The following is a 138,900-nucleotide window of genomic DNA, read 5'->3' as shown; positions in this document are numbered from 1 at the left end:
CCGCGCCTCTCCCCCCACCTGCCGCCCCTTCACCCTCACCCAGCGCCGCACCTCCTTCTCTCCAACTCCGATGCCTTCTTCCCAATCTTCTTTTGCTTTACTTGTTCATTACCATTTTTGCATAACGCCAAAATTGCACTTGTACTATATATATCAGGACGGCCAGTTTTTACTTCTTTCTCAAACTAGTGATGCTCATGCACATGTTGTTATCAATTGCATTTAATTGTAACTGCATTTTGTGGTTCATTATTAGAGTTTGCTTTGGAAATTATATATACAACATGTTAGATAACAAAATGGCAAAACACGTTATACTAATAGTACATTTTATTTCATTATGTCCTCATACAATTTTTTGGTCTCGCTAGATACTTAATTATACTTAGGGGTGGGGAATTATACCGGAATACCGTACCGAAAATACCAATTTTTCGGTATACCGTAGTTTTCGGTACGATAACGGTATTAGATTTCCTATACCGTGGTATACTGGTATACCGGTGATTATTAAATATATAAATATATATATAATATTTATGTTATATTTATAGGATTATTATTGTATATATATAACCCTTATATCTATAGTAGGTTGGATCCTCCATTTTCAGTCTCATCTACAAGTATTGTCTTTTGTCAAATTCACCAACAAAGTTCCAAGAAATGAAGATAGTGTTGCTAATGATTTTATAATTTATTTTTGATTTGGTTGTCGAAGTTTTATAAATTTGAATATTAGATTGACTTTATGAAGTTTAATTGTTTTGTACATTTTGAAGTAGTTGAACAATATAATTATTTTTTTTATATTTTGGGCATAGTATTATTTTTCCGCTATAACAGGTATAACGGTATGCCGTACCGAAATTAGGTATACCGTAATGCGGTACGGTATACCGAAAACATGGTATGGTAACAGTATCAAAAACTACCATACTGAATTCCCGGTATACCGAAAAATTTGGTACGGTATCAGTATGGTGTTTTGTCATACCGTAACTTTCAGTACGGTATGGCACTCAAAGTACGGTATACCATACCGAACCATCCCTAATTATACTAATGCATTTTGTTTCATTAGGTCTTTATAACAAAACAAAACAAAATATATTAATACAAGGGCCTATAGATGTGTTTTGCCTAAATAATACAGTAAAGTATTATTCCATAATATCGATTGGAAAATGTTCGATATATAATCTTAATCCGTCAAATAGTATTAAATCATGCTTTCATCCAATCATTCCCTTTCCAGTAAAATTAACTAAAAATAAAGAATCTAGAATTGAAGAATAGAACCCTAATTAGGTCAACTCAGCCCCCTTTCCATCATCCCTTGGCATAAACCTCTTCCACACCGGATGCACCTTCCACACCCTCTCCTCCATCTCATCGATGGCCACGCCCTTCGTCTCCGGTATCAGAAACCACACAAACACCCCCATCACCACCACCCAGCCCGCGAAGAAGAAGAAGATCCCCGCCCTCATATGGCACATCATCGACAAGAACGCCTGCGCGATCAAAAACGTCAACAGCATATTCGTGCTGACCGCAAAGGCAAACCCGGCCGTCCTCGTCTCCATGGGGAACACCTCGCTCGGGATCAGCCACCCCATCGGCCCCCACGACCACGCAAACGACATCACAAACAAACACACCAGCACCACCACGATCGTAGCCAGCTTGTTGTCAAGCGTCCCCACGCTCTTGAGGTGGAGCTCAAGGATAACCCCGGACCCCACCAAGCAGACGAGCATCTGCATGCAGGCCTGGAGGAGGAGCTTCCTCCTCCCTAGCCTGTCCACGGCCACGATGGAGACGAAGGTGCTGACCACGTTGACCACGCCGGTTATCACGGCGGAGAGGAGCGCGCCGTCGTTCTTGAACCCCATGGTTTGGAAGAGGAGGGGGGCGTAGAACATGATGGCGTTGATGCCGGTGAATTGCTGGAAGATCTGGACGCAGATGGAGATGGTGAGGGGAGGGATGCTCTGCCGGTTCATCAGCTTCTTGAATGGCTGTTTCACCTTCTTCGCTTGCTCGGAGGCGTGCTTGATCTGCTCGAGCTCGTGCTCCACGTCGTCCACGCCGCGGACCTTCTGGAGGGACTGCTTGCCTTCGGCTTCATAGCCGCGCTCGATCAGGCTCGAGGGGGTCTCCATGATCACGAACGAGCCGATGAAGAGGGCGATCCCTGGGACTGCGGCAAGTCCCAGAGCGATCCTCCATCAGTAGGGGTGGATGTTGGCCACCACGAAGTTGACTAGGTTCGCGATGAGGATCCCGATGGTCACGAACAGCTGGAACATGATGTTCACAGCTCCCCTGCGGTGCGGCGGCGCCACCTCGGATAAGAAGAGGGGGACAGACTGCCGATGCAATAAATAATTTATTAGTTATATATGGAATAATAAATAGCGAAAAAATCATGAAGTTTGATCGAATTTTAAAAATCAGTTACTATAATACAACACAATTTTTAAATTGACAAAAAAACTTGCACTGTATTTTAAAAATCAGTGAAGAAAGTCTGAATAAAGTTTGGTTAGGCATCATAAAATTTGGATTTGTGTATGATGTTTGGTCAAATAAAATGGACTTATTAGCAATTAGGAAAAAAATCATAAATTAATGACAAAATCATAAAGTTTGGTCGACTTTTAAAAATAAGTCATAAATAGTAAATTGCCAATGCAATTACTTTACTAATTAAGTAAATCATAAATTAACATTAAGTATATTCAAATTTAAAAAATCAGCCAAAAAGGTCAAACTGTCTATAACGTAGTATGAGGTTTGAATTTGAATTTGAATTTGTTCTTAAGTTATACCACGATAAAAGATTACCTGACAGAAAAAAAAAAGTACTACGAAGTTTAGTAAAAGAAACATGAAGTTCGAAAACTTTGGTCATACTCATAAATAAACGGAAAAATCACGAAATTTGTTCAAAATATATTTCAGTCATAGTAATAAAAAGGGCTAATTGCTTATAAAATTAGAAAATTCGGTCAAATTTTGACTAATAAATCATAAAGTTAAAAAAATTTCTTAATTGTCCATTATAGTAACTTTTATTATGAATGCAAATTGGATACTAAATTGTTAAATAACCCTAATAAAAATTGGGTGTAACTCTAACCTCATTGCCGAATCCGACGCCAACTCCGAAGAGGATTCTGCCGACGATGAGGACGGCCTTGTTGGGGGCCAATCCACTGAGAAGAGCGGCGACAACGAAGAAGACCGAGGCGAGCCTGATAGTAGGCCTCCGGCCGAGAACGGAGCAGGCCTTGGAGGCCCCGAAGCTGGAGACGAGAGCGGCGAGATACAAAGAAGATGTGAAGAGCTGAAGCATCTGATCGTCGTATTTGCAGTAGTTATCTTCGTGAGCGATCAATTTTCTAGCGTACACGTTGGGGAAGAACTTGAGGAGGAAATCGTCCATGGCCGAAACTCCGCCGGAGATGCCGATGTCGTAGCCGAACATGAGGCCGCCCATGGCCGCGAAGATCCAGCAGATCACCACATACGGAGTTGTTTTCGATTTGATTTTGATTGAGGAAGATGAATGATGTGATATTTTAGAGTTCTTAATCAAAGCATAAAGATTATCAAGTTTAATTATTTTAACTCTAATAATACTACACTACTGCAAGAATACAGTATCGTAGTAGTATTTCAAGTGTCGATCCACAGGGAGGCGAGATTGCTTACGCTTAATAAGACTACACAAAGCATAAAAATATTTTATTTTGATTTTGAGATGGTTAACTAACTTAAACTACTGAAACGAGATTTTTAATACGAGAAAGACAAGTCACTCCAAGTTGCTCACTAAGCTTGCGTTGTTTTACACCATTTACAACGAAACATACGACGGGATTATAATTATCAACCTAATCGCGTGCACTGAACATGTCTACGACGTATAGTTCACAGTCAGCTGAACACTTATTCCATGAACCAACTTTCAACGACATTTAATTCCTGCGGATGCACGGGAATAAATGTCGTCTACTATAATCACTTACCTAATCCACTATCAATTTATCCCCTGAACAGTTCTAAATCGAAAGCATACCAACAAACGATCAATCCTAAGCTATGTTAAAGAGACAATAGTTAAGATTTAACAACACTACATCATTAGCCAAAAACGTAGCATTTTAATTATCAAACACAATGTTGGTATCAAACATACGATTCAAGGTGTTAAAACAAATACACAAGCCTAGATTACAACTGGGAGCAACAAAGAGAGCCTAGCCTATACACATGGTAGAATGTAGAAATAAAACCATAGGTGTGATGCTCTCGTCGAGTGGAGTCGGGATTCGGGAATGGATGGTCGGAATAATGGCCGGAATGCCTTCCTTCTCTTCTTCCTCTCCTCCTTTCTCTCTATTTTTCTCTCTATCTGTCGTTCTCCTTCTCATTTTCTTTTCTTCTTTTTATCCTAAACTGCCGAGCAACTGCCTGGAGTTGTTCGAGACTCCGAACGCCCGACCGGGCGAAATTAGAAGGACCAATCGCCCGACCGGGCGATATGCTTCTGCATGGCTTCGCGGGAGACGCCCGACCGGGCGTTTAGTTGAAATCAGAACGCCCGACCGGGCGAACTTTCTGGACTCCGCATGCACAAAATGGAAACGCCCGATCGGGCGTTTAGCAACATCAAAACGCCCGACCGGGCGAACTCTCTGGAATCTCAGCTATGCATTTCCGACGAACTTCCAGCTTCTAACACCCGAAACTACACTCAAAGCACGACTTGGTGAGTTATAATTAACATGAAATCCGGGGTAAAGAATAGGAAATAAGCTTCGCATCAAATACCCCCAAACTTAAGCTCTTGCTCGCCCCGAGCAAGGTACATTTTTAGCACAAAAACTCAACGCAAGTCTACCCCGCAGAGAAATTTTCATCACAAAGAATCATGTAGGGACGTGAGTGACAAAATCTAAACCCCCAACATTTCCAATCGAGATTTCCCACTCTCAAGAACAATCACTCATCCCCCTAGATTTTCAAGTCAAGATGCACTTCAAAGTAAGTCCGAGCATACGATCAAACAACTCAAACCGTCATCATCGACTCATCAAGCACTACTAATCTCATAGACTCGCAGGTTTCAAACCGAACTTCTTTAACTCTACCAAGCTATTTACACACATCCACAAGCATCAACGATTAGGTCCAAGGTCTTATTTCAAGGTTGTAATGTGGCTAGGGACGAGGTAGGATAAGTATGGGTAGTGAGCTCAAAGGCTACACATTTGAGTGCCAAAATCTTCCCTCCTACAACATCCTTCCAAAGATCGAACAACCAAAATTTTACAACCCAACTCAAACTCCCCCAAACTTGAGATCTATTCTAGACAAGATTACATCGCACAATTATAGAAGCTCTATCTTTATTTCATCAAACTTATTTTTTTCTTTCTTTTTTTTTTTCTTTTTTTTTTTGTAAAGACCTCGACTTTTGCGAATTTTGAGGTCGTCTTTTTCTTTTCTTTTTTTTTTTTTTTCTAAGAACTTCATTCTTTTCACATTATATCAAGTCTAGAAAAGTCTACTCTTTACAGTTCACCACCCCCACACTCACAACTCAAAACACCAAGCTCAACTTGTATTTAGCACTCAAATAGTAGCAAGGTCAATTGATGAGGCTAAAATTAGGCTTATTTAAGTAGCTAAGTGTTTGGCTAAGTGTTTACACAAAGAAAAGAGAATTAAGCTCAAGGTGGCTTCTATGGGATCATGTGATGGACTAGGCATGTGATCATTTGGCCATAGAGTTCATCCTAGTGCCTTATCCTCCCAAATCGTTAACACAAACGAACGCAAGCACTTCACTCGATAAAGCAAATCAATCCAACATAATTTCCACAAGTCATGCGATTTTCATACTCTCCTCAACTCAAGAAATCGGATGTTATCACGACATGCTTTTTCACAAAGATCCATGCACCCATTCTATTCATCCTAGGCTTCAAAGTTCAAGTAAAATTAAGCAAGATTTCCCAACCAGAAAGCCGAAGATAAAGCATGCACCCGTCAACTACATAGATTCAAAACATCTTTATCACGCAAAACACCCAAAAAACATACATCACAAATCATTCATAACCCCCCAAACTTGAATGCATCATTGTCCTCAATGCATGCAAAGAAGACAAATAAAGTAAAGGGAAAGGAAACTCCCCCAAACTTGGCATGACGTCCATAGTGCATTCGGGTGGGAGGGTGGGTGTAAAAATCCTTTGCAGGTGTGCTTCCTCCTAAGCTCCAATCCTAACTCCCAGTTGCTCCTACAAAAAAAACAAAAACTACAAAAAGAACACTCAATTCAAAATAAATGTTGGAGGAAAGAATTGAGCAAACAAAACCTCCAACATATGAAACCAAAAGATAAAAGAAAAAATAAAAACTTGGGTTGCCTCCCAATCAGCGCCTTTGTTTATAGTCGTTGGCTCGACCTCCTTCATCCTTTTCCCTTCTATCCAGGCTCCAATAGGCGCTTCCCCGCCTTCTCTTGCTTGATCACCACATTTTCTCCATCTACTCGAAACATGACCGTATTTGTCTTGGTCTCTATCACAACATCACCGGTTGCTAAAAATGGCCTACCAAAGAGGATAGGCATATCCTTGTCCTCTTCCATCTCTAGGACAATGAAGTCAACCGGGAGTACAAATCTCTCAACCTTCACCAAGACATCCTCGATGATCCCTTTTGGTTTCACAATTGAATGATCCGCCAATTGTAGGTCAATGTCGATTGGTTCAATCCTCGCTTCTAGACCGATTGACCGTGCGGTTTTCAGAGCCATCAATGATATTCCCGAGCCTTGATCAAGTAGGCACTTTGGGAACTTCTTATCTCCCATCTCACATGGGATCACACAGCTTCCAGGGTCTCTTCTCTTTGCCGGCATCTTTCCCTTCACAAATTGTGAGCAAAATGCGCTCAATATCACCACACCATCGTCTTGTATCTTCTCCTTTTTCGCGATAAGATCCTTAAAAAACTTGGAGAATTTAGGAAAGTGTAGGAACAAATCCACCAGGGACACATCTACATTAACTTTCCTGATAATGTTCATCATCCAATCGAGTCCTTTCTCTTGAATTATTTTTCTACCCTTCTTCTTATTCTCGACTGGGAAAGGTGGGGGCGGGATAAAATCTGGAAAATTAAATGGACACTGCGGGTCCATTGCCGGACTTAGCGCGGATATCCTTCTCTACTCGAATTTTTCCACTCGAATCGGATTCTTCACCATACTTCTTGCTGCCAAATGCAGCTTGTTCTTGACCATGTTGGGCACCCTGCACCAACGCGGGACTTCCCTTACATGCCCCGTCCGCCCCTGCGTGCGAGGAATGCAAGCCTAACATCTCATCCGCCCCTGCGTGTGAGATGCCGGAAGTACCTTGGCCGTCAATTACTGGTGTCGAACCTAACTTGCGGCCACTTCTTAGCTTAACCGCCTTGCACTGCTCATAGCCCTTAGGATTGGGCACCGTATCACTCGGGATGGCGTTAGGAATTCTCGTATGGGATGCTGTAGCTATCTGTCCAATTTGAGTCTCGAGATTCCTCATTGAAGCTTCGAGCTGACCAAATCTTTCCACCGTCTTCTCCTTGAAATTCTCATTCTCTTTTTGACTTTTAGTCATGAACGAGAGAATCTGCCCCAACTGATCCTCGACGGTTGTCTTCTTCTCATAACCCGGCGGTTGAGTGTTGTTCCTCCATTGATTGCCCGAGTTGTTGCTAGGACCAACCTGATTCCATCCCGTTTGTTGAGGCCTCCAATTTTGCTGATTGTTGTATTGGTTGCCTTGATTGAACCCTTGGCGATTGTTGCCAATATAGTTCACATCCTCCACGGGTGGTCCTTGAAGACTAGGGCACTGATCAGTATGGTGCCCACCTTGGCACAACCCACATCTCATCACCGTCACAGCTTGGGGTTGAGGAGTCAGTTGAAGGGATTTAACTGCCTTCGTCATCGACAACATCTGGGTGCTAATGTCCGCCAGTTGAGCCTCAATTGCAGTCACTCTTTCCGCATCCTTTGTAGCACCAAATGTATCTCCCATCTTATCGGCCGCTCTTCTCGGATTATGCCAATTCCTTTGGTTGTTCGCCAACCTTTGGAACAGGGCTCTCACTTCCTCGTGAGTTAAGTCGTCCAAGTTCCCATTAGAGCCTGCAGTCACCAAGCCCGTGCCTTCATTATTGAGTCCCTTGTAGAACTTGAGTAGCTCATGCCCTGGAGCAAGACCATGGCTCGGGCATTTCCTAAGCAATTCAGTGAACCTCTTCCACGCTTCCGCAAAAGACTCATCATATTTCTGTCGGAAGGTAGTGATCTCCTCTCTCAACTTCTCAATCTTCATCGGAGAGTTATATTCCAGGAGGAACAACATCTTCAACTCTTGGAATGTGGCTATGTTGTATCCCGGAATAGAATCATACCATGCCCGTGCTTTATCCCTCAGTGAGAAAGGGAATAAGGCCCTCTTAATCTGATGATGGTCCACATTCGGGGGTCGATGAGAGTTCGTCAATTCGTAGAACGCGTTGAGGTGGCTCATTGGATCCTCATCGTCTCGCCCATGGAAGAGATTTCCCCCGTTCACCAAGCTAATGTAATGAGGAGGAATGTTCACGTTGTCATTCGCGTAGGCGAATTCTCCTAGAAAGTCGACTCCCGACCTGAGAGTGTCACCAAACCTCACCGCGGGTGGTGGAATCTCATTGTTCTCAGCCATTGATTCAGCTTCTAGATCACTGTCACTACTCTCAAATAATGGGTTATCTCTGATTGGACTCGGCGAATCCTGTTGAACTTCAAACCCGGTTGAACTTCCTGACCCTTTCCTTCTTTGATAACAGAGTAATCCGAAAGGCGGTGTACCCTGAGATCTCGTGTGCATTCACGACTTTCTCTCTTTTTTTTTTGTTTGTATTTTACCTACACAACAGAAAATACACCAAGCACAAGCACAATATATTTCCTAATTACCGAAAGCGAGACCTCTCGACAACTTCGGGGTAAGTCCTATAAAACGTGTGTGCTAGTGTGCAAACAAAACTACCTAAAACTAAACTAAGAGTTAGCTAAAAATTACCTAAAATAATACACTCCTTCGTCTTCAAGTCCGGACGTGGTAGATGGCTATCACACCGTAGAACACGAACAATGTACCTAAAAAACTCAAAAAGAAAAATCAAACAAAACGAAATAAAAACTAAAACACTTAAGCATAAACAAGCTATTGCCTCCCCGGCAACGGCGCCAAAACTTGATGTGATATTTTAGAGTTCTTAATCAAAGCATAAAGATTATCAAGTTTAATTATTTTAACTCTAATAATACTACACTACTGCAAGAATACAGTATCGTAGTAGTATTTCAAGTGTCGATCCACAGGGAGGCGAGATTGCTTACGCTTAATAAGACTACACAAAGCATAAAAATATTTTATTTTGATTTTGAGATGGTTAACTAACTTAAACTACTGAAACGAGATTTTTAATACGAGAAAGACAAGTCACTCCAAGTTGCTCACTAAGCTTGCGTTGTTTTACACCATTTACAACGAAACATACGACGGGATTATAATTATCAACCTAATCGCGTGCACTGAACATGTCTACGACGTATAGTTCACAGTCAGCTGAACACTTATTCCATGAACCAACTTTCAACGACATTTAATTCCTGCGGATGCACGGGAATAAATGTCGTCTACTATAATCACTTACCTAATCCACTATCAATTTATCCCCTGAACAGTTCTAAATCGAAAGCATACCAACAAACGATCAATCCTAAGCTATGTTAAAGAGACAATAGTTAAGATTTAACAACACTACATCATTAGCCAAAAACGTAGCATTTTAATTATCAAACACAATGTTGGTATCAAACATACGATTCAAGGTGTTAAAACAAATACACAAGCCTAGATTACAACTGGGAGCAACAAAGAGAGCCTAGCCTATACACATGGTAGAATGTAGAAATAAAACCATAGGTGTGATGCTCTCGTCGAGTGGAGTCGGGATTCGGGAATGGATGGTCGGAATAATGGCCGGAATGCCTTCCTTCTCTTCTTCCTCTCCTCCTTTCTCTCTATTTTTCTCTCTATCTGTCGTTCTCCTTCTCATTTTCTTTTCTTCTTTTTATCCTAAACTGCCGAGCAACTGCCTGGAGTTGTTCGAGACTCCGAACGCCCGACCGGGCGAAATTAGAAGGACCAATCGCCCGACCGGGCGATATGCTTCTGCATGGCTTCGCGGGAGACGCCCGACCGGGCGTTTAGTTGAAATCAGAACGCCCGACCGGGCGAACTTTCTGGACTCCGCATGCACAAAATGGAAACGCCCGATCGGGCGTTTAGCAACATCAAAACGCCCGACCGGGCGAACTCTCTGGAATCTCAGCTATGCATTTCCGACGAACTTCCAGCTTCTAACACCCGAAACTACACTCAAAGCACGACTTGGTGAGTTATAATTAACATGAAATCCGGGGTAAAGAATAGGAAATAAGCTTCGCATCAATGAAGAAGCCTCTGCCATCTTTGATTTTGTTGGATTGGATTGGATTGGATTATTCTTACCATTGATGGTGGAATGGGGGTTTTATACTAATTGGAAAACCCTAGAAAACACAGAATCTATGGAGATATGGATGATGAGCTTAGCATATATCCTTAATTATAAATTTGGATAAGGTAAATGGGGAAAGATATACGGCAAGTTTTAACTAATTAAAGGGATTGAGGATAATGTGAATTTTTATAGGATTTCTTACCAATTATTAACAAATTAAGAATAACGGGATTAATTTATAACTCAAATCAAATAAATCACAAAAATTTATTCGGTAAATTATCAACGTTTAATAAAATGTAAAATCTAATACATAAGTCATACCCTAACTTTTGTAATTCCAATTGTATTAACAATATATTCTAATATACTGAAAAATCTTATCTTCCAATAAAAATTCGAAACATTATATATTGATGGTTTTATTGCTCGGACATTGGTACTTGATGGAGTACGGACTAAACAAGCCCAATAGCAGTGACGGCCCATCAGTACGGACTAAACAAGCCCAATAGCAGTGACGGCCCATCAGCCCAAAGCCCAAGGAAGAGTATCAGTTCGGCATTACCAAAGAGTTCGGCCCCAGCCTACAGCTCGGTAAAAGCCGACCAATCAGTTCTACTCTCAGATCGGCAAAAGCTGCTCGGCAATAGTTCAGCAGTTCGGTCTCAGTATTCGACCGAACTGGGAGATAGTGGACCCATGCAGGATCTCATGACCACTACACGATCTATTTAGTGGTGTCAAATCATGCAGGATCTCATGCGGGATAAGCGGACCAAACAAAGAGGTAGTGGACCCATGCAGGATCTCCATGACCTCCACGACATCCACAACCATCATTAGTGGTGATGCAAGCCACGATCTTAGTTCAATGTATAAATAGAACTTAGATCAGATAGAAAAGGGTTAAGTTCTCTAGAGATCAAATGTCAAATAGCAAGTCTGTATTGTAAGCTGTAGAAAACAGATCAAGCAATACAACTCTGCCCTCTTTTCTTCCCGTGGACGTAGATTTACCTCAGTAAATCGAACCACGTAAATCTCTGTGTCGTGATCTGCATTTTCCTGCATTCATCACCATCAAAAATTCGCCAAACCATCAGTACTCAACCCAATCCCATTTTTATTTTTTTAAAATCTAATAAATAGAAATTTTGAGGATTATGCTATGATAATACGGAGACCTTATACCTAATAAGTCGCGCTATGATATTCATTAATTTTCATAAAATTTCAAATGTTTGATTTTGAGGGGAGAAATAATCGGAGTCACACTCTCACTTGTTTCTTCTCATCCATCAATTTCCCCTACTTTTGTCCGACTTCAAAGTGCCTAAGATTAGTTTCGAGTTAGACTATAAAACCAAAAATAAGATCAAAAAAATTGAGCATTTAACCTTTCACATCATCATCAACAGCAACTGAAATCTGAGAGCAATGGAAAAAGATTCTGATAAATATGATTTAGGCATCTCTACTATCATGAACTAGACAACACTACACATCTTGTTAGTAGGAATAATTTTATATTTTGAAAAAAAAACATCATTGTGGCATACATAAATCAAGAAAATGGCCAGCCGCGAGCCTCATTACAAGTCTAAGATCACACCCTATGTGTTCGCATGCTGGATTCTGGCTGCCTTCGGCGGCCTCATGTTCGGCTATGACATTGGAATTTCGGGTACGAAATTCTTAAGTTTTATAAAAATTGTTTACATGTTGATGAAATTTTTGAATAAGTACATGTATCTTATTTGGTGTGGATTAGGTGGAGTGACGGCCATGGATGATTTCTTGGTGAAGTTTTTCCCTCATGTTCACGAGAGAAAGCTACACGCGCAAGAGGATAATTACTGTCGATACGACGATGAGTTGCTCCAGCTTTTCACCTCTTCTTTGTACTTGGCAGCCCTCATTGCGAGTTTCTTCGCCTCCAAGGCTTGCACCAAGTTGGGGCGCAAGCCCACCATCACCATGGCTTCCACCTTCTTCATCGCGGGCGCCTTCATCTGCGCAGCCGCGGAGAAGAAGTGGATGATCATCGTGGGGAGGATCCTTTTTGGGGTTGGCGTCGGGTTCGCAAATGAAGTAGGTAACAATGAGTAACTATGCTAATTTTAGGTCATGTTCGAATTTCCCTCCGTTCCATGAAACACTATTTTGAAACTGGCATCTAGGTCATAGTTTTAGACCGTCTGTTTCAAAATAGTGTTTCATATGGAAGCACTATTTTGGAAAGGGATGATTTTGTCTGCACTCAGTAGTTAAGACTGATGGTTGCAAAACTACTGAATGCAGGCCGTTCCTCTGTTTCTAACAGAGATCGCCCCCCAACAACATAGGGGGGCGGTAAACATCCTGTTTCAACTATTTGTGACAATAGGGATCTTCATCGCCAACCTGGTTAACTACGCCACGGTGATGATCCACCCGAGCGGGTGGCGTGTGTCGCTAGGCCTAGCAGCAGTGCCAGCCCTAGTCCTTTTCGGCGGTTCCCTATTCATAACAGAGACTCCGCCAAGTCTTGTGGAGATGGGGAGGAAGGAAGAAGGGAGGGAAGCCCTGCGGATAATCCGCGGGGTTGACGACGTGGACGCGGAGTTTGACCAGATATTGGCGGCGGCAGAGCAGGCGAAGCAGGGGAAGCACCACTTCAGGAGATTGTTCAAGCGTTCGAGCTTCCCACCATTGTTCGTGGGCACCATAATACAAGTGTTCCAGCAGTTCACCGGTATCAACGCTATCATGTTGTACGCCCCTGTTCTCTTCCGCACGCTCGGCTTTAACTCCAACGCCTCCTTGCTTTCCTCCGTCATCACCGGCCTTGTAAACGTAGGAGCCACGTTCGTCTCCATCTACGCCGTGGACAAGATTGGCAGGCGGAAGCTGCTTTTGCAAGCGTCGTGCCAGATGTTCGTGTCCCAGATGGCGATCGGGGTGATTTTGTCGACACACCTCCAGGTAGGTATTACTAAGATGCATAACATTTACACCATAAGGAACAGTTTAGTAGGTAAGATGTGCTAACTTCATAGTAACTCATCTATGTTTGGAATTCTATGACCAGAAATGTTTGGTCATAGAATTCCAAACATAGATGAGTTATCTAACCTGCCAAACCTGCTCTGTGTATAATAAATGGTTGTTAGTCATTATGCTAACTTAACTGTACTACCAAATGACTGCCTAAGAATTGCAGGCGACGGGGACGATGAGCAAAGGGATGGCGGCGGTGGTGGTGATACTGGTGTGCATGTTTGTGATGTCGTTCGCGTGGTCGTGGGGGCCGATGGGGTGGCTGATCCCGAGTGAGATATTCCCGATAGAGACGAGGGCGGCGGGGTTTGCCTTTGCGGTGAGCACGAACATGACATTCACGTTCGTGATCGCCCAGGCATTCCTATCGATGTTGTGCCACATGAGGGCTCACATATTCTTCTTCTTCTCGGCATGGATTATGGCGATGGGGCTGTTCGTGCTCTACCTGTTGCCGGAGACGAAAGGGATTCCGATCGATCAGGTGGAGGAGAGGCTATGGAAGAAGCATCCTGTGTGGAGCAGCTTCTACAAAGAGGAAGGGAGTGAATATGGGATGGCTTGAATCCTCTCTCTTTATTAGCAGTGCTTTGGCACATGCTGTTTCTTCATTTTCATTTCTCTTTTCTATTTTCTTTTGAATCTTTGTATGTGCCATACAAGTAACCTTGTTTCTTCCATTGTTTCACTTTTCAATTGGGATTTCATCAAAAGGAAAAATATTCGATCTCTCAATTTCGCCATTTGAATTAGGTCTCATCATTAGCCTGTTACTACATTTTATATACCAACCTCAACTAATAACTTCAATCAAACTAATAGGAGTAGTAAAAATTGACGAAAGAATGTAAAAATAACAATGTTGAACACAATTTGTAAGTTTTTTTAGTATATTAATTATTTAATTGAACTTGTTTGTTAAGGAAAATTAATGGATTTTAGTAGATAGTATATTTGAATTCATTTGCAATATCGTAATGACCTCCGTAGATAGTAATGCACGAGTTCAATCTCAAATTCTCTCCAAAAAAAGACTATACATTTAGATTTTACTGTATTTCTTTATATTCAATAAAATGTTATCCTATTAACTTAACCCATTCATATTTTTGGGGGGCAAACAAAATAAACTAAAAAATAGTAAAAAAAACATAGCAATACATAAAGCCAAGCAACCTAAAGCCGACTAAAATATAAATATACATTGGGTGATACGTATACACATAAGAATACACTCCAACAAGTTACATTATCTTTAATGCAGAAAAACTTAACATAAAGTGATTTAGATTCAATCTTTGGCGCATACAATGATACAAGGGGAGTTGCGCAGAATATATAACTACTCTTAATGTGGCATAGGGAAGCATTCTGTTGACGCTAACAAATGCTTACTTCTATAAAATCGCGATGAACTTGAGTAGTGTGGGAGTGTATGGTAATGTAAGCTGGGATCTTATGCAGTTCATCTTGGATCTTCTACAATAGTTCCAACAGCTGATGGGCAACATCTGCATCGTAGAGTTGCAAGCAGGTTATAACGATAGACGAGCTAAGATATCTGAATGTATAAAAGTTGACAAGTATGCAATAACTCTCTAATCACCATCCCAAACATCCATTCTGAATTTCTGGTAATTTATAGTAAAACTTAATCTTCCACATGGAACTTTTTAATAAATTTTCATAATCAGATACTATAATTCTCAACAAGGATATGCTTTTTCCGCAGCAATATACTGAATAAACTTTGAATAGTCATTAGGTCTGACTCGCTGCGAAACAACGCCATTCAACACCTATGCTGTAACTCCCTGATTAAACTCCCAACAAGAACAATTTTAGGCATTCCAGTTAGTTTAATACCGTTGGGGTCTGTTTTTTTTATTTTATTCAAGTTAAAATCTGACAAAAATATCAAGAAACAGAGTATTGTGATTTGTGACTGTGATACCTTTGAGTACAGATGGTGGTGTGTGGAACTCATTCCAGATGCTATCACATGAAGTAAGATTCATGTTTAGGAATTTGGCAGCAAGGTAGGCAGCACCAGCAGCTATCTGGTGAGGTTTAAACTGAAGCCATAGCGAACTTCTGAGTCTGCAAAAAAAAAGAAACTTCATTTCAAAATACGTGCGTGATCAAAATATGATGATAGACTAACAGATATGAAACAGATTATAAAACCAAACCATTTGAAGCAGAAGCAACACCAACAATTCAACTTGCATGATCTTATTCTCATTGATGTATTCGCCACAATTAAAAAATCTTATGTTCGGAGAGCAGTTGCCATGGCCAGAAACAGTTAATAAATAATCAAATTGACACTTCAAAAAACAAAAAACCAATAATTGAATCCCTTACCAACTAATAAGGCAGCATCCAAGTCGGATATACCCAGATTCTTCTGGGAAATGCTGATTGCTATCCCAGTATAAAACATGTCAAACAATCTATAGAACAATTAACTCCAACTCCAGTATCTGCAGCCAGTCTACCAACAAGAATGCTGATGTGGATGCACATAAAAGAGAAGAACAAGCTCGGGTCACCTTGTAAGGCATAAGGCTAGCAGCATGAAGCTACGATGTTCGTAAACTCACTGTGACTTCATAAATTAGTTTTAGCAGATTATCACTCCACGACCAATTAGAGTATACTTTGCTCTTGTCGAGTCCTCAGAAAATTTAGACTATCTTCTAGCATTAAGGGTGCTGGATCAGACATTATATTCTTGGCTAAGTTACAAATTCAGACATAATATCCACATAACTTAATTAATTACACTCTTTACAAAGTTTAAAAGAAAAGTATCACTAGAGCTACAGTGGTATATGTAAATATGGTCTGATAATTCCCTATGGAGAAGTAAATGAAACAACAACTAGTAGTAAATAAACATATAAGTATGGATAGAGTATGTAAACCTATGATAAGTAAACATCAAAGTGATGTTCCCTCCATGGATGTTAAGAAAAGACAGTCTTCCTAATATTTTTTTATTACCAAGTGCAAAAGACTATATAACTACTTTTTTCTGCGACAACACTTAGCCAACACTTAGCATGCACCATGTATGGTGTATGGTGACATGACGCCCACTAGATGAAGCCCCAATACAGTAAGGAAAGAAAAGGGAAAAAAAACAGAATCACCTAGGCAAACCCTTTTTCGAACTCTTCAGAACACATGACAACTGTTGCACCCCACCAACATCCCAACCCAAATTGAGCAGAAAATATAGAAGTTGAACAATGATGATTATTGTGAATGGATACTCGAACAGGTCAATAATACTTAAAATTAAAGTAGGGACTTCTCATCTCTCCTGGACATGCTTCCACTACTGTGGTAACTGGCAAGTATTCCTACCTTTTCTGTTCTTATTTGGCTGGACAAAGGACTGAGGTTTGAGCCCTTGAATAGAAGTTTCTCTGAACATGACATACAAAACTCTTACCCATCAAAGCTCAGTAGTATATGAAGACCTTCAAAATTTATTGAAGCTGGAAGATGTGCTCATCAAAGAATAGAAGAAAAAGGAAATGGGAAGCAAAAGAAAACAGATGAGAGGTCAAAAAGAACACGGAGTATTTTGGTGGGTAATATATGGATGGGTGAAATCTGAAATGTAAAGGATTCAGTCACCTGATCGCAAATGGTTTCGGGAATCAAAGTGTTTAAAAGGAATTGGTCACCACATATGGCAGATGAGCCCCTAGTTCCATCATGCCCAAACAAATATCTGAGGTATTCTTCAGATTTATTATAAGCAACCTATGTTGAAACTGAGTAAGACATAGTAATGTCTAAATGGAGAATAAAATAATTAATCCACGAACTATCTTCTACAGCAAATGCCCATGCTAATAAGATGTTGGAATTGGAAAGGAATCCACAAGATATAGCAAGTTCAACTTCAGATGAAAAACACATTCGATGATCAGCAGATCAACCTCCGGCTATTAATATCATAATGGGTGCATGCTAATCTTCTATAAACCCTGCAATTATATGGCATTCCAGAAATATCAATATCGAATTCTAGACTGAATCAAAGTAAATATAGAGATGACTGTCACTCACAAAAGAAGATTCAATCTGAGGACCAAAAGGTAAATAAATTGTGTATATCCTCCTCCCGAATGATAACATTGGCCCATTGGTTATCCAAATAATAGAGAAGCCACCAATGAGAGTGTCAATTACAGTTCAGGTACTGGTACTTTTTCACTCCATTTATATTCAGTCTCGATATCAGAAGGGTCTACTTACATGTACAGGATGTATAGCAGGTATCATTTCAAATTAACAACTGAGAATAGCAATACTTGAAATAATATAACTTACCCTTCTCTGACAAAGTCCAGCGCCATATTCACCAAGACAGACTGTGCAAAGCCTAGTTTTTGAAGCGTAGAAGTCAGAGATTCAAATGGATGCTGCACATTAAGCTCGAAATTTAAAGTTGTTAAGACCAATTGCTCAGCATCAGTCATCCGCTCACGATATTTTTCAAACCAATCCTGTTCAAGGAAATTAGTCACAGAGAAAAGCAGCTAAATTAGTATACGTCTTACTTAACAGAAACAACAGACTAAATACAAATAACAGTTCACTAGGTTAAATCAGAAAAGGGAACTTTCCTTGATCACAATTTAATAGCCCAAACCATAACAAAGAATTCCTAGTATATCTTGCATTCTTCAAGAAGGAATAAGCTGATTATATCTTCAAGAATCAATTAGAGAACCGTACACATGAAATCAAATTTGAGAATTGAATCTTTTTACAGTTTGAATCAATCAATTTACACCATCTCATAAAAGGAAGTAAGCCAAGGTCAGACTATAAAGAGCGAGAAGAGTAAAGAGGATACTAACAATGGGTAACATATATGAAAGAAGTGAGAAATCCTGTTTGTGGAGAACTTCGCACGAAGCTTTTAGGACATCATTCAGAGCACATGGTGTCTCCTCAGACTTGGAAGCCAGGAAAAGAACTGCAGTAGCTATCAGCTGCAAGCCAATGATAAAAGTACCACTTAATTACCTCCAAAGGCCAATTTCGGCAAACCAGAAGATAATCTAGAGAGTATTAACTAAATTACAAAAGACAAAGTACCACATTCATGAAAGGAAACTCACAAATCTGTCGTGAGAGGCATGAGATCGACGTACAAAGAAACGATGGCAGAGCACCATGGCAGTCCCAATGGTTGTTTGAGGTCTGAAACAGTATTGCATCTGAATCTTTGGATAATTAACATAAAACATAGCAAAACAAAAGAATAGTCGAACCAACATAGTTATAGAAGCATGATGGACTTTTAAATTATGTCTCCTTTAGCATGTGGAATGTATTTTTCAAGGTGAGATACTTACAAATGAAGCCTAGCCCCAACATTTTGAAGGAAGGAACAATAGGAGTATCGCAGATATGTTTCATGCAGCTGATCAATGCCATCTTTTCTGGAAGGAGAGGATTTCTCTATATCATCCCTAGACATGAAAACCACTTCCTCATCCTCAAACTTTAACCGGTCACACTTTGATGCAGAAGAAGCATTCAGATTGGCATCACCAGACCTGGTTTCAGCAACAGCAGCAGAACTTTTGCAGACTAATTGGGCATCGGCACAAGCATTATAGTATCTGGAAGGTTTGAATGAGTCAGCACGATTTGCAAGATCATATTGGTATGTCTGTTGCTGCTGATAAATGGACCCAGTGCTTTCAGCAGAGAAAGTTGAAGTCTTTCTCCTTTTGGGAGATGGTCCAAAATCAGGTCCACGACGGTCGTACATGAGTCCATCCAACCTATACGTTTGAGTAAAGTCATGGTAGTTGTTGTAGTCATGTGTGCCAAAGTTCCCGTAGTAATTAGGAGCTGCACCAGTGGCCCTCACAGCCATATTGCTATTTCTAGCACAAGACGATCTATTATCTCTGTGAAATTTGCCACCTCGTGGCTGCTGAGGCCGCACAAAAGACATAATTCCTGCTCGTTTAATCAAAGTCAGAGAACATACAAAATGCAACAACCCAGAAAAAGACACTCTTAATGATATCTGTTATGCCCTTAGGAAGACCAACAACCAATTCAGTCACTCATGACATGATAATGGAAATAACATCTTAACAACAAAAGTTATTTCGAGACTGCTCAAATTAATATGCCTGTCTCTCATAATAGATCACCATCAACCCATCAATTCTAAACCTACTGAAACAACATTACACACCGTTGTTTATGAACTTATAACAATCAAATGTATAATCATTTCAGCACTGAAAAATCTAGGAAGGACAAAATCGTTCACAATTCAGTTAGCTATATTTGTCTAAAAGAAACACAGATTTTGAAAATGTATCAAACCTAGTATTTGAGAGTTCAATTTCCAAAACCCTATCAACTTTTAACATAAACAAAAGCAAGATAAAGCACAGAATCGACATCCAACGCAATAAGATCCAATATTCTGCAGAACGATTTAAAAATTAACTCTTCCAACCCGTCAAAAATAATTCAAAAGGTAATTAACGTATAGTAATAATACCTGATAGGCAACACGGGATGTAAGGATCTGGAAAGACTGATCGCTAATTTCAAGCTGGAAATACGCAATTCCCTATTGAGATTAGGGTTTGCGTCTTTGAGAATTGTAGGGAGAGAGAGAGAATAAGATTTGAAAGAATTCACCTACAAAAAGAAGATTTGAAAATAATTCAGCTACAAATCGAGGCGTGGTCGGGTCAGATTTGAACATGTAAATTGATTAACCTTTATTGTTGTGAATCAAAAATCAACGATTCAATTGTGAGCTTGATGATGGTTAAATAAAAAATTTTGAGTATAAAACGTGCAAACCTTATTTTCCAGGGACTAATTTTAAAGTTCACTCTAATATTTAAGACTTACTAGTATGTTTTGCTACAATATTTTTTTGTTTATCATTTGCTAAATGCCTAAATTACAGTAATATTTTTTTAATAAAATATAATTAATTAGATATAGGTATCTAACCCTATCTAAACTGCTATCTAAATTATTGCATCTTTCATCATAAATACTTGCATTATACATTCTGACTTGTATGAATAAAAGTGCAGTTTAAATCAAATTGCAGCTTCCTAACCTTTAAAATTGAATGATACAATTTTCCAGCATGCTATATTTTATGCTTTCTGAATTGTATGAGTAGAACATCATTATATAGCCTTACTGTATTGCATGCATTATATATTATGTTCAATTGCAATTCAATGCCATAGTCATGCAACAAGTATGATTGCATCATAAATATATTACTCCAATTCCGATACAATACATTGCATTACTACCCAAACTTGTACTAGAAAAAAAATCAAATTTACATAATGACAATTTAGGTTGTGGACTCGACTATCGCTCTCCGACAACGGATGCTTGGTGGCAATTCATCTTTTCCCTATGATACAAAACTTTCGAATAAAAAAAATTCAGTTACAAAAGCATAGACGACAAATTAAGCAAACATTTGAACCTTTCATGCAAAATTTCAAACAAATTAAACAAAAGGATAACACGACAAATGAAGCAAAATGGTAGTACATACTTTCAGGTACAGAGGACACGAAGCAAACTGTCATACAAAATAAGCAAATCCTCAAACAAATGAAGCAAAGTTTAGCACAAAATAATCTTTCAAACAAAACAAGCAAACTATTAATGCAAAATTTTAAACAAGTTAAGCAGATTCTCGCCCACGTTAAGCAATATTTCCAACAACTTAAGCAAATTCTCGCCAAAATAAGCAATCTTTCCAACAACTTAAGCATATTCTCGCCAAAAATAAGCAATCTTTCCAACAACTTAAGCATATTCTCACCCCAATTAATTTCCTTAAAAGTTCGGGCCCCTTTCACTAGATTGGCAAAAGAGAAGCCCATGGTTTGAGCCTTCGAGGTAATGAGGCAGACATGGTAAGATCCGACCCGTAGGTGGACGACCCGGATAACGTTCAATTTGTATAATTTGAACACATTACACTGCATTCTAAATAGGAATAGTGCTTTCATTTTTTATTTTACCATAATTTGAGTTTTTTCTTTAATTTAATCATATTTAAAACATAATATTGAGAGAAACATGGGCCATTAATTCGGAGGCTACGATGATTACATCATGTTTATTCACATAAAATAACGCACTTATATAGTATTTTTTTAGCAATATGATGTAACGCTTGTCAACTTCAACTGTTTGAAATTTTTTATTCCAACTGGAGTATTAAAAAAACAATAAAGATAATCATAAATTAAAAGTCTAAAATTTATAAATTCCGACAAAAAGTCGTCGTAAGACCAAAATTTGGTTTATAATTTGAAATTTGGAGACCATTGTATCTGACTACCATTTTTTCTTATTAAGGTCAAATGTAATTAATAAAACGAGTGTTGAAAATAATTCTATATTATATCATTAATAAGGATTAGAAAATACTAAATTAAATTCCAGTCAAATATGATATCAATATGTTAATTCCATTTTTAAGCGACATTGTTACGTTACGGTGACTGTGAGTGCGTTAACTCAAGATGATTTCACATTTTATTAGTAATAAGTAAATTAACATTGAAAGATGGCATGTATATTTGGCCCACCCCAACTCAATACTGGCCTATCTAAATTAATTTACATTAATTTTAGTTGAGTCTAGAATCTCTGTTACATTAATTGAGCTTCAAATTGATTTTCAGAAGCTTGTATCATTTCTATCATATTTTTGTATACTCATCTTTCCGGTTTAAGTCAATTTTATGAATTTCATTTTATATAATTATTTCCAAAAGATAAAATGAAATATCATTTATCCGCATATTCAATTTTCTCGAAGAAAAATAATAGGTGGTCGTCGGACATATTCTATCATGATTCAAGCATTGGACCAAAATTCAGATAGTAAAAATTGATAAACATTGATATATATTTGATAAATGAAAGTTATTGATATAGAATTGGTAGTACAATATTACTCCCATATCAACTAGATTTAGGGTTATGGTTTAAAATTTCAAAACCAAACATCCAGTCTGACTAGCTAGATTTAGGATTATGGTTTAAAATTTCAAAACCAAACATCCAGTTTGACTAGCTCACATCCGATTAAACCACAATTCGAATATGATTGGCCAAAAACTCATTGATCTGATTGACATCTCTACTTTTTAGCATTAATATTGTATTTTAGACTATGAAGGATAATTTTGCCAATAAATATGCTGGTTGATTTAGTTGGGAAATACACTATTCACATGGCATTCCACTAACCATGTGATCACATGCCTCAAGGATCAAGTTCTCTCTCTCTTTAATCCATGACAAGTCATACACACCTGCAGGTTAAGAAAGATACTAGTTACCCATAAATGAAGTGTTTTTTTATCATTATATATATGTATGCTTATTCCAGCAATGGTTTTTATGGTTGTTATGTCATTGGTGGATGTTTCTTTAAAGAAGGTAATTACACCTGTCAAGTAATGCAAGTAGTATTTTTTGTAAGAATTGTTCGATAGAGAGATATTTGACAGAGAGATTTAGTTGTTTCACATAGATGATATAAACAGGTGCTAGATCTTTTTTTTATGGATCACATTTTGTTTTTTTATTCACTAAATGTCAACGTAGTGACCCTTAATTCTACACCATGCATGTTCGTTGCCAATTTGCCATGTTCAAGCTAGCTAGCTAGCATAAATAAATATAGTAAAAATAAATGTTTAAAATTATATATCTCTGATTATGAAATAACCAACCCTGGTAGGCTAGTGATTTGTTAACTTTGAAATCAAGATTAAATGATAAAACTTAGATTAGAATAAATCCAAATTATTAATCTAAATAAAAACACAAAAATAAAAATAAAATATTAAAATTGAAACACGGCAAAGCACTACAAAATATACTACAGTAGGATTATAGGAAGCAAGAAGCTAGCTAAATAACATCTATAGATAAAAAATAAAAAATAAAATATAAAATAAAAAAGCATTAAATATTGCAATAGAGAAGATCAAAGATACATGCATAGAGACAGCATATGCATATGCTTTCAAAATTTATTATATATAGGCTATAGCTAGGTCATAAACGAATTCAATATTCGATTCCAATTTTGGTGTTTTGACTATTAACTTTTCAATAGGGTAGATTTTTGTTCCAATATTTTCGAATTTGTGTTATACGCACAAAAAAACAAATTTAGATAACTTGATAAAAGGTTAATTCAACAATTTATGTCCCAATATATATATATATATATATATATAAACTCAAGCACAACCATTTTTTCTACTACATGACTCACAAACTATCACAATCTCCACTATTCTTACATCCTCCAATTTTTCAGATGCTCTCCGAAGAGCATCTCCGCTCCATTTCCCTCTCCGACTCCGATGAGACGGGATCCAGCTCTCGGATATCCTTCTCATCGGAGTTTCTCGATGAGAGCAACTTCATCACCATATGCCCCAGCCCTCGGGCGGAGAGGGAGGAGCGGTGGCCCGGGGTTGACTTCGAGTTCCTCTCCGGAAACCTAACCGGCATGATCGCCGCCGACGAGCTCTTCAGCGAAGGAAAGCTGCTCCCCTTTCGCCCAATCCACCACGCCGGCAACGGGATCCTCCTGAAACCCGACTGCTTAGACGAGGCGCTGGTGAGAGTCGAACACGGTGAAAAGGATCGGGAGGCCAGGATGGCGTGGTTCCTCGACGAGGATCCGTCTCCTCGGCCTCCCAAGTGTACTGTTTTGTGGAAGGAGTTGCTCAGGCTGAAGAAGCAACGCCCTTCCACGCTTTCTTCGTCAAATTCTTCTTCTTCCTCCTCTTCCTCCTCCTCTTCCCGAACTTCAGTGGCTAAAGTTCGGGGAGAGGCAGTGGGGAATAGTGAGAAAAGTAGCAATAAATTAAAGAAAGGATCGTTTAGTATAAGAATTAAGCCGGCTTTGAATGTGCCTATCTGCATTCAGGCGAAGAACGCCGCGCTGCCGCCATTGTTTTCCTCCAGAAAAGGTAGATCATAGACGAGAGAGAGAGAGGGAGTTTGGTTTAATGGTTTTGGTTGCATTGATTTCATGTTATTTTGTTAGGGTTTGTTATAACTGAATTGAATTTACAACTCAATCTGGTTGTATAATTTGGTTGATGTGTAACTGTTTCAATCTCTAATTAAATCTTGATCTTCTTAAGTTTGAATGTGGAGAAACATGATCCAGATAACCTGGAAACCCTTTAGTTTTATGGGGCCAAATATTGCAATTATTGCATAAAGAGTGATGAAGCATATCATTATTTCCAGGTTTGATTGTTGTATTTTTTAATTGTTCACTATTGTAATTTTTTGGTGTAATAATTAATTAAGTACTAGTTACCCCTTGACTGCTTTTGATATAATCTATAATAACTCCAAAGCTGTACTTTATTCGAATTACTTCTCCTATTTGTGTAATTTCTTTCTTTATTTTTAAATCTAAGAATAACTTAAATGCATATTCTATATTATATTAGTACAGTTTCTTTATTTCATCGTTTTTTTAGACCGACCAAAAATTGATTTTTTTTAATGTCTAATGTATCGACGGGCGTCTAGCATGCATGCATCAAGTAAATGTCATTTATTATATTGGAGCTTGTAATGAATTTTCCCATCAACTACTCCCCAACTATATATATTTGTTTGCATTTTCCGTTACTATATATGGAAATTCCAGCTAACATCCATCATTATTAAACAAAAGTAACAATGAAAATACTATAGTAAAATAGTGATGCTCTTATATAGGGAGTAACTTTTCTTTTGAAACAAATCTGATCAAATAGGGTTAAAGACCATATCAATTAAAGATATACTCCATATAGGAGTAATTGAATAAATATCGAGATTCATACGCTTACATGCATGCTAGCAACATTTTTTTTTCTTTCTACTATTTTATAGACGTACGTTTGAATCTACTCAACCAAAAATTGTTATAAAATATTAAATTATCAATAACCAACATGAAAAAAAAATCTTATAGTCCATGTTAAACATTTTATTCTTCTATTTTCTAGTAGAAAATACTACATTACTGGAAAAAGAGAGGAAATAAATTCTATACTACTAGTTCGTTTGATTCTAAACTTCATTAGAAATAAAAATATTACTTAGGACTGGGAGTATAAACTTGGTTAACAGCCACACGCTCTAACCAACTGAGCTATTCCTGCAGTCTAAAAGCATTTCAGACTTATGTTTAATAATATATCGGTATCTTCTTAATTTTAAAAGGAAAATGATTAACCTGACTAGTTAAATAGTAGTAATTGATGTAGATCTAAGTCGGTATTAAATGTTTTATAACTCTACAAATATTTCTAAGTAGTAGTACGATATTTTCCATCAATGGTGTAATTATATGCCTAAAACGAAAAATAAGTTCATATGAAAATATTTAACAAAAGAAAAATTACTACTACTATGATACGAGTGTGTTAGACCAATGCTAGATTGTTAATCTTAGCTTAAAAATACAAATGTAATGTTCTTCTCTTAGAACAAGGGCAGTCGCGTGTTTAATTAGCATGTATTACTAGTTTTGTAATAAAATGTAAGTGTAAAGATTTAGTTTGTGTGAGATCTAGTTAACAAAATTTAAATAAACATAAAAAATGGGTCTTGAAATCGTGGATGTCGTCCTAATAATCTCAAAATAAAATAATTTTTTATTGGACTGATGATATATATATTCCGTGTAAGTAAGTTGGTAGTATAAAATATATGATGGTAACATAAAATGATATATCTCTCAGCAGCGTCAAGAATTATAATTTTTGTTAAAAAGCAATAATAATTTTACAGAAGCTAAATTTGACGTGACCGAGAATTGAACTTTGGGGCATTTTTTTCCACATTGAGACAATTACGCTGTTGTGGTTTCTGCATCTGCAGGCTTGCTAAGAGCATCTCCAATGGTGGACGTCCGGTCGGACGTCCGCGACGGGCGACCGGGACGTCCGCCATTGTGGCGTCGAAGGTCGGATACGGACGTCCCGTGAGGACGTCGGGTGTCCTCGGATGTGCGGGCGACGGGCGGGCGGACGTCCGCCATTGTGGAGTGGGTCGGACGTCCGGTAATTAATTTTTTTTAAACTCTATATATACGGCTCGTTGAACTTCATTTCATTCGCACGGGCGACGAGGACAGCGCGGAGTGAGCCGGGGATATTGGACTATGTATTTTTCTTTTTTTGAATGACTATATATTTTGTTTTTTTTCTAACTATGTTTTTTTTATGTTTTATGACTATGTATTTTTGCCCGTATTTTGCTTTCCCGTATTCCGTGTCAAAATTATAATTCCGTTTTTACGTAATTACATTATTGTGATTTTTTTTATTGCGGGAAGTCCTAGTGGGAAGGGCGGATTGTGCAGGAGATGTCCTAGTGACGTGGCAGGAGGTGTTTTTGGGATGTCCTAGTGGATGTCCGAGTGGGACATCCGTCCACTAGAGATGCTCTAATGAAGAAGAAAAAAAAGAGGCGATGATAAATGCTCAGATGATAGGCATCAAACTGTGATGGTGCACTTGAAGAAAATGACCAGAAATTATATAGAATCTTGAAAGAAACCTTTTTGAAGCAAAGCAAATTCTACAATCAACATGTTGGTTGGCTTCATATTGATTGTCTACGTTGTGTTGCCAATAGCCAAGTTGATCAACGCCTTGTGCAGTGACAAGGCTCACTTTGCAATTTGTGTTAGACAGAGAAGATTCATTTATTTTAATTTCCCACAAAACACACAAATTGTTATTTTTATAGTAAATGAGAAGAACTCAAGGGCACCCGCAACGCGTCCCGCCAAGACGAGACGGCAGCGAGACGCGTTGCAGCGCCCCATCTCGTCCCGGTCTTGCCGAGACGCCCGTCCACCGAGACGTCTCGCGGGCTGGCTCGCCATGCGCCTGCGCCACGTGGCGCGAGCTGGCGCCACGTGTGACGCCCACTCACCGGCCCACGAGTGGGCTTCGTCACGCTGACGCAATAAATTATTTTAAAAAAATGAATTTAATAATAACAAAAATTAAAAAAACGAAAACGGTAATATTACCGTTTTTTTCGACCGTTTTTTATTTTTTATTTTTATTTTTTTACTCTATAAATACACATATTTCATCCTCATTACACACACAAACACACATCTATTCTTCCCAAATCATCTCTATTTCCTCTCCAATTTTCATCTAACCTCTCTAATTTTCATCACAAAATGTCCGGGGACGAAAACGAGGGCGGCTCCGACGGGTTTGACATCAACGCGTTTGGCGACTGGGGGCATGTACAATGTCTTGGGTGGTTCAGGTTTCGGTTCGTCGACGCCGGCGGGGTACCAACCACCTCATTTTGATGTTGATGCATACGCTCGTCCCTCCGCCCCGAGGTATTCATAGGGATTATCCCAAATTCGGGATGATTATCCGGATGAACCCACTCCGGAAGGAGGACGAGGCGGTGGAAGCTCCAGGGCATTCGACGCCGTGGAGGAAGAGGCGGAGGCAGCCGACGAGGAGGGGGATGTAGGCCGGCATCCGTACAGCCGCAAGGACACGATGACTGCGTACAACGTCTGGATCAGCGTCTCGTACGATCCCATCGTCGGGAATCAACAAATCCGGAAGTGCTTTTGGGAAAAGGTCACCGAGGCCTACAACGAGATTAAGCCGAAGGAGTCCCGCCGCCGCACATTGAAGATGCTCCGCGCTCACTTTGACCGAGTCGACAAAGAGGTCGAAAAATTATGCGGCATCTACAAGACCGAAGCGGCTCATTACCAAAGCGGAGCCACGGGAGCCGACATTCTGAGATCGGCTTTGCGAGTCTATTTCGACGACACCGGCAAAGAATTCAGACATGTCTATGTTTGGGAGGTCGTCAAAGACGAGGCAAGGTGGGCCGACGGTGTCTAGTCCAGCACGGGCTCGACCTCGAAGCGCACGAAGCACACAGCGGGTGGCCAATACTCGTATAGTGGTGGCGGTTCAGGCAGCGCCACACAAGAGGTTGCCTCGCAGGAGGTTGAGGGCACGACTGACGATGCAGGGGGTCCTCCCGTGGGCGCAGTCGGCCGCAAGGGACCAAGGCGGCAAAGACGGCTAGAGGGATGAGGGGTCGAGGCGAATCAAGCCAGGCGGGCTCCCAAGGGCCGCCCTCCTCCTTAATGTCTATGTACTTTACTGCCACGATGGCGGATACTTCCCGTATGACGCCTGCCCAATTTCAAGCCCATCATGTCGACATTGTGTATCTGGCGGGACAACTTGGTATTCCACCTCCACCGCCTCCGTCGGGAAATGATTCGTCGGCGGAGTAGTTTTTATAATTTCTATAAAATTGTATTTTAAATTATGTCTTTTTATTTATTTTGCTACGAATTTAATTATGTATTTTTTTAAGGATTTTAAGTTGTAATTTTATTTTATTTAATGAAGTGTGTTTTTATTAATTGAATTTGTTGAAAATAAAATAAAAAATGAAATTGAATGAATAGTTAAGGGATGAGATGGTTAAGAGATGGAGGGTTGCAGGTTTTGTCTCTTAGTTAAGAGATGGAGTGAAAAGTACAGTGGGGCCCATGAATAGTTAAGAGATGAGACGGATAAGAGACAACGTTGTGGATGGCCTAACAACAATAGTTGACATGCTTAGGAAGTGTTCAGCTTCTCCTAAATGGTAATGCCAAAAAATAATTGTGTTTCAGAAGTAGGTAACACAGTCGGTTCTATGCAATAATTTGCAAAAGAAAAAGAAGAATTTCACAACCCATATAAGCTTAGACTACCTATCGTGAAAGGTTGCAATGTCAATCCGATTATTTCTAAGCCTTTCTGAAATAAGATGACGTTGGTGTGGTATAACATTGAATGGATCTAACAGCAAGACGTGTCTTTATGCTATCTACTGAAAGACTAGGTCTTGATAAAATATTATTTCTTAATCTACATACGTTAGCATTGAGCATACAGTATTGATTATGCACTACTTTGACTTATCAAATGGTGCAGGTTTTTCGCAACCCAATAATCCTGATATATTGGGTAGTGGTGATTAATATCTAGCGGTGCTAGGATTGTTATTATGTTGAATCGCGCGCAAGGTGAGTCTCGTTTGATAATGTCCTCAAGAGGAGCTTGAACAAGGTTTTTATTATTCGGAAACTGGCCAGTTGGAATTTAATTATTCCATGAATAATAAATAAATATTTCTTGCTAAGTTCACTCTTGGAATAAATAAGATGTTGATTAATTAATGGACATATATATCTTAAGCGCGAGAAATAAACAATAAACATAACAGAAACCCGGATTACTTGTAATTTCTGATTTGGATGGGCAGTGCAATATTACTTTTGTAGTGGCTGCTCGTAATATTCCAATATAAGCTTATATTAAATTGTGAGTCAATTTAATTAGTAAAAAGCTAATTGAGTGAGGCCATATCTAAAACCTTCCATAGATCTCTGACTGGGCCCAATAAGAACTTAATATAAATAGGAGAATAAATGAGACAGAAAATACAATTATTATTCTATGAAATTTTCATCCCCCTCTCTAATTAGTAGATGAGCGCGAAAAATTTTCAACTCTCCTCCGTGAGGAATTTCTGTCTTCTTTATTCTAGTCCTAGTATTTTGATAAGATCAGCCAACCCTGATATCGAGATACAGTTCAGGAACCAGTAAGAAGATCTATGGTCTAGTATTGAAGACCATCACGTGGAGAAGGCGCGAGCAATAGACGATTCTTTGGAGAATCAAATCGGTAACCCTAAACCGTAGAAATCATGTTTTATGATTTATATTCTTTAAGCATGAATTATTTGCATTATAGCATGCAGTTATCTGTTTAACATGTGAATTGATTAATCGCATAATCAGTCAAATAGATCCTTATCTGATTTATTTATTTCGTACAAGTGTTCCGCTGTGCAAGGGGCACCAAATCCCAGCAGTAATGGCGTCCATATATAGAGGTCGATGCAACATAGTTGCGTGAGAGAGAGAGAGTAAGGGTTGAATTGTTTTTTTGACGAGAAAATTTGAGGGAATCAAATTTGGTGGGGGCAAAGCAGTCAATTCACAAGCTATTCTGGGTTAAACTCGATGCCTCAATATATTTTTTAAATTATAAAGTATAAATAATATTCTAAAAACTTAAATTTTCTATTTTAATTGACGTTGAAAGTCAGGTATACCGCAAAAGTTTACGTATACCGAACTTCGATACAGTATCAGTATGGAAATTCGCTATATCGAAAATAAGATATACCGAAAACTTTGGTAAGGTAAAAGTATGGCTTTTTCGCATAACGTATTTACGGTAAGGTATACGATATGGTGATTTCAGTAAAATATACCGTACCTACCCCCCTAATTGGAATACGTAAAAAAACAAAAATAAAAAAGAGGAAGACGAAGCAAAATTCAAAACTCAAAAATTCCCAAATTGAAAAACCCTCATTCGCGAATCGCGCCACCGTCGCTGTTCTTAACAAAACATTCATTTCACGTCGCTTTTTCTGACTTCCCCCTTATATCTGTGCTATAGCTACACAATTCACAGGCGCAACTCCAGAAACCGCGACAACGAGGTAATTGCACTCCACATTCTATCCGTATTTCTGTTTTGCTTCTTCCTACGCACAATATTTCATGCCCTATTTCGTTTTAGGGTTTTAGGGTTTCTGTTTCATGCTCTACTTTCTGACAGTAAAACCCACATATGCATACATATTCTAACGGATGTATACGTGGCTTTTCTTTTGTGGAGCAGTTGACATTTTATTTCTTTATATTTTGTGGAATTTGATGCTTGGAACTTCCTTTTAGAGGTTTGATTTTTATCGTGGATCTGTTATGTCACGACGCTAACGTTTCTGCTGGATCTAGGAATGATAATGAAATTTGAAAAATTATTTTCGGATTTTGTTCTCATTGGATCAGAAACGAACGTCTATGGAATAAGAGTTTTGGAATGTTGTTGCGTAAAGTTTGCTGATAATTAAGTGCAAGTCATGTTCTTCTTTCTACAAGCATTTGCTTTTTCTTACTTTCTAAGAAGCTAATGAAAATTTAGTTGTTGGAATATCGTGGAAAGCTTTGGCCTTTTCTAGCATTTCTTATGCTATCTTAGTTTTGCGTGGTTATATGTTGTCTGCTGAAGATTTTAGCTTCACATGCTCCCTTGCGGCCTTGCCTAGTGTATTTAAGTTACGTGTGGGCATGTTTTTGGACAATCTTACGATATACTGTGTTCATAAAAACCGCAGAACTGTACCTACTCTATTGAGGGAAGGCAGAGGGGTTGGTCGTTGTGGAGTTTTCTGATTTCGTGGGTAAGATGATGTCTTAATAATAAGTCAACTCATGATCTAGGTTATTGATATCTGCAGGAAAATATAAAAACTATGCTAAAACCCAAAGATAATACCCACCAAATTAAGTAATTACCTGCAGAAGAAAATACTTCAAATGATATAACACTACTGTAGGATGTTCCTAACCATGGCTAACAATATGATTAATCTTTGCTGTTTAATCTATTTATATATGGTTAGATGTCCCTAACCAGGACTAACAACTTGTACAAAAACTTCAAATGATACCGAACATACATGGGACTATGGGAGTATTTTGCACGGTATCTTACTCACCTATGTAGGTCTATCAACCCAACAAACCATTTGACTGTGTTTGGATAGATGAACTTGTTCCCTTACTGACTCCTTTATCTATATCTCTAATTGTTTCGGTACTTCATCTCCGAGGACTTATCGCACACTACATATTCAAATTTTGCTCAGAAATAGCATTAGCTTTCCATCTCATGAGAGGCATAAGTTGCTACTTGATCTATTTATGATGTTTTGGACAATGCATCTCAAAACCGCTTTTGATATTTGTGGCCTACTACTTCCAAAATGACCTTGTTATCTTATGTACAAATATCTTAGTGTTCATATTGTTGGATTTAGCTCGAGTTCTAAACCAATTTTTCCTAGAAGATTCACTACAAGCAGTCAATTGTCGATATATATGTTAAATTTTACCCTGATCCTGCTTGGTTCTGATTATGATAATATCTCATGATTTCGACTTGTAACTGACATGCTACTACTGGTTCTGGATATTTTGTTTTTAGTTGAGATGGAGAACACCGCCAAACTACCAAATGGAGAACGCCGCCAAATCACCATCAAGCTCTGGCCCCCTAGCGAAAACACTCGGGTGATGCTAGTTGAGCGGATGACGAATAATCTCTCCACACCAACAATTTTCACCAGGAAGTACGGCAGTCTTGGTCAACCGGAGGCTGCAAAATATGCTAAACAAATCGAGGAATCAGCATTTTCTTCTGCAAATCAGCACTATGAACAAGAGCCTGCTGGCGATGGAAGTGCTGCTGTGCAGTTGTATGCCAAAGAATGCAGTAAGCTGATACTGGAAGTTCTTAAGGGGGGTGCCAAACCAGAGGAAAAAGAAGCATTAAACTCCGAGGTTGAATCTGCTCCTCGTGAGACCTTTTTCGATATTTCCAAAGGCCAACGAGCATTTATTGAAGCAGATGAGGCCCAAGTACTGTTGAATCCCTTAAAAGAGCCTGGAAATCATTACACTAAAATATGCTTTAGCAATCGAAGCTTTGGTCTAGGCGCAGCTAATGTTGCCGGACCAATCCTGGCTTCCATTAAGAACCAACTCAAGGAAGTAGATCTATCAGATTTTGTTGCTGGAAGACCAGAGGCTGAAGCTCTTGATGTTATGAATATCTTCTCTGAAGCTCTGGAGGGTTCCCTTTTAAAATATCTGAATATCTCTGACAATGCCTTGGGTGAGAAGGGAGTAAGGGCATTTGGAAAGTTATTACGATCTCAAACTAGCTTGGAAGAACTTTACCTGATGAATGATGGAATTTCAAAGGAAGCTGCACAAGCTGTTTGTGAGTTGGTACCTTCGACAGATGTGCTTAAAGTACTTCATTTTCATAATAACATGACAGGAGATGAGGGGGCTATTTCTATTTCCGAAATTCTAAAGCGTTGCCCTTTATTGGAGGATTTTCGGTGCTCATCCACCCGAGTTGGTTCCGAGGGGGGGATTGCCTTGACTGAAGCACTTGCACAATGTAGGAATCTGAAGAAACTGGATCTTCGGGACAACATGTTTAGTGTAGAGGCTGGTGTCAAGCTGAGTGAGGCTCTCAAGAAACATGAGAATCTCACCGAGATTTACTTGAGCTACTTGAATCTGGAAGATGACGGAGCAGTAGCAATAGCCAATACTCTCAAGGAGTCAGCACCTTCACTTGCGGTGTTGGAGATGGCTGGAAATGATATAACTGCTGAAGCTGCTCCCAGCTTAGCTGCTTGCATCGCTAGTAAGAAGTCTCTGGTGAAGTTGAACCTGTCAGAGAATGATCTTAAGGACGACGGTGCAATTCAGATAAGCAAAGCATTCGGAGAAGGCCATGTTCAGCTCAAGGAAGTTGATATGAGCCAGAATTCTTTAACAACCACAGCAAGGAAGTTGGCTCAGGTGTTGGTGCATTTGCCTGAATTTAAGCTCCTAAATGTAAATGGGAACTTCATTTCTGAGGAAGATATTAATGAGTTGAGGAGTATCTTTAAAGAATGCCAGGAAAAACTTGGACCCTTGGACGAGAACGACCCTGAGGGTAATGATTATGATGATAAGGAGGGTGATGATGAAGATGAAGGCAGCCAGGATGAATTGGAAGAGAAACTCACAAGGCTTGATGTCAATCAAGAAAACTAGAAGAAGGTAGTCTTGCAGTCCTCATGCAGAGAGTGCCAATCATTAGTTGTAGTTTATTATCTTTTGCGGGCGTGCTTGATTTGAACAGGAGATGGGGCTGATTCTTGATGAAGCCATGCCATGCCTGCTCACCATTATGAGTTTGTGTTTAGTGGGACCTTTTTTCCCCTTAATCTGCTTTAGATTATTTAGCATTATGTATCAGCTGAAGCTACTTTCGGTAATCTTATTTTCGACTTGGCCTGTAGACTTGTAACTTTTGGTACCCCATGCTAGGATCATTTTCTGCTTTTTCAATCATATTTACTTTCTTTGAACCTTTTGCTTTCGCTTGTGTTTTATTTTTGAATTCAAATCAGCATGAAAATGTTGTTATGTTCTTATTATGTTCTTTGCCGCACACCTGCTTGATTTTCCCCTTCAATTTTGCAGTTGAACCTGCCAAGTTCTAATTGAGAATGATTGTTGACTTGTGGCCATAATTTAGACTTTAAGAAGTACTAGTATTTGATTTTAGATATTTCGAATCTTGATTAAGCCAATTTTGAAAACAATTTCTTTTCTTAGGGTCCAGAAAAGTTAATTTAAGAAAGGATTGAGATTGACACACCAACTAGAAATTTGTAATGAAAAACTATATCGATGTTCATCTGTTATTGCTTTGAAACACTGAATAAATTAAGGACAGCTAATAGTACTCGGTTTAATTTGCAGAGCTGCTGAAGAAAGAGTAGATTTACAGCTTCAAACATTTAACAAATCTGCAAGAAAATATAATATCAATGATAACGATTACAATTTTATCAAAGTAACTTATCTAATCCCTTAAGATTCTAATGCTTCAAAGAAACAGTTCTACCCATAGTCTACACCAAGCTCGACCTCTTCCTTTTATGTGCCTTCCATGTCAAACCATTCAACCCAGTTTCCGAAGCTTCCAACCCACTTCTAGAACTTTCGGCTTCGAATTTGGACCTCTGCGAGGTCCAGCCAGAGGTTTCTTCACTCTTGGCCTCACTTGCCATGGATGCCGTCGTCTCACTCTTGAGCTCCACCACCTTCTTCTCCACAGCAACATTATTTATGGGTAGTTCAATTGGAGGATTCTCTCTTCTCCTTTTAGCAGCATGTTTAGACCCATCATTTCCGTTCTCCACAGCCTTCATCCACTGTGAATCGCTTATGGCATCCTCACGAATCACCTCCTTCCTGTGCCTCTTCCCAGTAACAGGCAAATCTTGGACTATAGATCCTTTACCCTTGCCGTTTATCTCTGGCTCTGCAAAGACCCAATCTGGTACCTCATGTTCTTCAATGAGACGGGACCTGTAGTTCTCTCGCCGCCTTCTCTCCTCATCCATCTTTTCAAATAACCAAAACTCCTCTTCTGTCCGGGCTGCCAGGCGATTGATCTCTCTTTCACTTGGCACATCTGCTCCAAGCGCACTTGTGCCTTTACGCATGATTTCCTCCAACATCTCCCTCCTGTCTTGAGCTGTAAATCAAAATGAAAAATAACATCAATATTGTCTTACGTTCAAGCGGTTAAGTTTAAAAAACCAATAAATTTATGGTCTGTAGATCGTACTCTAATAGACAAGAAAGGGTGGAGGTAATCAATTCTATTGCAATTGGCAAACCTGTGGAAGTTGTATTAAACAGTCCTGCTTGGATGACCTTGGCATCGATACCCATCTTCTGCTTAGCTCTTTCCAAGATAACTTCTTCGACAGATCCAACACTGACGAGCACAAAAACTCTGACCTCCTTCTTCTGGCCAATACGATGGGCACGATCTTCCGCCTGCTGGTCCATCTGAGGGTTCCAGTCACTGTCAAAAATGATGACCGTGTCTGCGGTTTGTAAATTGAGACCAAGTCCTCCAGCACGAGTGCTTAGGAGAAATATGAAGTACGGTGAGTCAGGTGCGTTGAACTTTTTCAGTAGTTCGCCCCTGTCACCAGTGTTGGTAGTGCCATCAAGTCTAAGGAACTGATAGCCTTTCAGCATCAGATAATCTCCGAGTATGCTCATGAGCTTAGTCATTTGGGAGAAAAGGAGGACTCTATGCCCGGCTCTGTGAAGTTTGGGGAGTAGGCGATCAAGAAGCTCGAATTTTCCTGATGACCTAACAATGTTCTCACTCTGCTGCATATAGTAATCCGTAACAAACAGGTATGGATGGTTACAACATTTCCGGAGCTGCATTGTCAGATTCTGAAGGCTTTTGGAGCGACCACTACCTGTGTTTTCATATTATAAGAAACATTTGTCGTCAGTGATGTTTATTATGCTGGGAAAGAAAAGAAAGCAAGAACCAAGAGAAAACCAATAAGAACATGGCATAAGTTGGGGGTGGCAGGAGTTATACGTGGCTCCGCCCCAGAACAAGAGCAGCCACATCTTTTAGGTAAGAGACCCTTACCATGAGAAAGACCAACCCTTCCCTGTTCGGTCACTTGCTTGTAATAGGCCTTCTGCCATGCGGACAAGTCACACTTAAGTATGACCTGAGTTTTACTAGGTAAGTACTTTTCGACCTCATCCTTCCTCCTCCTCAAAATGAATGGCCTAATGACCTGCAGAAATGCAAGAGGAATATAAGAACTAATTAAAGAAGGTGAGTCACGAGTATATAAGGAGAGGCACATACATGGTGCAAACGTCGGATGACTAGCAGCTGTTCTTCATCTGTCAAGCTGACATCACATTTGTCGGCGAAGGGAGCATTAAACCACTCCTCGAAGTTATCGACTGAATTGAAGATATTAGGAAGGAGAAAGTTAAGTAGGGACCACAGTTCCTGCAAACTATTCTGGATAGGAGTTCCAGTCAAAAGAAGTCTCCGTCGAATTCGGTATCTGCCAATTCAATTACCCAGTACAGAATCATTAAAGGTTGAGTAATCTAAAAGCACTATTGACAAACCCTGCTATACAATCAAATGAGGATTATCTGATACTCATATAAGATAGAACTTCATTGCATAATAATTTGCAACAATATATGCGCACAACTACCCAGCAGAAACGGGAGATGAAAAAGTGATTCCAAGACAACATGAGGTATATAAATAAGAAAGCAGCATGGACATTTATGGAAGTTACTACACACATAGCTATAAGTTGTTAGAGACCATACCCTGAAACCAGAGTCCGTGCAAGAACACAATCATAATTTTTAAGTCGATGTCCTTCATCAACAACCAAGTAGTGCCAGTGAATTTTCCTCAAAAATGCTTTATCTCTAATGATGAGATCATAATGGGTGATCAAAACATTGAACTTCCCCTCTCCTGAATACTCTTCTCTCAAGGCCTTTCTTTCATCTAAACGTCCATCATAAAGAACTGCAGAAATGCTGATACACAGAGGATGTCCATCAGAACGAAAGCATCCCGTTAACAAACTACTTGTTAAATAGGAAATTCAATCCGTACCTAGGAGCCCAAGTAGTGAATTCATTAACCCAATTTGGCAGAACGGCTTTTGGGGCAACAATCAAGTGTGGCCCATTCACACCTTTGTTTTCCAAGAGATAAGCAATCAGGGAGATAGTCTGAATTGTTTTTCCCAAGCCCATTTCATCAGCTAAAATTCCATTTAGATTGTTATTGAATAGAGACAACATCCACTGAAGCCCCTCAATTTGGTATGTTCTTAACTCTCCACCTTGAAGCATGGAAGGTTGCTCCATCACCTAAAAGAATTCTTGTCTGGTTAGATCAACATATAAAAATATCGAGGGGGCACAAACTGCAAAATTTAACATCAAAGAGTGTGTTGGCATAAGGTGTGTTGGCATAGAGAAGGAGTAGCACCACAATACAACTTAAATATCCTATACATAAGGTGTGTTGGCACAGAAAAGGAGTAGAGGGAAGGTGAATAATATCATCAGTAACCTAATGCATGTGATACTCATTTAAACTAAAAACATGATTAAAGAGAACTTGCAAAAAACCCACTTCCTTACCATACCCCTTTTACAAAACAACTTGCATAATAGGCACAGAGTCAGACTAATATCGTTGCAAAGTTTCCTACACAAGTACAGGATATATGGAGAGCAATCGCGAAAAAGGGCAAGATACTTGCTTTCTTGCCTTTCCTTTCCTGTTTAAGTCTAATGACATTCTTTTTCCTTACATCCTTATTATCCCAAATATTAAGCATATAGACCTCATTTGTCGACAAGACATATGAGATGCCTATGAGTGTAAGAGAACTTTAATATTAGGTTTCAGCTGCTGAATCCCAGTGAAACTCTGACAATCACACATGCCCAGGAGGAAACACACGAACGACCTTACAGATGGACTTGATGCTTAAATAATAAGTCTCCAATCTAAAATATTATTGGGAAATAAAGATTACCTTTTCCTGGATAGAGTGTACAGCAGAATTATACTTCCGCTGCCCTTCTAATAAATCACCAGTCTTTGCTTTATCATCAGACTCGTCATCAATCTCTTCATCTTCCTCAGGAATTGATTGTGCTGGTGTATCAGTCCTTGAAGCAGATAACTCAGGCAAATCAGCATCTGAACCTTCCAGGGGTTCGATGCTATCATAGGTAGCATTTTTTTCACGTTGAACAGCAGCACCCAAACGAACTAAAAGATCATTAGTTTTTCCAAGGAGCATCGTCAATCTCTCATTCTTGCTCTCCTCAACCATTTTCATATAAGCTTCTTGATCATCAGCTTTCAAAGCTTGGAACCTTAACTTTTCAGCTCGTGTAGCTCGTTGCCTCAGCCTTCCATGCCAAGCCTGAGAGTTGTAGAGAACTTCCATTGTCAATTAGGCATCAAAATGAAAATGTAAACAAAGATTAAATTCTTAACAACATATAGCATGGCATAATTAAAATGCAGCCTTTCTTATCTAAGTGTTACATTGCAGTTTCCTGACACAAAATAATAAGAATGAGGCGGATTTGAAGTCTAATATTGTTCCCAAAAGTTCAAACCGTATAACTTAGCCTTTCTGTTCAAAACTAAAAAGGAATATATAGTCATCAAAACAGGGAAGATAACCAAATAAAGTATGACATTAGCGTATTAGCTACAAATGTTATCAGTCATTTCGAGATATGAGCACCCATATACATAGTTACATACTTAATTGCTCCATGCCATACTGCTGCTTTAGAAAAGGCATATATAACAAATTTGTACCTGAACACCGTCGTTTCTCTGTTTTCGCCGTTTCTGGGCAGCCTGTACTTGCAATTGCAATTCACGTGCAGCATTAAGTAAATCAGCAAAGAATTTTCTTTTCCTAGTCTCTATCCGATTCTTCTCTTCCTCCTCAAATCTTGAATACCTCTGCAGCAGGACAACCAATAAAATAGCATAATCCAGCAGAAATAATTTTCTATATTCAATGTATATGAGCTTTAAAGGCATGGACCATATTTAGAACCCAAAAACTGTGGAAAATCAAAAGGGACAACCCTCACCTCAGCCTCTCGTTTCTTCTTCAATGGGTCATCTGTTTCCAAAGAAAAAGCATCCCCGATGCCAAATAAAGGTCGGCGCAATCTCATCATTCCCCAATCGAAAAGCTGCTTGTCAGGATTTGCACAATACAGTCGAAGCCAATATTCAGAACTCACTTCAGAACGGACTTTGCTCTGGAGCTCAGCTAACTGATGGCAGTAAGAAATTTATCACCATGCAATTATTAGACCATAATATTCTGACATTAGGCACAGAGAAACAAAATAGTGCTACAAATGTGGAAGGGGTATTTTGATATACTTGGGTATGAAAGTAAAGTTTGATAAATCTAATCCCATACCCTCCTTTTAGTTGCATCCGTAAAGGAAATTCAACAGGAATACATCGAGTTTATAGTTACTTTTAAGAACTAAACACAGTCAATAGGAAGAGTTTATTGCTAGCACCAGAAGATACTTTCGCAGAGAAAAATGAACTTTACTTTGGTCCATATACGCGAGGACAATTATTAATCCTCCCGTCACACTTGTCAAAACATCAAATCTTTTCTTAACCAGATTCACAAAATACCTCTGTCGTCAAATAAGTGAATTGTACCTTAAGCCCATAGAGTTCAAGCAAGCATCTGGACTGCAGGTCCTCACCCCTACTTGTAGGTAATTCTGTTTTTTATAGAAGGAGAAATAAGCATATTGCATGACATTTGCAAGAAAGTAAAACAAGATGAATAAAGAATAAGCAGCCTTTGAGCACTGTGCATATGTATGTGAACCAGCCATATTAAATAAGAGATGTGCAGAAAGCCAGAGAGAAAAAGAAACAAAGAAGCAGCTAAAGATAGCCAAACTAAGATTCACCATGGCATGGTGTTTTTACCAGGTAAGCATCCAGGAATCATCTACAACTCCCGTGGCAATAGGATGACAGAAGATGAATGCAAGCAATCACATGGCTAAAAACAATTCGGAAAAGCAAGTGACATGCCAATGGAATATATTTTTTCTTGAAGTTAGTTACCTTCAAGTTCGGCTAACCGATGCTTTACTTGGCTCTGAAACCTGCTCTCCTTTAAGTCTGACAATTTGGAACTAGGCAAACAAGCTGATCTCTGGTTCGACACCGCATCCTCAAAATCCAACATTAACTCATTGTAATTTGAATGGCCCAATTTTTCCTGTAACATTATAACAAGATTGACCACATAACTAATCAGATAAATAAATAAGCTAAAAGTTTAAAAAGTAAGTTTGTAAGAAGGATATCCCAGGAAGGTATAGCCAGCTTAACAAAACTACAAAAGTATAAACTAATCACAACAAAGTTATACCCCATTGGTATAGAATCCCATCAACGGACAATAGTTTACCCAGAGAAGAGGTTGATGTAAAAATAATTTTGGCTTATAGCCTTATGCCAAACTTTGTGGGTCTAATTTCACTTGTCATAGAGCTTTTCTTGAGTTAAGTGTGGCCTTATACTTAAAAGTAGGTATTCGACATTGTGCATGTGTGTGTGTAAACGTGCAATACCCAGAAAGAAATAAAACAGTTAATTCTGAGCCAGAGAAAAAGGAGGAATGTTTTGCTGCATCAGCTTGATATAGGAGTCAAGAGTGAGTACATGGAGGTCAAAACATGACTAACAAAGCTAAAGGAACAAACTTTTACCAATAAATGCAGGCTGTTAAGGAAAAGAGGCAAGGCTAACTAAAATACAATACTATCTTAGAAGATTCCAGAAAGTAAATATAATTATCACAGTAATGACAGATAATATATAATGAAAAGATCCTTACTTAGAAAAGATGTTAAGAACACTGTTCTCTAATGAACAAACTAAGAACAAGTCCGAAACAAATGCGTACAACTTCAAACTACACATGCATTTGTAGAAAGGGTGAACTAAGATAGATAAGTAATGATACCAAGTTCAACAAAAGATCAGTTTACAGGAAAATGGCCGCAGATAAAGTAAATCAATTTCGACGCAAATATGCTTAATTATCAAGGAAGTCCTCGCAACAGTAGCCCAGGCCCAGGTGTCATCAAATTCTTCAAAGTTTACTTTGGGAGGGGAAAGGAGGGACTCAATAACCTAAAACCTATATAATCTTGTTAAGTTGTATCTAAAACTTTTTCCTAAGACACTAAGTTCCAAATTCTTGAACAATACAATGCCATAATCACTGAAGTTCCAAATTCTTAAGTGTATAGCCCAATTACGCCTCATCAATAAATCACAAGATACCAAATTTCGGAAAAATCAAAAAAGACAAAACACAAGAAGAGCCGATATCATATCAAACTAAAACATCGAATTGTCTGTTAAAAGCAAAACCAACATTTCAGTAAAATTCAACAAGAAATACAATACCCAACAGCTCAATTATCACCGACAACACCAAAATTAACCCAATTCCGGCACCAGAAACTAACCTTTGGCAGCGGCGAAGTCGACCCGTTGCTGGCATCAGGGCCGACGTCACGATCAGCTCCATCAGCAGGCGATTGAGGAGCAGCTTCGGCTTCGCAGATGGAGGAAACGGCGTCGTATACGTGCTGCGGCAGGGGCAGATTGCGCGAGATGAAATTGAGGGCGCATATTAGCGTCTTGGCGCTGGCAAGCGGCGGGTCGGCGTCGGCCTGAAATTGCTGGGGCGCAGATGGCTGGGGCTCCGCCACCTGTGCGACCATGGCGGGAAGGGAGAAGGGGGAAGCAGTATACGGCGTCGTTTCAAAATTTGGACTGAGAGCTGTGATTTCTAACGGGTTGTTTTGGCGGATCTAGAATCCGAAATCGATCGATTCGGATATCAATTCATTTAATTCTTTTTTGGTTTTATTTTTAGGATTTGCAATTCTAAGGTTGCAGACAGTTCGAATGCGCCAATGGAAATGAGATTTATTATTTTGACGAATGTTTGGACGAAAATGCCCTCCGGCGTCTATTTTAGAAATATATGCGTTGTGGGCTCAAGCCCAAATTTCCAGGCCCATTTACACGGTATAAGCCATACCTAGTTATGGTTAATTGGGCTTCTTTCACGCACCGAAATGGGCTAAATTCTGATATAATTTAGTTTTAGTAGATGGAAATAGATGTTGATATATATGAACACATAGAAAAAGGATTATGTCTTGAAACTTTTTTATTTTTATTTCGGGTGTTCAGTTCGATAGATAAAATAGGGGTTTCGTCGAACAAGTGTCGCTTGCTTGACTGGATTCAGTCCGCTATTTAATTTTGGGACAATGTCACGTAGAAATAGTCTTAGTTTATGAGTCTTGGCTTTCTTCTCATCACAATGTCAATATCAAATCATCTTAAATCAATTTTATTTTAACTTAATTTAAAGTAGCTGAACGTGATAAGCCTTATCCTGTCTACATAGGATGAAAATTTGAATACGCTGAAAAAAGTAGAATAATGGTTTGTGCGTATCAACTTACTATTATTAAACTATGGGTTATGATGAAAAGTAATGAGAAAATAAAATTTGTTTGGATTTGTGATTGCACCCCATTTTTCGTAATTGTGGATCGGCCACGTACTTCAAAAGAAAGCCCATTAATCATCATTTTGTAGACCTAACGTAGTTTCATTTTTTTATCCTTTATATTCTAATTAAAAGAAGTTTCTGAATTTTTGTGTACATTTTTTAAAATTCAAGTAGGGAACTTGTTAGTAGTTATGTAAGTAATTAAAAATTCGATATTTTGATGTTCATTCAATATTGTATGTCAATACTATTTTTAAAATCTAAAATTTAAAAATATTAGATTTTACTTCAAATATAAAAATGATCGACTTTTGTAGTAGTCTCGGTTTAAAAATAAAATTGGCCATAAGAACCTATCAAATCCTTGTAAAAACAAAAGTTAAATAGCACGTGTTACAAGAATATTAGTATATTTAAGACTTTAACTCATTAAGTATAACAATTTAGTACACCAAAATTGATGAGAAATGAAAAGAATAAAAAAATGAAAAGAATATCATAAGGCAAAATATTCCCTTTTTAAGGATAATTATTGTCCGAATCTATACTAGTCAGGTCAAAGGTGTTGGCATAATTATCGCCAACATACGTATTAAATAATTTATATTTAGAGGCACATTCCCATTTTAAAAAAAGTCTAATATTTTATATTTAGGTTAATGAAGATGTTCTCTTATAAGCTATATCCAATGGTCAATGTTTAAAAACGTGGGAATCAGTGGAATGGTTTGTTTCAATTCTTCTGCGTAAACTGTTTAAACAATAAAAATACCATCCACATTATCTTGGCGTGGAGAGATTAATCACAATTAAAATTTCTATTTAATCAGCAATTAAAAGTTAAAAATCCTATTCACATTGTTTTAGTGTGCAGGAAATTTTTTAGTTAAATAGCTTGAAGTTGGTTCTCAAACTTTCCTTTTTTCACGATGGATAGAGGTGCATCCATAAATTTAGGATTGTGGCGTGATAAATATTGAATAATTAATTTTTTTTCTATTTTCTCAATTATTTTTTTAAATTTTCATTAAAAACGTCATTGTATAGAAAAAAATGAATTACGCACTAATGTTATTGGATAGCTTCCACTATTTGAAATGCAGTTATTTGATTTATATAAAATGGAGAATTTACTAGCTTTTGCAATGTATACTATTTTTATCAAAAAAAATAATCTTTTAGCTTATTAAGCAATATTTTAATTATTTCAAAAAAGCAGAAAAAATGCATCATATTTTCATTATAATCATAATCTTGGCTTGACCACTGCCAATACATGTTCCTATTGTTTTCTGTTTTGGTTGCTTCGACGTTTTGGTATCGTGCTTGTTTGTGGCTTCGTTGTTGTTGTTGTTTTTCTGTTTTTAAAATTGATAAGATGCTCTGATTTGTTTTTATTTTGTTTGATTTGTCTTGATTAAACTGTTGCTTGACAATTATGGGCTCAAGCATTTGTTTTTATAAATACAACCACGCTTTTATTCTAAATGCATATCGCACAATTCGACCACAAAATGTGGCATTTATCCAGTTTTCTGCAATAAAAAGAGAAAAATGTAAAAACAAACATATAAAAATGAATATCGCGCAATCAAGGTTATCGGAATTTGCAATCTGCAAACAGAATTTCCAAATTAAATAACTATAGTATATGGATATGTATATACATTCTTTATCTATTTTTCAGTATATAGTTTTTTCCCTATAGTAAAGTTGAAATCACCAATCAATAAGATGATGTAAGGAGACGATCAAGTTGGTCTATCCCATAAATCTTCGGTAGATGTCAGTGTTGAATGTGGTTTATGGTAAATATATATTTAATTTTTTACTATTTTGGTTACTACGTTTAAAATTAAATAAAGATCTTGATTAGTGATAACATTGCATGCACCTTGCCCGTTAATTTACATCTGATGTATTAATAATATGGGTATGTATTGATTAAATAAATTACAAAAAATAATCAAAGGAATTAATTAAATGTTAGTAGAATGATTGAATAGCATAATCGGAAATTATATTATACGATGTAATTAGATAATTTATCACAAGTTTGTGAATGCCTTTAGTAAAAAAATCATTCACACGTCCAATTAATAAATTTATAATTAATCATTCATTTTGCTAAACCAATTTAATCTATTTCTTTATGCTTCGTATCTCGAGATTCTGTTTGTCTGATCGCTTTACGGTAAGTTTCATAAATATATACTTAACTAAGGATCAAAAACTAATTATATTATTATATCTTGGTGAGGCCAACATTAAACTGCGAAAATTTATTTAAGTGGAATGAAAATGACAGAGTTAATTAGTCATATGATAATGACGAAGATTAATTAATATTCCTTGTTTAGAGATGCGATTCAAAGTAGGTCTAGATGAACTGTCTTTGGAAAAGCCACAACCTAGTACCTCAATCGCAACTTATATTAGTATAGTATTATTCATTAATAGATAATTAATTGTTAATTTTCCTGGGCTCGAGAATTAGTACCCCTAAACTTTCCATTAACAGTCACAAATAGTCGGTTCTTCAATCTCGACACTTTCCCTTTCCAACAAAAGTCATTCTCATATGCAATATTAGAGGTTTATGCATTACATTAGCTAGTAATTCACTAGTCTTAGACACTATAAATATGAAATCAAAGTAAAATGTTATTATTTTTTAAAACTTCTCTTCACTTCAATAGACTTGTGTATATGTGAATTACTTAAAAATCATATGGTTATTCAAAATATAGATAACAATTATATATATCAAGATTCAAGTCATATAATCTTAATAACAAGAAACACTATAAAATCCTTTGTCTAATAACAAAAAAAAAAATTATTTTTGGCAGGACATTATTACTGCCCTATCTAAAGAGGTAAAGATACACAGATTTTTCATTATTGGTATATGCTGCTGGAGCATTTAAACTGAATAATTAATATCGAATAATGTTTTGCACTATGTAGAGTTTTGTGATCTCAAAATATATATAATGTGAAAATAGGTTACCAATAATAGAAAGAGAAAAACGGCTGTAACATGGTAGTCAACATATGAACTGGATTCTGTTGTTTCTGCACTACAAATTAATCCAACATAAAAAATATCTCAATTTGCCAACTTTCTAAGCCCAATCACGTTACATCTCCAGATGACGTATTCTTATTTAAATATTCCTCCATGTGATATAGTAGTACCTTCAGTGCTAAACTAATTAAAATTGTACAATACAATAAAATATTCCATACATATGACCTAACGTAACATGTCCACGCCCATCCATATCCATATTGAGTTTGTTCCATGTCATCAAACTATAAGATTTAGTAGTACTATAATTTTTACTTCTTGATGGAAATTTGAGAAATCGCTAAATGAGTAGTCTCACTTTTAATCGTCATAAAGTATTTGAAATTATGATTTTCCGCCAAAAAATGATGTTTTGTTTGGATTTTCTTGAGTTTTTTTTGGAGGGGTTGCAATCATGTCCGACATGAAGGCGAAGCTTGGACAACCGAGAGAGACGAGCGAACCCGTGTATTTGGATATTATTCTAATTTCATAACTCAAAACAATATTGTTATTGTAAACAAAGAAAAATCATGTTCATATTTTATAGAACTTGAAATTGAGACCGCGGCTTGTTTTAAGGATTTTTCTATAGCGTAAAACGATCTCAGACAAGACTCTAATTAAATATTTGACTTGTAAGCAAAAACTTATCTTAGGGGAGGAGGCTTCCCTCTTGATTGCTCGGGCTAAATTCGAATGTGATGTAATCACAATTTATGTAATTATATATAAAAGAAGATGCATAAAAACATGACGCAAACTCCTTTAACCGTTTTTTAGTATTAAAATTATGATAATTAATCAAAGACAGATGGTATTTGATGCTAACTAAATTGTCCTTTAGCTCTAATTAAGTGGGGTGACCTAAATTATGCTTAAGCTTGCTAATGAAGAAGCTTTTGTATTTGGACTTTGCTTAATTAATTAAGGAACTAAAAAAGCATGCTCGTTTAGAGTCGCCAAGGGTTAAATCAGGTTTAATTAAATTGTTTTATTTCATATGTTAATGGAATGTGGATAGGACCACATTTCTATTATTATAGCTTTTGTAATAAAAAATTTCAGTGATGTTCCTTCTCATCAATATATACTTTTTCACATGCTTTTATGACCAACCACCACTGCACAAAATTTAATATTTAGTTTATGTTGTATGGTCTTGTTTTAATTATTTATTATTTTGAATTTTGTTTGAACCTCAAAAGTTATAGTTGAACTTATTTGATTATCCACTGATTTTAGTAATGTATGAAGTTTTATGACATATTCTGTGTTTTTTTTATTTATGTTTAATATATGCGAATTCCACATTGAGTTTTAGCCATTTAGATAACAATTATAGAATGTGTTTAATCCATTAAGCTTGTTTTTGCGATTTTCATTATAGTTGAATCTGATGAGTTAATAGATACATCTTGATAGCTATTGGGTAATTTAATGTAATTTAAAAAATAAATTTATAAATTAAATCTTGTAGAACAATCAATTTTCATAAATTCTAATATAACGTCATGACTTACATGTATTTTTATAAGATAAAAATGCACCTAATCGCAAGAAATGGTGGTCTGAGGATCACTTAGAGCAAAAATTAAATCACTCAAATAACATACATACAAAATACAAGAACAATTTACACACAAACAAGAGCAAACCAAGCAACAACAACAAATGATACTCTATCAGTTAATTTGCCCTACTCATTGTACCCTTGAGTCCGACCACTCTATAACATCGTTCAAGTTTTTCAATAATTTGTCCTAGTAGAAAAAGGAAACACTAGCAACCAACAATGCACCTAGGTTTGACACCTTGAATCGTCACTATATTTCGTATATCTCAAATTGACCACAAGATAACATAGAATAAAAATAACCAAATTTTCATATCAGACCTTCCGAAAGGAGCTCCAAACCAAGAAATAAGACATTATATTTTGTTTTAACATAAGAATATAATCCATCGAATACAACAATAGTACTAAGGACTTGATGAGATCTCACATCTGAAGAAAGGTGGTTTATGGGGTCTGATTCCTTTCTACGAAAAAGTACACCGCTCACATTGAATATCACTAACTCCTACTCTAAAGAATCTCGTTTCAATATTGGGTCACTCATTCATGAAGAACAAATTATAAATTCAAACAGACCAGATTTCTATCTCTTTAGTTCACCCTTTTTGTTATTAAGATGTATAGTAACATCAAATTTATGCTTTTAGCAAAACACTTACGTGATATGTCACAAAGTGCAATGGATAATTATAGATGATGATGTCGATATATAATGTGTGTGTGTGTTTGATATTGACTAAAACTATAGAGAAAATGGTAGTAATTTACTTGGTGTCCGCATACGTATATCTCGTTGCCCACTTTAAATTTCGTTTTCTTGACTAAAGAAACATTGACATTTATGGCAACTATTTTCATTCACTAATCTCAATGTCTATTTTTTATTTATATGAATAATATCAAATAGTATATGCTAATTTTATATTTTCTTTAAATTTATGGAAATCCGAAGCTGCCTATATCCAAATATATAAACATACTTATGGTATTTGGATCGATAATATCAATTCGATACATGCACAGATATAATAATCTATTTTTATAATTTACAACAAAATATCCCCTATATATAGAGGGTAATTTTTTTTTCACTTTCCATCCATCATCTTTCAATTACCTTCAATTAACCAAAATTTTCCCAATCGGTGTCACAAAAAAAAAGTGATTGCAATACATAAAAGTCACTATCTCAAAGTGAATTGGTGTCCCAAAAGAATAAAATGACGCTAATCACTATTAAAAGTACTTAATAGTAATTGTTTTTAATAAAAGTACTTGCATTAAATTAAGTTTTTGTTTTTTTTTAATTTCTTGATTTTTTTAGTTAATTAGTTTCAATTATCTAAGTGAGACCATACTAAAAAAAATGACGCTAATTGTTATTAAAAATTGATAATTGCAAATACGATATGATTTTTATTTTTAATAAAAATAAATGCGTTTTTTATATTCTTTTTTTTTTTTTTAAAAATTAACCAATTGTTAGTGTCAAACCCGATTGGTTTATTGATACGGGATTAGATTCGTGCTCATTTTTTTTGTCGCCGTCATGCTTAAATCTTATCAAGATATAAAATCGGGTGATCGTAATCTTAGTACAACAATGTTTGATGTAATCTACGAATATCTTAGTGTATTAATTCCATTTTCTCTCCAATAATTGGTGAAACTAATACGATGTCTAAGTAGGTTCCAATTCATGAAGAGACAGTGTTTGATGTAAACATAGAATTAAATGGACTACACATTAAATCATAGCGTCTCAGATTATCCAACCTAATTATCCATTAGACAACGACATTAACCGTCACACGTCATAAAAAACCCCAATTTCAAGAATCAAGTTAGGAAATTTAGATGAAAAAGACATTGGATATTTCCAACTCATGCTCATGTCTTAATTAAAAAAAATCTAAAATTATTAAATATTCTTGGCATTAACAAGAATGTGATCTAGATTCAGATATTGTAATTTGAACATGTAATCACACACCAGAAGAAATATTTGCTTGTCGTGAAATTCGCTTCATCAATTTGATTGAATTTTGCAAGTGGATCCACTACTTTTGATGTTTAGTATATGTCTATGTTAATCTGATACATAAACAATTTTTGCTACAACCCTTCCATATAGAAATCTAAGAAATTCATATTGAGCCTACAGGGACGTAGCGCAGTTGGCAATGGAGGGGCAGATCTTGCTGCAATGAGTCTGGGTTCAAATCCTACTGCTGTCGTGTAGTTGCTTCCGTCTCTCAGACACAAGTGTAAAGCCTTGGGAGATGGGCTTCTGGCAGTCAATGGGTTAAGGCCTCCCCCTAATATGCTACTGCCTACCCAGATATTAATTGCTCCATAAATTTTGGATCCATGAACTTGTATTCTCTTAATTATGTGCCCTAAGTTAATTATGATCCAATTTTAATTCATTAGTCGAGTATCACAATCTATATATCTTTGGGCACAAAGGAATGAACTAGAAATTACAAATGGAAAGTAATTAATTAAATCATCGATATAATATAGTATCTATGACAAGTCATGCCAGCCACAGGCACACTCTATAGGACTTAAATCGCACAAAAGAAATACTAGAAAATTGAACAAGTTGTGAACTTAGAACATAAAATCAAGAAAAGTGTATTTTGATGAATATATTTTTATGTTACCAGGACAATATATAGTACTAGAAGAACAAATATATTATGCTGGTCTCATATATGCTGTTTTTAGCTTTTGCTAATTTGTACATCACCAAGGTGTGTAGACACTCAGCGTTACTATACATGGAATTAAATTGAGTACAAATTCATGAAGATGTAGTAGACATAGGGTAGGTCACAGTCATATTTTGATGTCTACTCACATGGATTCTAAAATTAATGGAAAGTGAGAGCATCACACATAAAAAAAGTTTCTTTTGTGAAATTTCTAATTCAATAGTAAAAATAATAATTAAAAAGATGAAAAAGGCAATTAGCTAGCATAGTACTATTGTAAATTATAATATAGGTATATACAGAGAGTTGGGGGGTTAATTTTTCATAGGCTACATATAGCCGACAAACCAAAAAGGGAGTTTGGTTAGTGGGGGATGATTTCATCAATCGGGGGAAAGCTTTTTGTGATGCAATTGGATTTTCAAATCTTATATTAGTGTGTCTAGTATTCTCTATCTCATTTTTCATATGCCCATTTAGTCTCATAACAATATGAGCATTTGAAATATCACATAAATTAATACACCATTGAGAAAAATAAGAGAAAGGAAGATAAGAATAGTTAAAATAATGTCAATATATAGTGAAATATATATTAGTGTTTTGTGAGTTGTAATGGTGTGCTACATTGATATACCTTATAAATAAATTGATATATATGAATAATGAGTTGGGGACAACTTTCCATAAATGGAAATACTCATATATTTATGAAAATAACCGAAAATAGAAAGTGTACATATTTTTATTGAACGAAGGGAATATATTAAATCTGTCTATAATCAATAATTTGAATTTTCAGTTTTAGATCATCAACAAAAATTAGTTATTTTATATTTGTAGGAAATTTATCTTTATAGTGAGACAATAATTAGGGTTGTGATCAATTGAGATTTTTTAGCCTAATTAAGAATTGAGATGCATTATCAGTCACTCATTTTTATTAAATGAGTGGTCCAAAATTTGCCACATGAAAAATATTTTTAGATTAATTAATTATGAAAGGGCGAAATGGTAATTTCATGGTACATTTTATTCAATAAATATTTTTTTTAAATTTTTTTAATTTTTTTAATTTTTTTCAACTACATATACAATTCATGTCAACTACACACATATAATGTCAACTATGTGTACAATCCATGTCAACTACATATACAATTCATGTCAACTACACACATATAATGTCAACTATGGGCATGTTCGGTTTGCAAGATTGTATCCGAGATTAAATTTGTAGTGTGTCTGGTTCATGAGATTCAACTCCTCAACTCAATCCTAGATGGATAGTCATGGGATAATTAGTCATAGCTAACCCCCTATGGCTAAAATAATATCACAACTCAATCCTAGATTGTATCTTGATATTATTTTATCTTAGAAACCGAACACCACCTATGTGTACAATCCATGTCAACTACATATACAATTTATGTCAACTACACACATATAATGTCAACTACATATACAATTCATGTCAACAATACACATATAATGTCAACTATAAGTTGTTGACATTTGATGTGCAGGCTATTGACGATAATACCACCGAGTTGACATAATCTACTTGCAGTTGACATTTCGAAAATGTTGTGGATGAATGACTGAAAATGAATCTCAATTCTCAATTAAGCTAAAAAATTTCAACCTAACAGGACCCATAATTTAATCATTTTTTATAAATTTGTATCTCTTTTATTTTATTGATTTTACGTTGAAACTCTTGTAGTCCACGATTCTGAATATTGACAGCGGGCAAATTTAGTATTTTCATTTTAGATATTTATATTTTTACATAACTTTAAAAAATAAATATTTTTACACTACTTTATCATTTTTTTATGATCCTAATTTCCACACCGGTAATTACTAATACTAAACTTACTATAATGGTTAAACTTATGCATTTATTGATAATTTCATGGTTTCTGTGCAAAATCAAAATACAATATAAATTCATATATTTATGCGCCAATCTTCAAACCCAAATCCAAACATCACAACATAACACATAGTTATATGTATAATGCATATTTGAGTTACTATATACCCCAATTATCAATTTGTCATCTCATTTTATATTCGAAGTTAATACGATGAAATTCTTAAGTAGTGTAGACTCCACGACTCCATTTTAACCTCAACACGCTTCTGTGAAGTGACATAATCGCCCTCGCATTTATTAATTTAAATATACTGAAATCAAATCAACCGTGTACATAAAATTTATCAGACAAGCATCTTACAATTTCTATTTCGACACAAATTAAATGTGGATTTTGATTCTACCTAAATGTCCATTTCCGTAATTTCATGACCTTTCAAAGCGTGTGGGCTGTGTGATGTATACTCTTTATAATCGTCATCCAAAATGGATTTTGACTACCATTAATTGATGGTTTCTATTAAATTAAAAAATACTATAGAGTGGGGAAAAGTTCAATAATTATTGTATTGCTGATAAATTTTTTCTTGTTGCGACCAATTACTATAATCAAATTTATAAAATACATAAAAGTCGGAGACTATTTAATTCATTCATTTCCGCCCTTAACTCTTTAAAGATATTTATAAAACAATAAATCTTGCCTTTGATTATTACTCCATGTATTTGAAATTAGATTAATCATGGAGAACTCTATTGTAAGATTATTAGTTAAATAATTTAAGCGATTTCTTGGCTTTATACTTTATAGTACGCGCAATAATATATACTCATATTGACTATATTATCTATCCATATTGATAATTGAATTAAAGTGAACATGCTCTGCTCTTCCATTATAGTACCTTCTAAGCCTAGAAAAGTATCAACCGTACGTTACTGGGGAATATTGAAATATCCTTTACATATTTATTGTATTTGTCAATATACCATGTGAATAATAATGAACTTATATATAGGTTTTTCCCCCTTCGATTTTGACTCGATAATTCCTCTATATCACGTATACATATTAATTTGTAATCAACACAAACTTTGAGAAGTAGAAAAACCATCGCCACACTATCACTTTTAATAAAATTATACTGAAATATTTATATCCATTTTTATTCCGTTCAAACATACTACTAATAACGTTTAAATTTCCCAAACCAAGGCAAAACCAAACTCACTTTTAAATAAATTAACTTCCCACATGAATTTCGTCATTAATTCAGTATGAATACTTATTTTTAGATGTCCTAGATAGGGCAAGTCAAAACACAAAAAATGCGTAATGTGAGTATAGTACTAATAAAGACAAACTCATGTCACACAAAATATAATTATATACTACTCCCTCCGTCACACTTTAGGAATCCCGGTTTACCATTTTCGGGTGTCCCACTTTAGGAGTCTCGGTTAGAATATTTCATAAAATGTTAATAGGCTCCACATTCCACTAATTTTTTTCCACTTACATTTTATTATAAAACTAGTACGTAGTATATAAAAGTAGGACTCACATTCCACTATTTTTTTTCACCAACTTTTATTTACAATTCTTAAAACTCGTGCCAAACTCAAATGAGACTCCTAAAGTGGGACGGGGGGAGTACTCCCTCCCTCCGCGAATAGGAGTCTCGGTTCACTTTTACCATAAATGGTAATAGGGTCACATTCCACTAACTCATTCTACTCACATTTCATTTAAAACTAAATTTTTTCCACTCACTTTTCTTACTATTTCTTAAGATCTGTGCCGCCATGAAATAGGACTCCTAATGGAAGACGAAAGGAGTATAAAGCATCTATGTATGGATTTAGATGGGGTTGTGCGAGGTCGACCTCAGTTCTGCCTCCTCCGCAATCTCTCCTTTTGTTGTGCAATTTTCGTGTTCATGAAACAACAATTACAAAAAGAAAAAAAAAAACCTTCCACAAGTCTTAACAACGATAGATGACGCTCGCGAGTCGGTAACGTTTTCCGACCCACGAATTTCGTTTTCTGAATAGAGAGAAGGAATATTATTCCCCTCATAGTCCTAAATTCCAAACTAGTGACTTCCCCTCACTCCCTTTTCCCTCTCAAAATGTTTGTTCGTGGCATTTTAATAGTTTTAATCCAAGTGGTGTAAAAAAGCACCCCCTCCACCCCACCCACCCTACCTCACACACACACACACAAGATCTCCACAGCACTTTTCCTTCCACACTACAAATTGCCCCCCATCCCCTCACTTATCCCTCGTCCAATCCTCTCTTCTCTCATCTCTCTCAAAACTCAAACTTCACCATAAAATTTCAAGAAACTCATCACCATCAAAGCTCAACTCTTTTCTCAAGTCAATCAACACCATGTCCACTATAGTGTATCAGCAGAATCAGGCCTCCATCTACGAGCCTCACCTCGCCGATACCACCCTAAAGCTGAGAGTCGCGGCGGCGCCGCCCCCAACAAACGCCGACCTCGGAGGCTGGGGATTCCTCCAAAACAACTCTCAAGAATCATCAACCATGATCAACAAAGACTTCCCCTACACACACCCTTTATCCAAGAATTCCAAATTGAGCCCTAAATCCCTCCAATTATGCACCGAGAATTTGGGGAGCGAATCCGGCTCCGACACCTTCTCCGACTGCAGCAGCATTTTCTCTGCCTCCCCGCCGCTCAGCCCCACCTCCGCCAGAATCCCGCCGCCGACGGATAAATACTGCCGGAAAATCAATAACTTCCCGCCGCCGCTCACCACAATGAGCGGCGCGAGCTCGCTGCAGGTCCGCCGCCGCAGCGAAGGCGGCCGCCTGATCATAGACGCGGTGGAGGGCCCCTTCAGGAACTCCTACCTCCACGCCGAGAGGAGCGACGGCCGCCTCAAGCTCTCCTTCGTCGCCGCCGCCTGCAGCGGCGGCGACGAGGAAGAATGCGGCGCGGCGGAGGCGGAGGAGGGGGAAATTGAGGAGAAGGGGAATGGATTTGAATCGGAATTGGATGTGGAAATGAATGTGTTGGAGCAAATTCAGAGAGTTAGAAGGTGCAACAGCCATGGAAGCAACGGATTGTGCAGTAACTGGAAACCTTCAACGCTTTGGGTGGCAACTTCTTAATTAAATACTAATTTTTTTTACTAAGATTTTTTTGGATCTAACAGATTTTAATTTTGTTAGATCTTTCTCTTGGGGGTGCTTTGAGTTTTTTGTTTTAATTAATTATTTTCTTGATTTTGGGTGGATTGGAATTTTGGGGTGTGGTTTGGCAATCATATGTTATGATTGGACGTTGGAGTTTGAACATGATCTTGCATGTTTTTACCACCCTATCTACCTAAAATCCCTCGACAATTAATGTGATATTATTTACATTTTTCATTTAAACGGATTACATTCACAAGAAATTGACTCAATTGAAAAAGATGTCATTAAAATCGATATGGAATTATAGGAGATGTCACTTTCATGACTACTACAAAAAAGAGGTTGACCTCATTACTTATATGCGTTATATTCGAATAATTAAATGTGTGAACATTGTTTAATTTATTGCAATGAGTTCCAAAAGCATTTCCATATATATATAATGTGTGTGTGGTTCTCCACCAACATAAACTCAACGACACACAAATACATACCTTAATAAAGGTGTGTACATTAAATACCTAATATTTAACCTTAGCTCAATAGTGTAAATTTATTGTTTGTTAGTCAAAATAAACCAAAAGTTCATCCCGTGACAAAAATTTGGCTCATGTTAACTTCAGTCCGCTACTACAATGTCAAATTTTCATATCTACTATATATGCTTCTTATAACTTAACAAAATTAATTCTACCTTCCTAAACAAATACTAGACAAAGAAATGAGTTTTAATGCAAAATTAATAAAATAAGAAATAGATAAAAAGAAAAAAAAATGAATAAAGTATTGTTAATGAAAAATGTGACTCTATCTCATTAGATAGTACTCTCTCAGTCCACCAAATGTTATCCACATTTATTATTTCAATCCATCCACAAAGACTGTTCACTTTGCTTTTTTCTAGTTTTGGTAAGTGGACCTCTTTTTCTACTAACTCATTATATTTTTCTACTAACCTTGCACCGAATTAAAATGTGGATAACATTTGAGTGAATAAAACTTACCATAAATAAATAAAGATACTTAGTTTGATGGCAGAAAATAAAATAAAAGAATAATCTACATCAGTAACAATGTAACATAAAAAAATATGCACTAAAGAAAAAAGGAAAGATAAAAAAAACTAACAACAAAAGAATTGAAAAAGTGCAATTATATCAGTATAGATTGGAAGAATTAAAGGTGACGCAAAAAAAAAGGGATCTTGATTAATATAGTAGGGTCAGGGAATATTCGGTTGCTGGTGTCGTCACGCCTTAGAAAAGTCAAAATTGGTATGTTTGTGTGGCTTCAAAATACAATGAAAGTCCATCACACCAAAATTTCCAATTCCTAAAAAGAAAATTCACATTATCAGTATTTTATAGCCATTGCAAATATATTTAATGCTTGAAATTAAAAATCTCGGATTCAAGTCTATCATCATTCATCAAGTATATAATCTTTAAAAAATTTTCATTTATCAATAAAACATATATTCACTTCTCAAAAGAACAACTAAAATCTATATCTATATTATTAAAGAGGAAGTTTTATATTTGCAGTGGAATAATAATTGCTGAATGGTAATATTGTGATAAAATTCAAATAGTTTATTAAATAACATCATACATGAACACAATAAATGCAATTTCAAATTGAAATTTCTTTAATTTATTCTTTTTTATCAACTAATAATTATTTATAAAATTCCCGGTAAAATCTAGTTTGTGCTAGACGATTTATTTGAAATTTCGTTTTCCTTTTTTTGTTACTACTCTAATTATAGTAGTTATACTGGAATTTTTTCCAGCTAAAACATGGAGTATCAAAGTAATATATGATCATCCTAGCAATTTGACAAAATTATTTTTTTATTCGATGATTGAAATTATTTTAACACCTTATCAATAAATGCACATCGTGTGGGTTAGATAAAAACAACGGTTGTGAAATTTACTAAAAACTAGTAGTAAAATTTAAATAGTTATGATTTTAACTAACAATTAATAATTAAAAAAATAGCTACAAAAACTAAAAACTAAAATAAGTTACATTTTATAAGAAAATAACCAATATTTTTGTGATATATTAAAAAAATGTCAAAATAAAAAAAGGCGAGCAAGCATGTCTGTACAAAGCTCACAAACAAAGAAAAACCAAACAACAATAAAACGGCTCAAGAACTCATAATAAAACACGTCAACAACAACAAAAAAACCAACACACTCATCAATAACCAATGTCAAAATTGCAAAAATAAACCAGACTCTACGACGCCCCAAAAACAAAGGCATAGGGGAAAAAGCAAAGAGAGAATTAGGGAACATACAACGAAAACACGAACTAGATTAGTATTTATCAAGTTCACACTCTCACCCTTATATCTACCAATGAAAAGCTAAAAGGTGGAAATACATATATTTTCCATAAATTGACTATTGTTCTTCAGTTCGATTTGTTCCACAAATTTTAATGATGCACTAATAAATAGAAAAAATTAAATAAAATTGCCAGCTATTTATGAAATCGACTATATATTTCAGACTGTAGTATATATATGCGTTGTTTTTTCTAGAAAGAAAAGAGTGGCATTATATGAATAAATTGGGTTAAAACCAATCGTTGTTTACTGATAACGGATTGCAATATGAATTAAGCAAATATGGTAAAAGTAGTTGACTCCCTTAATGCTGATTTTTATTTTATTTGAAATGATTGAAAATTCTTGTAAAATAATCGAAAAATGTGTATACTTTGTGTTTAACCTTGAAATTGGTCGACAAATCAAATATTTAAGTCTCAAACCATAAATATAACGTAACTTTGTAACTATTACGAATCAAGCCATTAAATTTTTTATAAAATCATAATAGTGGAGTATGTAGGTAGATACTATTCAAATGAGACCATCGATTGATAACACTCGTTTAACGTGAATGAAATTTGAGTGTGACAACAACTTTATCACAAATACACTTAATCAAGCCAAATAGTGAAACATCCCTCAATCTGATCCTTAACATTTGGAACTTTATTTATTTTATTTTTTGTCGGGAAATTAGTCAATTTATTGAATCATACTCGATCGTAGCAAAATGTGCTGAAATAGTCACCCTTTTCTAGACATTTTGTCCTTAATTTAGCTAATTAAGTCTGCATCACAACTTTTTTGTCTTTACTTAATATATTCTATATTGGCGGGGGCACTATTTCATGCCCGACTCAATTAAAATCCACCATTTATCTCATTTTCAATTTAAAATCAACTATTTATATCATTTTCAATTAGAACAAGTGATATGCTACACACCATTTTCATATACAGATATCTCATAAGTTATTGTCAAATATAAAAATTATTAAATTAAACAGAAATTCTCGATAAATAATTAAATTGGTTTGACTAATTAATGAAAGTGGCAATTATTAATTCCGGAACTGGGGAGTTTAATTACCCTAGTTAAGAAGTTTGGTGAAACATAAGTAATGATGCATGAAACATGGAAATGGATGATATTTCATGCGTTGTAGGCCCATTTTAGAGTGAAAGACATGAAATTTGTCAAATTGTCTAAAATGTTTATTGGAGACAAAATAATCTTCCAAGATTCTTGCTATGTCCTAAAAATGGGTGGAAGCCGCCCACCTCACTTAGATAGGAATCCACATAATTGTAGGAATATTAGAATTATAGTAGACTTTAAGCATAAGTCACAATCATGCTTATCGTTAAAATATGAAATTGTTAACTACTACTAGTATAGTTAACCGACAAGTGATGTCACTAAGCCAATATAGTTAATTATTTTGTTGCTAGTTTTTACTTCGTTTTTTACTTGGCTTCCCCATTGATGTCATATTGTGTAGCTTTTGGTGACTATTTTGATGTCGTTTCATTGCTATAACTATTATAGTTGCATGTTGTTATAGAGTGTTTTACTATTGTCTAGTTATTTGCTACCTAAGTTATCTCTCTTCATCACCACTTTTTTATCGACCAAGTAACTTATGCTTATCGAAAAACGAATTTTATATTAAACTAAACTATTTCACACACATTAAACTAAATCACTTCACTCACATTAATTTTTTATTTAATTTATTTATCGTCAATGTTTACTTTGTAATGTTCATGCAAAAAAGGATTTTTTTGTAATTTGTAATAATATATCTATAAATTAAAATAGTTGAGTAATTAGTGATATTATTAGGTCGAGACGAGAATAAGTATTAAAACCCAATGATTCCCTAGCCAAATATATAATTTTTACTATTTTAAATTCCGGTCCTCTATATAAATTACGATGTAACTGAACGAAACATAATTTTTACCTATCTTGATATAAAGATAGTTCACATCTAAGAATAGTTTAATGGGCTAACAATGAGTATAAATTTTGGTATGTGTTAGTATAAGTTATAACATCAAATGATCACGTTGAATTTCAGTGTGTTAGATGCTAGTATATATATCAATTAAATACACTAATCTAATTACTTCAAATTTAATAAGTTGAATAAGATTAATTTTCTCCGAATTAGTATATCGAATTCGTCCTTTTCTACACCAAGAAACAATTTGATTCCCGCGACAACGAAAACTTGCAAGTTGGTGTACGGCTTCTACATTTGATAGTGAAAATTAAGAATTTGAGACTATATATATAGATGTATTTTACGAATTCAAATTCTCAAAAATTATCGATGTTGTATTTTAAATCTTTATATGATTTAGTATTTGTTTATCTTTCTGAGTTTTCTTTCATAGCTTTGCGCTTGGTTTAGTATTTTTTTTGCTTTCGGTTTAATTGCTTTTAGTAGTTTGAAATTTTATGGCTAATTAAAAAAAATCTTTTTGAGTTTCCTGTTGTTTGCTATTTTGGATTAACAAATAATCTTTACTGATTCTTTCTTATGTGAGTATTAAATTTTTATGAAAAAAATTTGTATAACATGTTTAAGTTTTACTATAATAAACTTCTTGTGTCTACCCAAATTTTGGCTATGATCATTATGTACAAGAAAAGATAAATACGCATGTTAAAGTCTTTATCAGTCAATTGAAATTTGTATAGATTCGTTACCCATACCTAGCTAGATATGCAAATAATTTGGAATTTAACCATATTTATGTATAAGTCATTGTCACATATACATTATAAGAGGAAGGCAGATGATGATCGTGGACTTAGATCATCCATTCACTCCAATGCCCATCCCATCTAGTATTTCTTTATTTTTTTTTTCTAATTATATTACCTTAGATATTTCTCTCCCAATACATTTTTGTTCACCGTTTCCAACTATATTAATGAAATAAATTGAAAATTATTAATTAAATTAACTCACACGCATAATGTAAAATTATAATTTTGATGAATTTTAACGGAAATACAATTAGGACAAAAGAATAAATTCAGTGTCGAACATTTTTCTATTATAAAAAATCCACCAAATAATTATGAATTATCCAAATTTTAGTTGGATGGTGGAGCATATGTAACCATTATCATAGTTGTAGTTCCTGTCAAGCCCACTCTATGATCTGTAACACTTGTATTTCCAAAGTCGTTATTAATTTATAGTATGAAAATAGATAAATCCAGCAAATTCGAAGTTATTTCCTCCAACTTTGGATCTGATGATATATAGTCAGAATATGTGCTACTTGACGCTTAAAAAATAGATTAAAAATATAATGCGGTAATTTTTTTCATCTAGTTTTAATTAGAAAAATGAATTCAAGCAGTCGTTTATTTTAGAAATAGTTGTTCTCCACAAAAATAAATGATATCATAAAATGCTTAAACCAATTAAATATTCATCAGTGGAACATCTAGCGAATGATATATTTTTTTTATCATAAATAAATATATTTAAACACTCATGTTTTATGAACATCTAGTGAACGCTAACAAGGAAATAAGTTACTCAAAAAAATCAAATTCGACGCGATTTTATTTCGAAAATATAAAATTTATATCAGTAGCTTTTGTGTGAACATCTTTAAACTTTATGTTTAATTATCCACAAGCATTTGCGCACGTGGAAATCATGTGAAATAGATACATCATGGTTTGGTCGGATAGGGATACATAATTAATTAATTAACATGCAAGTAATAAATTGAATATAGTAGAAAGTTACTTTTCAAGCATTCTTCTCGAAATAGCTCAACGAAATTTCGCAAATATTTTCAATCAACACACTTTAAAAGAAAGTTAAAAAGGGGGATAAGGCAAATATTTGCATTTACTTGTATAGTTGTAAATTATTGTACTGTTATTCTATTAGTACTGCCTAATTTTTTTACTGTGGATATTCCTTTTGTATGAAAAGGAAAACTGTCAGCAATTAAAATTTATAAAATTTGCTTAAATTTTGTTGCGTCCCATAATTTTAAGAACCAGCAATCGAAAAAATCATGAAAAATCTGGATTTGTTCGCAATTAATTATCCACAGTTGAAAACTTAATATTTTGTTGATATTGTTTAACCAAACTACATCATATACGGTATTAATAGACAACATTATTTAACTCACCAACAATGATGTTCACTTAAGGTTTCTCGATGTTATATCACATCAACATAAAAACTTTTTCGTTGGATAATTGTGAACAAATTTAAGCCTGATGAATTTTCCGGCTGATTTATAAAAATAATGATTTGAAACTTTATGTATACAAACAAAAGCTTATGCATTTGACAAAATAAGGCAATTGCTGACTAATTCAACTAATCCACAGAAATTGGGCTCATTGATTGGAAATTAGTGTGTATATATACTTACTAACTAAGCAAGGAAAAGAAAAAAAAAAGTAGCAATAAAAAGTTGAGCAAACAAATGTTGAAACCACTCACTAGAAAGCACTAGTTTGATAGGCATTTTTCTCCATTTGAATCACTCTTTTTTTTTCATTTTTACCAAAAAATATAAAAAAGATTATATTAATTCTTTCTAGATAAAAGGAACATCACTAGCTAGTGCCCATCCTGCAATACAAATTGTCTTTATCCACAGCTCTTCTTCAGCATTAAGGCTTTGATTATTCAGCGTTAAGTCGATCGATTATAGAACATAATTTAATCAATGCAATATTTTTTATTATATAAATAATTTATACTCCTTTCTTATATATTTCATTATATTACCATATGGAATATAGTAGTAGTGTAAAATAAAATTACACGACATATAAATACAAAATACAAAATTAAGAATCTGAAATGGCAGTTAGCAGCTTTGGTGTCATTTAGGTAAGCAACATCAATTTGAGTTATTTTTTGGATATGGTCCAACAAAGAAATATGGCTTAGATAAGACCAGTAGGTACTAGTTGATATATTTCATTAATTTATTTAAGCAATATGTCGATATTTTTCGTTCGTTTTAAGCACAAAGTTAGTGTTTTCGCATAGACACGTCATTAGAGACAATGTGATTAATTAAACAAGTAAAAAATGTGACTTTTTAAAAGAAAAATATAATATGTGGTTTGAAGTTTATTTCTCTTATGAAAAATAATCAAAGTGAAAAACTGACGAGCAATGACAGAACCAATGATGAAAAAATATCGACAATTTATAGATAGAAATAAATAATTTATTCAAAAGAAAAGCAACATACATGGATAAGTTGGAGTATTTTTTAATATACAAATAAAAGCTCAAGCTCAAATAAGACGAGAGTCCCTCATCGTAACGAACAAGAGAATAACCCAAACCAAGCATAAGCAATGATTTAACGGGCAAAAGAAAGGCAACACAAAAATCTTATTTCTAAAGGGCAATCAAACAATAGAGATGAGAAGATAAAATTTAAAAAAAAATAACAGAAAACAGTAAAGAACTTATTCTTAATCCGCAGTTCAGTCTGATCTGATATCACTCAAATCTTATGTCGGTGAGATAATTGGGAGTGGAAATCTGGAGCACCGGCTTCTAATCCACGAGAGAAGATTAATAATTAATCATTTCTTTTTCGAGTCACAATTTGGTTCGAATCCCTGAAATATTTCAAATCGACCATAAAATATCATAAAATTGAGACATTCAAAACTTCCTGTCAAACTTGGGAAAAAGAGTGCCCAACCAAAATGGGAAACACGCACAAAATTTATATGAGTCATTAAGTCAAAATTAACATAAATATGGATCTAAATATTTAAAATTAGGTAAACAACTTTCATTTTGTTTTTCGAATTGCCGAACATTTGCCTTATATGACAATTGACACTTAAAAAAGGTGTTTGCAATTTGTCTATACAAAATTATCAATTTCCTTGGACCCCACTAAAAGGCACAAATAGATGAGCTTTGAAAACAACATTGAAAATGCACACACCCATATATTTTTATTATATAAGTATATAATATGCGTGTGTGTATTAAAATTATAGACAAGTGTTTTCGAATTTATTGGAGTAGAATGGCCCCCCTTTCTAGTCTTTGTTGTACGGTTGAACACGTGTAAAATAAGCTTTGGAAATATTAGGTGGATAATGCAAAACATTACTACTACAATAATATGGCCTCCTTCATCTACATCTAAATATATGGAGGCATTGTAATATTGTGATGTGACTAAAAAAATTTAAGGAATAAATTTTTTTTTTGAGATAATTATCTTGAGGGTGATATGAGAAGTTATAATTATGGAGTATGAGCTTTGTAGATAGTACTTCCATGGAAATTAGAAAACCCAATTTGTATTCAGAAACAAGTTAGCTTTACTTCTCAAATTAAAAATTTTAAAAATTGGACTTGGAGCATTTAATTTTATTGCTCACTTATATCTAAAGTAACATATATCTAACCATACCTAAAAACACAAATACTATAAGTCTATAAGGTAATAAATTGCAAGTTGAGCATACAAAACAAAGCAAAGTGGTTACAGCTTGCTGTATTAATTCAAATAAAAGAGGCACAGGCAAGAAGACATACATTTCCTTCTAGTGTGGTGTGTGTATGTATGTATAGGGCTGGCAATTTTTGACACGACACGATAACACGACACGAACCGGCACGAAAATAATGGGTTTGGGTCAGAGCTTATTGGGTTCGTGTCCTTATCGGGTCGACCCGTTAAGGACACGAAAATTTCGTGTCGTGTTCGTGTCGTGTTCGTGTCGGGTTCGTGTTATCCGTTAACAATACGTGTTCGTGTCGTGTTCGTGTCGTGTTCGTGTTATCCGTTAACAAATAATATTTTAATATTATTAATTCTTATTATTTTCATTTTTAATAGGTTTAACCGTTATCAGGTCGTGTTGTTATCGAGTCGTTATCGTGTCATCTCGTGTACGTGTTGTTATCGTGTCGTGTTGACCCGAATTGGTTCGTGTCGTTAATGAGTTCGTGTCGTGTTCGTGTCGTGTTCGTGTCTGAGGGTTTCGTGTCGTGTTCGTGTTTGAGGTTTTCTTAACGGGTTGTGTTCGTGTTTGTTGTTATCGTGTTCGTGTCGTTATCGTGTCGACACGATAACGACCCGACACGCACGATTTGCCACCCCTATGTATGTATGAGCATCATCTGCAAATATTTTTCTCATTATTATTAATTTAATTTTTTCTGTTATTCAAATAAATGATTAACATAATATATCCAATTTTATTTTTCAATTTATAAAAATTAAATGACATCAATAATGATTTTGAAGGTATTAGAATCATAGTAATTGGATAAAATAAAATAAAACTAATAAATAGATGTTCCAATAATATAAGATAATTTGGTGCGCGTGCAAAGTATTGGTTAAATTCCAATTCGGAATCAGTGACCTAAATATTCATATCAACTCTAGAGTATCCCAAGGGACAGAAATTGTATTGTTGATTTCAATTTTGACTTCCAAGAAAAAATAATTTCTTGTGAAATTGCAGGATATTATGAATTGACATAGGCAATGCCATAATTGGCAGACAAAACAAGAAAAATTATTTATGCTTTTTTTGTGAACAATCCTTGCAGAAAATTCTGTGTCTCAACAAAATCTCTATTGCCGGTAGAAGAAAATGAGTGGTCTCCCAATTTTCTCGAATTCTTACATCTCTCAAAACCTCATCTTTTCTGGTCAAATTAGTGAACCTTGTTTCACATCTCCATTTTTAGGAAGTTGCATTATTACATACATCTACCGTAGTAAGTTTTAACTTGTCTTTGTTTATTCATTGAAGATGTACAAAAGGTTTTCCATTTCTTTATAGGACTATATATTTATATAGTTTCTACTTCTCTCTCTGTTGATATTTATGCAATTGAGGAATTAGTTGATGTATATGCATGTGGGTTGTTTTTATGCATTAGGTGGTTTTCACTTATGTCCACTAGAAATGTTAATGCTTATCCATTTGGGTCTATAATGTAGATGGGGCAAAGGCTCATTCACTTGTTCTCTAAGGAATAAACCTTTTTTTTGTGAAGAATGACCAAAGGAAAGGGATTGCTCACTATATGTTGGATTTTTAGAGATTTTCTTTTATGAGAGGAATTTAGTAGTACTACTATTCAAGATGACAGAGTGGAAATTGTTTTTAAAGGTAAAATGTAATAATCAAATAGGCCCCTAGAATCACATTCATGGCTCGGGTAAAAACAATATCAAGATCCATGTGTTGGGAACACGATCTTTCTTGAAATCAATAAATCTTTTTATACGTCAATGCATGTATGATACATGCACAAAGTTGTGTAACAATAGATTTATTTTTTATCCCTTTTTAACTTTTTTTGGATAGGCAAATGAATATAAATTTAAAAGTCACTCCCCCAGATCTTTTTACCCTTTTCTATTCTAACCAATAGTTGTCATTGCATACATACAATTAAAGATTAAATTGTAAATAGTACTTTGTTGGCTAATAATTATTTTGGTCTTAAAATTCATCATGTCATTCCACATCAAGAAAAGGGTTGAAAAGGAAGTAAAAGAATTGCACTTTATTGAACATCCATGAAGAAAACCTAAACCACCATTACCAATCCACATCCAAATTGTGTAGCACACTATTAAAGAAAACTTTTTTCCTTAATGACCTCTCTATCCCACCACATTCAAAGGATCAATCAATTTCCTAACAAGCACATACATTGACTTTACAGCAACCAACTAACCACAAATCTCAAAGAATCTTAGCCATCATTCCTGTCTAAATATATGGTTTTATCATGTACATTTGCTGGAAACATGAGAGAGAGAGGGGGGGGGGGGGGGGGGGAGGCATTCTCACTCACAAACCAGTAGCAGCAGCCATGTTCCCCTCTGCCAACATGATGAGTTTCTTTGAATTCAAACCACGAATATTTTGGCATCGAAGGCAATCCCAAGTGGAATATATCTCATCATTTTCTCCTTGTTTGTTTGTTTTGTGTTTTCCCCCTCAATAGTCTATGAAGAAGTAATATCTTGAATGATACTACAATTTTGGTTTCACAATAATCTATCAAAGGTAAAATGGACGAGTGAAACAGATATGAAAACAAAATTCTAAGAAATAATATAGGGCTTTTGTTTTAGCTTCAATTTTCCAAGTTGGTGCAATTAAGGGTGGAATTATATCAAGAAATCCACGAGCTCTTTATAACAGTGGCCAGAAAAGAAAAGAAGAAAATAAATGAAGACTGTGTTTCCATTCTTTCAATCCCTTGCTCGTGAAATATCATTTGGGCTAAGGTGGGTATTTTGAAATAATAACTGGGCAGATTGCAAGAATATTAGGTCCAAATGGGTGAAGAAAAAAGGACCATTGCAAATTTACAATTACAGCCCATTTGACACTGATTTCCTAATTTTATAACATCAATAAAACCCAATAAATCAAAAATCAGTGGAAAAAAAAATGAAGGCATTTTCCAAAGCACAAACATGATCTTGAAAGCTCAAAACTTGAAGATATTTTTAATAAAACTGGCTAAAGGAAAATAGCTAGAAACTCAATCCATAAAGTTGTTTGATTTGGTAATAACATCGCAACTTTATCTATAAAGAGCAAACTCACACCTGCATCGTTCAATTCTTTCCTCTGTAATTCTTGTTGCAGGTCTGCAACAGGATAAAGAAAACAGCCTCAACCTTCTAAGAGAAAGAGAGAGAGAGAATCATATATGACATGTTATTTCATATTATATGTTAAGACAGATGAACTACAAGTGGTCGATCTGGTTCGTACATGATAGTAGTATGATGTAGTGTAAAATTTTTCCAAAGATGCCAACTCTCTATGCACAAATATGGCAATAAAACAAGGAGATGATATAGAGTTTACACACCATAGAGTAGTGTGCCTAAACTTTTGATTTCTTTTTTTACTCAGAGGCTTTAGTTATCTCTTTTGGACATTTTCAAACGCATGCCAAAAGAAATCTATTCATCATCAGGATCACAAGCCATTTTTCTCAACATCTCACCAACGGCATACATTGCTTGAGAGGAGAGATGGTAGCAACTCAAACATGCTCTCTTGAGAGGAGAGATGGTAGCAACTCAAACATGCTCTCTTGAGAGGAGAGATGGTAGCAACTGCATACATTTATTTTCCAGGAGATGCATACTTTAACCGATCTTTTTGTCGGTTCATAATTCGATCCTTGGGCGATGATGTCTTGGACGTGCCTGCTTGGCGCATGAGTTCTGGGAAAATGTGATAGGACCCGGGTCAGTGACATAATATCAAGGAACTAGAAATGTAGAATACAAGCAATGGCATATAAAACACCAACAAAATGCTTAGCACTGGTTGTTGTTTTGTACAGTATCAAGCTAGAAGAGAAATTTCTGTACTAAAGTTTTTCTATGCGTGCGTTTATAAGAGTAGCATATATGACTGCCAAACATATTTCCTGCATCAATAAAGCCTTAGGCAACTTGTTTTGTCCGAGTTACTCCATTATACAGATTTCCATAGAAAATAAACAGTTCATTGACACCAACTATACAGATTACAAAGAGAGGTTGGGACGTGAGCTACTTAATAATAGAGTGACTGGTAATCTAGATTCACAGTTGAGTTCTACGTCCTAAAGGTTATATATATATAAACACACTAGGCACAGAATGAAGTGACATCAGCCACTATCAGCTGTAAACAATATATTTAGACACTGAGAACAAGCTTTTCTCATTTGACTTCAGTTGCCATCTGGCAGCACCAATTCTTTAGGTTGCTTCCCAACGCAACTAAAAGATATTGACTAACACATTAAAAGAGGTGTACTTGCAGTTCTAATACACACAGGAAACGAAATGCAACTTGCCTCTGGTTCTTTCAAGCTCTTCAACAAGTTCTTCTTTCCATTTCCTTTGTATATCACCGAACCTAGAGCTACACAGACATTGTTTCTTAGTATCACAATTGTTAAAGGAGAAAGATTGTTGCAAATAATATGCTAAAGAATATAACATACTTTGGAGTAAGTGGCTCCGGTTGATAATCGTAGGGAAGCTCTTTGGCGCCCTGAGAAGTTCGAAAGTTTTCACCACCGATATTCGATGCACGTCTGGAGAAACTCCGTGGACTCAAGCAGTAATCAGCATCAAGGGCAGTAGAAAATCTCCTGCTAGCCATTTTGTTAGGCGACCTACTTTTAGGAGGTAGATTGCAGATACTTGAAACATTTTCCTTGTTGCCTATACCACCAACAGGACTTGGAGGTCCAGCAACATTCAAGGAATTGTAGAATGCAAAAAGAGGTGTTTTCAGCTTATTTAGTTCCACAGCCTACAGATACAGTAGAAATTCAAATAAGAATCTGCTCTGTTCCGATAAAATAAGAGGGTGTGGGGGGAGAGGGATAAAAATGAAGAGATCGAATTTTGGTATACAGGAATTATACAGGAAGATGCCAAATTCAAACTAGGCAAATTGGACAATATGTGAAACTCAGATTCATATTTCCATAGACGGGCTGGGATGTAATAGTATAGTTTCATCAGTAAATACCTTTTCATCCAGGAAAGCTTTGATCTTTGCTTCAGTTAAAATGTTGTCATCTTCAGACTCAGACTGCCTCGGAAATGTAAAGCCACAGTCCACCTCAACAGAACCTAAAGACCTGTTTCCAGACTCAATTTGACTAGGAAGAATCTCCATTCCACTTTTGGTCAAATCAGGGTTTTCATCAAACTTGCAGCCCCAATCATCATTGGGTTCACACATTGGATTAAAACTCTGTATGAAGAAGACCCGGCACAATGTCAATTGTGCATCGTTCATGGACAAAAATATCAACTAACATATTTAGGAGTATATATTGAATTCAAGATGATCATAAAGATTACTTCCTAACCTGATTACAATCACTAGGAAGTAGACTATGTCTGAATTTCGTGGATGTGCCGAATACAAGATCATCATTGTCATCAATTCGACACATATCATCATCGTCAAAATTGACAGGTTGCCTCAATGATCCTTCTGAGTACTGCTTAAAGTTTACTGTTGAGCAAGAGGCACCACCTAAATCACCAATGTCCTTCAGACCATTGCATGACCTCCTTGCCTCTAGGTTCATTCTGCAGCATGAATACAGCCTCAAGTTTTATAATTAAGTAATTTAACGAGATACATCAGGAATTCTCCCAAAAGGATACTTACGATTTCTTAATTTCAGCCCCATATGCTGCCGTCCGTTTTCCAGTTCTTTCCTGTTGATCCAGATACCTAGCTTATTATATCAACCAAAACAGTGGAGAACATATATAGCGAGAGACAAGCACATTTTCTAACCAGATGTGAAGAGCGAAGAGCAACATAGGAGTCCTGACCTTCTCCGGTTACGAATGGATGCTGAACATTACAAGCAAAGGACAGTGTCGTATTAACAATCATGAGATCTCAATGCAACTATGGAATGGAATATGGAGTTTCACTAAAGCATGAAAAATTGTCGTGTATTTTCCAGGCGCTGACTCTTGTGGAAAGGCATCGATGAATACGTCATGATTCAAAAATTTTATCCTACCTTTAACAACTCTGATGCAGTTGCCCTCAGCTCTGGCTCCCTACAATTAGTTATGAAACCAAATATGAATAGTCAAGTAAAGGAAAACGAAAGAGAATAAAATAACTTCACAATAATTTTGATTTTTCTTCGATGCCCGGTTAACTACTACCAGGAAATGAAATAGGCAATAGTAAACTAATATGCACCAGACATACTTTTGTAAACATTTTAACAAGAAATCATTTGCCTCGGGAGAAAGATGATCTGGTATTGGTGGATGAGATTTAGTAGTCCCTACATGAAAGAGAGCAGCAACCTAAAATGATCGCAACATTAGCACCCTTAACAAGCAAATTAGTTGAGCTTTAATTTAATAGCTTCATGTTCTATAGTATTAAACAAAAAACACCTCCTGATACTGCTGGCTCCAAGGAGCCTTTCCTGTGGCCATTTCAATAACTGTGCATCCAACACTCCATATATCAGCCGAGCTGCAATGTTTTACCCAGAGAGAAGAGCTTAGCTTGACTTCAAGTGGTAAAAATACAAAATCTACATGGTCAAAGAAGAGAAAAATCATGTTTTTTGGGTAGAGAAGGTTCTCTAAGAACAAGCAACACACGTTGTACAAGAGGCGCTTTTGACACAATATCAGCTAAGAATAAATAGGAATTGAAACAATGTTTCACCCACTGATAACTTCACTCCAGTGTTCAATTCAAATTATAGTTCAATAATGGATAAAATTTACATGCTAATTAAGAGCAACAGTATATTTTCTACTTACTAGCTGTGACCACTTTGAACAATAACTTCAGGAGCCATCCAATATGGAGTACCCTTCATAGATTTGGCACCAGTGATTGTGGCCTGCAGTCATAATAGTAGACATTAGTAGTTCAGATACAGCTTCCAGAGACATGAAATATAAGAGATTCTTTTTTTTGTAAAGATAGAAATCATACTAATGCTTCAACTTTCTTGGATGCTCCAAAATCGGCCAGTTTAATGCATCCCTTGTTGTCAACAAGAATATTTGCTCCCTAATGCGTGTAGAATTGCTAGAATTAGGATTCTATGACTTTCAGATTGACCAGCTCACATTGCAAGGGGAAAAATTACCTTGATATCCCTGTGCATAATCTTATTGTTGTGCAGGTACTCTAGTCCTAACAACAATTGTTTTGTGTACATTCTTATAACCTGAATGCAAAATAAAAGTAAAGATTAGAATACTGAGGACATAAATAAGAGACTCCACAACTGCATTAAGTTCCTAGATAGTTATCATCATTAGCTAGCAACAAAGAGGATAATAGGAGTTTAACATATTATAGCTTTGATGAATTAAATTCAAGAAGTTGACAGCCTAAAGCTAGACAAAAACCAATATGACTAATACAAGAACTCTGATGCAGGTAATCCTGAAAGCAAATCAACTACAATCTCAGTCATTTCAAAATGTGATACACAGAGATATATAATCACTTACGGATTCTGGGAAAGACCCAAATTTTCCCAAGAGAGATGAAATGGATCCACCAGGCACAAATTCCAGTAATATGTTAAGTGAACCATCCTCTCTAGCAGTTCCCAAATATCTCTGACCAACAAAACAAAATGCAGTAAAATCAAAGGTTAAGCAGTCCAGTGATCAATCAAAATGCAGAAGATGTGTCGCCTCACCACAATGTTCGGATGTGAAAGATTTTTCAATAGATTGACTTCTTTCTCAAGTTCCCCTATGTATTCCTGAAAATAACAGTAGGCAGTGATCAATCAAATTTAATCTTCCAATCGAGTTAGATCAATTGAAATACTACAAAAAAGAGTGGAATCGTCAAGACTAAAGTCAGATCATAACAGATGCATACTTGCGTTTTTTTTGAAGCACTATTTGCCGCAATTGAAACCTGCACTCGTGAAGTTACAACAACCACGAGAAACACCAATCAACAGATTAAATCTCATCAATAAACAAACAATCACGAAAATGTAAAGGAGTCGAAGGAATCAACCTCTTTCACAGCGAGCAGCTCCCCGGAATCGAGGTTCATTCCCATGTGAACTCTCCCAAACGCACCGCAGCCAATCAACTCCCCCTTCCTCCACCGGATCAGTGGGGGCACACCGACCTCTTTCCTCTTCTTCGATTCTTCCTCTTTCTTAGATTTTGGCGTCAGCATTCTGTTGTCTCTTCCCCGAGTTACCGGCGGCTCATCCTCCGTCGATCCTTCCATCGGCGGCAATTGCTCCTCCTCCACCGACGGCTCTGCTCTGGCGTTTCTCCGCGCAATTGACGGCAGCGCGGGAACCGGAGGCTTAGCGAAAATACCTATTCCAGATTTCCGGATGCTTGACCCTAATTTCTCGACAATTCCCCCAAACCCAGCCGATTCTTCGCCGGAAGGTTTGAAAACCAGAGATCGGCGAACAGAGCCGATGAAGTCCTGCATCGCCGGAGTATACGGATTATAGAGAGGGAGAAACCAAGGATAGTAGTGTAGTGAGAGGAGAAAAATTAGGGTTTATTTATGACTTCCAATTCATTTCAGTGAAGATAGTGAAGACAGAGAGGGAAAAGAAGGTTTGAAAACTAGAATAATGGAAGAACAGAGTGTGCTAAATACGAGTTTGACCCCGATGATTTTAGCTATTTTCGTTTTGACCCGTGTACTTTTGAAAATATTTGACGATGGAGCCGTTGTGATTTTCATCAGCAATTCGTCAACGTAATTTTAGTAAACTATGATTAGATTTGGGCTTTTAGGCCCAACCCAAGGCCACGTATTTTAAGATTTTTCTACTCTATTTTTTTAAAAATAGTAACTATTTTCATTTTGGACAGTTCATTAAAAATATAAACTTTAGAATCTTTCTATTAAAAATATAAACTTTAGAATCTTTCTATTTTAAGACATGTACCCCACAATCTACTAACTCTACTTTCACTACTTTTTCTCTTCATCTCTCTTGCTTTACTCATTTTTTTCTTTTCCTCTCTTACTTTACCAATTTTTCTCACTTACTTTACCAATTGTGCATTAAAACTTGTGCCGTTTCAAATGTTTCTATTTTTTAAATACGGAGGGAGTACTATGTTTAGTGTGTGTAGTGCATGAATTGTGTGAGTGTGTGAAATGTGTGAAGGGTGTGAAATATGTGAAATGTGTGTAGTGTGTGAAAATTTGTAGTGTGTGTAGTGTGTGAAGTGTGTGTAGTATATGAAATGTGGGTAGTGTGTGTGCACTGTGTGTATATTTACCAAACATGTCAATTTAATTTCATACCAATTCTTCATTTTACCAAACATAGTATCCTAAACCATATAATTCAATTCCTTCCAATTCAATTCCATGGAATTCCAATTCCAATTCTAATTCAATTCCAATTCTAATTCCATGTATCAAACGGAGCCAAGAATATTTATTTGTTAGGATTTTGATGTTAGAAAGTAATCTGATTCCATTTTTAAAATTTATATGTTTATTTGACTTAACAAAAACGGATAAAAACTCTGAAATAAGGAAAACAGTGTCATTTTATCGATAAGGCCTTGTTAATTTGTATGGAAACATAAGATACTAGAGTTTTTATGAAATTATTTTGTTTTGTTCTATATGGAATAATATAATCTTTGTTTATCTTTTCACACATGGTAATAGAGTATTTAAAATAATTGCTAAAAAGTACATAAAATAAAGAAAAAAATAACTGGATACGTTAATTTTAATGTTATAGGATTCGTAATTTTTAATTATAATCTGAATTTTTTTAATAAAATAATGTACTAGTTATTTATAGTGCAAAGGTTTTTATAATGACATCATAGTGTTTTGTCAACAAATTAAATACGAAACACGTTCCGAATCCCAAAAAGATTAACAGACAGCTCATCAGCTCTGACCGCGATCACAATACGAACTCATCCATCTCCGCCCACCGCTGGCGAATTTTTCCTACGCCGCTCTTCACAACTCTGCAGGTTTGTTTTTCACCTCAATATTCGGCTGCTGATTTTGTTCGGTAGGCGGAACAACTGATCTGAATTTCCCCAACTCTTAATTTCTAGTCACTTAATTCCTTCAATTGTTTCCTCTGTTGGTTGTTGTGGCTGGAAAACTCAAAAGGTTTGGGATTAATCGATGGCTCTTGACATGGAGTCGTTAGTGGAGGCGACGTCGGGTGCGGTAGGTGCACTGGTCAGCACCACCGTCTTGTATCCTCTCGACACCTGTAAAACTAGGTATCAAGCTGAGAATCGAGCTCATCATCACCAAAGATATAGGTAGGTATTTTGTTTTCATTTTGAACTTGTTTCGGATCTTGCTCTCCATCTTTGATACCAGTCTAGCAGTATTGGATTCGTTTATATCCTGTATGGTCTATCGTAATAACAATGATGTATCCTGAGATTTGGATGATTGAAAGGAAAATAGATACAAGATTTATTGGTATAGTATTGAAATCTCAGAAATAAAAATTGATTCTTGTTGTCTCCGCCAGGGTCGTTAGCTCGATAAAGAAAATGGTGTGTGCATATTGACTTCATTTATTCTCAATGTAGTGTTTTGAGGAATAAATAGATACAAAAACTATGTTACAAAATTGACGATAAAATATGAACTTTAGTTGTTTCACAAATAGTTTGTGAATTTGGTAGTATATGATTAGACTACTAAGTTACATAACGTGCTTTCGGTGGATGAAGATTGTGTCCCATCTTTAAAATCTTGTTATCTTTGTCTTGTCCAATGTATGGCTGATCAGCATGGTGTAGTAACTAATTACATGATGCATATAATGTCAGTTCTTAAAAGGCAAACATGAATCGTTTTTCATGCGATAACAGGAATATTTCAGATGTTCTGTTGGAAGCAATATCCAAAGGTCAAGTCCTGTCGTTGTATCAGGGCCTGGGCACGAAGAATCTGCAGTCCTTCATTTCACAGTTTATCTACTTCTATGGGTATAGCTTTTTCAAGAGGCTGTACTTAAGAGAAAGCAAATCTAAATCCATAGGAACTGCTGCTAACTTATTAATTGCTGCTGCTGCTGGTGCATGCACAGCCATAGCAACCCAGGCAAGTCACCACTTCATCGATGCTCAGATTTTGTATTGAATGTTGGAGCTAACTGTGTTTTATAAAAATATTTCTGTGATGTTAACAATTGGTATAGATTATAAATGTAACTGCGAATTGCTGGTTTATTAAGTTTACACTGAAGTGTAATAGCAATGCAAGGCGTAGAAGCTTGTTTCGATGGGTGTGGATCAATATGTTCTTATGGTCACAGCACCTGCCTGAATCATGCATTCTATCCCAACAACCTAATTTTATTTTTACAGCCTCTTGATACAGCATCTTCAAGAATGCAAACAAGTGATTTTGGAAAATCAAAAGGCTTGTGGCAATCTCTCTCAGAAGGCTCTTTCAGTGATGCATTTGATGGTCTAGGAATTTCCCTTCTACTTACTGCAAATCCATCTATACAGGTATATCTACTTTCTCTTTGAATTGTACTTTGTAAATATTTGTTAGACAGGTCCAACAGATTCTTATGCTAATTGCAATACCATGCAGTATACAGTATTTGATCAGTTAAAAAATAGGCTTCTAAAGAGTAATATGAAGAAACAAACTGATGAGGTGTCATCTCCAGAAGCTATCTCTGCCTTTTCTGCTTTTGTTTATGGTGCAGTCTCGAAGTGTATTGCTACCTGTTTAACTTATCCAGCTATAAGGTAAATGTCTGTCTTTGTCCCTTCTCATCAGAAAATACTTTTCAGCCTCCTACTTGAGGCTTTCCATCATCAGCGTTAATGCAAGGACTTCCTATTGCATAGATTATTATCCGTTTTAGTTTGTGATGCTACTGCTTCTGTACAGACATAGATCTCATCTGAATAATGCACAGGTGTAAAGTGGTGATTCAGTCGGCAAAATCAGATGAGAGTGAAGATGGTAAGCCCCAAGCACGACCCCGTAAATCCATATCTGGAACACTCTGTTCTATCTGGGAAAGAGAAGGGATACTTGGCTTCTTCAAAGGGCTGCAGGCACAAATGCTGAAAACAGTCCTGACCTCAGCACTGCTTTTGATGATAAAGGAGAAAGTTACGAAGACCACATGGGTCCTAATGATTGCACTAAGGAGGTTTATGTTGACGAGACCCAACTTAAAGAGTTCTTGAAGAAATCTCGTTGAATCAGTGAGATGTTCATCTCGGTAAGTACAATAAATATGAAGCAAATCAGACTTTTTGGGTCTATAATATAGCAAACTATTGTGTGAGTGTAATAGATTGAAACGTCCAAATTCTCAACTTTGACCTCTAAGCTGATCCTAGTTGATTGTATCTGTATTAACATGACAGAATCCTATTTGAATAAGATTGATGGAAATTTTATCTGATGGTTTGGACATGAGATTTGTGAGAATATCCTTCACCCTTAATCTAATCACCTTAGAGCAAGATTGCCTTGCCTTGCTTTACTGGTACTAAGATGATTAATGGACTGCACATACGACTTTAAAAATAATACTCTTAAAAATAACACTGCTTAATATATATCACAGGCTCTACCAGTCTTCTGGGCTATAGACCACTTGAATGTCATATTTGGCAGTTGGCACAAATCATATTGTATACTCATGATATCTCAATTTCAACATATCGAAATGTTTTCCAACAGTATTATCCTTATGCAGCACAAAAAGTTTAGTGCTTGGAGTTACTGCTCTTCATATGAAGGATAGGGTCTCTATTGTCCTAGTCGAGTAAGCGGCTCCGACCAATGCAAGCCCCCACCTGATGTTTGTTGTCACTATGCTTGGTTTTATCTTCGTGTTCAGTCACGGGAGATTGTGTTCCGGATCTGTTGTTTGTTGTTTGAAAGCGTATAAATGTAATAACCGCCCCTTTTATTAACCTTTTTATGATGACGTACTAAGATTTGCATCGCTCTTTTGTTCCGTTGTTTTAAATGGGACTCGTTACCACTTTGATTGGTACTTAATATTGTTGGTTCGCAAAATAAAAATTTAAGTAATAATCGAACGAACAAAAACCATCTAATGGATGTTACGAAATCAAATGAAGTTGTACAAAGATACGAAGTGGTTCTCCCCGAACGAAAGCGTTCGCATACCTCGGGAATAACACTTTAATTTACATAAATGAAAGAGAAGGAAAATGTGGAGCACTATTCTATTACAAAATGTCGCCAATGGGCCAAAGAGAAACTCAAGAAGCAAAATCTTATTTTGCTTGCACCTTGGGCCTTCTTTTTCCAAGCCCAAGTCTTGGCCATCCACCCGGCCCGTCAGGCCCAGGCCCTCTCGAACAGCAACAGGGCAGCAACTTTGCAGCCAAGCTTTTTCCCCACCTACAAGAAGAGACAAGCTTTTAATTACTAAGGGCATCCGCAGTGGTGCTGATGTAACGACGGAATACCCCGCGGACTTCCCAAAAACACCTCCTGTCACGTCATAAGGACTTCCCACTGCTCTGCCACGTCATACGGAATTCCCATTGCACAGTGGCGGACTTCCCCTGCGGAATTCCCGACGGAATTCCCATATTAAAAAAATCACAAATTCACAAATTAAACGATTTCCGAAAGTAAATAATTTACGTAATTAAAATTTCGACGAAAATAAGGAAAAAATTCCATTAAAATAAAAAAAGTACATTTCACCAAATAAAAAAATACATTTCAATAATTAAAAACTACATCAATGACGACCCCTACGCTGCCACACTTCTTCAATAATATCGTTCTGGAGTCGAACATGGGCTTGTTTTTGGCGCATGTAGGCAAATGCACAGACTCGATCGACGTCGTCAAGGGGAATCCCCATGCCTACATTGCTAGTGGCCACGCCGTGGCTTGGACCCTCAGCATCAGCATCATCATTAGCCCAATCGGTCAGTGCAGGACCTTCATCTTCAACGATCATGTTGTGCATGATAATACATGCGTACATGACGCCGGCGATGCTATCAACGTACCACAGCCGTGATGGACCCTTCACTGCCGCCCATCGAGCCTGGAGCACACCAAATGCCCGCTCCACATCCTTGCGCGCTGCCTCCTGACGTTGCGCAAAGTATACCTTCTTCGCATCCGTTGGGCATCTGATTGTCTTCACAAAGACGGGCCACATCGGGTATATCCCATCCGCCAAATAATAGCCCATGTTGTGCTGGTTGCCGTTGGCGATGAAGTTGACAGCCGGACCAACGCCCATGCACTGGTCGTTGAAAAGGGGCGCCGACTGGAGGACGTTGATGTCGTTGTTCGACCCGGCTACTCCAAAATAGGCATGCCATATCCACAGCCGGTAGTCAGCTACCACTTCAAGGATCATCGTGGGATTCTTGTCCTTGAAACCGGTAGTGTACATCCATTTCCATGCAGCGGGACAGTTCTTCCATTCCCAGTGCATACAATCTATGCTGCCCAGCATCCCCGGGAAGCCGTGCTGAGCCCCGTGCATATCCAGCAGAGCCTGACAATCTTCGGGGGTAGGCTTCCGAAGATACCTATCCCCGAATATCTCCCTAACGCCCTGACAAAAATACTTCAGGCAGTCGCGGGCTGTCGACTCGCCGATGTGGAGGTACTCATCGAACATGTCCGCCGCACCTCCGTACGCCAACTGCCTGAGTGCGGCAGTGCACTTCTGAATCGGTGTGTGGCCAGGTTTACCCGCTGCATCCCGTATCGACGCTCCAAAGCGCCAAGGATAGGCATAAACAGCGGCCGCTGCATCCTAAACCGTCGCCGGAATAGGGTCTCCACAAACCGTGGCTCCGGCGCAAAGTAGTCCTCGTACAACCGACGGTGGGCAGCGAGGTGGTCGCAGGGGTACTATAGTGCGACGGTGGATGGGTCGAGGCACCGCCGGCGCCGAGGCCTCTTGTTCCTCCCTCGCCGCGGCCTCCCGCACACGTGCCCAAATCGTAGCCATTACGTCTTCATGATGGCCACTACCACTACCAGCCATTACTATTATATAAAAGAAATTTAGAGAGAGAGAGAAACTTGTTAAAACAAGTGGTGCGAAATGAAACGAAGTTCAACGAGCTGTATATATAGACATTACAAAAAAACGAAATAAAGCGGAATTCCGCGGGAGTCGACGCAATGGCGGACGTCCCCGCGGAATTCCGCTTAACGCCGCGGACCTGCGACGTCCTCAGCCCAATTTCATATCCGTGGCGGGCACGCCTAATGGCGGACGTCCGTGGGAATTCCGCGCGGAAGTCCGCGACGCCATGGGCGGCCTTAAGAAGATTCAAAGAAAATATTTAAAAAGGGATTTTCCAAGAATCCATATTTTATTTAATAAGTGCTCAAGTGATTGTTTGTTTGAGATAATAGAATTTTTGTGGATTTAGTTGAAGTGAATAAATAAATCCTACCACTTAGTGAAGCCCGAGAGAGGACTAGAGATCCTCTGAGACAAGAATAAAGATATATGCGCTATGTCATAGGGTGCATGCATTCCTTTCTAAGGAGAAATAGTTCAAGTACTAATTAGCGTGCTACGCTATTTTATTTTCAGAGGGAATTTTGCCCGAGGGCAGAGCGAGGCCAACACGAGTAATTAAATTGAGGAATAAGCATATCAGGTGGACATTCTTTTCAAAACGTGATTTTAATATGAACATGTGAATCTTTTCTAAATATGTTTGTCATGCCATGTTTTGGCTTTACGATTACCTATCTGCTTGGCTATGCCACTCATGTTAAATCGAATTCGGGTCCCAATAGGGCCGCAAATCCTACTCGGACTAGTGTACACATATGGGGACCGCGTGCTAGCTTTCGAGTTAGCCGGTCCAGTAACCGTCGTGGAATGTGGTCACCTTCCCGGTTCACATACGTTCAGATATGGTATCTATGTTTATGTGATTGCGCAATCAATTTTATGAAATGAAAGGAATTTAGTGACCCGGGCCTTTTAAAAAAAACCCGTGTGTACTCAACTGTGACTGACAAATTAAATGGAACTTATTTTTGGCACTATGCTCACTGAGTATATCAAATACTCAGCACTGCATGTTTCTTTTCTAACGTGCAGGTTGAACGTGATTGAGGCGACGAAGGTGTTGGGAAGTGAACGTTAATAAGTAGTTAGGTAGCCCAAAGTAGTGTGTTTTCATACATACTATTTTGTCTTGGACTCTTCCGCTGCAGTAGAATTTTGTTTTAGGAATTTATGACTCTGGTCTCGTTACTTTGATTTCATTTTGACTATGTACGCATTCGCCTTCGAAAACTGTTATGTCGAGTTGATTATTTCCCTTATGTTAAATTCATGATTGATGAGATTATTTTAGTCACGAAATAGCTACGCTCACTGGTATTAGGGAGTTGTGGCCGTGACAATAAAGTATTGATGCATATTGTTGGGAAAATAAAGCAATGTATTATTAGGATGAGTTTTGTATGATAGTAGATGTTTTCATTGTCATTAATAAAATGTTGGAGTTTTTTTTATTTAGCCATTGATTTTTCTTTTCATTGAGCAATAAAACCTGAAAGTTATCCAGATACTGTCATAAAAAACTGGTGATCTGAGTCCAGGAGACTAAAACCGAATATTATTGTCATCAAATCTGTATATAGGCTATATATAAAGATGCATTACATGTATCACTTTTCTAGGTCTCTAGTATAATGTGTGACTATATCGAACAAATGTGAGTTATTGCTTCTGCAGAAACTTATTAGTAGCATGCATCATTGTTTATTGCTTCTATTGTATAGACATCAAACACACTAGTTTAAACTAAGATGAAAAGGGAGATGAGTGATAGCACGACAGGGCTTATGGCGGTGAGGGCAAGGCCAGAAGCCCCGTTGCTGTTGATGGCAGTGCCAGTCATGTTGGTGAGGAGCACGACTAACCAGTCATCTTCAGAACCAACCCCGATGGCGGAGAACTGTGTGGAGTTGAGGTAAGCCACGTATCTTGACGTGAAATCAGAGATCACGAGGCTCTGCTGGTTGGGGACGCAGGTAGGTAAGATCTGGCTGTTTACGGAGGCATTGCTTGCATTTGCATTCAGACCGCATTTTGTCATAATGGTGGTATAGGTGGGAATGGTCGATAGGGCTGTGGCATTGAGGTTCGTCGCGTTGGTGCAAGGTTGGTTCTGGAAAGTATCGGCGACTTCATCAGCGATGCATTCGGCCTCCCGTGTCGTGGCTAGAGCCGTGAGATTCAAGGTTGATCTGTATTGTTGGATCCCGTTTAGAAGATCATCATCCTCTGCGTTACACGATAAGATTATATAATAGATTTGATCAAAATAGGTAAGTAAAAACAATTTATGGATGTAATTCTCAAATCTTAGCTCAACTACAAAAATCAAATCTCTCTCTAATATCCTTCCACCAAATTAAGAGATGTCCATATCATATGCTTGTGTAAATTCTCACGTTAAATAAAATCACCACTATGATTTCTTCAACCCAACCATTTTTAATGAGATATGAATCAAATAAAATTAACTTCGAATTTTAATCTTTCAAAATTAACAAGGGATTAGCATAGACACGACTTTAATCATTCTAGACAAAGAATAGCCGCCTAAAATCAAATAAAATCATACATGTATGGATAGATTTCCCAAGACTTGCAAATCAAACTTCATATGATATGATCATGCAAGAATTGAAATCAATAAAAATTACTAACCATTACATTTGCTGAGTAGAAAGGAGTGAGAGAGTAGAGAGAGAAACAGCAAACATGGAATAGTAGGCGCCATAAATTATGCTTTTGGTTTAGATAAGGCAAATTGAAGGGGTGAGTAATTGTTTGAAATATTGTCATATCTCTGAATTTGTGTAATACATATAGTAGAACATTGTTGAATTGGTCGAGCGTTTCATTTTCATTATAAATGTCACGTTAATATCAAGGTGACGTGCTTTTATTATAAAATTTCTAGGTGTAGCTCAAACAAAAATATATCCACAAAAGATTATCAAAATACACATTGGCCAAGTGAGCAAGACTTGACCTTTCCTCATTGCCCAATAAAATCTAAAATACTAAAAAATCCATTACATGTCCTTATTTTTTGTAAAAAAAAGAAGAAATAATCCAACTAATTTAGGTGTATCGTATGTGTGACTGTGTGAGAATGTTAGTCTTGGTATTAATTTTCTAGATTTTAGTTTGGTTTCGTACTTATTTTAAATTTGACTATTTCGTATAGTGTTTAGACTTCAGGGTTTGGAGGATTCGATAGTGTTTAGACTTCAGGGTTTGTGCAATTGAATATTATTCGTAGATGATGATGTATAATTCAAGTGGCAAAACTGAGACACCACAAATAAATCTCAATAAAACTATGTGCTTTAATACAGTTTGAATTTTCATTTCTCACCCCTACGTATATTAAGGATTACTACTTTTCACAAAATTGTTGCATTATCGTCAACAATAATTTTGGAGCGACTTGGAACATTAAACTAAGAAATTAAGCGCCACCCTTCTAGAAAATTAATTAATTAATTGATATGTCGATGAATTTAGTTGGAAATTAGTGCTTGATTGTGTTCTTGATCAAATTTAGTTGATATATCGATGATCAAATGTCCTGTTTCAGTTTCAACTACTACTAATATTTATGATTATATTACTATTCAATGTCTTAAGAACAATACATATGCATCACTGACCCTCCTTTTCCATTAAACATCTGCTAAACAAATCTATTTCTTCAAGCAACTGCTTCTTTCTACTTTGTGACCTCTCACAGTCAGGATATGACATAGAAGACAAGAGCCCGGTAAGCAAGGTACGAGCTCTGCCCACACGATCTTGGCTGCCGCCTACATTGATCTCCAACTGATTTTCTGTGACGCCGCCATCTTGGATTTCATCAATGTATGCATGATTTCTAAATGCCTGAAAAGGCTCATGCAATGTTAGAATACACAAATGGAATCATTAAAGGGGGTGTAGTATTGGTACCTGGAAAACTCGAGTCAGATCAGCAACATGAGAGGAGTTCAGAAGGCCAGAACACAGAAGCTCCCGGAACAAAGTCACTAGTTCAATGGTTAGATTGCTCGCGCTTAAATTTTGAATGATGCTTCTAATGGAAGAATCATCAAACACTCCAGTCATCCAAGGAGATCCCTTGCTGTGTTTTAGCAAAGCAACGGCAATGTTAGAAGCGGGCTTGTGATGAATCATCAACGATTTTGTCAGAGTTGGAGCAGACAGAGACATCACCAGCTCCTCTACTATCAATCTGCACCATCCATATTTTTCTGGCAACAGTGATTCTATTTTGTGAACTTCCCATGTCATGAGAGTTGACAAACATTGGGAACAGTTCAATGCAACTTTGATGTCATCAAAAAATATTAGACCTTCTAAGATTGCTGATATTGACGATAGGTAGCCTTCTCTGAAGTTTAAAACAGCTGGTTTTCCAGTTACATTGTCTTCGAGTCCCATGAACATTTCCAAAAGACAAAATGAAGCAATCATTTTTACTTGAGCAGACCCAAAATGCATCATCTTGCATAAATCAGGGCAATGGATGCTGAGATAGGATAGTGGCTCGGCTGTAATACCTTCAGCAAGCAATATTTGCAAATCCACGATACCTGGAAGAGTAGCTCGTGCACTGAAATACAAGTGAAGTTAGCATTCAATAAGCAAAAAGCATAGTGCATTTCACAAGCATAATTGATACTATGGTTACCTTTTCAGGGAGAAAAAGAGTAGTAGGAGCACGAATATGAGAGCTTCCCCTGTCTTTGTTCCCTCATCATGATCAAACAATGCGTGCCCCTTGGAACAAGCTTCAAAGATTGTGGAATTAATAATTGAGATCAAAGGAACATTCAGAACTATGGTCTTTGAAGCCTCAGTTAGTGCCTGCTTTGTCGAGTGGTGCAAAATCAGACAAAGAATTCCAATGATAGTGATAACTTCTTCAGTCCATCCATCTTCTTCCACGACCGTGATCAGGCAGTTTATCAACTATAAAACAGTCTAGTTAATTTAAATGTGCATAAGCAACAAACGAGAATAAATTAGCAAATATTCTTTTACCTTTACAGTGATTCCTATCCAATCATCATCACTGGGCAGTGATTCAGACTGTACTGATTTTAAAATGATAAAAACAAGTTGATGCGTACATATGAATATTTCAGGGGAAGAGCAAGACGAATAACAATAAATTTTCTGTAGCACCCCTTCTATTCCATGCATGCAAAAGTGATCTGAAGCAGCTGGAGCAATTTCGATCATCTCTTTACATGCCTCTAGAACTGCAATGATGTCATAATCTTGGCAAGAATTTTCGACAAGATCTCCCAGTAAGCAAACAAAAATTATTGCAACATAATTGTCTCCGGATGTTATCAACTCAGCAAAGACACGAAGATCCACTGTTTCTTTAGTTTCCTTATCAAGAACCATGTTTTTACCAATAGAGCTGTTCCGTGTGCAGAACTTCAGTATCTGATCACATAAGGACTTGCAGAGTTTTTCTTGCTGAAATAACCACATCAGTGATGTCAAATGAATCTTCGTAGACAGTGAGTCCCATTCCTTTTCTTCCAATAACTGAAAAAGGATTCTCTCAGCTTCTGGACTGTAAGGCATTTGGTAGCGCATTTTAGAGAAACCCCTGTAAAATCCGTATAGATTTACTAACAATTCTACCGTTACTGAGGCAGGGACTCCGCAGAAGATATCACTACTGTTGAGTAAAATAAATTGCTCCAGGGAAGATAGTATCAACCTTTCATCAGCCAACCTATAAACAAAGAATAGGAAAAAACTAATATCAACTGAATGTTTAACATAGGTTGGATGGAAGTTTGACTTTTATGCAGCTTGATACCTATCATTATAGAGTGAGCTGACATATAATACCAGCAGCACTGCAGATTGGCAACAAAACAACTCAGGGTTATGGGAGCTCTTCTGACCAAGAAGGAATAGCAAATCTGTAGGATCAGATGGCAAATGGAGAGCAGCATCCCTAATAGATTGCCCTGAATCATTTCCTATGAGTACATCTACAATTGAACTGAAGATCACATACACAATCTGCTTCATTTTTTCCATGGGAAATAAACCCAAGCATCCGAACAATCCACTGAACCATGAGGACAAAACTAGACTCTCCGCAAAATCCTTGGCACCAACATTAGGATCAAGAAGTATTGAGTGAAATGTTTCTATGACTCCCAAGGCAATAGCTTCTTCTTGCATGACATTGATCACCCCCATAAACCAAGGTAAAATTTTCAGTTTGCATATGTCAATTATAAAATTTTGCAGTTTCATTTCTGATAAAACTAGGAATTCCTCTTGCTGGCCAAAGGCATATGCTTCCTTGATTAGGTAAAGAAAATGCAATATTTGATCTGTGTTTACATGGTTGTCTCCAAAACAAATTGAAACAGCAGATCTTAATGCATCTTTAATTGAGGCTGCAAAGCTTAAACTCCCACGAGAAGATGAACATTTCATAATGGTGACAAATATGGAGCATGACAAAGTGAATGTCTCTGAAAGAATGCCAATCTCACCAGCTGTATGTTTCTTAAACATCCCTGCCAAGATACTACTTATTTCCTCAACATTGCAGGTTGATACTACTCCAGGACAGTTTAGCACACACTTTAACATGAGATTCTGTAATTGGCACTGCACAGGATGAAAAGGAATTTCAGCTACATAACGCAGAACAGGAACTAGTGCAGAGAATCCAATCGCCAGTCGATGTCTGAAGGCTTCCTCGGCATTCGATAATAAATAAATAACCTGAATTGACGAGGTGACAATGGAATCCTTGCAACCTACAAAATAACCCAATTTAGGAAAATATAAGAAAAGCATGAATAGTTAGGAGTACTTATCTATATATGAATAGTTAGTTACATGAATGCATCGTCTTCCACCTTCTGTAGAATGGCTCTGTAAAAGCATGTTCTCTCTAAATGTTTACCTGATAATCTAAGTACTTCAAATGCATAATCTGCGATATTTTCTTCGATGAGAGCTTGACATTCCTTGAGTGACACATTTTCGGATGAAAGATATCTATAGATCAAATCCAATGCTGCAATTTGGACTTGACTATCAGAAGAAAGCAGGGACCCTTTGACTGCCTCAGCAAACAAGATTTCCAGAGATGGGCCATTGTCCGCATCCTCCGTTATTTGCATTAAGCTATCAGCTTCAAAGAAATATGTGCTATTGCTCTCCAATGTATTTGTGCATGCACTTTGAAAGAACCCTCGCTGAACCAACACCATCAAGAATGCTACAGAGAGATGATAACATGGGGTCAAAATACGAATGTAACAAGCATTTATCCTTATGCGACAATCACTGTCGCTATATGATGTTCTAGTCCTAGTGTAGATTGAAGACTGGAAGCTTGTGTTCTCCGAGGACTACTTAACACGGTTATTTTACACTATATACAAGATGCTTTAGTTGTTCCATGTCAGTTCAATCGAGAAAAACTAAATTCAACACTTTGTGTACAAAGAACCCAAAAAAAGCCAATCAGAATTGCTGTCATTGAAATGCTAATTAGCTTCTAAGTATCATATAAAAAAATTCCTGCTGCAGATTATGGCCATTGATAGAGAGAAAAGATGAAAAGGAATAAACAGGAAAGAAGAAGTTCTGAGATAAGTTGTGAATAGAATGGAAAGTAGAGAAACCAACCCAGACAGTTAAGCCGAACATCATCACTTTGGCTTTTCATAAGAATATTAAGTGACATTTGCAAAATCTTGGGACTGTAGGCAAGCAAAACATCAGTGCCACAACCATCAATATGTGAGTAATGGAGGAGGGAAAATCTGTATAAAGCAAACATAATCTCCCCCTGGATATTATCACTATAAGACAAGAAAAGAAGTATTTTAGAATTGCGTTTATGCTAAGTTAGGAATATAATATCTTGTGTATCAGTTGAACTTACTTTGACAACTGAAGCCCTGTTAAAAGGTTGAGAATGAGGGTGTCTTTGTTTCTAATGCATATATACAGATTAAAATCCAGATTATCCAAGAGAACACCGAAGCAATGAACCTGCATCAAAATGTAATGATCACACACACGTGTCATATACATTGAGAATAGAGATGCCATGTGTAAGATTGTTGTAATTCGCAAATGATGATGGAATCAATACCATCCTTGCAAGAGAAAATTCTCAGAGATCATGAAAGATCATCATGAAATTACTCTAATAATGTATCTAAAGATTCATTATGTTAGTTGAGAGAAGTCGATTATATTATATTATTGGAGATAATGAAACTAGAACACAGAATCAATTTCCTCTACAAGATAGAATGTCTTCTCCCTAAGGGATGATACAAGATAGAATGCCTTGTCCCAAGGGATGATATCCCTAACAAGTGTAATAGTCTTATCCCACAATCGAAACTGATCCCTGAACCATTATTCTACATGATGCCATTTTCTAAATATGCGTTAGTATAGATATCTCTAGAACTAAGTAGAGAGACCCATGATTTGAGTCTATAGTCTCCCTAATGCCTTCCCATTCTATTGGTAATTTAATTCCCAAGGCTCCCTATCACTCCTCTTCTCTATTAAGCAATCCCTTTCCGCATTCAGCAACATGTTAGCCGAAAGACTATGCATGGCTGTCACAAACATTTCATAGCTATAGATTTCAACCACCCCAATTACTGTGTGTTGGTCTCAACTCTTCACTTCATAGTATAAGTATTTTGACAAATAATACCTGCTTATAAATCAACCGAGGGTTTCCAAAGAAATCAATTGAAGTGATTAGACCACTAATGTCTGAATAGACACAACCTACATATTCAATAATCCGTAACCTAGCATAAGAATATCTCCGGAAAATTGGTAACCATGACTTACCTGAATTATACAGGGGGTATTTAAAAGTGCTGATTGTATCAAATTGCAATAAATGACGGTGAGAAACTAATCATCAACAATCGCAAACTAAAAGTACTTGAGCTCTATTTATTTGCTAAGAACGCTCTACAAACACCAAGGGAGAAAAGAGAAGGGAAATGATTCAGCTACTACCATGTACAGCTGGCGACGACTCCAAGCCAACGAGCCGCTGGAAAGACAATCCGAAACCCTAGCCACGAAGTCCTTACGCAAATCCTGATTTCCGTTAGAATTAGTTCTCGAAGCATCGCATAATATCTGGATCAAATCAATGGACTGTTTGGCAATCGGCTCGTCGTCAAAGCTGGACAAGACAGCGAGGAGAGGGGAAACGAGGAAGTGAGAGTGGAATGTGAGAAGAGAGCGAAAAAAATGAGGCTGATCAAGGGCTTGAGAGAGCTGGGAGAGAGCGTAGGAGACGTGAATGGTGGGGGATTTGGGGTTAGAGAGAAGTTCGGAAAGGCAGAAAAGGCAGATCGAGCCGCCCTCCTCTGTTGGGAGAATGAGGACGGAGCGGTGGCCCTGACTGCAAGTCTCCGGTACCGGCTGCGGCGGTGGAGCTGCGGTGGTGCAGTACATACTTTTTTCAAATGGAAGGCGGGAAAGGGACTGGTTTTTTGAAAAATCCAGGTCCAATATCTTAATGATGATACTACTCGTTTTGATTTTTTTATAAATGTGGAATTTATTAAGATATTTTTATGATTTTTTCGATTATTTTGGGTAATTAGCTAAGTTTACAATTCAATACACTCCATACATGTTAGAGCAAACGCGTCGATGATGACGACAACTATCCAATCATCATTACATTACTAGCTATCCCGAGATTATGAAATCGGGTGGAGTTGAGGTCACATGCGTATTTGTTTGTGAAGTTGGAGATCGTAGGACTGAGCTGTTTGTGAAGGAAACGAATAGGTAAGACCTCAATGTGATACGCAGTGTTTGTTAACAATAGCAATTACGTGGGTCTTCGATGGATTGGAATAGGCCTATGAGATTCAAGGAGGCCCTTCTTGTATTGGATGATCCTTTTTAAAAGAGCTAAATCATCATTATCTGCCTCATTAAACATGGAAATACCCAACTCTAGTAGTAATAATTAGGAGTAATAATAAGAGTATATGGACAGTGGACAGGTCACAGGAGCCAAATTAAAAGCATGAATACAAAATCACGTGAATTCTTACAAAAATGGGTCAAAATCAACATTATTGAGTCAATTTATAAGGCTGTACCAAATTTTTGTTCTTTAAAAATAACGCTCTATATTCCAAAAAAAGTAACGGGCATTCACTAATGTAAAGTTGGATGATCAAAATCAATTTCATTTGTACATGCATTGACAGTGACAGGAGGCGAAGACATATAATATAATGAAAAATCATAGGACCAATCGCAATGCTCCAATTCCATGGGGTTATTGGAAGTACTTCTCGTATCACACGTTTTCCTTTTTAGTTTATCCGAGATAACACATTTCATTTTTTTATACTTTCTCTCTCTAATTAATACACTCAATCATTTTTTCTCACTTCTGTTAAAATATTCATCTTTATTTCTCTCTCTATTTTAATACTTACACCCACATTTTCTCTCTCCAATTAAACACTTTAATCAATAACTCATAAAATACCGGATCGGCTACAAAATGTGTCATCTTAGCTGGGACGGAGTGAGTACTTTCACCAAGGGGTGGACGCCGAATTTTTTTTTGGCAGGAGCTCTATTGTATACTTTATCCGTCCGAATTTAAAGCCCCGTCGCGGGCAGAAAAAGTCATCAGAATAAATGTCTCACTTTACATATTAATTTTATAATGACATATGAATATAATGATTTAGTAGAGTGTCAGATTCTTATTAAAAAGTGAATTAGATTTTAAACTAACGGCGTATCAAAATGATAAAATGTGATATTATTTCATGAACGAAAAAAAATATTTTGCATAATAAAAATTAAAATAAGATAAAGAATAGTTGTATTGAACCTACCGGACAAAAATAAAATAGGAAAAATCAATATTTACTACTCACTCCGTCCCACAAGAATATGCATTTTTTTTCCTTTTTAATTCGTCCCCCCAAGAATATGCGCTTCCCAATTTTGGGAAATCTTTTTTCTCTCTAATTAGGTGGGACCCATTCTCAACTAACAATACTTTAATTACTTTTTCTCTCTATCCCTCTCTTACTTTACCAATTTTTATATTAAAACTCGTGTCGAACCCTAAGTGCATATTCTTTAGGGAGAGAGAGAGTAAATTACTAATAGTATAAAATTTATAAATTACAAATTATAATTTTTATTGTAAAAAATTTATATTAAATAAAATAAAGAATTATTAAAGGCTAATTTTTTTATAGTAGAATACACAAGAAAAATATAAGAGAAATTCGAAATTACTAACCAACCGTCAAAATATTGTTATGATAAAAGAATAGTGAATCTGGATTGTTTTGATCTAGGTTTGTAGAATAAGAGAGAGTTTAAGCACTTATTCCATAAGGGTATCCACTATGGGGAGCCCGCGGCTATAGCCGCGGATTAGGGCGGAGGGCGATAGTAGAGAGCGCGGGCGGACACCGAAATGTGGGCGGTAGGGGGGCGGACGGGCTTCAGCCGACTCCGGGGCGAGGACGCGGCGAAATGGGGGCGGACGCAGCTATAGGCGCGGTGCCTATAGTGGCGGCACCGACCGCCGCGGCTATAGCCAATTTTGTTTATTTTTTTTTATATTTCAATTCACCTATAAATACACCCCACTCCATTCATTATTTTCACACCATTCCAACTCTACATCTATAAAAATTTCTCTCACTATAATTTGGGGTCGGAAATGAACAATTTGTGGAGAGACAGCTCGAATGCTCTGATTCAACAGGTGCAACACCAGGCCGATAAATTTGTTCATAATTTCTTGAAACATTATAAAATGTAAGTTGATTATAAAATTTGGAGGCTATTGAAGGTGTCCACTATAATGGCGTACACAAAATTTTGGGGCTATAGACAACAAAATTGGGGCTATTGACAAAAAATGGAGCGGGGCTATTGGGCGGGTCCAATGGACACTCTTAACTAAGAAAGTACTACTAGTAGAATAATTACACTTCTACACACGTCACGTCACGTCACGTCACGTTTTATGTATTTTAAAGAAATCAAATCAGGAGCATTTACGAGAGCCTGCACTGCAACTATAATTTATCGTCTTCTTCGAAGTGTGAGTTGTGGCATCCATTTTTTTTCCTGCAACTCTTCAATTTCCAGATTTTTCAGCCCCTTCAGTTCATAACACTCGACAATATACTCTGCTACGGCGAAATTTTAGGAAGGGATATTGATATATTTTGAAAATTATAAAAAAATTTGAAGCAGAAAAACATAAAAAAAAAAAAACTTTTGGGAACCCTCACTGTGTCCGCCTACTTACACAGCATCGCCAGCTCTGAACTCGTCTCCGTCTCCGTAAGTATAATTCTACTTCCCCTTTCCTTTCAGCAATTTGCTCTTTTTTTTCCACACTTTTCTTTGCTTCCACTGCTGCCTTTCAATCTACTACCCATTTTTTGCTTATTGTCTTTATTTTTTCTTTCGATCTAAATCCTTCTGGAACCCACTACACACACTTATGACACACACACTAAATATCTCTCTACTTTTAACACTAAACATGTTCAGCTTTGTTTTGTGAAGTTTTAGAGTAAAATAGTAGTAGTAATCTGCTGTGAATAGTATTCCATCATGTGCTTCTTAATCTCACCCTAATTGACTAAATTCTACTCCATTATCTATAAAAACAACATCATAAACACACTTCAAAATTTTGTTAATCATTGTGCAGAAGTCATGGCTAGCTTACTAGTGCTGATTACATTATGTTTGGTAGCGGTCGGAATCGAAGGAACCCACAACGTCACCATATCTGTTCTAGAGACGGCCATTTCCAGAGGAGCTGGTACATACATATACTATATGATATGTACTCCTCCTATAATTCATTATTTGCTTATTAGCTAACTACTGTATTCAATTTCTTTTTTAATAGTCTGTCTAGACGGCACACCTCCGGCCTATGCCTACAGCCCCGGGTTTGGGGAAGGCGTCGACAATTGGCACGTATTTCTTGAGGTATATATATTTGAACTACTTCCTTTGTGAAATGCCATGGATAGATTCAATTAAATCAAACTTTTATCACTTTGAATTTGAATGTACACATATTCACTTAGTAATAACTAAATTAAATCAATCATTTGATCTTCACATTATAGGAATTGAAAATAGTTCACAATTAATATTTTGAGCTCGTATATAATTGGATTTTTATCTGTACTTTACCATTACATAGATTTTGTCGGCTTAATTTTAATACTGTTGAGTTCATAAGTGCTAGTGTATAATTTATTTCTGGCTTTATGATAATAAGACTAACTATTTGGAGTTGCAAAGGGTGGCGCGTGGTGTGGGAGCACGGCTGGTTGCCTCAATAGATCCGGAACTTCTCTTGGAAGTAGTGCTAAGCTGATATCGATTAATAATGGTATCCAATCCTTCAGCGGGATGCTAGATGATAACTCGACCTTCAATCCAGGTATATATATACATATATAGGTGTGTATGATCAAATATTAGTAGTTTAGTGAAATAAGTAATACCAAATTAATAGCCATTTGATCTGGGTGATCTAATGGCCTAAAGTTAATCCAGAGTTATATTAACTAAATTTTCAAAAATAAGAAAAAATCACTAAAGGCTATTTATGTCAATCTATATTATATGTATATCTAAATCTGTCTCAAATTGAAGTTTGGCTTTTCTTGTTTCATTTCTATAGTAACTTTAATGTTGTATGTATGTATTCAGATTTCTACAATTGGCACGTATTCAAGATCTTCTACTGTGACGGCTCATCCTTCATGTCTGATATTGAGGACGTGGACCCAGTAAGTTTTTAAATTTCTTACGTTTAACCAGTAAGCACAATTAGTTAACTAATTTAACTTGCACTCTTTTAAAAATTGGATTGGACAATTCGACGTCTTCAGTCACGAACAAGTAGGCTGACCAGTCCAGTTTAGCCCTAAAATTGTACCATACCAATAGCTACATCACTTCACTACTTTTGTCGATTTCTAAAACATTTTGCAGAAGGACAACCTGACCTATAGAGGTCTACGAATTTACGATGCGATGATGGATGAGTTGCTGCGAATCGGAATGGGAAATGCTAGAAATGTACGTATTATTAAATTATAGTAACTTTGGATTAAATAAATTCTAAGTTCTATTTGATTGTATTAATTTATATTTTCTCTATAGGCTTTATTGTCCGGCACTTCGGCAGGTGGACTAGCCACAATTTTACATTGTGATAGGTTTCAAGCCTTGTTTCAGAATACAACTAGGGTGAAATGCGTATCGGATTCGGGGTTTTTTATACACGGGTAAAGACTATCTAAACTAATTACCTAATTATCAATATAAATTTTATTAGAGTATAAAATTGTAAGCTATGCCGTTGATTAATTTTATTTGGCTCATGATGGGGTACGTACTAAACAAGCCCAATAGCAGTGACGGCCCATCAGCCCAAAGACCAAGGAAGAGTATCAGTTCGGCATTACCAAAGAGTTCGGCCCTAGCCTACAGCTCGGTAAAAGCCGACCAATCAGTTCGGCATTACCAAAGAGTTCGGCCCCAGCCTACAGCTCGGTAAAAGCCGACCAATCAAGCTCTACTCTCAGATCGGCAAAAGCTGCTCGGCAATAGTTCAGCAGTTCGGTCTCAGTATTCGACCGAACTAGGAGATAGTGGACTCATGCAGAACCTCCACGACCTCCACTACTCGATCTATTTAGTGGACCCATGCAGGATCTCATGACCTCCACGACATCCACGATCTAATTAGTGATGATGTAAGCCACGACCTAATTAGTGATGATGTAAGCCACGACCTAGTTAGTGGTGATGCAAGCCACGATCTTAGTTCAATGTATAAATAGAACTTAGATCAGATAGACATAGAGAGCTCTCTAGACATAAAATATCATATAGCAAGTCTGTATTTGTAAGCTGAAAACCAGATCAAGCAATACAATCTTGCCCTCCTTTCTTCCCGTGGACGTAGATTTACCTCAGTAAATCGAACCACGTAATTCCTTGTGTCGTGATCTATATTTTTCACCCGCATTTACTACCATCAAAAATTCGCCCAACCATCACTGGCGCCGTCTGTGGGAAACAGAGAACCAAATTTGTGATAAAGCGAGTTTTTTATCCTCTTCCACCAAAAAAATGCATACCAGATCACGTAACACCCATAATACCGTTCGTGATAATCATGAGGAAGCTAGTCCAGCCCGCAGGTCTGGAAAACAGCCTCGGGAGAAATCTACTTCCAGTTCTCACGGAGAAGGAACAAGCCGCTTAAAGACTCATCGCACCGAGTCTTCCCAGCAGCCCAATTTGAACGAGGCTGTCAAGTTGTTTTTGGCCGAGAAGCAGGAAGAGTTTTTAATTTTCCTGCAAAAGGGCCAAAAGCCGGAGACGAAAACGGTGGATTCTCCCTCCTCATCCAGACATGAAAGTCACTACCGCAGTAGTGCCGTGTCTTCCAGGAAGAAGAATCCTCAACCCCGACATGTTCCTGTTCCTCCTCGGTATCGGAATCACAGGAGAACTCCATCTCCTCCATACCGAAGAGATGTCGGGTTCGCCATGTACGGAGCATTGAAGACTCCGTTCTCGGACGATATCACCCGAACTTCCTTGCCACAGAACTACCGAACTCCGTCGATGACTTATGACGGGTTAGTGAATCCTCATGACTTCCTGGGACGCTATCAGTATAATATGGTGAACCAGGGTCTCAATGAGGTCCATATGTGCAAGCTGTTTCCCGAGCTGCTTATCGGGAACGCAAGAAGGTGGTTCGATAGCCTCCCCCAAGGCAGCATTAGATCTTACCGAGATCTAATGGATGCTTTCCACAGGAGGTTCTTTCAGAAAGCGGAAGCCCGAATCACTTCGGCTCAGCTGCTTTCTACACGTCAAGGTCGCGACGAAAAGATCAGCGACTTTATGACGAGGTTCCACAAGGAATGCCTACAAGTAGATGATCTCAATGATCTACTTGTCATTTCGGCATTCCAAAATGGAATCCTGCCCGGAGCTCTCTATAGAAAGCTCGTGGAATGCAGTCCGCAAACAGCTCAAGAGATGTGGGACATTGCGGACCAGTTTTCTCGTGCCGATGAGGCAGACCGTCGAAAACGGTCTTTAGACAGCTCATCTAGAGAAGACAAAAAGAAGCCCGATCATAGCGATCAGAGGCATCCTCGCCGAACACCTTCCCCACTAAAGGAGGGATAGCGGTCATCCGAGGTGATCGAAAAAGAGCAAGAGTGTTTGCAGATTGCGCTTAAAAGTGCCGAACAATCAGATCGGCACCATCAAGCATAGCAATCACAGCAGCCGGAGTCAGAGGCAGGCGAAATGACCGAAGTCACACCGGAGCCGAACTCGATGGTGTACGGCACTGAAGCCGTGATTCCGGTTGAGATCGGCGTACCCAGTCCCCGAACTCTAAATTTCTCCTCAGAAATGAATGATGACGGACTGAGAGCCGAACTAGATCTTGCCGAAGAAAGAAGAGAATTGGCCTGCATAAAAGCAGCCAAGTACAAGGAGCAAGTAGCCCGGTATTATAACCAAAGGGTGAAAAAGCTGCAATTTCAAGTGGGAGATCTCGTCTTGAGAAACAACGAAGTAAGCCGAGCAGAAAAGCTGGGCAAACTCGAACCCACATGGGAAGGTTCATATCGGGTGTCAGAAGTCCTCGGCAAAGGGTCTTACAAATTGACCCACATGTCAGGAGAACAAGTACCCCGAACATGGTACATTTCCAACCTCAAGAAGTTCCATTTGTAAGAGACAGTCCGGTCAGTCAGTCTTGTGTCTAGTTCGGTCCTAGGGGTATGTGCTTTCTTTGTTTTTTACTTGTGTTTCATGTTTGTCTATGTGCGTTTTGTTTGTCTATGTGCGTTTTGTCTGTCTATGTGCGTGTCGTCTCTTACAAATGTTACTGAGGTATCTTGTTCTTCGAAGGCTGATCCCCTTTTTAGAACATATATAAGCCAACGATTGTGAGTCCAAGCTTCTAAGGAGGATACAAGACCACAATTCAGCTTAAGAAACAAGCAGTCCGTCTGAAACGAACTGCAACAAAGGGAAAGTCCGATCCACGCGATAAAACTCGCCGAATTAGGACAAGGGAAAGTCCGATCCACGCGATAAAACTCGCCGAATTAGGACAAGGGAAAGTCCGATCCCCAAATTAGGACAAGGGAAAGTCCGATCCGAGCGATAAAACTCGCCAAATTAGGACACAAGCTTAGTCCGGTCAAAGAAATTTACTTCATAAGACCAAAGACGAGTCCGGTCAAAGTAGTTTACTTCATAAGACCAAAGACGAGTCCGGTCAAAGAAGTTTATTTCATAAGACCGAGGACCAAGTCCGGTCAAAGAAGTTTACTTCATAAGACCAAAGACGAGTCCGGTCAAAGAAGCTTACTTCATAAGACCGAGGACGAGTCCGGTCAAAGAAGTTTACTTCATAAGACCGAGGACGAGCACGATGAAATTTTTTCGCTGAGCTGTAAATACGCAGTGATAGAAGCGAAATAAAGATTTCATTTATAAAAACTTGTTCGGCATACAACTCCACTGCCCTACGAGAAGGCGTTACGCCATTACAAAGGACTATTCTACTGTCCCTGGTTGCTAAAGTTGAGCCATCTATTCACAAAATCCTCGTGAAGCCGAGTTCGGTCATTCCGGGCAGCTGAAGAATAAGCAGGTCGACGAGATGCTCTAATCGACCTACCACCTCTTCCCTGAGCCCGGGAAGCTCTGGCACCTCGGCGGCGAAGAGTCTCTTCACGAAGCATTTGTTGATCTTGCTCACTCATAATCACAGCTCCTCTATGAACTTCAGTCCGTCCTTGTCTTGACGTTTCCGGTTGCTCCTGAGTCCGTTCTCGTCTTGACGTTTCCGGTTGCTCCTGAGTTCGTTGCTGATTTGGAGTAGGATTTTGAGCAAGTGGATCAGAGGTTTGAGCTGGAGTATGACCATCTGTTGGCGGGAAATGCCTAAGGAATCTCTCGATTGAGGGACGCCGGGAAAGAATGATGTCGTACCGAGAAGCCCAGCGCCGCAATGATTTCACGACTTGTTGGCAAGCCGAGCTCTCCAGCGCATTGTTCCTCCGGAGTACATGATATTCCTCCCACAGTTCGTCAACTCGTTCCTGAACTTCAGAAATGGTCATTCCCCCGCGCCTGCAGATGAAATCCTCATACGCAGTCCTCTCAGCGACGGCAGTATTCAGCTCGGCCTCCAGATCTTTCTTTTCGGACTCTAAGTCCTTATTGTCTGCCTCCAGCTTCACTAAACAAGCCAAGAGTTCGTCATTCTTCATCTGGTCAGCTATGGCTTTTTTCTCAGCTTCGTCTAAAGCGGAAGAGTACAGCCGCTTCCAGTGAAGTACCTCCAGCTCCTTAAGAGTTAAGAATACAAAGCAGCCTATGTCAGTTCGGCATTTCAGTTTACTGAGCAGGTAGTAACCACAACAGGAGTAAAAGAGAGTACGAAAAGCTATACGAAGACACAAGTGCAGAAAGAAGAATTTTTTCATTCATAAGAAAAAAAATTTTTACACAAGGAGGGCTTCAAGGCCATTTTACAACAAGGAAGAAACTAAACTAAGAGAAGGGAGACGAAATCATACTCCGCCAGCTTCGTCTCCGGCTCCTCGGTGAGGTTCAGCTTCCTTCTCCTTGTCTGCCTCAGCTTCAGCCTCGGCCTCCCTGCTCCTCCCAGCCTGCTCGGTGCCCCCATCACCGATCAGCAGCACCTCTTGCTCGGCCTGTCTGTCTCCGGTCTGCTGATCAAGCTGCTCGGTCTCACCCTCTCCGTGGAAAATTGGAGCGGGTGAAACTGGCCCTAAGGAGGCAAAGATAGCCTCCATATTCTCGTCCCGGTCAGCTCGGCAACTACGAACTCGGTCAGCAGAAAGCAGGACCGAGGACGAAGCAAGCTCCTCAAGGAGCGGCAGACTCTGGAGACGAGCTGCTATCTCTCGGCCGTACAGCGGCAGAACGACTTCGGGCCCCTGCTCGGCATTATCGGTCATCAGTTTCAGCAGATCACCGACAAAGGCCGAAAATTGATTGCTCAGAAAGAGTTTCTCCGCGAAAGCACGGAGAACCTCCCCTTGGGCAACCACGGCGGCAGCATCCCTCCGTTTCGTCTGCTCTCGCTGGATGACGAGCTGGTTTTTGGCAAACTGGGCTTCATCCTGGGCCGAGATCCTAGCAGCTCTGGCCTTCTCAAAGTCGGCCTTAGCCTGTTCGGCCTGGTGACGAGCAGCCGCCAACTTCCTCTGCATCTCAGCATAATCGTTGGACGCTTTGGAGAGTTCAACGGCGACGAGCTTGGAGAGCATATCGTTCCTCTGAAAATGGAAAAAGGAAAAAGTCAACCGAGGGGCCACAAAAAATACAGGAAAAAAGCAAGGCCAGAAAATCAAGAAGAGAATTCACCTCGGCGAAGTCCGTGGGCCATAAAAATGGCTCACAGATATGTTCCGAAGGAGGCGCCAAGACCACGTCTTTCTCTGACGCTCTTGGGGGCTTCTGGGTCTTCCCCTTCCCCTTTGCCGAAGTCGACTCCGGCTTTTTTGGATCCGAAGAAGAGGTCTTTTGCCTCTTCGGATTCTTCTCGGCATCATGCGTCGAGCTGGTAGCCTTCTCTTTCTCCGGCTCCTTAAGCTCGGAGGATTTGCGGCTAATCTTATTTAGCAAGTACACTGCCAAAAAGCAAGAAAGCAAGGTTAGTTTTCGCCACAAAAGCAGTAAGGCACAAAAAAGAATTCCTCACCCTCGGTCTCTTCATCCGAAGACGAGGAGTCGAACACGAAGTCGCCCTTGACGAGCTCAGACTCCAGGTACTGCTTCCTAATCATAGGAATCTTATTGAGCTCGCCCTCGAGCTCGTCCAACGGTTCTAACCGAGGATGAGGAATCACGGACTTCGGCCCTCTCCAGGGAAAGCCCGGAGCCGCTGTCCTATTATAAAAAAAGAAGCGATGCTGCCACTTTGGCCACTTGGTTTTGCAGAAGGCCCTAAAAGGCTGTAAAGGGATCAAGTAAAACCAAGATCCTTTTCTTTTAAACTGGAAAAAATTAAGGATTGCCCTCAGAGACAGATCCTTATCTAGCCTACGCAGTTCGGCAGCAAAGGCCGATAAGTGCCTCCAAGAATTCGGAGTCACCTGACCTAAAGGGAGTTGGAAAAAATCAAGCAGCTCTACAAAGGCAGGGGGAAGAGGGAAACGAAGCCCGCATTCCAAGCCGGCTTCATAAACGGTGGCGTAACCCTCCGGCGGCGAGTCAGCCCTATGAAGGTCGTCGGGAATCGCAACCTTCCCCCCAGGAAAAAAATATTTTTCGTGTAAGGATATCACAGTATCCTTACTCAAGATGCTGTGAAAATACTCTACGGTCTTCTCCCCGGATTCTTTCCGGCTAGAAGACCCCTTATCCCCTTTCCTACCGCTACCTGACTCAGAAGAAGAAGAAGAAGACATAGTTCTTACTCTTTGAAAGTCTGAAAAAATTCTGAAGAAATTCTTGAAAGCGGAAGGAAATTTTTTCGCAAAAGAGAGAGAATGCAGAAGAAGCAATAGCAAAAGTGTTCAACTGATGAAGAAAGGACGTATTTATCAGATTCGGAGAAGATTTCAAAATCATCGCACCGTTTCGAATCCCACCTTTTCAGGATTCAACGGCCGGATTTTACTGTCGCATTTAATGCAGTCACGCGCAAGGCACGTCCCCTAACGTCAGCCTCCCCCGTACCTTTATCCAGAATGCCGAAGTGACTCGCTTCGCCGAAGTGATTCACTTCGCTTTTCGGGGGGGGTAGTGATGGGATACGTACTAAACAAGCCCAATAGCAGTGACGGCCCATCAGCCCAAAGACCAAGGAAGAGTATCAGTTCGGCATTACCAAAGAGTTCGGCCCTAGCCTACAGCTCGGTAAAAGCCGACCAATCAGTTCGGCATTACCAAAGAGTTCGGCCCCAGCCTACAGCTCGGTAAAAGCCGACCAATCAAGCTCTACTCTCAGATCGGCAAAAGCTGCTCGGCAATAGTTCAGCAGTTCGGTCTCAGTATTCGACCGAACTAGGAGATAGTGGACTCATGCAGAACCTCCACGACCTCCACTACTCGATCTATTTAGTGGACCCATGCAGGATCTCATGACCTCCACGACATCCACGATCTAATTAGTGATGATGTAAGCCACGACCTAATTAGTGATGATGTAAGCCACGACCTAGTTAGTGGTGATGCAAGCCACGATCTTAGTTCAATGTATAAATAGAACTTAGATCAGATAGACATAGAGAGCTCTCTAGACATAAAATATCATATAGCAAGTCTGTATTTGTAAGCTGAAAACCAGATCAAGCAATACAATCTTGCCCTCCTTTCTTCCCGTGGACGTAGATTTACCTCAGTAAATCGAACCACGTAATTCCTTGTGTCGTGATCTATATTTTTCACCCGCATTTACTACCATCAAAAATTCGCCCAACCATCAGCTCACGAGAGAGCATTTTCTGGGCGCTGATGTCAGAGAAAGCATCTTCTTTGGTGTGGTATCAAAACATGTATGTAGTCTTCTTATTTTATTTTACTTTGTTATATAATCTAGTACATATTGTTAAGACGTATATTCATATATTAATTCATCATTTTTGCTATGTGCATGTATAGGGTTTGGCAAATACGTTACCCACATCATGTACATCCAAATTTAGTCCAACTCTGGTAAAAATAGCTCCTCGTTACCATTTCAGATATTATAATTATGTATTCCTCATAATCATCATTTGTATTTGTAGTGTTTTTTTCCTGAAAATTTGCTCCAAGATATCCAAACCCCAATGTTTTTGATCGAATCAGCATTTGACCAATATCAGGTATATGGGTAATCTTATAGTGTACGTAATAGTTATTATTTATTAATATCTTTGTTGTTTATATATAAAATTTTTTAATTTTCCAACCACTTGTCACAGTTATCTTCTAATGTGTACCCTACTAACGCTAAACCTCCAAGATGGGTCAATTGCACCCTAGACTTGCAGACTTTTTGCAATTGGACTGAGATAGAAATCATGAGAGGTATACAAGTAATATTATCAGTAATTTTGACTCAGTTTAATAAGAATAGATCCCTCGTATTAACTTATTTTTTTTTGTTTTTTTTAGATTTTAGGTATACATTTATAGATACACTGAAAAGGACTATCACGGATAGCTCTTCCAGGAGAGGCTATTTTGTGCATAGTTGCTATCGACATGGCCACTTGGAAGACCCACAGGGTTCGACATGCTCTTCGTTGGTTGGCAACGTACTTGCTGACAAAGTAAGTGAAACTATTTAAGTACAGTATCTAACTTTCAATCTTTTAGAAACAATTTGTTTGGTCACACACTAATTTAATTTTATGTGTATTTGTCAGACGATACCACAAGCAATGGGCGATTGGTACTATGATCGGAGCGGATTTCAGGAAATGGATATGGTCAACAATTTGCCCAGGAACTGCTCTACTGCTGTCGACGAAGCTACTTTCAGGAAAAAATGTGGCACGTGAATCACACGCGTACGGCGTATCTGACTATGCATGATCACATGTGGTTTGACGGTTTAGCTGACTAACAGGTTTAGAGGTTGAATTAGGAACTAGTATAAAAAATTGTATTGAAACAGCTTCCCATTTTATTAACAGCTTTCCATTTTATTATTTAATGAATTAGTGCAATTTACAGCTCTATCTCTCTATGCCCTAAATCGTTCACGGTAGGCTATTGGGCTTAGTATTTTAGTTGGTGCTCTCTGTGTTGCCTTTCCAAAATGTAGTGATAATGTGCAACATAAGATGTCAGAAACTGATAGACTTTAATTGAATTAATATTTTCGGTTATGAATAAAGAGTTAAAGGTTTGGGTTTCTTAATTACAAGTAAGTTACTTAAGATGGAGCGATGAATTGAGTGATATGACAGCTATAAAAGCAAGATGATGTAATATGTTAGAAGCATGAGTCAAAGATGGTGAGGGTGATGGTGATTATGGTAAGTAGTTTGGTTTTAATATTAATGAGCGAATCGGCAGTGATTAATGAGGCGAGTAATCAGCCAATTAATTGGCCGAATGTAACGGTGGATTTGAAGGAGTGCTACAAGGTTTGGGGAGATGATTGCAAATCTAGGTTGCATGATGCGATATGCAATGGCAGAGATGACCACCGGAATATTTGTTGTTATGCCATTGTTACTGAGACGCTTAGTGGGGATTGCTACTATTCCATTGCTGATGACTTAAGAAAGAATTACCCTTGCAATACCCCTGCCCTGGCTCTCTCTTTGGCTTATGATAATTGGCTATCTTGTGTTAGCTGATTCATTTCATACTTCATTCATCAATAATTATATTGGCTATAGTATTGGTATTCAAATTATATGACTATGAAACTAATTACTGAAAATCTTTTAATCTTGTGTTTTATTCATAACAAACATGTTAGACTTTGTAAACAACATAAACAACTATGCAGATTAATTAAGGAGTAATTACACTTCAACTTTACCAATTCAACAAAAATAACTTAATTTTGTGTGACATTGAATGATGAAGGTGAAGCAAATAGCTTCTTGATTTAAAGGTAATGCAACAAGAAAATGAAGCAAAATGTTATATTTTCAAATTAATTTCAGTCAAATTACTAGCTAGCTATATATATATATATATACATATATATTTCGTGGGATGGTTATATTTGATCTTGGCCGTCCTTTTTTCCTCATCCAATGGATGAAATATAGTTCTAGGTTATACACTTTAGGATTGTTTTGTATATAAGACAATCCTATATATATATACACATATATAGATGTGTATGATCAAATATTAGTAGTTTAGTGAAATAACTAATACCAAATTAATAGCCATTTGATTTGGGTCATCTAATGGCCTAAAGTTAATCCAGAGTTATATTAACTAAATTTTCAAAAATAAGAAAAAATCACTAAAGGCTATTTATGTCAATCTATATTATATGTATATCTAAATCTGTCTCAAATTGAAGTTTGGCTTTTCTTGTTTCTTTCTATAGTAACTTTAATGTTGTATGTATGTATTAAGATTTCTACAATTGGCACGTATTCAAGATCTTCTACTGTGACGGCTCATCCTTCATGTCTGATATTGAGGACGTGGACCCAGTAAGTTTTTAAATTTCTTACGTTTAACCAGTAAGCACAATTAGTTAACTAATTTAACTTGCACTCTTTTAAAAATTGGATTGGACAATTCAACGTCTTCAGTCACGAACAAGTAGGCTGACCAGTCCAGTTTAGCCCTAAAATTGTACCATACCAATAGCTACATCACTTCACTAATTTTGTCGATTTCTAAAACATTTTGCAGAAGGACAACCTAACCTATAGAGGTCTATGAATTTACGATGCGATGATGGATGAGTTGCTGCGAATCGGAATGGGAAATGCTAGAAATGTATGTATTATTAAATTATAGTAACTTTGGATTAAATAAATTCTAAGTTCTATTTGATTGTATTAATTTATATTTTCTCTATAGGCTTTATCGTCCGGCACTTCGGCAGGTGGACTAGCCACAATTTTACATTGTGATAGGTTTGAAGCCTTGTTTCATAATACAACTAGGGTGAAATGCGTATCGGATTCAGGATTTTTTATACACGGGTAAAGACTATCTAAACTAATTACCTAATTATCAATATAAATTTTATTAGAGTATAAAATTGTAAGTTATGCCGTTGATTAATTTTATTTGGCTCACCAGAGAGCATTTTCTGGGCGCTGATGTCAGAGAAAGCAGCTTCTTTGGTGTGGTATCAAAACATGTATGTAGTCTTCTTATTTCATTTTACTTTGTTATATAATCTAGTACATATTGTTAAGACGTATATTCATATATTTATTCATATTTTTTGCTATCTTGTACTTGCGTCTGATTCTCAAATTATATTGAGCATGAGATTAATTAGTCAAACTCTTTTAATCTTTATTTTTATTCATAACAAACATGTTAGACAGTAAAGAATATGCAGATTAATTACAAAATGTGCACTTCAGGTTTACCTATTCAACAAAAATAGCAGCCTCATTTTGTGTAAGGGGAGCAAATAGCTTCTTGATTTACAGTTACAGGTGCTTCTCTTAATTAAACCAAGCAAAATGTTATTTTCAAATTAATTTTCAGCCAAATTATTCCACAAGCATTAAAAACTCAACAATAGACTTGATTTGCCTGGTATGTTCATATTAACCAGTAAGCAATTACCCCCCAAAAACAGAAAAGGAAAAAAAAAAACAAGTAATGAATTTTTCCACCTACTTTCAAATCTTTACCAGTTTTTAAATGTTTAAAGTAGTAGTAGTAGTAACCAGTTTAATAAAATAATGTATCACAAGTATGCAATTAAAAGGTTGACATGAATACAAAAGAAAAATTGGTGGACTGGATTGAATGTGGATAACGTGGCTCAGTGCCTCAATGGCATGCAACACACACAAACAAATACATCCATTGCAGAAACTAGGCTATTACAATGGCAGTCACTGCCGACGGCTGCGTATCCCTGTCCGCCACAGGGCAGCTGCACCGCCCCGCCACCTCTTATCCTCGAAACAGGAGGCTAGTGAAGTCCGGCAATGGAGAATTCATGGGGCAGAAGCTCAAGTTTGCACCAAGGAGGAATGGCAATGCTATTAGGAGCCATGTCTGCAGCTCACTCACAGGTGAGGCCAAGGTGAGACTCTTGTTTTTAATCGATGAAACTGTTGGTTAATGGGGACTGATTTATGAGAGGTTTTGGCAGTTGAGGGACATGGAGATGGAGAAGAGGGATGCGAGGACTGTTGTCGCCATTATCCTCGGAGGTGGAGCAGGCACGCGTTTGTTCCCACTCACCAAGCGCCGTGCCAAGCCAGCTGTGAGTAGTACATCAACAATGCATTTCTCAGTGGTTATGGATTGTGATAATGCGTGATTTAGGTTCCAATGGGAGGAGCGTATAGGCTAATCGACGTGCCAATGAGTAACTGCATCAACAGTGGGATCAACAAAGTGTACATTCTCACTCAGTTCAACTCAGCATCACTCAACAGGCATCTTGCAAGAGCTTACAATTTCGGAAGTGGTGTCTCATTCGGAGATGGCTATGTTGAGGTAAATGTGAGAATTAACGCAGATGAATGTAGTCGAGTATGATTATTGATGAGTAACTTACTATGGCAGGTTTTAGCTGCCACTCAAACTCCAGGACAGGCAGGTAAAAGTTGGTTTCAAGGCACTGCAGATGCTGTGAGGCAATTCCACTGGCTTTTTGAGGTATGAGAATTCTGCTTCTCGACGATTATGTATCTAGCGTTTGTTTGGATGGAAAGATGATCGGCTCCATGTCAACATACCTGCAAAATGTAAAAAATGCTCTGCAGGATCCAAGAAGTAAAGATATCGAAGATGTTCTCATTCTATCTGGTGATCACTTGTACAGGATGGACTACATGGACTTTGTTCAGGTAAGCTACAATACAATGATGTAGCGCAACATTTATTTATTTGAAGCATTAACATGTTGGTTTTTGCAGTCTCACCGCCAAAGTGGGGCAGATATTACTTTATCATGTTTACCTATCGATGAAAGGTATATCGTTTTTTCACAACATTTCATTTATAAACAGTTTTCAAGAAATATAAGTAGTTGCTAAGCATTATGTTCCTGTTAGCAAGTTTCAGTTTCAGTAGAAATCGATTTCCACGGCCAAGCATCCTTGCATTTGTTTAGTCCACATCAGTAACTGTCGACTTTGGTGTTTCCTTGTGCACAAATACAAGTATTTCATGAAATTCATCTCGTTTCATGATAGGCGTGCCTCAGATTTTGGTTTGATGAAGATTGACAATAAAGGAAGGGTCCTTTCATTCAGTGAAAAACCGAGGGGAAATGAGTTGAAAGGAATGGTAATTTTGGTTACATATACTTACTCCTTTCCTAAGTTATGGATGGGAGAAATTATAGTGGTAAATTTCAGGCAGTAGACACAACAGTTCTTGGACTCTCACAAGAAGAGGCAGAGAAGAAGCCTTATATAGCCTCAATGGGAGTTTATGTCTTTAAGAAGGACATACTTCTCAATCTTTTAAGGCAAGTATAAAACTCACTTGAATACAATTATCTGTGTTATCAAATATGTCAAGGCTAAGTTAGTGCTGTCTGCGGTTCCGTTTCTTAAGATGGCGTTTCCCAACTGCGAATGACTTTGGTTCAGAAATAATCCCTGCATCAGCTAAAGAGTTCCATATTCAGGTCCTCTAAAGATTCCTTCACTAACACACAATAAGTACTTCAAGAATACAATTTCACCACTACGTGTGTCTGCAGGCTTATCTATTTAACGACTACTGGGAAGATATCGGGACAATACGTTCCTTTTTTGAAGCAAACCTAGCCCTCACAGAACATGTAAGATTCCTAAAGTGCAAAGTTTTTCTCTATAAAGATGTCATCGTCACTTAAGCTCTCGTAGATGATCGACATGGATGAACGATGTATAACTTAATATTGATGTTTTTCTCTTGCAATGTTTTGTCAATTCAGCCACCAAGATTCAGCTTCTATGATGCTACAAAGCCAATCTACACATCTAGAAGAAACTTGCCACCATCAAAGATAGATGACAGCAAGGTTTCACACTTTCTGCATGACCGGGAGTCTTAAAATTGCACACCACACCACTTTCAAAAGCCACTCCAAGGAGATTCTACTCTGTATCAACATCTATTTTTGTTTTGCAGATTGTTGATTCTATAGTTTCACATGGTAGTTTCTTGACAAGTTGCTTAGTCGAGCACAGTGTTGTTGGTATCCGTTCACGCATAAACTCCAATGCTCATCTAAAGGTTAGATTTTACCTGTTTCAGAGTTCGGTAGTTTGTCCACATTAGGTGTTTCCTAAGCTTGGTGGTTACTGCAGGATACAGTGATGCTCGGGGCTGACTTCTACGAAACTGATTCAGAAATTGCTTCTTCTTTATCAAAGGGGAAAGTACCTGTAGGAATTGGAGAGAATACAAGAATCAAGTACAGACAGTTTGATTTATGAGTAAATCCTCGAAAATTCTCTCACATTATTTTCATTCTCACATTTCTCCATTTGCAGAGAATGCATCATTGACAAGAATGCTCGAATTGGTAAGAACGTCGTCATTGAAAATTCAGAGGTAAGTTTCTCTCAGAATGCTTACCAGCAGCTATTGCCTTTCTTGATCAAGCACTCACCATGTCTTGATTATTTGCAGGGTGTTCAAGAGGCTGACAGAACTTTAGACGGATTTTACATCCGATCGGGCGTTACAATTATACTGAAAAACGCTATAATCAAAGATGGCACAGTGATATAACAATTTTGTCTCTTTTCTGTTACATAAGAAGAGTGTCAAAGCAAGTATTCAGCAACAAAATTCAGATTTCAACAGAGCTACATTTCCATTTTGTGTATCTATTCATATAATAAAATTGTGCAACTTTTGTCTATTTCAATCAAGATTAGGAACATGGATCACTGCTTAACTGAATGCATACTGTTTTTTCTTGAATAACTGCAGGAATTAGATCCTTGTTATCCTTGTTGTAATCTGTTCGATAACGAAATCGAGATATAAATGAGAGAGAAGGAGAATGTAATCAGATTTTGGCAAGATACTGAATTCTGGGATATTAAAAGCTACTATGAAGCACAACCATTAGGAGAATGTAATCAGATTTTGGCAAGATACTGAATTCTGGGATATTAAAAGCTACTATGAAGCACAACCATTAGACAGAAATCCAGAAAAATCACAGAAAATATCATGGTCAATTTTGGCCAATACAATCATTTCATCCTACCATAACAAGTTAGAAAGATTTTAAGTGATACAAACACCGGGAGCATGCAGTTGTTCGAGTTTTAGCTTCTTCCCCGCATGATGAACGGAGGCGCAGTGAGACGACTGCAGCAAGCGAAAACACTCAAACAAGACGCATGACTATCAAGAACTCAAAACTTGAGTCTTTCGCTGCCAAGGTACCCCTTTGTGGGCACGGAGTATAAAACTCAGAGATCCATGGAACCAACTACTTCTTTGCATGCCATTTTGCGATGCTGCTGAACCAATTCCACTGAAAAACTAAGCCGGCCAAACGCATAATACCAGCAGTCATTACCTCCACAAATGCATCCACATACGATCTCTGAGGGGATAAACCAGCCGTGGCAACAGTAAGTAATTTTCCTTCCAAGTTGCAGGGGACCATAAACGTGCCTGACTGGATTCCTTTCAGAGATTTTAGAGCAACTTCCTCAGCTTTCATTGCGCCAGAGGAAGCTGCTATTATGCTAGTCAGCTGTGGGCGTCTCTTGTTCTCTGTCATCGGGAGGAAATGTCAATGAGGGTTGAGATACACTATGTCCAAATAATAAAAAGGTAAATTTACAAAAATACTAAGAACTTAGTGTTGCAATAGTGTGATGCAACTATAAGAAGTTTTGCTCCAGAACCTCTACCACAAGATGATAATAGCTCTTTAGTATATATTACGCACCCTCGATACATTCATTCATTAATTAAATTTACACATTGTGCTGGAGGAAGAAAACTTCTTGTTTTGCTCTTTACTTTTTGTCAAACAACATCACAATACCAGCATTAAAAACTAGTAAATGGTATAGAATCTGCAAGTAATAACACATACGAAATATAAATCCGAGATGCATGTTGTGCAAGCAAGAAATAACAAGTAGTAGATTATTCACGCTGAGCAATTCCAAGTGGAATATAAGGACAAATTCTATACCTTCTGCAAAACCAGGAGTTTCAGTGTCCGGAGGGAAAATGAGGCTGAGATGAATGTCGTCTGCTATAACCTCGTGTTGCAGCGCTTCAGCCAAACCCTTGAGGCCAAACTTACTCGCCGAATAAGCTGTGTAGCCATAAATTCCAACCTGAAATAATGAGCTATGCCAAGGTGAGAAAAAACATACTACAAATACCAGTCACCAATTATAATATATGGACTGCAAACAACGCATATATCAGCTCGCTCGTTTAGCTTCATATCAAACTTCAAAGTATCAAACAGTTTATAAATAGCCCAACTTCCCCAAATCAGCCCATCACTTGAACTGCATACATTACAGTAATTCTCAGTTTCACACAAACACACACACATCAGCTCCTTTAACTTCATATCAAATTATCAAACAGTTCATAAAGAGCCCAACTTCGACAAATCAGTTCATCACTTAAACTACATACACTACACAGTATAGAGCAACCGTAAATCATAGTTCTGAAACATGAGATCCGTTCAATCAAAGATCTCATTTTTATTAAAAAGGAAACCTTTTCGACAACTAAATTAGCGAAATTTACCTGGCCCGCCTGCGACGACATAATCGCAATAGAACCGGGCCCTTTCTCGGCCCGATTGCTCTTCATCCCGGGCAAAGCGGCCTTGATCAAATGAAAAGTCCCCGTGAGATTCACATCGATCATGAACTTAATCTCCTCCACATCCTGCTCCTCCAGCTCCTGCGGCACGTACACCCCGTGATTGCACACGAGCACGTCGATCGGGCCGGCCTCCTCCACGGCGCGCTTGACGGCGCCGTAGTCCCTGACGTCGGCGCTGAAGGCCCTGACATCGCGGCCGGTGGCGAGCCTGATGGAGTGCTGCGCCTCCTCGAGGCGGGCGGCGTTGCGCGCGAGGATGGTGACGTGGGCGCCGCGCTGGGCGCAGAGGCGCGCGAGGGCGAGGCCGATGCCACTGGAGCCGCCGGTGATGAAGACGTGGCGGTTCTTGATTGGGACGCGGACGGGCTTGGGGCGGACGATGAGGAAGAGGATGAGGAGGATGAAGAGTGGAATGGAGAGGAGGAGTGAGAACAAGGAGAAGTACGCTTCCGCCATTGGTGAGTTGGATGAAAATGGTTAAAAATCAAACTTCCTTTTTCTCAGTAACAGTGAAATCCAATTGAGATTTTAGGAGAAATTGAAAACTAAGACTGCTTGATTTGTGCCTCTGGTTTAATTGAGAGAAAATAAAAAATGGATAAATCTATTTTTTTAAAGGAAACGGATCAAAATGAAAAGAGTTTAATGAGGTAGTTGTTGTATTTGCTTAGGGACAAAAGGTGATTCGCTCACCCCAGGCGCCCCCATAACCCGGCCTGACATCGCTATGGAGGGGTTCAAACACGGTACCTCAGCGGCCCATTAGGTGGGAGGAACTTACACTGGTAACCAGCACACAAGGAGCCACCACAGTGGTGAAACTCCCACACTGCGGCTGCCAGCATTCGATCCTGTCTGCTTAGGGACAATCTACCACCCAGGAACCAACTGAGTTAAGCCCGTGCGGGCAGTTGTTGTATTTGCTTGATTCTTGCCTTTGTGGTTTGATTGAGAGAAATTAAAATCAAAAGTTTAACAAACTAAAATCGAAGGGAGTATAAGATCATCCGTAATGGCGGACGTCCGCCACGAAATTCCCGCAAAAAACTAAAATCGGAGGGAGTATAAGAGCATCCGCAATGGCGGACGTCCACGCAGAATTCACACGGCGTGCGGGAATTCAGTGGCTGACGTCCGCCATTGCGCGTCCCTTCCACGGATACGGAATTCCGCGAAGGAATTCGCAGTTCCGTGGCCATCGCTGGAATTACGCGGGGAATTCCGCGCGGACGTCCGCCATTGCGTTGACGCCCGCGTAATTCCCGTTTAATGCATTAAATGTTTTTTTTTCGGTTCCTATATATACATCCCGTTGAACTTCATTTCATTCGCACCACTTGTATTAACAAGTTTCTCTCTCTCTAAATTTCTTTTATATATTCGTAATGACCGGTAGTTGTAGTGGTAGTGGTGGTGGTGGTGGTGGGCATTATGAACACATGATGCGGATGATACACGCACGTGTGCGGGAGGCCGCTGAGAGGGAGGAACAAGCGGCCGTAGCGCCAGCGGTGCCTCGACCCATCCATCGTCGCACTATAGTCTCCCGGGATCACTTCCCTGCCCACAGGCGGTTGTACGAGGATTACTTTGCGTCGGAGCCACGGTTTGGGGAGAACCTATTCCAGCGACGGTTTAGGATGCATCAGCCGCTCTTTATGCGTATCGTGAGCGCTTTGGAGCGTCGATACGGGTATTTTAGGGTGCGGGAGGATGCGGCTGGTAAACCCGACCACACGCCAATTCAGAAGTGCACTGCCGCAATTAGGCAGTTGGCATACGGAGGTTCGGCCGACATGTTCGACGAGTACTTCCACATCGGCGAGACGACTGCGCATGACTGCCCGAAGTATTTTTGTCAGGGCGTTAGAGAGATTTCCGGGGATAGGTATCTTCGGAAGCCTACCCCCGAAGATTGTCAGGCTCTGCTGGATATGCACATGAATCAGCATGGGTTTCCGGGGATGTTAGGCAGCATAGATTGTATGCACTGGGAATGAAAGAACTGCCCCGCTGCCTGGAAAGGGATGTACACTACTGGTTTCAAGGCCAAGAATCCCACGATGATCCTTGAAGCTGTAGCTGACTACCGGCTGTGGATTTGGCATGCCTATTTTGGAGTAGCCGGGTCGAACAACGACATCAATGTCCTCCAGTCGTCGCCCATTTTCAACGACCAGTGCATGGGCGTCGGTCCGGCCGTCAACTTCGTCGCCAACGGCAACCAGCACAATATGGGCTATTATTTGGCGGATGGGATATACCCGATGTGGCCCGTCTTTGTGAAGACGATCAGGTGTCCTGCACGACTGTGGTATGTTGACAGCATCGCCGACATCATGTACGCATGTATTATCATGCACAACATGATTGTTGAAGATGAAGGTCCAGCACTGACTGAGTGGACCAACGAGGACGCTGATGCTGAGGGTCCAAGCCACGGCGTGGCCACTGACAATGTCCGCATGGGAATACCCCACGACGATGTCGATCGAGTCCGTGCATTCGCCGATATGCGCTAAAAATAAGCCCATGTTCGACTCCAGAACGATATTATTGAAGAAGTATGGCAGCGGAGGGGTCGTCGTTAATGTGGGGGTGAAGCATTATTGAAATATATTTTTTTAATTTGGTGAAATGTACTTTTCTTTTTTTTATTAATAGAATATTTTTTCCCTATTTGTGTCGACTATTTAATTCCGTAAATTTCTTACTTCCGAAAATTGTTTAATTTGTAAATTTGTGAATTTTTTTAATTATTGGAATTCTGCCACTGTGCAGTGGGAATTCCTTATGACATGGCAGGAGGTGTTTTTGGGAATTCCGCACCACTATGGATGCTCTAAGAAAGAGTTGTTGTATTTCTTGATTGTTTTGTGTTGGATCGGTTAGTTATGAGACTGTCTAAAAACTGTAGTAAATATGACTACGGAGGTATTGCAGATTGTATGGTGCCATTAATCCTTCAGAATTGAGTTTGGCTTTCATTATCCATCGTTTTCCTTCTAGCAACGACATATCTGATCTCACGAATTCCGTAGTTCACACACAAAATTGACATTATTACTTTCAACATGTTTAATCTTAATAGTGGGGTTAGAGTTCAACTCACGTCTACAAATTCAAATTTCTGTCATCGCCGTAGATCCAATTTTGCAGTGATTATTGGAATTGTTGGATCCTATATGATTTAAGAAAATTGACTAAAATAAACTACAACAAAAACACTATCAATTCTTGTTCGGTGAAATTTGTGTAAAATAATCCGAAAAGCATTTTGAATAAATCGATTAATAACATGATTTTCTAATTGTGTGCCCAATCTGGCAGGGATTTCTCAATTAACTTTTTCACTAAATTTAGATTCCTGCCACAATACAAAAATATCCCAAAATAAATTCATGGGCTCAATCATATCCAACTTCATATTTTTCTTTGTACCCCCACCAAAAAAACAGTACATAAAAGTTGGTTTACAATACTAGTACTATAATGTATAGTATTATTGAATTATTATTGTAGTTTGTGGGTCAGTTTCATTAATTAGTACATATATAAGCTATGTAGAATACAGTTCATAGGCTACTAGACAAAGTTATCTACCCAGTTGGTACTTGTCATATAATTAATTTCATAAAATTACTAATAAGATGGAGGAGTAACTCTTACCAACGAAGTCATTATTCCAAATATTCATATCAATAAAAAAAAATGTAGTACAAAATTAGAGGGTACATACAATTCGAAAATCCTAAAAAAGACATGAAACTAAAAAAAATTACTTTTCCTCTAGACTTGCTGAAACAGTAGCCAAAAAATACTATGCATCTTTCATCTATCAACAAATTCCACAACCTGTTATTTATTTGAATTATGCATCACATTTCTTGAAACATCACCACAACAATCAAGATCAAAATCTTGTAATATTAAATGAATGATCATACGATGGATTAATGATGATGGTGTCATGAGGCTGCAGCCCTCTTGAGCCATGATCATTAGAAGGGCTCTGAAATTTGTTCCCCATGAATTTTGCTTGCCTCACACTCTTTCGTCTCGAATTCGACGTCGAACGAGGGATGAAAACCCCGGTGCCTTTGCTCTCCCTCTTGCTACTTTGGTGATGATGATCATAGCTGAAAAAGGATGCACCTTGTGTTGCTGGATTGTTTGCTTGAGTACTCAAAGCCTTCAAAAAAAATTCAAGAATTTGAATTTAGTATATTCAAGTTTGAACTTGATTTTGTTAGTAAGTTAACTGTAGATTGAATACCTGAAGATTTAGGGGTGGAGAGTGTGAGAGGGAGAGATCATCATCATCATCCATGATGAGGAGAGAGATTTGCTTGCTCAAGTCTCTGAAGAAGACATCATCCTCCAACTCAAGAGCTGCTTCCATGTCTGAGTTAGTATGTGTTGTGTGTGTTTTTTTTCACTTTATTTTCTTGAAATCTGAGAATTTTTTTTCTTTCCTTTTCTCCAGTTGAATCAGATACTGAAATGATTTAAATAGGGAGAGAAATTGGAAAAAGGCAAATGGATGATGGGATCCCTAGTAGAGGGTTTATGAGATAGGGCATGTGAATTGGTGGGGTCCCACCACACTATATCTATATTTATATCTCTATAGGTAACAATTTTACCCTACCAGTAAAAAAAAATCAATTATTTTCTTAGACGTTAATTTCAACCATCAGATATCATCGATGGGTCAAGGACTCCAAGACCTTCGACTTCAAACATTAACCATTTTACCAATAGGTCTAACTTATATATATTGTATTATTATTATTGTTACTACTGTGTGTGTGATATGATATTATCCAGTTGTGGGATAGTTAAAGCCCCACAAACCAGATGATCTGATCCAGATATAGAGTTGAATGTGATGAGGGCCATATATACTTGGTTGTGATTGTACAAGCACTTTTTCCTCTCATCCACTTCTTATATTTCACATCTTATTCTTTGGGAACAATTTAAATATTTTAAGTTGCATCACACTAGTAAGTCATAAACAATTGTTTTATACTCCATTTCCTTATCTGACTTCAAAGTAAATCAAGATATACATTGATTCAACATGGACACTAGAAAAATCAATCGCAACCCCACACTTCAAAAGAAAAGAAATGGAATCATCTCTTTTTTGACAACTGAGATGATGATTGTATGTATCTAACTTTTTGCTACAATTAGTCCACATTCTTGATTTCTGATGATTGTAATTCCATCATACTCTCCAAACCTAAGATTAGGAAATGAGCAATTAACATCTACCCACTAAGATCTTCATAATTGACTAATGATGCATCTTAGGCCATATGCTAATTTATTACACCCCTTGTCCAGCTAAGATTGCGTACAAACGAAGTACGAGTATCAATCCAGATCAAAATCGACAGATTTGATTCCGATAGATGGAAAAGGAGGGCTAGGGGCGAAAGTTTCTAATCCGAAAAATAGCCAAATAAAACTCCTCTATTTACAACTAGTGTGTAACATGTCATTCCTCTATATAAGAATAAAACTAACTTATCATTTCCATATAAAATACTAGTATGAAGATAACCCAGTGGTCCAGTGCCACACTGGTTCTGTCCAAAATATATATAAAGACATTGCTTTATACAGAAGAACTGTGTATATCAAATATAACAACAAAAATTCCAGTTGCAATAAATTCTAGCCACAAGACCACAGCTAATTACCAGACCAACTTAGTGACTTTCATCTCCAGAGTTGGTATGATGTGTGGAAATTTTGTGGCCATAACTTATATTGGCCACAAACTTACACTCATAAGGACCATCACAGGCTCACAGCACAGCTAGGTACTACAAGATCAAAAGAAGGGAGCCAGAATACGTGCTCGTATCGCTTGCACAAATCGAAGCAAAATCTCAATTTTCATTGATGTATCAGTTGATGAAGTAAGTTCATGGTATAAGAAAAATGAGAGGATGCTAAGCAATCAGCATCCTGCTTTTCATGAATTCTTCATATATTGACTACAAATTATGAGATCGAAAAGGGACATCTATGCTACTACTATGCAACTGGATGAACAATTTCGATACCTCTTGAGATGGAATGCCTGAAAGTGGAATGTGAGGTTATGCCCCACCGGCCATATCAATATCTGCAACCCCGTCAACCCCCTTGAATGCAATGCGTAACTTCCTCATACAAGACTGCTTCTTGTCACCCTTGCCTGCCATGCCATTAACATTAACAATATCCCTCGATACTCCATTCATTAGATCAAATAAAGGAATATCCAGGTTAGATCGAGTCTCCTTTTCTAATTCAGGAGGTGCCTGCATGTATAACTTTTCCCCCCTGTATGAGACGCTCACTCTAGTCAGGAGTAGACGAGGGTGATCTTCCAGTTGATTGATGAACTGTTGCAGGGCATGATTAAAAAATCAGTATGTGACAGCAGTTAAAATTACTGATGCAAAAGCAATCCAGGTTATAAGAATAAGTGTTGAAGTACCTTTTTTAAAGTAACAGACTTCTCCAACTCGATTAGAACACCGGGACCACAAACAAGGCAATCTGCTTCCTTCTCAAACTCTGTAACTTTAATATGAAGACCTTCCACTCCATTATACCTGTGAACGGAATTGCGGTAATCTTAGTAAAGATAGAAGGAATTAGAAATATCTGCAAGACCATTTGCACGTAAACAAAATCTAGAAGTCAGAGATATACGTTAAATAATTAGACAGTGACTTGGTGCATCCAGAAACAATTTTCAAGGTCTCCAAAGCACAAGCAGCTGAGATAATAGCATTCGTGGAAGCTATAGCGGGGATAATATTTTTAACCACACCCTGTAAAGAAAGCAAAGTGTTATCTCATTAACAATATGGTCATAAGCATCTAATGTAAACTATTTGCACAAACATGGATATTCATATTACAGTTGATGGGTTGATGATGAAACCTTTCACTAAAGAAAAACAAGGTAACTATTTGAAAGCTATTGCTAGTCAAAAAAGATGTACCAAGCTACACAAAAATACTTAGTTATATGAAAACGGCTCAAAGGTAAAAACCGAAAGCAACTTTCTCACCTGAGTCAAAGAGTATGTAACTCCAGGAATTCCAAAAAGTTCAGCCCTCTGGACAGCCTGTTGAGAAACAGATGAATCAAAAATAGGAGAAATAAGAAAAACAATAATTCCAATATGTTCAATTGAAAGATAGATTCCTATTGTTTATTACGGTATTACCTCTGAATAAACCCATTGCATGTCTTCAGGATTATCTGGATCAAAGCTTTTGCGACCATGGACCTGATAAAATATTATCGGGATGAAAAACGTAAGCAAAGGCACCACCAAGCAGGAAAACATAGACAAATACTAAGTTATATGCTTACTTCATTCCATTTAATCAAATGGGCATATTCAATACAATGAGCAGCATTCCTTGGTGTTTCTGCCAAAGTGCATAGAGGGAATTTTACTTGCGGAGGGAATAGCCAAATAGTACACTGAAAACATGGGGTTGTTCCTGGAATTATAATCCTGGCATGGCCCTTGAATCCTTCAGTTCCACCATCCACCATAGGTTTGACAGTTTCTTCTCGAGGATTATCGTCAGAATCATACTCTTGTTAAAGAGAAAAAACACAAACTTAAGTACATCAGAATTGCAAATAGACAACAGGAGACTCTGATCATATTCAATGCCAGAAGAATATACAAAATTATGTTTTTCAATGTGCATCTGTATTTTAGGGTTAAAAGATTGGCTCATATTGAACAAGATCTACTAATATGTAGAAATTTAAGTTCATCATATCAGTTTGTATGCGTGATATTTAGTACATTGAATAAATAGCAAAACTCAAACAACCGACTGTAAAATACAATTTGTAAAGGATGGCCCAGCAGTAAAATAGATACGGCAGATACATAAAAGTAGGTATAGGTATGAGATGAAATGGATAAAATAGCCTTCTCCAACTAAGGAAATGAAGAGAAAACTTTGGGTCAACTTATTCCAGGTCCTCAGCATTGCATGGCAAACTTACCTAGAAAGCCACAAGCTACTTCATTTATGTAGCTCCGAGCCTCAATAGAATCGAGCCCAAGGACAATTATGCTGAAATCACTATAAAAGTCCAATGGTTTGTCTTCGATGCGGCAGAAATGTGGTGTAATATTTACACCATTAACTCTTTCCATAACTCGTTTAGCAGCCACTTCAGCCTTTGGCTTTCCTACATCTTCAAGTCTACACAGAGGATACAGGCAGGACAACTTTTTAGCATGAAAAAAAATATAGAAACAATTGTGAATAGAAGATATTGTGCATGGAGACGGATGGAAAATTAGCACAAATATATAACAAATGAATTTTTTTACTTTGTATCATATAAAAAATAAAAATGAGCCCTTTAGATCATGTCAACTGACAGTTGATACCCAATCTGGAGCTCAAAATCCAGATAAACTTCGCTATGTCAGTGAAGATCTTTATGACTAGCATATCACTATAGCTCGAGCAACTGAAATCTGCTAGAGTTTAGTGACTGGGAAGAGCAAAGACCAACCAACTCTTCAGCTTGTAACATCTGTTTTCCAAGAGATTCAGCTAGTGCATGCATTACTAGGTAAGCATAACAATCTACTAAAAGTTGAGTCCTTTCTATCTGCCAAGAGATTATACAATCTCAGCTGCAAAATGAACTAAACAGGAACAGACACTCAATGTCACATAACCAGTTTTAACAACCTAAAGCTAGTTAAGAACTTAAGGATTACCTCACCTGAAGAACAAACAAAATTCTCCAAATCATTGGAAAAAAAGCCCTCACTTTGATTTCCAAATCATAGTAAAACAGTATTTGTATGCATTGAAAGAATTTAAATGTCAAAACTAGCATTTATAAATCAAAGAGAAAGTCTATATTATGTAAAAGTTTTGCATTCACATTGAGTTACAAGCGTTTGAGTAAGAATTTAAAAAGTAAAGGATACACGATGCAGTGATTAAATCCTAGTGTTACGTTTCAAAATCCATGATGAGGAGTTCGGCTTCATTGCCTTTTTTGTAGCTATAAAAAACCAAAAATCAGACAAAACACATGTTCCACACTAGGCACTACGTAGTATTTACTCACTATATAAAATCCTGTTAATTCAAAGCGTGAAAACATGTTGGCAAAACTTTTCACTATATTTATCTACTGAGCAAAGCACCTATACATACATTAGAGTCCTAATTGAACTAGGAAAGCAGATAGATTACCTATACAATCCTAACAATTACAAAGAAACAGACGAATTAAATCATCAATGGAGGTGATTATCAAGATTTTACAGTCGCGCTTGATCAATTATGGCCACTGATGTGTAGCAACAATACAAGCACAAAACCGAGAAGCATCAAACACACCTGAAGAGGAACTGACGATTAAGGTTGGTAACCTCAATCCGGTCCATATCGATTACATCAAGATTCCGAAATCCAGTTAGAGCCAAGTCCTTGAGCAATTCGCAGCCCAGCCCACCTGCCCCCACCACCAACACCTTCACATACTCTTTTATATCCTCTCTCAGCTGCAACAGTCGGAAATTTCATCATCAGCAATACTTCAAAAGGTTGAAAAATAACGCACTCCACCTGTTTGAAGAAACTGCTAACCTAAGACAAAACAAAATTAAAGAGAAATCTGCCAGTTCCTGGGCCCAATTTTCCTCCTTTAACATGAAGATAAGTTTCAACAGCCAAACAAGTATTGCAATGTGGCAAGTTTCGCACAAGCAACACGAATATGAATATAATATATATACAGAGAGAGAAGGGTTTTACTTCTTGGCCGGGCTCGAAATTCGGGCCAACGAGGTGACCGGGGCGGAGGAGAAGCTTATCGAGGTCTCTTGATCTGCTGGGCTGAGGCACCGCCGCCATTGTTGCAAAGCTTCCTTAATTATTTCTGCTCTTCGCGAAATTGTAAACAAAGTTCTTCAAATATAAAGTCCCTCTGCAGTGATTTCTTATACTCTGCGTGCAGTTATTATGTTTTTTTTTTGGGTAAATGGTCTAAAAAGTCACAAATTTTGGAGGAAAGTTTGGTTTTTCCCGGCGACTATAAAAGTTGCGCCTAAAGTCACGAACTTTATCGGATCGTGCAAATTTTCTAAACTACCCGACCCAGTGGCATATTTCCGTTAAAAACTTATCTCACGTGGCATGCCGAAGACATGACTTGACAAAATTTCTGGCTTAACCCTAAACTCAGGTAATATAACCTCTTTTTGGCTGATTTCGAAAGCGCAACCCCAATTCAATCGATGAAAAACGTAATCGACAAGAGTGAAATCGTCGACAAACGGTTTAGGGATGAAATCGGCGACGTGTGAAGAAGATTCAATAAAAAAAAGCATAAAACGACGTCGTTTTGTGCCCAGTCAAAATTTTTGCCAAGTCACGCCTCTGCCATGCCACGTGGGATATGTTTTTAACGGAAATATGTCGTCAGGTTGGTAGTTTGGGAAATTTGCACGATCCGATAAAGTTCGTGATTTTAGGCACAACTTTTATAGTTTGTGAGAATAACCAAACATTCCCAAAGTTTGTGACTTTTTAGGCAATTTTCCCTTTTTTTTTACTAGTATTTATTTTTTCTTCAAACCAAAGCGACTTTAGATTTGGCAAATAGCTTCAATATTACGCTGAAGCGTTACTAGTTCAGAATATACGATTTAATCCAAATTTGACTTTAAATAATTATGAAAATGTGTATATATAACAATGTTATTTATCTATTAAAAATGTACTGTATGACGAATTGAATTGAAACTGTGATTTAATAATTGAAATTGGAAAAATTTGAACATTCTATTAATAAAAAATGTAGGTTTATTTTGCAGTGGGGCCAAACGATTTCACATTAAGCTATGATTTCATTGTACTATTTAGACATTTACAATTAAACAAAAATCTATGAATACTGATAGGTGACTCATAAAGCTCAAAACATGGCTTTCATATTTCAATAATATTAAAATAAACATAGAATTTACCATCTACAACTCTATTTTTGCAATAACAGGGGCCAAAAGAACCCCAAAATAAATAGAAATGTTGAAAAGGAATAATTACTGTCTCCATCTTGCTAACTTACCAATAAACTTGAGATATAGTAATGAAATAATCAAAACCAAAAAATACATTAAAAAACATGTACCTATGATTCTGCTATTCCTATGTCAGATGATCATGGCTTTGCCACTTCTTCATTCACCCAAAACTGATCCCCTCTTCTTGCACCATAGACAACTCTCTCTATATATACTATTTACACAAGCCATGCTTGATCATGCCTGTGCATGAAAACGCGACACGTTCGATGCTTTAGCCACTTCGCGCTTCAAAAGGAGGGCGTACAGCAGCTCGTTCCACGTATCAGGCACCCCTGGCAGACACCAGTGGCTGCAGTCTTGCCTGTGAATTGGCGCGGGGCCACCCTTCGGTCCCAAGTAGTACAAAGAAGAGTGTCCATCTTTCCTCCTCGAGGTCATATGAGTCACATTAAGCACATCAACTTCTCTGAGCTCGGATGAATTCGCTATGACTTGGGAGAAAATGGTGTATTTAGTCCACGTGTGAGATGGCACGAGTGAAGCTCCAAGCTCTGGCAGCGTCTCCTGGTGGCAGTTTCCCCCGGTTCTCCAGTCACCGCCCCTGAAAAGAAACGTATGCTTATCATCTTCGTTGCATTCATGGATAGGGCGAATAGAACCGCGTGTTTAGGGCAGACCTGAAGTGGACAGGAGCGTATGAGCGGAAGAAGACTTGTGTCTTGGTGGTGTTCACTTCGCGATGAATCCATCTGGTGACGGTCTCCAAGGCCTTCTGGTACGCGCTGTCGACTTCCATATCCATCTTCACGACCGGTCCTTCTTGGAAATAGCAGCCGCTGATCATCCACGTAAAAGGTTCAGTAACATAACTAAAATGGCGAACGAGCGAAGCAAGAGAGTTTATTTACCCTCTGACAGTCTTCTCATAGTTCCACCAGTGGCCGGTGTTGAAGATGAGGACGTCCGCGTCTCTCCATTTGGAAGACATCCAATCCATTTCACCTAGTTTGAGTGTAGTCTTGACCACCGGTGGGGCTCTGGGAGGAGGCCGGCTTTGCAATACAAGAAACGGGGCTCTGTAGTACTCCACCGTGCAGTTGTAGTCTGCAAACTTGAAAACCAGGAAGCCCTTGTGTTTCGTGATGGGGTTTCCGTTTACTTCATACACCGCGGTCTTGTCAAGAACTACCGAAGACAGCATGCATAGCAGAGACTCCCACTGGTTTCTTCCAATCGAGTCTCCTGCGAACACAACGCGTTTGTTTCGCAGTTTCTCTAGCATCATCCTTGCATCAAATCTGTTTTACCATATGTAAGATTCAACTCTTCAAAGACCAAATTCATCAGAATCTATATCCCTAATCAGTAAACAACATTGATTGAATGTGTAAATCAAATAGAGTTGAAAATGGAGGTGCTTGAAAGTCTCCTTTTATAAGTTAGTAAATGCATATAGACACATAATTAATGAATCCATGGGAGATGCTATATTTACCACAAAACACAACTGAATGACAACTTAGCCATAAGATGAAAAAGACCACTTGAAATTGGAAAAGATAGATGAAAAGGTCAAACTAGAAGAATAGGATGAAAAAGACCATTTGAATTGCAGATATAAAATGAAACTTCTCAAATAGGGAAAAGTATAAAAAAATTTTGCTAAATGCTGATGCAAGAAGAATCTATGATAGATGCTATCTACATCCTCCAACACTTCAAAAATTGTAACTTAGTAACAAAAGGTAAAGACATTTATTGCGATTTTCCAAATCCCCACCCATTCTAAACAAGCAAACAATATCCAAGAACATAGCAAATTACGTAAACATGAACTTATTCTACAAATCTAGTCAATAAATCAAAGCAACACAGAAACACAATCAGATTGATTCAACATAATTCACATTCACTCAACTTGGAATCAAGACAACATAACATAATCCAATCCAATCAATTCTGAGAAATAAATGAATGATACTACTAAAAACAAATGAAACCTGGGCAAATTGCAATCTTTAGGCTGCCACCTCCATTTCATGTAGAACAAATCCGGCCGTCCATTTTCCGAGCACCTGAATCCATCATCCAAGAATCTGCAATCCCTCGACTGATACAGCGGATACCTCTCATCCCACACCCAATCACCATCAAACACGTCGCACCCACCACCACCCTCACTCAAAAAATCAATCTTTTTCCGACCCACAACGCCGCCGTCGTTCCTCAGCCACAGAAACCTCTCATTCTGAGAAGCAAATCTCGCCCCTTTACTCACAGTTCTGTAATCCAACAGAAAGAAGCAGAAAATAACCCCAACCGCCAACCCCAGAACCCCAACCGACGGCTCGAACGGCCGAAAACGCTTCATCTTCTTGCAGAAATCGACGAATTTCATGGCCTCCGAGGCCTCGGCAGATGGGGCGTTGCACATTTTGAATTTGTGAATAAAGATTCGATTTTTATTTTGTGGGTGTTTTTTTTTCAAAGTGTGTAAATAAGGAGGGAAAGAGGAATCAGTGAAGAGTCTGGTTCAAGCAAGACAACAACAACAACAACAACTGAGTAATCATAGCAAGTTTGGCCTGAGTGTTCATGGACTGTGTGCGTGTGTGTTTACTTGTTGGAGGAGTAATGGTGGGGAATTAAGTATTGTGATTAGTTAGAAATGTGAGAGTAAGGGAGAGAGGGGTGTCTGGAAAGCAAGGTAGCAAGAATGGAAGATTTTAGAGAGAGAGTGGTGAAGGTAATGATGGCGAAAGTGGGGAAGGTGGCGAGGAGAGTGGATTTCAAATTTTAATTACAGTTATTAGCTATTATTGATATTGGACGAACGCAGTAACCCCCAAATAAAAATATGATAAAATTTGTAGATATCTAATCTAATCTAGTAAAATCAAACTTATTCTGTTAGGCTAATAAGCTTTGATAACAAATCAATGCTGTACTACTAGTACATATTAAAAATAAACAAATTAATTCTAAATTTTCAAGAAATATGAAAAATGATTATAAATACTAAACTAATTATTACTTTTAAATTTAAACTAAAATTAATCAAGATATGAAGTTGATAAAAAAAGACTAAATCTTATTATTGTATTTTACCACCGCTGGCATGTTGCATTAAAATTTGTATTTACTTTATTATATCTAATAAATCACAATCAAATGGTTTATAGATAAAATAGTATCGAGATATAATCTAAGATTGATTTGTGATATTATTTTAGTGACAGAGGATTAGCTATGACTAATTATCTCATGATTATCCATCTAGGATTGAGTTGTGAGATTAAATCTCATGAATCAAACCTAACCTATTTAATCTTGGGATACAATCTTGCCAACCGAACACCTCATAGTACTACTACTACTTTTTTAGAATATTACTATTACTACCACTATTATAATTGAAAGCATTTTTGGAGAATAAGAAAAGTACATCTTCGATAGAGGTTAATATGATTATTTTTTTTTTCTGAGAAAAAGAAGCAGAAAATAGTTGAAATAGTGAGAAAGTTTGTTAGATAACTATAAATCTTGGTCACGTAGATTCACGAGGAACAATGTCTGGGGATGGAATTTTGTGCCTGCAATTCGCAATAACTAAATCTTTCTCGTTTCATTTTTCAATACTCCATTTAAAAAGAAAACAACAGTATACTACTATGTTACTGAAGAACGTAACTAAGTTAAGTTAAATTAAATTAAATTAATATCAATTCAATAATGACAAGCAATAAAGATAATACGATCTCAAAGTAACGTTTCCTACTCGAGTATTGAAATTATCAGAGTTTTGACCTCCTTCATCTATAGGAGTAGTTGTATTTATTAATGTTAATGGATCGGCCTACATAGAGTTATTATGCTGTACTTATATGAACATAATATCTTATTATAATTCTCGTTTATTATATTTATTTATTTATTTAGTTTGATTCTAATTAATAATATAAATATTATTGAATAGAATTTAATCCAACAAAAAATTACTTGCAATTCAATCGGTGTAAGTTTATGGTGGGATCACCGGCTGCAAGCAACAATATTTGCAATTCTACCTCCATAAAAATGCAATCTTGCCCTTCAATGGATGTTGATGCTGTCTCCATCTTGAAATCAATCACTCCATCTCTACAATCGTCCAAGCATAAAGGCCAAGCTGGTGATAATTTTATGTGTATCTTTATTAAACCACATTTATGTTTGTGCAACCGGCATCCAACACTGAAATCTCTAAATATACAAGCTAAACCCAAATGTTGATCTTTAACCAATTATTATCATATAATTTTTTGGCTTTTAAACTATCGAAATTCAGTTTGTATCTAAAATACTTCCACAATATAATTGTGCTCCAGAGAAAACGTTGAGAAATGAAGAAGATTTGAAATAAAGAGTTCTTGCAAGTGACGTGCAAGTTAACCCAATCTAGTACTACTATGATAATTGTCTATGGCTAAGGCCATCCACAACGCTGTTCCTATACCGTTCCTATACTGTTCCTTAAACCACTATTTGGGGGCCCCACTGTACTTTTTTACTCCATTCCTTAACTAAGGAACGGAACCTGCAACCCCCCGTTCCTTGACCGTTCCTTAAATTACTATTCATTCAATTTCATTTTTTTTTATTTCCAACCCAATTCAATTTAAATAAACACACTTTAATAAAAAACAAACACACTTTATTAAAAAACACACAACATTAAAAACAAATTCAACTTAAACTTAAAAAAAATAAAAAAGCACACAATTAAAATCCTAAAAAAATAAAAAACACAAAATAAAAAACACACAATTAAACGTGGGAAAATAAAAAAACTACTCTGCCGGCGAATCATCCTCCGGAGGCGATCGAGGTTTAGGGGGAGGAGGAAGACCAAGTGGTCGAGCGTAGGCATCCACATCGAAAGTGGGTGGTTGGTACCCACCCGGCGTCGCCGACCCCTGGGTGCCCGGCGTCGACGACCCGGAACCACCAAGTGTGTTGTACATGGTCTCCCAATCGCCGAACGCGTTGAGATCCCACCCACCGGAGCCGCCACCGCCGTAATTCCCGTCGCCGGACATTTTGTGAAGAAGATTGAAATAGAAAATTGGAGATGAATTGATGTTGGTTTAGGAAGAGTAGATGTGTAGTTGTGCGTGAAATGTAATAAATTAGGTGTATTTATAGAATAAGAAAATAAAAATAAAAATAAAAAAAATTAAAAAAAGTTAAAAAAAAACAGTAATATTACCGTTAAAAAAAATTAAAAAATCAATTTTTTTTAAAAAAATTAATTATTGCGTCATCGCTGACGTGTCCCACTCGCGGGCCGGCGAGTGGGAAGCACGCACGAAGCAGGGAGCGCCACGTCGCCCCAGCGTGTGGCGGCACAAGCCGTGCCGCGTTCCGTGCCGTCGGCACCCGGCACGGAATAAGAGCGGAATGGTGCGCCGTAACGCGTTCCGCGGAGAAACCGTTCCGGCGGAACGGCACGCTGAACGCCGGCGGCACGCGTTGCTGGTGCCCTAATGGTCCACATTCGAATTCAATGCGACGCGGTCTATAAATTTAAATTCATTTTCCTACAAAAAAAAAATCGTTAAAAATCCTAGATGAAATAAGCAAATCTCCTCTTTTTCAATCCTGTGGCATCTATGCTAAATAGTGGTGATAACTAAAGTTGTATGCTTAAAAGGTGGAGGCAATAATGTTAAATTATAACGTACATAGCATAATTATATAAATCACAAAGTTTAAAGTCGATAATCTGGATTTTAGTTATGCATAACAAAAGCAAAAGCTTCCAAAATAAAATTCAATCTACGGTTGGTTGCATTACACTAGGATAGATATTTCATATAGCTTGAGATCTTCATGTATTCCCCCATGTTACACCAAAGTCCACAACAACAGGATCCCTTTGATAACTTCTGCAAATGCGATTTCATTAAATATTGCTCACAATTAATCAAAACAAATGTATTAAGTTGGCATATCATAAGAGAGAAAATCATCAAATACCCAAAATAACACAGATGCTCCTTTGGTTCATCCGGATGGACGGTGCATCCACCTCAATCAAATTCTAATCTGGGGGCAATGAACCCTAATCGTAGTCAGTTGAGGTGGATGCACCGTACATTTCGTAAACGGTCAAATGAACACATGTTTTTTTTTTCGAATAAGGGAAAGCAGTAAAATTCAGGGTGCCTAACCTGTGCTTAAGAATCCGAAGGTGGTGGTGGCTGCTGTGGCCACATATGCTGAGCCATATACGGGCGCGACTGTTGACCATAAATGCCTGGATCCACAGGCTTTCCCACGTACATCGCAGGAGCTCCAACAGGAGGAGTAGGTTGTTGTGGCATGTAATAGTATGGCAGCCCCTCAGAAGAAGCTCCGACCGGAAGGGGTCCTCGGGACATTGAGGCAAGCACCTCATCTTTCAGATCCTCCCTGGGAACGATATCGACCAAGAAATCGAATATGTCCGTCCTTGTTATAGCAGCTGCAATGTCATTCTTCTGGAGCGTCCTCCTTTTGTTCTCTTCAGTGTGGTTCCACGCTCGTAAAGTCAGCTCGAGAATGAACATTTCACAGGCTCGTGCAAAGATAACGGGTGCTTCTGCTGAGATCATCCTAACGTCTTCGTCTGCTTTCATTATCTTCTTGATCCTGGCTAACGGCAGGCTATGGTTCTTAAAATCTGTCGCCTGATCGATTTCTTCATACTGGGTGGCCCAGAAGTTCTGGAGTTGTTGTTGCAGTTGCTGCTGTTGCTGCTGCTGTATGTGCTGATATGCAAGTTGGTGTTGTGCCATCTGAGCCGGAGATGCAGAGAGACCGGCAGCTCGGGGAGATTGAGACGAAGCAGCAGGAGAAGAGGCTCCCGTCATTTGGTTAGCTTGATACGGATTCACAGGATACGGCATCTGAGCAGAGCTTCCCATACCTTGAGCCTGACCATTTCCTTGCTGGTCCATGACTTACGAGCTCTTTCAGGAAAGTTTAGGCTTTTGACTGACTGAGTAACAGATAACGAAAACAGGAACAACATCAAAATCCAGATGACAAAATGACACGAAGGAGTCAACAAAAATCACAGACAGTGTCTTATGATATGTGCATAGTTTAATTAGAGACATTTTCTACAAATTTAATTAGCCTTAACTGATATAGTAAGGGTGAATCCATGTGCAAAGTTTGTTCTATAAAAAGGAAGAAAAAAGGGGGAGAAAAGGAAATAAAATAATCACATGATACATAAGTATTAAACCCAAATATTGCTACTTGTATAGAAAAAGGATCGTTGATAGTATTTAGTATGAACTTGGATGTTAAATTAAACAAAATGAACAATCCAACTCACAAAATGAACTTGATGAATCCACAATTCAATGATCCACGGTTATGTCACGTGACTTACGACACCAGTTATCAATCTACTCAAAAGTTTATAGCAACTAAGAGCAGAGGAATAAAGGGAAGTTTCATTAGCAGCTCTACCACGTACACTAACACAGCCACGTATCACTTGCTAACCAACGGGCCGATGATCAACGAATGACAGCTTGCCACGTACAATAACGGCCAGAAATAAAAAGAGAATAAAAGAATCATCATAAATCCAAATGTACCGCCAATCTTTTGATACAGACATGTCATCACCAGTTCACCAAAACACATGGCTGATTCATCAATCTACAGTTTGAATTGCCAAATGTTACCTAAGACTGCAGGACCCTTTCAATGTTATAACTTCGCTTAGGGGGCTTAAAATGAAGTTCCTCAAAAGATCTCATAAAAGACACCGTGTCATTGCATTAACTTATGTAGAAAACAAGAATGTAAATAACAGTGTTATAATTTTATCGCACTTTTAGTTTAATAATGCTTCGTTGTGTTTTTCATCAACAACGTCAGCAGTTCGGTTACTCTGTGTATCTTCATTTTGTCGCTTTCCAACAAGCCTAACTTCGCGGAACCAATAAATAGCAAGCTACGCAAAACAGCCAAATCATAAAGAATACCACGTCAACCCCGAAAGGGATTCTACTCTCTGATTCACAATCAATCTAGGGTTTGAGTCATAAAATGCTAACTGAAATTTTTCATGTTATACCTTTGCTTACATGACTCAAAATTAAGTTCCTCAAGAAATCCCATGAAAGTCATAGGCTAAATTTTATACTCCATTAATACATATAACAAGTGTTTTTTTTATCATATGTTCTCCAACACGAATAAGATCAAACTTTATAAATTAATCATATCATGGCATATGTATTATATCCCAAACCTAAAATTAGTAAAAAAAAATATACAGCAACTGAAACCTACTTCCACCTTCAAATTACTAAAAAAATGTCTGAAATTGCTACTTAACCAGTCATCCACCGATTTAAACCATGAATCTACCAAATCATACACAAGCTCATACAAAATTCATCTCCTACCAATCACGAACCATACATAACAGGCAAACAATTAGCCAGTAGCAACACATGTACCTCAAAGAAATACTTAAAAAGTAAAATAAAACAGTAAAAGCAGCAAACATACACGGAGTCAAAACGATACCCAAAAACCTTACGAGTTGAGGCACAAATTCAATTTTGAAGCAAAAACAACTGAGCAAAATAGCAAAGCCAATTTAACAAATGAAATCACACAACCGCGAGTTTAGTTGCATACCTTTGAGATGCAGTTGAAACTTGAAAGGGGAGAAGGAATCTGAGTAGAAGGTGAAAGCAACAAAACTAGGTTTATTGGGGGAAAATTAATTTTATGTAGAGTCCTTACAAATTTCGTCACCGATCAATTCAGTGATTAATTATGATGGCATGTGTACAGTCACACACATATTATATACGTACATATGCGATGTATGTATTATAAGTATAGGTGTAACTGAGACTAGCTTGGAAGTTTGGTTGGCCAAAACTCCATAATTTTGCTCTACCCAAACTGACCCTGCCCAACTATTCTTTTTACCATCTCCATCTGTGCTCTTGATGAATGTGGGCCCGGACTCACTTTTATTAATTTTTTACTTCATGCTCTTTGGCAATAGCACAAAATCAACATTCATGCTCTTCTACAAGAGCATGAACATGCTCAAGGGTTCCACCATTCTATTATTTAATTTAAATACTTCAATTACTAAAAACATTTCCACAATATTAAATACATTAATAATACGCGAAATACTATTATAAATTATTAAAAAATTAAAAGTTACATAATTAAAATCCTAAAACTTAAAAATTAGATGATTAAAATCCTAAAAATTGAGATTGAGAGAGTTGTTTGGTATAGTGTTTTTTTTTGTGTTTGAAATGAGAGTATTTATAGATGAAAGTATGAATTTTGGGGTAAAAATAATGAAAAAAAAAATTAAAAGTGTGGAAAAAACGGATATATTGTATTAGGAAGTGGGAAAATATTTTTTTTATTAAATCTGAATTTTTCAAAAATTTCAATTTTTTTAAAAAAATAATAATAATAAATGATAAACCAACGGCCAACCAGAGCATGCCACGTCGGCTGCTCGTGCTCTTGCCAACGGCACGGACGTCGTCCTTGCGCAAGAGCACCGATGGGCATGCTCTTAGTTTTCGTAATAATAATAGTACTATTATAGTCCATCGGTCACATAGAAATAAGTCATGTAGAATTGTTACGAGTTTTAATATGTAATTAGTAAAATAAGAGAGATGTGAAAAAGTAGTTTAAATTGTGTAGTGGTTGGTGAGGCCTATAAACGATAGTACTGTACTACTCCCTCCGGCCCAACTAAGCCGAGTCAAAACTTTTGGGCACGGAGATTAAGAAATTGTGTTGAAAATTAGGAGAGATGAATAAAGTAGGAAAGATAGAGAGAGAGTAAAGTAAGTGATGGAATAAAGTAAGAGTGGTTGGATGTTTTGTTTTTTGTCAAGAAGGGAAATTACTCAACTTAGTTAGGACATCCCAAAAATGAATATGACACAACTTAGTTGGAACGAGGGGAGTACTTAAAGTAAAATAGAATGAGAAAAATGTTGTCATAAATCCATATGTACTAATTATATGGGACAGATGGAAAAAGAAATATGGACAATTTCTATGGGACAAATGGAAAAAGAAATATGTCATATTTCTATAGCACATGTAAAGTATAAATTAGTAAAATATTAATGGACATGTTAAAATTAAAAAAATAAGATCATTTTTGATAGACAGAGGTAGTATGTTAATCGAGTTTTGCAATTTTCATATGAAAACTACCGATAATTATTTTACGTTTACCCTTGATGACTCAAAACCTAATACTACTAGGAGTACAATATTAAATGAAAGAAAAGCTTCTTACCAAGTAAGATGCGTTCCCGGTCATACTCATACTCCCTCCGTTTTCTAAAAATAAGGAACTTTTGAAATGACACAAGTTTTAATAAAAAATTAGTAAAGTAAGAGAGATAGAAATAAAAGAAAAAGTGTGTTAATGGAAAATAGATCCCACCACATAGAGAGAAAGAAATTTCCTAAAATAAAGTGTTTCTATTTTTAGGAAATTGAACAAAACAAAAGAGTTTCTTTTTTTTTTAAATGAATGGAATAATAGTAGTTTAGCTCATATTGGTAAAATGCCCTGTTTTCATCAATCAAGAAACTAATAATAGAAGAAGAAATAGCCAATTATAATTCAATTTTATTGTCTAATTATTTGATTTATTATGTACTATAATGCACATTTTGGTAATAAAGAATATTACTTATATGTTATAATAATACACAGATCGACATGTCTAATTAAAACCAAATTCTTGGGCGAGCAAAGTGTTTATTTCATTATCTCAAATGTTTTCCACATGCATCTCTCACCCAAAATAGGCTAAAGTCGATTCAGACATCTCTTAAAAACTCACACATATTTAGGGGTGGGTAGGTACAGTATATCTTACCGAAACCACCATACCGTATATCTTACCGTAAATTCGGTATGCGAAAAAATCATACCTTTATCTTACCAAAATTTTCGGTATACCGAACTTCGATATACCTTATTTTCGGTATGGAGAATTTTCATACCGATATCGTACCTCATTTTTGGTATGCCGTACCAAAGTTCGGTATACCATACTTTTGCGGTATACCTTACTTTCAATATCAATGAAAATTGAATATTTGAGTTTTTAGAATACTATTTATACTCCCTCCGTCCCGGGCTACTCGCACCTTTCCTTTTCGGCACAGAGATTAAGGAATGAGTGTATAGGAAAGTCAAAAATGACGGCTGTAGGTGAAAATTTTTACTAAAAATGGAAAGAGTGCAAGTAACTTGGGACGCCCAAAAAGGAAATAAGTGCGAGTAGTGCGAGACGGAGGGAGTATTTTATAGTAATTTAAATAATATACAGGTATTAAATACTAGTATATTTTATTCATATTATATTATATTTCACAATAAATTTTATAATTTAAAAATACATAAAATACTTTATATATTATTATATTCATATTTTACGGTATATACCTTAAATTACGGTATATACCGAATTTCGGTATGCCGCGGTATACCGCGCTATATAAAAATTCATATCTTTACCTTACCGAAATATTTCGGTAAGGTATCATACCGTACTGAAAATCACGGTATACTGAAAATTTGATATTTTCGGTATTTTTTCGGTACGATAAGGCCGGCATTTCGGTATTTTTCCCCAGCCCTACACATACTCAACAAAAATCACAATATGCCAATTAATTTACTATTTTAAGGCGAAAGTCGGTTCACAATGTAACAACTTAAGAACAAATCAATTTTAAATATGCTTGTCCAAAAAAACATTGGTTTAGTCGAGTAAATATGTTTTTTACACGCTCGATCAAGAATCATCGTACAACTCCAAACATTATTGTCGGAATGAAGAGAATACTCTATCTCTATGTATGACTGAGTGAATTAATCAAAACTACAATTAGAGCCTATTCAAGAAAAGAAGAAATTAAATTAGATCTATTAAAGGTAATAAAGTCATAAATAGATTATTTACTTTCATAATTAGTAGTATATAGTTTGAACTCTATATAAAGAGTTAGATGTAGGAGAAATAATAAACCAGAACATAATCCGCAAGCCTGGTCGAGCAGGATTAGTCGGATTCCGCCAAAAGGCGGGTTCGGTACACCTGTGGCTAAACAAAAATAAATAAATAAACATGAACATAATACACATTTTTTATTCTTCCAATATTTTATTTTATGCGTTAGTTTTTTATTTTCTGCATTCTATTTTCTATTGATTATATGCTTATGATTTTTCAAAATACTTTGTACCCATTAAACAATTTATATTATTGATATATTATAAATTACTAAAAGATAGAGTTAGTCACTTCTATTTTTCGGGAGAGAAAGCAAAAAAATCTAGCAGATAATATTAAGGATAATGAATTGTGTTTTTCTCATTTGGAATATTTGTATGATTAGATCGAATTATATGTTTAGTTATTAATTATATTCTTTTAATTTATAAATTCTCTGCTGGTAGGCTGAGATACAAATAATCAGAAACATTATAACTATAACCCAGATAAATAAAATTTGGCCCAAAGCATAAAACTAATTATTTCTCGAATCGCAAAAATAAACTAAAATTGGCCTGCTTAGCCCAATGAGCCCAATTAGATCACCATAAATGGGCAACAACGTGGATAGAATAATTATGCAAGTACTCAAATAACCCAATAAGAATTCTATAAAATAAATAAATAAATATCACTAGATAGTTTTATGGAAGTACTATTACTCCCTCCGTTCCATATTAATTGAGTCATATTACTATTTTAAAAAGTTTCAAGTTAATTGAGTCATTTCTATTTTTGGCAAAAAGGATCATCTCTTTTTCTCTCTTCATCTCTCTTACTTTACTTCATTCAACATCCACTTAACACACTATTCTTAATTTTTGTGCTGAAAGAAAACGCTTCAATTAACAAAAAATGTAGGGAGTAATAAAGTTGGTATACAGAGCTTCTCTAAGTAATAATCCTATTATATTCGGGAATTTTGTTGACCACAAGACTTCATATGAATGTAACAAAAAATTCTTGAATTTTCACGTTTTAGTAAAGTAATAACCAAACAATGACATAAAAATTAAACACCCATTCCTAAATGTATATTGAAATTGATCCAAGTGGAGTTCTGTACCTAGATTAGAAAGATATGTTATAAACACACAGAAACGAGATTATAAAAAGAAAGCAAATTTCATAATATGCTACAAACAATTAAATAAATCAATAGGAACCCACCACACTGATTGTCCCATGCCCCATCTCAACAATAGAAGTTACATTATCGACTCTACAAAGTACAAAGGGAATGATATTGTTTCCCATTGAAGTTGATTTATTGTAGCCCATAACTCACATTATGGGTAGCAAAAATATAATTGTTTATTGATGCTATGTAGTTAATCTTGTAATCATGTCAATGATGATATTATATAAGTTCAGTTTTGATTACTAGATGAATTGCCACTCACAAACCATATTATTATACAACTAAGACAAGACTGTACAAAATACACAAAGGATTGGACATAGCACTGTGAAAGAAAAAAAAAACAAGACCTAGAAATAACACCAACTTTTGTTTGGAAATACCATGTAAAAGCTAAATTGCCCCTACTTTCTTGACACCAAACTCTTCCATTTATTTACACTGCTCTCTCTTTCACTCTCTCCCTTTCTTCACTTATCATCTCAAGTGCCAACTCATAGAGTTCAAAGCCTTGTCTATTTTGTGGCAGCAACAATGCTTGGCCCTTCCACCTGAAATATCACATCACCACACACAATAAGATGTGGCTGCTACAGCTTACTTTTAGTACATTTTCATACCTCAAATTTCAACAAATCACAATTATTCGGATCTCACCCAATAGATTCTCTTGCATATATCAAAAGGAGTTGTCTTAATAACAGGGGGGTAGGGGGAGATATAGATCACTATATCACATACCATGAATTTAGCTCCCCAGATCTCTTCCTCCTGAGCAGGGACAGCTGTTATCTTATTTTTCGGATTCTCGTAGCTTCTAAGCTCACCAATTGCTGTGGAGAAGAAGCACCCTGACATATGGAGCAACAAAGTTACGGTTAAATACGAGCATGAGTTTGTTCATCGCATATTGAATACCACATGCTAGAAAGATAAGAAGTATCTTTACCTTGTGGGAAAGAAGCAAGTGACTTCCCACAAGCACCCTTGAGCAAGTCGGCATCATCAGCAAATGCAACATATCCATCAGCAGTGATTCCCCAGTAGAGAGGAACCTTAGCATTTGGGTCCTGTCACAATACCCACCAACTCAAAGTTATAGCCAATAGATCGATAATACTAATGATCCAGTTAGGTAAATGTAAGTTCAGTCACGGTCACTCACCGTGGCCACAAATAAAGTCGAAGTGGACTTGTCAAACACTATGAAAGCAAAGTTCCCTTCAAGATGTCCAACAACATGATTTGGAGGATAAGGTGCCCTGTCACGAAGCGTCTTGTATGCCTCGATCATCAAAAGAACCTCATTTGCAGATTTTGCAAGCCCGTATTGCTGCTTCAGGCTCCCCAAGTTGTCCAGTGCTCCTTCGAACAGGCAGAATATTTCATCCTTCGCTGCAAAAGATCTGCAAGTTTTCATCTAAAATCAGGTTCATTCAAGTATCACACAATCAATCAATAAACTAAGCATAAAGTACTACTTATAAATACTATAGTTGATAAACAAGGATTAGAGCCATGTTATTTATTACTACGATTATAGACACTCTAGAAGTCAACAGTGGATCTACCTAACACAGAAAATAGACATGGGCAACCAAACATTAAGGGATAATTTTAATTTTTCATTTATATCCCAACCACCTATCTGTCAATATTTATCCTGAAGCTTTGTATCACTCCATAGCAGTCAGAAAAATAGACCAAACTAAACCTTATTTCTCATCTATAAAGTCAGATATGGATGAATTAAACTCTTCAGCTCATGGCAATGGCCCTGTTAGATGAATCAAACTTAAAATGATAACATAATAACACATAAGTTGCACAAGGAGTTCTAATCTGCTAGAAATTTCTGGAATTAAAAAAAAGTCAACAAATCTTATCTTGCTTTATCGATCTACTTTTCCTATGGCTATTGGTGCACATCTTCCAGTCTTGCCTAGAATTCATTCGGCATCATCTTCGTATTCTGTTGGGCATATTACACACCTCGATACAATAAATAATTATAAACATAAAAAATAAACTTAGGATTATTAATTTTCTAATCAGCTCCTTTAAACGTCTGATGACTACGATCGTGATCAACAAGGCTACTAAAAGTGGCGAGCAAAAATTCACAAAATTATTTCCGTCTCGTTCTCCAGTTCTCCTCCATCAAGCCAGTTAAATCATACTATTTGAGAAATCTATTAATAAACGGTTAACAAAATTGTAAAATAACGAAATATTTAACTATAATCATGATATCATCTAATGAGCTTAAAAATAACTTGCATAATCCAAATTAAACCATACCTAATCAATTTCATCATAATAATGCAGCCATAAAACAAACCTAATACTGTTAATAACCATAATCTCTGCATAATAGTTTATGATGCAATAAAATCAAACTTAAATATAATCAATTAGATGATCACTGATTCAGTACCTCGGCAGCTGAGCTGACTGATTGCGGTGAGAGTATGCCAGCTGGGCATCATCGCCAACCTTAACGGAAATCGCCGAAGAATTGGCGTCGAGGAATCGCGCCAGCAGCTTGTCCGCCGTCACTTTAGGCGACGGCGTCCGGCTCCCTGCTGCCACCAGCTCGTCCGGCGGCGACATGATCGAGCTGCTGAATATTCCCAACATTTTCTCTCTCCTCTCTCTAGAAATGGATAATACGGATGTATGCTTCAATTAGAGTGGCTAAAGGGGATGGAAATGGAATGGAGAGGGAATATAGCGAGGGACCATTTGGATTTATAGAGAGAAATGTGAGGGTGTTTTTGTAAAATCATCACTGAATCCTTTATTTTATTTAGAATAATTTCGAGAATTAGACAACTTGAATCTTACCTCCCCCGGTTAATGCCTTCTTTACACTTTACTCCCTACTTTTACTTAAAATTACGTAAGATAGGGATAAAGTTAGTTACAACTTACAAATAAATGATGAAAAATCACAATGGAATCTTATTTTCATTTGGCATGAATTTTAATAAAAACCATTGAATGTATAATGAGTCGAATAAGAATGTAATTGAAAATATTAGTAGTAGAATGCATATTTCATTTTTATATAATATTTTATTTGTTTTTGAGAAAATGTTACATTTGATTGAGGATATGAGATTTCAAGATATGCATTCTACTAAAATTATTTTTCAGTAATAGTATTAAAATAGAGAGATAATAGAGTTGAATGTATTAATAAAAAGAAAAATACAACTAAATTAATAATGAAGAGAGAACAATGTAGTTGAGAATGTATTAAATTGGTGATATAGTACTTTTTTGAAAATAGAAATATGACAATTTATATTTGACAAAACAAAAAAAAGTGTAAAATCTTCTTGGAATAGAGATGATAGTTATGTGGTAGTACGTTAATGAACTGAGTTATTAAAAAATGATATGATTCATTTATATATAAAAAAATTAGTAAAACCAAAAATGTCACTTTTTAAACAAAGGCTAATTCATTCAATTGAATGTTTCAATCATGTTTAAATGTTTAATAAGTATATTCTTTTCATACCTAACACTTGCTAAATAGCTACGTATCTTTTTATGATATTTTTAAAAAAAGTTAATTAACTCAATTTAATATTTTAATCATGCTTAATGTGCATACTTAGTACGCCTAACACTTGCTAAATAGCTATCATTTTATAATATTTTTCAAAATATATAATTTATGTTATATTATTATAAAGAGTTATGAATTAGAAAAGAGTTAAGAACCTAGGACTGCATTTACAAAAATCATATCACTTTATATCATAAGGCCACCCGAACGCGCCACGCGGGTGGCCCGTATCCCGTCACTCAGGGACGGGACGGCGGCGTTACGCGTTGCCGCGCCCCGTCTCGTCCCCAGCCCGTCACCCGTCCCGTTCCACCGTGACGAAACGCGAGACAGCTCGCCACGCACCGAGGCGACGTGGCACGCTCCCAGGCCATGCGTGACGCCACTCGCCGTCCCTCGAGTGAGCATC

General features: G+C 37.3%; 20 protein-coding genes, 1 non-coding gene and 1 pseudogene across 29 annotated transcripts in view; 9 read left to right on the top strand and 13 right to left on the bottom strand.

Annotated features, from left to right (window-relative positions):
• LOC121794029 (chemocyanin-like) overlaps positions 1–341 on the top strand; it is a 1,838-nt gene extending 1,497 nt beyond the window's left edge. The window contains exon 2 of the mRNA XM_042192042.1: positions 1–341. This exon is cut by the window's left edge and continues 228 nt beyond it. Within this exon, the coding sequence (XP_042047976.1) occupies positions 1–125 (125 nt within the window). The 3' untranslated portion in view covers positions 126–341.
• Positions 342–1,307: 966 nt separating this feature from the next.
• Positions 1,308–5,127, bottom strand: LOC121757647 (annotated as a pseudogene).
• Positions 5,128–6,508: 1,381 nt separating this feature from the next.
• Positions 6,509–8,957, bottom strand: LOC121757641. Its single transcript, XM_042153159.1, has 2 exons — positions 7,445–8,957; positions 6,509–7,197 (listed from the first exon to the last, which is right to left on the bottom strand). Exons 1-2 carry the CDS (start codon positions 8,955–8,957, stop codon positions 6,509–6,511), a joined length of 2,202 nt encoding a protein of 733 aa, XP_042009093.1.
• Positions 8,299–8,405, top strand: LOC121758045. The gene has a single exon (XR_006041313.1). It is a non-coding gene; the product is annotated as a small nucleolar RNA R71 (small nucleolar RNA).
• A 3,251-nt stretch (positions 8,958–12,208) lies between the features above and the next one.
• On the top strand, positions 12,209–14,391 carry LOC121808530 (sugar transport protein 8-like). Its single transcript, XM_042209073.1, has 4 exons — positions 12,209–12,328; positions 12,416–12,735; positions 12,946–13,608; positions 13,847–14,391. The coding sequence occupies exons 1-4, from the start codon at positions 12,217–12,219 to the stop codon at positions 14,246–14,248; spliced, it is 1,497 nt and encodes a 498-aa protein (XP_042065007.1). The 5' UTR covers positions 12,209–12,216; the 3' UTR covers positions 14,249–14,391.
• A 454-nt stretch (positions 14,392–14,845) lies between these two features.
• LOC121808537 (cyclin-T1-4-like) lies at positions 14,846–20,607 on the bottom strand. Of its 5 annotated transcripts, XM_042209086.1 has the most exons (8): positions 20,470–20,607; positions 20,246–20,388; positions 19,071–19,686; positions 18,834–18,915; positions 18,570–18,704; positions 18,037–18,212; positions 15,638–15,783; positions 14,846–15,194 (listed from the first exon to the last, which is right to left on the bottom strand). In XM_042209086.1, the coding sequence occupies exons 3-8, from the start codon at positions 19,679–19,681 to the stop codon at positions 15,163–15,165; spliced, it is 1,182 nt and encodes a 393-aa protein (XP_042065020.1). In that variant the 5' UTR covers positions 19,682–19,686; positions 20,246–20,388; positions 20,470–20,607; the 3' UTR covers positions 14,846–15,162. The 5 variants fall into 5 exon arrangements, 4 of the variants coding, with proteins under 4 accessions (XP_042065020.1, XP_042065029.1, XP_042065036.1 ...); XM_042209095.1 differs by lacking the exon at positions 20,470–20,607 and having other exon boundaries at positions 18,834–18,837; positions 20,246–20,452; XR_006052224.1 differs by lacking the exons at positions 14,846–15,194; positions 15,638–15,783; positions 20,470–20,607 and adding exons at positions 17,443–17,690; positions 17,773–17,953 and having other exon boundaries at positions 20,246–20,452.
• A 3,433-nt stretch (positions 20,608–24,040) lies between these two features.
• On the top strand, positions 24,041–25,161 carry LOC121803518. Its single transcript, XM_042203161.1, has one exon. It carries the CDS (start codon positions 24,083–24,085, stop codon positions 24,752–24,754), a length of 672 nt encoding a protein of 223 aa, XP_042059095.1. The 5' UTR covers positions 24,041–24,082; the 3' UTR covers positions 24,755–25,161.
• Positions 25,162–31,206: 6,045 nt separating this feature from the next.
• Positions 31,207–34,843, top strand: LOC121808520 (RAN GTPase-activating protein 2-like). Its single transcript, XM_042209061.1, has 2 exons — positions 31,207–31,359; positions 32,910–34,843. The coding sequence occupies exon 2, from the start codon at positions 32,915–32,917 to the stop codon at positions 34,541–34,543; it is 1,629 nt and encodes a 542-aa protein (XP_042064995.1). The 5' UTR covers positions 31,207–31,359; positions 32,910–32,914; the 3' UTR covers positions 34,544–34,843.
• A 376-nt stretch (positions 34,844–35,219) lies between these two features.
• On the bottom strand, positions 35,220–42,870 carry LOC121808511 (probable ATP-dependent DNA helicase CHR12). The gene is made up of 12 exons (XM_042209051.1): positions 42,443–42,870; positions 41,025–41,181; positions 40,605–40,669; positions 40,007–40,195; positions 39,723–39,872; positions 38,920–39,315; positions 37,983–38,242; positions 37,685–37,903; positions 37,197–37,404; positions 36,969–37,122; positions 36,184–36,786; positions 35,220–36,038 (listed from the first exon to the last, which is right to left on the bottom strand). The coding sequence occupies exons 1-12, from the start codon at positions 42,698–42,700 to the stop codon at positions 35,410–35,412; spliced, it is 3,288 nt and encodes a 1,095-aa protein (XP_042064985.1). The 5' UTR covers positions 42,701–42,870; the 3' UTR covers positions 35,220–35,409.
• A 12,111-nt stretch (positions 42,871–54,981) lies between these two features.
• On the top strand, positions 54,982–56,171 carry LOC121794020 (protein FANTASTIC FOUR 3-like). Its single transcript, XM_042192035.1, has one exon. The coding sequence runs from the start codon at positions 55,161–55,163 to the stop codon at positions 55,908–55,910; it is 750 nt and encodes a 249-aa protein (XP_042047969.1). The 5' UTR covers positions 54,982–55,160; the 3' UTR covers positions 55,911–56,171.
• An 11,843-nt stretch (positions 56,172–68,014) lies between these two features.
• Positions 68,015–73,434, bottom strand: LOC121794011 (mitogen-activated protein kinase kinase kinase NPK1-like). The gene is made up of 17 exons (XM_042192026.1): positions 72,884–73,434; positions 72,740–72,778; positions 72,552–72,617; positions 72,358–72,468; positions 71,988–72,068; positions 71,831–71,908; positions 71,653–71,735; positions 71,275–71,356; positions 71,081–71,181; positions 70,884–70,923; positions 70,649–70,708; positions 70,517–70,566; positions 70,209–70,434; positions 69,863–70,090; positions 69,327–69,640; positions 69,177–69,244; positions 68,015–68,553 (listed from the first exon to the last, which is right to left on the bottom strand). Exons 1-17 carry the CDS (start codon positions 73,319–73,321, stop codon positions 68,453–68,455), a joined length of 2,166 nt encoding a protein of 721 aa, XP_042047960.1. The 5' UTR covers positions 73,322–73,434; the 3' UTR covers positions 68,015–68,452.
• Positions 73,435–74,715: 1,281 nt separating this feature from the next.
• Positions 74,716–77,282, top strand: LOC121794001 (peroxisomal adenine nucleotide carrier 1-like). Its single transcript, XM_042192015.1, has 6 exons — positions 74,716–74,850; positions 74,996–75,153; positions 75,718–75,949; positions 76,216–76,362; positions 76,451–76,611; positions 76,785–77,282. The coding sequence occupies exons 2-6, from the start codon at positions 75,011–75,013 to the stop codon at positions 77,059–77,061; spliced, it is 960 nt and encodes a 319-aa protein (XP_042047949.1). The 5' UTR covers positions 74,716–74,850; positions 74,996–75,010; the 3' UTR covers positions 77,062–77,282.
• A 4,175-nt stretch (positions 77,283–81,457) lies between these two features.
• Positions 81,458–82,717, bottom strand: LOC121797930 (uncharacterized GPI-anchored protein At3g06035-like). Its single transcript, XM_042196715.1, has 2 exons — positions 82,584–82,717; positions 81,458–82,154 (listed from the first exon to the last, which is right to left on the bottom strand). The coding sequence occupies exons 1-2, from the start codon at positions 82,654–82,656 to the stop codon at positions 81,667–81,669; spliced, it is 561 nt and encodes a 186-aa protein (XP_042052649.1). The 5' UTR covers positions 82,657–82,717; the 3' UTR covers positions 81,458–81,666.
• Positions 82,718–83,496: 779 nt separating this feature from the next.
• On the bottom strand, positions 83,497–89,471 carry LOC121808499 (protein PUTATIVE RECOMBINATION INITIATION DEFECT 1). 2 transcript variants are annotated; one of them, XM_042209031.1, is made up of 9 exons: positions 88,980–89,471; positions 87,868–87,977; positions 87,609–87,784; positions 86,878–87,195; positions 85,765–86,728; positions 84,966–85,677; positions 84,613–84,893; positions 83,871–84,534; positions 83,497–83,804 (listed from the first exon to the last, which is right to left on the bottom strand). In XM_042209031.1, the coding sequence occupies exons 1-9, from the start codon at positions 89,424–89,426 to the stop codon at positions 83,568–83,570; spliced, it is 3,909 nt and encodes a 1,302-aa protein (XP_042064965.1). In that variant the 5' UTR covers positions 89,427–89,471; the 3' UTR covers positions 83,497–83,567. The 2 variants fall into 2 exon arrangements, with proteins under 2 accessions (XP_042064965.1, XP_042064972.1); XM_042209038.1 differs by lacking the exon at positions 88,980–89,471 and adding an exon at positions 88,081–88,276.
• A 2,579-nt stretch (positions 89,472–92,050) lies between these two features.
• Positions 92,051–102,766, top strand: LOC121795436 (pectin acetylesterase 7-like). Its single transcript, XM_042193975.1, has 11 exons — positions 92,051–92,321; positions 92,698–92,811; positions 92,902–92,984; positions 93,306–93,447; positions 93,720–93,799; positions 94,005–94,091; positions 101,700–101,753; positions 101,828–101,905; positions 102,005–102,110; positions 102,198–102,355; positions 102,452–102,766. The coding sequence occupies exons 2-11, from the start codon at positions 92,703–92,705 to the stop codon at positions 102,584–102,586; spliced, it is 1,032 nt and encodes a 343-aa protein (XP_042049909.1). The 5' UTR covers positions 92,051–92,321; positions 92,698–92,702; the 3' UTR covers positions 102,587–102,766.
• A 2,794-nt stretch (positions 102,767–105,560) lies between these two features.
• Positions 105,561–108,638, top strand: LOC121808464 (glucose-1-phosphate adenylyltransferase large subunit 1, chloroplastic-like). Of its 2 annotated transcripts, none has more exons than XM_042208979.1 (15): positions 105,561–105,786; positions 105,856–105,969; positions 106,032–106,205; positions 106,275–106,367; positions 106,475–106,558; positions 106,628–106,683; positions 106,907–107,000; positions 107,072–107,184; positions 107,274–107,346; positions 107,422–107,502; positions 107,638–107,724; positions 107,835–107,939; positions 108,014–108,120; positions 108,200–108,260; positions 108,339–108,638. In XM_042208979.1, exons 1-15 carry the CDS (start codon positions 105,586–105,588, stop codon positions 108,438–108,440), a joined length of 1,545 nt encoding a protein of 514 aa, XP_042064913.1. In that variant the 5' UTR covers positions 105,561–105,585; the 3' UTR covers positions 108,441–108,638. The 2 variants fall into 2 exon arrangements, with proteins under 2 accessions (XP_042064913.1, XP_042064922.1); XM_042208988.1 differs by having other exon boundaries at positions 105,572–105,775.
• Positions 108,639–108,782: 144 nt separating this feature from the next.
• LOC121808483 (3-dehydrosphinganine reductase TSC10A-like) lies at positions 108,783–111,098 on the bottom strand. The gene is made up of 3 exons (XM_042209011.1): positions 110,454–111,098; positions 109,876–110,023; positions 108,783–109,445 (listed from the first exon to the last, which is right to left on the bottom strand). The coding sequence occupies exons 1-3, from the start codon at positions 110,988–110,990 to the stop codon at positions 109,156–109,158; spliced, it is 975 nt and encodes a 324-aa protein (XP_042064945.1). The 5' UTR covers positions 110,991–111,098; the 3' UTR covers positions 108,783–109,155.
• Positions 111,099–114,193: 3,095 nt separating this feature from the next.
• Positions 114,194–115,276, bottom strand: LOC121808490. The gene is made up of 2 exons (XM_042209021.1): positions 114,811–115,276; positions 114,194–114,726 (listed from the first exon to the last, which is right to left on the bottom strand). The coding sequence occupies exons 1-2, from the start codon at positions 114,934–114,936 to the stop codon at positions 114,448–114,450; spliced, it is 405 nt and encodes a 134-aa protein (XP_042064955.1). The 5' UTR covers positions 114,937–115,276; the 3' UTR covers positions 114,194–114,447.
• Positions 115,277–116,418: 1,142 nt separating this feature from the next.
• LOC121808475 (NEDD8-activating enzyme E1 catalytic subunit-like) lies at positions 116,419–120,527 on the bottom strand. The gene is made up of 9 exons (XM_042209000.1): positions 120,369–120,527; positions 119,952–120,115; positions 118,585–118,787; positions 117,928–118,160; positions 117,779–117,841; positions 117,620–117,676; positions 117,255–117,376; positions 117,037–117,154; positions 116,419–116,941 (listed from the first exon to the last, which is right to left on the bottom strand). The coding sequence occupies exons 1-9, from the start codon at positions 120,465–120,467 to the stop codon at positions 116,654–116,656; spliced, it is 1,347 nt and encodes a 448-aa protein (XP_042064934.1). The 5' UTR covers positions 120,468–120,527; the 3' UTR covers positions 116,419–116,653.
• A 990-nt stretch (positions 120,528–121,517) lies between these two features.
• Positions 121,518–124,402, bottom strand: LOC121793990 (protein trichome birefringence-like 11). The gene is made up of 4 exons (XM_042192006.1): positions 123,643–124,402; positions 122,551–122,940; positions 122,320–122,478; positions 121,518–122,243 (listed from the first exon to the last, which is right to left on the bottom strand). The coding sequence occupies exons 1-4, from the start codon at positions 124,074–124,076 to the stop codon at positions 121,877–121,879; spliced, it is 1,350 nt and encodes a 449-aa protein (XP_042047940.1). The 5' UTR covers positions 124,077–124,402; the 3' UTR covers positions 121,518–121,876.
• Positions 124,403–127,349: 2,947 nt separating this feature from the next.
• Positions 127,350–130,503, bottom strand: LOC121808447 (nuclear transcription factor Y subunit C-9-like). Of its 3 annotated transcripts, none has more exons than XM_042208958.1 (3): positions 130,334–130,503; positions 127,855–128,663; positions 127,350–127,566 (listed from the first exon to the last, which is right to left on the bottom strand). In XM_042208958.1, exon 2 carries the CDS (start codon positions 128,620–128,622, stop codon positions 127,861–127,863), a length of 762 nt encoding a protein of 253 aa, XP_042064892.1. In that variant the 5' UTR covers positions 128,623–128,663; positions 130,334–130,503; the 3' UTR covers positions 127,350–127,566; positions 127,855–127,860. The 3 variants fall into 3 exon arrangements, with proteins under 3 accessions (XP_042064892.1, XP_042064883.1, XP_042064900.1); XM_042208949.1 differs by having other exon boundaries at positions 127,350–127,569; positions 130,334–130,501; XM_042208966.1 differs by lacking the exon at positions 127,350–127,566 and adding an exon at positions 127,656–127,729.
• Positions 130,504–135,162: 4,659 nt separating this feature from the next.
• LOC121808441 (stem-specific protein TSJT1-like) lies at positions 135,163–137,636 on the bottom strand. The gene is made up of 5 exons (XM_042208937.1): positions 137,349–137,636; positions 136,077–136,317; positions 135,861–135,981; positions 135,653–135,762; positions 135,163–135,462 (listed from the first exon to the last, which is right to left on the bottom strand). Exons 1-5 carry the CDS (start codon positions 137,549–137,551, stop codon positions 135,427–135,429), a joined length of 711 nt encoding a protein of 236 aa, XP_042064871.1. The 5' UTR covers positions 137,552–137,636; the 3' UTR covers positions 135,163–135,426.
• Positions 137,637–138,900: the final 1,264 nt, after the last annotated feature.

The sequence above is a fragment of the Salvia splendens genome, chromosome 1 (genome assembly GCF_004379255.2).
Source record: "Salvia splendens isolate huo1 chromosome 1, SspV2, whole genome shotgun sequence".
In the NCBI taxonomy this organism is placed as follows: domain Eukaryota; kingdom Viridiplantae; phylum Streptophyta; class Magnoliopsida; order Lamiales; family Lamiaceae; genus Salvia; species Salvia splendens.
This window is presented reverse-complemented; position numbering and strand designations above follow the sequence as displayed.

Excerpts from the sequence above, each read along its gene's own strand:
- LOC121757641 (XM_042153159.1), bottom strand. The coding sequence starts at position 8,957 with ATGCACACGAGATCTCAGGGTACACCGCCTTTCGGATTACTCTGTTAT. Across the intron at positions 7,198-7,444 it reads ACCAGTAATTGACGGCCAAG|ATTTTATCCCGCCCCCACCT; the intron begins GTACTTCCGGCA and ends TTAATTTTCCAG.
- LOC121808530 (XM_042209073.1), top strand. The coding sequence starts at position 12,217 with ATGGCCAGCCGCGAGCCTCATTACAAGTCTAAGATCACACCCTATGTG. Across the intron at positions 12,329-12,415 it reads CTATGACATTGGAATTTCGG|GTGGAGTGACGGCCATGGAT; the intron begins GTACGAAATTCT and ends GGTGTGGATTAG. Across the intron at positions 13,609-13,846 it reads TTTTGTCGACACACCTCCAG|GCGACGGGGACGATGAGCAA; the intron begins GTAGGTATTACT and ends TAAGAATTGCAG.
- LOC121808537 (XM_042209086.1), bottom strand. The coding sequence starts at position 19,681 with ATGTCTTTTGTGCGGCCTCAGCAGCCACGAGGTGGCAAATTTCACAGA. Across the intron at positions 18,916-19,070 it reads GTTGGGGCTAGGCTTCATTT|ACCTCAAACAACCATTGGGA; the intron begins GTAAGTATCTCA and ends ATACTGTTTCAG. Across the intron at positions 18,213-18,569 it reads TTTCATATATGTTACCCATT|GATTGGTTTGAAAAATATCG; the intron begins GTTAGTATCCTC and ends TTCCTTGAACAG.
- LOC121803518 (XM_042203161.1), top strand. The coding sequence starts at position 24,083 with ATGCTCTCCGAAGAGCATCTCCGCTCCATTTCCCTCTCCGACTCCGAT.
- LOC121808520 (XM_042209061.1), top strand. The coding sequence starts at position 32,915 with ATGGAGAACACCGCCAAACTACCAAATGGAGAACGCCGCCAAATCACC.
- LOC121808511 (XM_042209051.1), bottom strand. The coding sequence starts at position 42,700 with ATGGTCGCACAGGTGGCGGAGCCCCAGCCATCTGCGCCCCAGCAATTT. Across the intron at positions 40,670-41,024 it reads TCGGTTAGCCGAACTTGAAG|AATTACCTACAAGTAGGGGT; the intron begins GTAACTAACTTC and ends TATAAAAAACAG. Across the intron at positions 40,196-40,604 it reads TTGAACTCTATGGGCTTAAG|TTAGCTGAGCTCCAGAGCAA; the intron begins GTACAATTCACT and ends TACTGCCATCAG.
- LOC121794020 (XM_042192035.1), top strand. The coding sequence starts at position 55,161 with ATGTCCACTATAGTGTATCAGCAGAATCAGGCCTCCATCTACGAGCCT.
- LOC121794011 (XM_042192026.1), bottom strand. The coding sequence starts at position 73,321 with ATGCAGGACTTCATCGGCTCTGTTCGCCGATCTCTGGTTTTCAAACCT. Across the intron at positions 71,357-71,652 it reads GTTCAAAGTGGTCACAGCTA|CTCGGCTGATATATGGAGTG; the intron begins GTAAGTAGAAAA and ends AAAACATTGCAG. Across the intron at positions 70,091-70,208 it reads TTCCTAGTGATTGTAATCAG|AGTTTTAATCCAATGTGTGA; the intron begins GTTAGGAAGTAA and ends TTCTTCATACAG.
- LOC121794001 (XM_042192015.1), top strand. The coding sequence starts at position 75,011 with ATGGCTCTTGACATGGAGTCGTTAGTGGAGGCGACGTCGGGTGCGGTA. Across the intron at positions 76,363-76,450 it reads CTGCAAATCCATCTATACAG|TATACAGTATTTGATCAGTT; the intron begins GTATATCTACTT and ends AATACCATGCAG. Across the intron at positions 76,612-76,784 it reads TTAACTTATCCAGCTATAAG|GTGTAAAGTGGTGATTCAGT; the intron begins GTAAATGTCTGT and ends AATAATGCACAG.
- LOC121797930 (XM_042196715.1), bottom strand. The coding sequence starts at position 82,656 with ATGGCGCCTACTATTCCATGTTTGCTGTTTCTCTCTCTACTCTCTCAC. Across the intron at positions 82,155-82,583 it reads TCTACTCAGCAAATGTAATG|AGGATGATGATCTTCTAAAC; the intron begins GTTAGTAATTTT and ends CGTGTAACGCAG.
- LOC121808499 (XM_042209031.1), bottom strand. The coding sequence starts at position 89,426 with ATGTACTGCACCACCGCAGCTCCACCGCCGCAGCCGGTACCGGAGACT. Across the intron at positions 87,196-87,608 it reads TGTTCGGCTTAACTGTCTGG|CATTCTTGATGGTGTTGGTT; the intron begins GTTGGTTTCTCT and ends ATCTCTCTGTAG. Across the intron at positions 85,678-85,764 it reads AGCTCACTCTATAATGATAG|GTTGGCTGATGAAAGGTTGA; the intron begins GTATCAAGCTGC and ends CTTTGTTTATAG.
- LOC121795436 (XM_042193975.1), top strand. The coding sequence starts at position 92,703 with ATGGCTAGCTTACTAGTGCTGATTACATTATGTTTGGTAGCGGTCGGA. Across the intron at positions 93,448-93,719 it reads TAACTCGACCTTCAATCCAG|ATTTCTACAATTGGCACGTA; the intron begins GTATATATATAC and ends GTATGTATTCAG. Across the intron at positions 93,800-94,004 it reads ATATTGAGGACGTGGACCCA|AAGGACAACCTGACCTATAG; the intron begins GTAAGTTTTTAA and ends AACATTTTGCAG.
- LOC121808464 (XM_042208979.1), top strand. The coding sequence starts at position 105,586 with ATGGCAGTCACTGCCGACGGCTGCGTATCCCTGTCCGCCACAGGGCAG. Across the intron at positions 107,001-107,071 it reads GAAATGAGTTGAAAGGAATG|GCAGTAGACACAACAGTTCT; the intron begins GTAATTTTGGTT and ends GGTAAATTTCAG. Across the intron at positions 107,725-107,834 it reads CAAAGATAGATGACAGCAAG|ATTGTTGATTCTATAGTTTC; the intron begins GTTTCACACTTT and ends TTTGTTTTGCAG.
- LOC121808483 (XM_042209011.1), bottom strand. The coding sequence starts at position 110,990 with ATGGCGGAAGCGTACTTCTCCTTGTTCTCACTCCTCCTCTCCATTCCA. Across the intron at positions 110,024-110,453 it reads TGTCGTCGCAGGCGGGCCAG|GTTGGAATTTATGGCTACAC; the intron begins GTAAATTTCGCT and ends TCATTATTTCAG. Across the intron at positions 109,446-109,875 it reads AACTCCTGGTTTTGCAGAAG|AGAACAAGAGACGCCCACAG; the intron begins GTATAGAATTTG and ends TCCCGATGACAG.
- LOC121808490 (XM_042209021.1), bottom strand. The coding sequence starts at position 114,936 with ATGGAAGCAGCTCTTGAGTTGGAGGATGATGTCTTCTTCAGAGACTTG. Across the intron at positions 114,727-114,810 it reads CTCCACCCCTAAATCTTCAG|GCTTTGAGTACTCAAGCAAA; the intron begins GTATTCAATCTA and ends TTTTTTTTGAAG.
- LOC121808475 (XM_042209000.1), bottom strand. The coding sequence starts at position 120,467 with ATGGCGGCGGTGCCTCAGCCCAGCAGATCAAGAGACCTCGATAAGCTT. Across the intron at positions 117,677-117,778 it reads TGCAATGGGTTTATTCAGAG|GCTGTCCAGAGGGCTGAACT; the intron begins GTAATACCGTAA and ends GTTTCTCAACAG. Across the intron at positions 117,377-117,619 it reads TTACATACTCTTTGACTCAG|GGTGTGGTTAAAAATATTAT; the intron begins GTGAGAAAGTTG and ends CTTTCTTTACAG.
- LOC121793990 (XM_042192006.1), bottom strand. The coding sequence starts at position 124,076 with ATGTGCAACGCCCCATCTGCCGAGGCCTCGGAGGCCATGAAATTCGTC. Across the intron at positions 122,479-122,550 it reads TATGAGAAGACTGTCAGAGG|CGGCTGCTATTTCCAAGAAG; the intron begins GTAAATAAACTC and ends GTGGATGATCAG. Across the intron at positions 122,244-122,319 it reads TACGCTCCTGTCCACTTCAG|GGGCGGTGACTGGAGAACCG; the intron begins GTCTGCCCTAAA and ends GTTTCTTTTCAG.
- LOC121808447 (XM_042208958.1), bottom strand. The coding sequence starts at position 128,622 with ATGGACCAGCAAGGAAATGGTCAGGCTCAAGGTATGGGAAGCTCTGCT.
- LOC121808441 (XM_042208937.1), bottom strand. The coding sequence starts at position 137,551 with ATGTTGGGAATATTCAGCAGCTCGATCATGTCGCCGCCGGACGAGCTG. Across the intron at positions 136,318-137,348 it reads CAGTCAGCTCAGCTGCCGAG|ATCTTTTGCAGCGAAGGATG; the intron begins GTACTGAATCAG and ends GAAAACTTGCAG. Across the intron at positions 135,982-136,076 it reads CGACTTTATTTGTGGCCACG|GACCCAAATGCTAAGGTTCC; the intron begins GTGAGTGACCGT and ends GTATTGTGACAG.